Here is a 142,804-nt window from a genome sequence, read left to right on the forward strand (position 1 = left end):
TGCATTGGCTGCCCATGAGTTCTAGTGAGAGAAACTTTTTTCCATCCACTCTCTCCATGTGCCATGCACAACTTCTATGTCACCAAAGAGCAGAGATCCATCTATAGTTCCTCATCCTGCATCCCACAGTGCAGGGTTGGCTCGAGACATTTTGTTGCCAGGGATGAAGAACAAGATGGTGCCCACATGCCATTCACAGAAGCCACCTGGGCCAACAGTTGAGTCTTGCTTCCACTTTGGTGGTGGAGCAATGTCGTCCGCTGCGCTTGAAGAAAACCGACTAGCTTAGGAAGGTGCACAGCCGTATCGTCCCAACACCTTGACATCACTTCCAGCATCTGTCACCTGCAGAGACCGCTACTCACTTTGCCTCAAGATAGGGCTGGCATTACCACTGTGGTCAACCACATATTTCTGGGAAGCTTCTGAACAGGGTATGAAGGCAGTAGTTCTCCAGAAACTGTTACTCACTGCAGTATCCTCTGAACCTCTTGCCTGTTCCTCCTTAGGTTTGCTCCTTAGCAGTGAGACCTTATCTTATACCCTTCCAAAAGTGTCACCACCAGAAAAGGACCAGAAGGCATCAAGTGAGGCTCATCATGTTGTGCCTGCAGACCAGGCAGATCTGCACTTGAGAACGTAGGTCTTTTTAATTAACTACAAAGCAACAGTACCCGCTTCTCCCTCACAGACAGGAGTCAGAAATAGCATCAGGGACCCGAGCTGAATACATTGAGGGTGTTAGCGAGACTGAACTGCTGTCACCAGGCAGTGAGATGCATTTGGAGCAAGAGCTGTCGAATTAGTATTTGAGAGCAGCAGAAGAGCTCCCTTTTATCCAGCTCCAACTCTGCATGCAGAGCTATTAAAAATATATCTCTTGCACGTCACAGCCGAGAGAACCAGACACATAGCTAAACCCACTGCGATGCTTTAAGAGACGCATCTCGTGTTCTTCATAATCCAGCAGGATCCATTTCAAAGATTTCATATATATATTTCATATCGCAGAAACTGAAGGCATCCGATAAGGAGATTAATGGGCGACATGGTTTCTACTGGAAGTTTAAACAAAGCCATTTTGCTCGCCGAAATTGAGCAAAAAATGGGCCTTTCAGAGAATTAGGCCAGTTTTAACATTCTCTGCTCTCTCTTGGCAAATGCTTTCTTTTTCCTTCCCCCTCAAAGCTTCAGCAGCTACTCATGCAGCCCAAGCCTTAGCAGACTTACTCATGAGTAGGGATAGAGGAAACCATTAGTTTTGGTTGTCTGCATTTCTGATTTTCCCAATACAAAAACTCTCTTCTCCACATTTCTGTGGCGATTTGCATTTTTTAAAAAAATATACTCAGGAATATCCATCATTAATGCAAATTTCTCCTAATAAACATGTTTATATATTGTTATGACTATAATACACATTTTTGCAAGCAATTTCCCATAATATCATTCATGTTTGCGCTATATTCCATAATATGTGCATTTTACACACATTTCTCTCAAGTATAATGCTATCTCTGTACATACTCTTTGGTTGGAGAACTACACTGCAAAATTCAGTGAAATACAAATTTCAAAGGACCAGTCTCTTGACATATTACAGTGGTACCTCTGGTGCAAACGGGATCCATTTCAGAGCTCTGGTCGCATCCTGAGGAATTCAAAACCAGAGATGCTGCTTCTGCGCATGCACACGGCACAGTTTAGTGCTTCTGCACATGCGCACGGCACGTAGTTTGCCACATACCTATCCCGAAGGATACGTAAATGGAGGTGAACGCAAGTAGAGGTACCACTGTATTAGGCGGTCAGCTTTGTCCTACATACGGACCATGGGATTCCTTATGTTCCAGCTCAGTCACTGAGATCTTCTGATGGGACCCTTTGGGTGGTCCCCAGTGCCCCTGGAGTTCAGTCAGTCATCACCAAGGACTGAGCCTGTAATGTGTCAGGTCCTGCCCTGTGGAACTTCTGATTAGTAAAAGAAGGCAAGTGTCTTACCCATTTTCTTTTAGATGGCTTTTAAAAACTGCATTGTTTAGACAGATTAATGTAATTGTAGTATTATGTCTCGTATCACTCTGCTGTCCTTCTTTATTGAAGTGTGGTTTACAACTATGCTCCAAGGGACAAAATCTCTAGTAAGAGCCCGACAGCCATGCCCTGCAGCAGTCGTAATCCCCAAATATCCTTGAAAGGATCGTTCTAGGCAGCTCTGATTTTCTAATTGTAAAGACAGTCCGGGTCACTCTCAAGACCACCCCCGCCTCCAGCGCTTGCCTTCAGAGGGTATCCACTGCTAATTTGTCCTCCTCATCTTCATTAATCAAACCTTGCAGCTCCAACACAGGAGCTATTTTTAGAAAGTGAAGTCATCTTGGGATTACAATATCCTTTCACACAGAAATCGCACAAGTTTCCTTGAGTAAAAGGGCGCTTTTTAAAAACGACATGCCATCTTTTTGCATTACCCTTTCAAGGTCAAGTTGAGGAGGCTTGAGTCACCTCACAGACTGGCGGCAATAAATCTGGTGGGAGACCAGCGACCATTGAAAAAACACAATCAATCATTCCTCATTGACCTTTATTCATGCTCGCTAGAGAAGACACATCACAGAGAGAGAGATATGTCATTATTTGAATTGTGTTTAGATTTATAGGGTGCTTAATTTGTTTACATTTATTTTTATCGCTTTTCTGCAAGATGCAGAGCTGCAATGCTGATGTAATTTATTTTAATGTAAAAGTCTTCCCTTTGTGGGATATGACAGAACCAATGCTCAGTCTTGTTCTGTTTACGTACTGGAGACTGACCACTTGTAGCATCTTATGTTTTCATGTCGGGGTTTAACCAAGACGATGTGAACCCTCAAAGCAACAGCCCTCACATTATTGTGGCAAACTGGGAGATGGTTCGCTGTAATTTCATCCCTTAGTGCCACAGTAACATTTGGAAACTGGAACTACACAGCTTGACCCAAGTGCATGGGTCCTTCCGCTTGATAATGACCCAGCCAGGAGGGAGGGCAAATGCATTCTGGGAAGGAAAAGTACAATTGGCCCAGGACACATATTTCCTGTTTCCATGTGCTACTATGAGGCCTTGAGAGAAAGGTGTGGAGAAGCAGCTTCTGCAGTAATGTATGAAATGAACTGATTGATGTGTGTTCCAGAGCAGTAGCAACCTCTGTATTTCTTGGAGCCATAGAAATGAGCCCCAGGCTATTGTATTTTTCCATGGGAAAGGGAAGGTGCCCTCTGGGAAGAATAACATCAAATGTCTCCTGTGACTCAGCAAAGCCCAGTCTTTAGAGACCCCTAAAAACGCAAGCTTCATGGATCAGACTGAACCCATTTACTGTCTTACACTAAGCCAGACCACCAGTCCATCTAACTTAGTTCTGCTGATGCTAGCTGGCAACAGCTCTCCAGGGTTTCAGACAGGAATTCCCCCCCCCCAGCCCAACCAGGAGATGATGGGGATTGAACCAGAGACCTTCTGCATGCAATGCATGTGCTTGGGGAAAACTACAGGTCTCTCTAAGTTACCCTCCTTCTTCTCACAGTGGAAGCAACAAGTTGAGCCTGAAGGCAATACTTTTCTCCTGTTTCTTCCCAGCAGCTGGGGTTCAATGGCATAAACATGGAGATTCCTTATGGCCATCATGACGACTAATACCCATTGATAGACCTATTGACAGTATGGGGCAGAGCATTTTGGCATCACTCTACACCGCTCCGGTACTTCATGCCTGTTTCTGAGTTGTTCCCACCTGCAATGAACATGCAGTCCAAGCTCCCTTGAATCAGCAGGGTCTCAGCAATTACCTGACCTTGCTATTTGAGAATGAAGGGCAAGCAGGCTAGTGTGGTCCCTTGCATGTGTACTGTAAGGCTCCAGGTGTGCTGGTCCCGTGGGTTACCCGAGAGGCAAGGTCCAAGTCCGGTCCGTGGTCAAAAGTGCAACATGGAGGAAGTCCGTAGTAGCTGAAGCTGGGTGCAGGGGAGGGAGTCGGGTGAAGTCAGGAACAGGCTTGGAAGCAGGGAGCCAGGGCGGGTCAGGAGCTCAGGCAGGAAAGCAGGACAGGGTTCAGGCAGGAACTAGCAACCAACAATGTTGCTCCTACAACTTGGGACTGGGGCTGGCTGGCTTTTATCTGTCCCAAGGCATAGGGCAGCCCTGATCCTCTGGTGACTCGCCTCTCCTGGCCTGGAGGCGAGCACTCCTCCTGCGGGAACATAGTTCCCTCCGCCTCTCTGCCCTGAGCCTCTGCAGCTCAAGAGAGGCTGGAGGGTTACCGGACCCAGAGGCAATCTCGGCTTCCTCTGATGGGGCTGAGAGTGGAGCACCTGCAGGCTGCACCTCAGGAGCCAGAGCAGACTCAGCTGATGCCTGCACCTGAGGATCCAGCACAGGTGAGGACCCTTCAGGCTCATGCCCCAGCCCCGGCTCAGCTGCTTCTGAAGAAGAAGAAGAAGAGTTTGGATTTGATATCCCGCCTTTCACTCCCTTTAAGGAGTCTCAAAGCGGCTAACATTCTCCTTTCCCTTCCTCCCCCACAACAAACACTCTGTGAGGTGAGTGGGGCTGAGAGACTTCAGAGAAGTGTGACTAGCCCAAGGTCACCCAGCAGCTGCATGTGGAGGAGCGGAGACGCGAACCTGGTTCCCCAGATTACGAGACTACAGCTCTTAACCACTACTCCACACTGGCTCTCCTTCTGGAGGCAGGGACTCCTGTGCAGGCTGGGATCCCTCAGGTTCAGCATCCGATTCCGAATCCCAGGCCATCACACCAGGGGGATGTCTGCTCCCAGTTTTCCAGAGTCCTTCCCAATGTAGAACATCTTGTGCCAAATACTCTTCCCTGAAGTGATTAAAAAAAAGTAAAAGTAGACCTGAGCACAGAAGTGAAATTGCAGTTCTGGTCCTTGCCTTGCTTTGACAACTAACAGCTGGCCTTCAGCAGGTGTTCTGGCAGAAAGCGATGCCAAGGCAACACCTTAAAATTCATTAACCAATAAGGAGCTGATGAGTTCCTCCTGAGAGTGTGGATCCTCATCCCTTGCAAACAGCAGGAACCATCCCTCGTAACATCACAGGTGGCTTTAACGAAAATGCAAAACATTTTGAGTAGAAAATTGATTGGACACCAACAAAAAGTTAAAGATGTTTCAAAGGTGATTTACCCTGAGAAGTAGATGACTTCCTAAATCCCAGATGACTAAGAAGATTCAAATAAATGATAGCGCTGCAATACTTTATTTATTGTGGCATGAACAGGGCAACAGTCCACTACACTGGGTGCATGGATTTCCATGTGTTATTACATTTATATCCCACATTTCTTCTGTGGATGTGTTGCACAAACTGATCACTTGCATCTCTTAGTTGCATGAAACAATAAAAACTGGAGTGTCAGGAAGAAGGATAAGCTAAAATACTTCTCCCAGACATGGAAGAGTGATGTTTGACCTCTTCAGATGCTGCAGTGCTGACACAGGTATACCACTTCAGAGAGAATCAGGCCAAGTCTTGCAGGAAATTATAACCGCCGCAAAGTGAGTTAGCTTATTGGCCTATTTGTTCCAATACTTCAGTTCAGATTGATAATGGTAGTATGTCCAAAACCGTGAGTGCACCGAGGACACAAGGCAAAGTGGCAATGCTTTCATCCTGCCTTTAGGAGACACTGTGGGATCTGCAGAAGTTAATCCAATGCTCCCCATCATCTTAGCCCTATTAGCATGACTAGCAACCAACTAAGGCAGAGGACTGAGCAGAACCTTAACCACAGGGTGATACTGAGCAAAAAAGGGGGTGAGGTTATGGTTTGTATCCAATGTAGTAAGCCTCCCACCAGTGCAAGAATTTCTGCACGTGCAACTAGACTTCCCCCCATTTCCTCTCCACACACACCCTAAACTCTTCTGGGGTTTTTCTCAACCCTCTGGAGCAGATTTTGGGAGGGTGTGGGGTACGTGCAGCAGGGGAAGGAGAGGGGAGAAAGCCCCGTTGCATAAGCAACCATTATTGCGCCGACAGGATGGGGAAGTTTGATGCTGTCCACTGCCCCATCACCTTCCACCTCCAGGGATGCTGCCATCGTCATTTGAAGGCCAGCAGCAGCAGCAGCAGGAGCTGCACAACTTTACAGTTCCACTCATTTCAATTGGGCTAGTAAAGGTAATCAGGAAAGGTAGGGGAAAGTGAAATGGGGGTGGAAATCACAAGTATGGTTGCTAGGCAACCACACAAGTGTTCATTTTGGTATCTAGGTTAGCAGGAAGCATAGAAGATGTTTGTGTGGTTGCTAAGCAGCCATACAGATGATTTCACCCCCCTGGGCTTAATCTTCACTCATCCCATTGATATGAAAACATTGGGCATGTTGCACGATTCCCTGTGAATCTGAAGTGGTGGAGGGCAACAGAAGGGAAGGGAAGGGAAAGATTGGATTATGACCAACCACTTCCTTTTGTCTGTGAGTTGTCTCAGCAATGCTGTTGCTGCCTAGGATTGGGGATGCATGAAGAAGGGAGAAAAGATTAGGAATGTGTGCTGTGGCCAGGCTGCCCCACCCCCCACTAGGTGTTTAGCACTGGATTAGTTCACTGGCCTATCTAGTTGCCAACTGCTGCAGCATGGAAAGCAACAAGACTTCCTTCATCTCACTTAACAGTTCAGGAATTAGTGTACTTTTGTAGAAGTAAATAACAATCTCCATCGTGATTTTCCAGAGGAACAGTGGAGACAGTGTAGGATTTGTGGAAGCAGAGATGGGAGGGAGGGCATTGTGGGGGAGAGAAAAAGAGAGAGAGGAGAGAAAGCTGGAGTGACAAAGTTAACTAGGCAGGCTAACTCACCCATCCCAAGCTAACTCACCCATCCCAACCATTTACAACCCATCTTTGCAGCCATCTTTCCATACCCATTTCCAGTATTTGGCCAGAATCCCACTAGCTCAAAAAAAATTATCAACCTGGGTGCTTTGGCTAGGACTCTGATGAGTGCTCCACATCTAGAAACTGTTCACCACTGTCCCCTTGACTCTGATCTTTGGAACAAAGATCAAAATTTTCTCTTTCCCTTCTAAACCATTGCAGGAAAAGATACAACATGGATTTGCTTTGCCTACTGTCCCCCTCCCCACCTCAGCCGCTTAGAACAAGCCTGGCCTTGAGTCTTGAGGCAATTTCAGTACATGCAAGAGAGAGAGAGATTTGCCTCAGACCCTGAAAACAATTCACACCATCTCCAAGGTTGATGTAAGAATGCTGGCAAAGCACGGTATGTGAAAAAAGGCCTGTGCAATTTGGAACTGATGTGCTGTTTAGTAAAGCAGAACTCCACTCCGACAGGGATTTCAATTACCACCAGAGACAGCTGAAGTAGATGGGTTTATAGAGAAGCACATCCATTTGTTTGTACAACAGAATAAGGGAATCAGCTAAAAGGCAAGGCACTTATCTTTAGACAGGTCTATGGTGTTCTAAAGTCAAAAGAAACTCTATATCAATCTTTCAAATTAAAGGAGGAACATCTGGGTCATCATCAAAGCTCATGTTATTAGCATCTACAGTTTTCTGCCGCTGAAGCCTTATAGGTCCTTGTCCAATCCGATCCTTTTCCTGGACAATGTTTGCTACATCAGGGAATGAATACTTGCTAGGGTCCACTTCCAGCTTCTCTGTACACTCATTTCTGTAATAATAATAATATTAATAGTTATATGCATAATTTTATCTTAACATAAAATGGACTAGAAGACATTTCGCTTGGAAAATACTTCTAAGATTTATCTACATAAGCAGGATTTGAACAATTTTATCCAAGACAGACAGATACTCATCCTGTAGCTTCCTCAAATCTCCAGAGACAACAATTTCACAATCAAGAATATTAAATCAAGAATGGTTCTAAAACCAGGACAAGTCAAACTGTGTGTGTTTTCATAGGTTTACTCACATATGTAAACTACATACGATTTAATACATAGAAGGCCTACAAACACTGGTTTTTATATTTTTAAAACTCATTTTAATCCAGATACTTACTTTGCACCAAGAATATGCATCAAGGTATAATTTGCCAGCTTCTGAAAAAGCACCTATTTTAAATGCATTATTTTCATTGCAGATGTATCTCACTTGCTTCAATCCAGCAATTTATCCTTCTCAACATCCCAATTACACAAAAATGCTGGAAAGCAGTGATAAAAACCAAACCTTTTGTTGACAACAAACAAAACATTAGTTGCTATTTAAATTGAATGGTATGTTTATATCAGTTCGTGCTTATTTCAGTTGGCTGCTTTTCTATGTCCTTTTGTTAAGTAATGAGATTCAAAACTGTACAGTAAAAAACAGTAGTACCTAAACTCGTCTCCTGCAAAGAGTTCCACCTTCACCCCTGAACCAAATTAAAACAGCATTCAACAGATTAGCGTTCACTATTGTCATTTGTCAGGGCCAATGCAGCAAGGAAAGTATGTACATGGAGTGCTTGGTGCATAGAATATGAACTCAAAGTTGCTGTGAAATAGACTAGACATATATGGAAGCATGTCCCAGTCCACTCCAGTACAGTTCCATTGCTTGGGTTGTCATCTTGCTGTGCAACTGGGAAGAATGGAGCTGGCCCAGTTAACTGGCCCTTCTGCCACCTGGCCAGTCAGGACACGGTTGCTGTTATAACCACACACTACTTACTGCTGGAAGAACAACACTAAAAAAGGGGTGATCAGAAATGGTGCTCACACGAACTACATCACACATTTCAGGATGGTCTCCTTGCATAAGGTAAAAGGTAAAGGTAAAGGATCCCTGGACGGTCACGTCCAGTCAAAGGTGACTATGGGGTTGTAGCCACTCAGGTTAAGAACAGTTTCAGGTTAAGAACGGACCTCCAGAACGAATTAAGTTCTTAACCCGAGGTACCCCTGTACTTGCACTGGCATGCTTTCAAACTGCTAGGTTGGCAGGAGCTGGGACAGAGTAACGGGAGCTCACCCCGTCGCAGGGATTCGAACTGCCAACCTTCTGATCGGCAAGCCAAAGAGGCTCAGTGGTTTAGACCACAGTACCATATGCAGGATCCCAAGCCAGGTTAGGGGAGCTGTCCAGCAGTGTCAGCAACAGCAACCAATGAGAAAAGACAAAACGGCAATGCAAAGCAGTCAAGAAAATCCATAAATGCACAAATTCAAAGGCCACCAAGACATGTAAATGGTTACATATTGACTAGGTCAACTAAAAAATTAGTTATATAGATGCCAGGAACATTTAAACAGAACTTAATTTTACAGTGTTCAAAAAGCAACTATGCATTCTTTTTCCTTGGATGACACTGATACTTCACTTTTATCTAGCAGTGCCGACTGTTCATCTGTGGCATCTCTCCAGCCAAAGAGCCCACAGTGAAATGCAACAACAAATGAAGTCTTCCGCTGGATGCAGTATGCATTTATTCTCAGAGTCACTGCTCAGCGGAGCTTCACAACTGCTTGTTCTATCTAGAAAGAACAAACAATCATGAAGTTCCACTGAAGGATTGTGAAAGGTCATTCACTGGCCAAAATGACAAAACAGAAGACACCAAAGGAGAAAGCTAGGTGCTTTTCACACATTGTTATGATCTAAACATGGCTACTTTAAAAAGTACTTGCATTTCAAGGGAAACGCCCACTGATTCTCCTAGGCATGCAAATAAGAGCTGTCGAGAAGTTATTTTGCAAGGAGAGAAAAAGCTAAATTCCCCTCAGTACTCCCTACCCTCTTGCCCAGTCTGGAGGCTACTCAGCAGCTACTTGCAGAATGCATAACAAAAAACAAAACAGAAACTTGCAAGTTAATTGCATTCATGTAATTAACATCACGTTTAGTTTCACCCTTAGTGAGAAAGGCTCAATCATCCCCCTCTTTTGCTGAACACACTTTAGCCGTACAGATCTTTCATGCTGTTCAAGTTTAATAAAGTGGATTTAATATTACGGTAGGCACACTACAAATGGACATTTCTGAGAGGTAATTAACTGCTGTCTCCCCAGCTCATTTGCAAGAATGTGTTATGATTCTGATTCAGATTATTAGTCGCTTTGAGGCAGGCGCTAAAGACACTTACTCTACAACCACACCTCTGCATCTATCACGTAATTTAATATTCTAGACCAGTGTTTCCCAACCTTTTTTGGGCAAAGGCACACTTGTTTCATGAAAAAAATCTCGAGGCACACCACCATTACAGCCCCGTGACGTCAGCGCGCAGCGTCACGCCGGGAGGGACATGAATTGCTAGCAAATTACATAATCACCTCCTTGAGGGCTGGCTCATCTTCTCCGAAGGCAGAACCCCATTAATTAACAGCACAGACTCACACCATAGCCAAGACGAGGGGGGAAACCTCAGTCATGCACAGTCATGCACATGTGGGGGCTAAATGAGGACGAAGACCGGGCAGAGAGCAGGGTTCAAATCACCCCACCTGGCCAGGACAATCCCTGGGTGCTCCCTTGGGCCACTCGCCTGACCCACCTCGCAGGGCTGTTGTTGCGAGGATAACACGGGGAGAACCACGCGCGCCCCCGGGAGCTCCTTGGAGGAGAAAGCGGGCGATGAATGCAATGCACGAAATATATGAGAGGCGACCAGGTTTTGCAGGTGAGGGGCCCCCGCCAGCCTCCGCTTCCAACACCCGGCGCAACGACGCCGAAGTTTTCCCCCGGGCTCGGCTCGGGGAGCAGCGCTGCACCCCCCCGGCTCCCCTTCGCCCTCCCGGCTCTCTCTGCCGCCCACTGGGGACCCCCCTCACCTGCCAAGTCCGGAGCGCCAGTGGAAGTTGCATGCATGCATGCAGGGCGCCGCGTTGCCATTGCATTGCACTGCACTCCATGCAATGCCTGCACGCATGCATTGCCTTGCACGCCCGCCAAGGGGTCTCCCCACGGTCTGATGCGTCCCCTCTGGCGCGGATGCAGCATTGCAAAAAAAAAAAAACCCCGACGCAGCCCTACCTGGGGGGCAGCCTCCGCCTCCGCCGCTCCGCCTCCGCAGGGATCCCCGGGCTCCATCCTGCCGCCCAATCTCCGCGGGGGCGCAGGCAGGCTGCGCGGGGTCTGCGCGGAAGAGCCCCTGCCCGCCCGGCCGCCGCCGCTGCGCTCATTCCATGGCCGGGAGAAGAGCGCTTCAAACAAAACGCCCGGCCCGCCAGGCCACGCTGGGAAACGTAGTTCGCGCACCCCGCGCGGGCGCGGAGCCCAAGGGCGAGGGGACTACGGATCCCGGCAGCCCCCGCGCCGGGGACGGAGGGGGAGAGGCCGGGTGCAGGGATGGAGGGACGGGTGGGCGAGCGAGTGAGTGAGTGGCAGCCACCAAGCCTTGGCCGAGAGCCAGGAAGGGCCTCCCTGGAGGAGGAGGAGGGAGGCGCAGAGCGGGAGGGAGGGAGGGAACCCCAGGGGTCATCTAGTGACGGCGCCCCAATCGAAAATTTGACTTTAAAAAAAATATATATTTCGAATTTTTTAATTTTTCCCGCGGCACACCAGGCAACATCTCGCGGCACACTAGTGTGCCGCGGAACAGTGGTTGGGAAACACTGTTCTAGACTAACCATCCAACCCCATACTTCTTCAAGCAAAGCCAAAACAATAGAGAGAAGCAAATTGCTTTTAACCAACTCTTGATTCCAATTTTTGGAACCAGAAATTGAAAGAGTTGTTTAGCAAAGTCTGGAAAGCAATTGTGTGGGGGTAGGAAGAGAACCACAATGGCTGTTTGGTAATTCCTGACAAATTTATGCCATGTCTGGGCATAAGTTCCCCAAACTATCTGAAATCATTATCCAGTTCTATGTGGGTATCACAGTTAAACTAGAGTCCAAGACAAGGATGTCCTTAGCATCTTATCACAATTACTTGGATCAGTGTTTTTCAGGAAGGGAAAGGAGAATGTTAGCCGCTTTGAGATTCCTTCGGGTAGTGATAAAGCGGGATATCAAATCCAAACTCTTCTTCTTCTCTTCTAAGTGCCCCCCCCCAAATGGTCAGGCTAACTGATTTTGTGACTACAAAATCAGGCTACTTCACCTGCCGCTGAATTGCAACGACACCTGGGTTTACTACCCACCTCTCAAACCAGCCTGAATTTTTTGCCTCGTTGCAGACATGAGCAGCCTGCTGGAACATCTAGTCTTTAAACATCAGCACTTCTGAGGTGTTATATATCAAGCACCTCAGAGCCAAGCTTTTTCTCTTAGCATGCCAGGTATTGGGAGGGGGGCAGCATTCAAAGACCATCACACATCTTTCCAAAGAACAATGGTATCCCCCAGCTGGGAACAGCCTGATTTTCCTCTCCTACTTGAAGAAGGCCGGAACTCTCGTTTGGCTTCTGTTCTCATGCCTTTAACAACGTTGAAATATATTTCCTTTACCTGCAAACCTCCTGTGGAGAAAAGAGTGTCTTTTCTTGAAAAAGAAGTTCTTCCCTAGCCTCAAGAAATTCAAACATCTTCTTGCAAGTTCTGTCCTTTCCCCACAGAACCTTGTGGGATACTTAGTGAAAATCCATTGACGAATACGGTGGTACCTCTGGTTAAGAACTTAATTCGTTCTGGAGGTCCATTCTTAACCTGAAACTGTTCTTAATCTGAGGTACCACTTTAGCTAATGGGGCCTCCTGCTGCGCGATTTCTGTTCTCATCCTGAAGCCAAGTTCTTAACCCGAGGTACTATTTTTGGGTTACCTGAAGCGTCTGTAACCCCAGGTACCACTGCAATGATGTTCTGAGCAGGGCATCTCCACTCTCCCCGTATTAAAAAGAAAGTGAGGTCCATGATTGTTTCTTCATTATCATGTGAAAATGAATGTGCTAGGTTCTGTCTTCCTGGCCTGCCTAGAAGATCATGAAAATTTAGATAGATCACCAAAATAATGCTCTTGACCACTCTTTAATATTGTGATAGAATATTAATTGAAAAGGGCATTTACCATGTAATACTAAAACTGGCCTTGGAGGAAACAGAAAGCAGTCTATCTGCTGCATTGTGGCAGGGTAGAAACGAGGGTGCTTTGCAATTCTCTGTCCTGCTTCCTGTTTTGTCTTTCCTTAGTGGGGAGGAGATAAAACAGTTGTGAGCTACACCAGCTCCAGGGCTGGAGTAGTTCAATCTCCAGTTTGGGGGCATGTTGGGGGACTGAAAAGTCACTGGATCCTTCAGATCTAAGCCTTCACCATGTCCTCCCCTGGCATGCCCCTAATGTGTTCCTAGTGGACCCAGTTTTCTGCTCTACGGAGTACAAACTGCTAGGACAGTGGGGAGGCAGAAGCTAACATCAGATCTTCCTCTCTGAGGTTGGAACTCATTTTCTCCATTCTCAGAGAGGGAGGTCTAATGCCTTGGAGAAGGAGGGTCCTAGGTTTGCAGTGACAATGTATGGTTTTTTTCTCTATGCAAGTCCTTCTCCCTTGGGTCTCATCCCCCTTAATTTGTTTATCTGCCTGTAAGCAGATGATAATTATGGTTGTGAAATCATGGGGAAGAGAGAATCTGTTTCCTAGATATGCAGATAATTTATATTTCAAAATATATTTCAGCTATGTGAAGCTGCTACCTTCTACTGTGAGACCATCGGCACAACTTTTCCAGCATTCAGTATTATAGAGCCTCTGAAGACCTGAGACACAGATAATTTAACTGGAGATGCTGGGAATTGAACCCAGAATTCAGCTATGGCTAACCTCCAACGGATAATTTGAATTGTTCCCCAAATGCAACAGGTTGCCATTGCAGTCCCTGGAGAATTTGTCGGAGCTGAAGTCTATGAAATGCTGGATTTTGTATAAGCCACAGCCTCTCATTAAATCTACACTATTATTTAAATGATATCATTTATGAAATGTTAGTGCTTTGTGGTTCTTGCCATTTATGTAGCGATCTTAATGCCTCTAAGTGCTTTACAGTCATTCTCATTCGTCTTTACACCCAGTGAGGTTATTGCTATTAACTGAGAGTAATCATGAGACCATAAAAAGATTACAAGCCGACAGCACAAGCAGACATGCCAGTTCAGGCCCAGAATTTGTGATCTCTTTCTCTCCCCCCCCCATTTGATTTTATAGGAATCTTGCCTGACTTGGTATATCTATCTGTACATATAAGCACAGTAGTTTGACTGGCAGTGTTTACTAGCAGATGAAGACAGGACTAGGCTCCCATCTAGGTCTTTGAAAAGGTCTTAGAATAGTTGTTACACAAGCAAAATAGATATTTAAGACAGAGACATATGAGTTTCCAAGAGCCTGTCTGACTCTTGTAATCAAGCAGCAGTCTGAAGAACATCCATTGAAGAACATCCATTGAACTGGAAGTGCAAGGACACCTATGACTTTCAAAATCAGGATCTGATCGGGAAGAACATGCCTTTACAAGTATTATTTAGAGGAAGACATCAATCATGGGAAACAAGGTCTTAGTCACAATTCATGTTGTCTAGGTCACCTTGTTCCCTAAGCTCAGTACATGTCATAAATATGATTAATTAAAGTTTTTAAAAATCTGCCCGTGTTCCTACTGGAGGCTCTCAGGCTATTGGAGGGTGAGATTCACGCCAACTCTTTGACATGTTTAGGAACTGTCCTTGCTAAAATGGAGCAACGATAAAAGGGATTATTATTTATTTATTTAGATATCTACTGCACTTTCATAAAAATATAACAAAGTGATGTACAACATAAAAATATAATGTGAACATCAATGAAAACATCAATAAATACTAGTTGTTTGGTTGTTGTTTTTTAAAAATAACATTCCAAAGGCCTGTCTGAACAAGACTGCTTTTAAAGACTTTATATATATATAAAAAAGGCAGGGATGAATTCTACTGGGACTTCTACTGGCAAGGAGTTCCACAGGGCAGAGCTAATCACACAATTGAATCGGTCCTTGGAAAAGGCCAAAATGAATTGCGGGGGTATCTTCTCCATCAGAAGATGGAGCACGAGACTCTTAGTCTCTGAGTCATGGATTCAAGCCGCACATTGGGCAAAATATTCTTGCATTGCAGGGGGTGGACTAGAAGTTCCTAGTGGCCCCTTGCAACTTTACATTTCTCTGATTCCATCCGTTCCAGCATCCACCTCTGGATTTGAGGAAACGTCTATGCGATCTGTTAAGTAGCCAAGCTCCCACTGCCAGATCTTCCAATCCATGTTAAGCTGTCCATGCAGCATCAGGCTGAATATTTGCTCCTATAAATTTTATTCCTCAAAGCCCTTGTAACTAACTCCAAGAGGAGAGGCTTGACTTTGCAAAGAAGCAATTGGGTCAGCACCACCCTGAAGGTAAGGCTCTTAAGACTGACTCCCACAAGAATCACCCAGTCTGCTTTACAAGAATCCTCTGTGTGTGTGTGTGTGTGTGTGTGTGAGAGAGAGAGAGAGAGAGAGAGAGAGAGAGAGAGAGAGAGAGAGATATGAAGCTCCTGGTGCAGTCCCCACAACAATATTCCCCACCAGCTCATCAATTGTGCTTTGCTTTTTTGGATGAGAAACCTGAAGAACTAAAGTGGCTAGCAGAGGGGTGTTTTTTTACAAGAAATGCTAAGCTAAACAGTTATCAAATCACTTCCCCACAAGGCATTTGCCTAAGCAGTGGTTCTCAACCTGGGTTCCAAGGATCCTGGACTTCCTCATTTATTTATTTCAGTTCCTCGGTGAGAAGATCCATAATGATGGTCAATCTCCTTCAGAGACAGATAATCAAAAGCTACTGATTTTTCTCTGCAAGGTGCAGGTTCGACGAGGGAGACATTATTGGCTGTGCAGTCAGGTCATGTGAGGCAATGGGAGTTTGGCCAGTACCCTACAGAAACTGAGTGTGCCCTACAAAACTTTCAGCAACACGTAAGAGAGTCCAATATCAAACACAGAAATGATGGTGGTGACAATCTACAATTCTCTGATTCTGGTAGATTTTTATCCCATCCTTCACCAAAAAGATGGTCCACTATGCACTGTCCCTCCAGCCCCAGTGTTAACGCTCATCTTTCTCCAGCTAGTGATACAGAAAGTAAACTGCTAGCACATTTGCAAAGCTAAGCAGGGTCAGGCATAGTTTCAAATTGGATGTGTGTTAAGATTCCCAAGGGTTGGAATAGATGACTCCCTGATCCCTTCCAACTCCACAATCCTATGATTCTCTGACACATGATCTAGTGTAGAGATTTCCTAGTCCACTAGCAAAATGTTACCTTTGTTCAGAACACAAAAGACAAATATCATCCTTTCCTCCTTGCCAATGAGAGCCTATGCTGCCTTGTGTTATTGATCAATAACTTCAAAAATTTCAGCCATTAATAGCCCTAAACTAAATGAGATGGAATTCAAATAGATCATAGAATCATAGAGTTGGAAGAGACCACAAGGGCCATCGAGTCCAACCCTCTGCCAAGCAGGAAACACCATCAGAGCACTCCTGACGTATGGTTGTCAAGCCTCTGCTTAAAGACCTCCAAAGAAGGAGACTCCACCACACTCCTTGGCAGCAAATTCCACTGTTGAACAGCTCTTACTGTCAGGAAGTTCTTGTGTCTTCCTAAGTTGTTCAGGCACCCAGGAAATATCGCTTAGCAGAGTGAAGAACCTGAAAAGTCCTTTCTTGATCAAGAATTTGAGCTTCAATTCATAACGCAGTAGAAGAGGCCAAGTGACAGTCAATGGAATAAATCTGACTTGCGGCTATAAGAACTTTCTCGGGTTGGCCACCAAAGCAGACGTTTATAAAGGCATTGGACAAGGCTCCATATTAAGCTTTATTTCATACAAATCAATATTTATTTTTGTTATTCCATACAACTGTGCATTCCATGAGAAGAAATATCCTTGCAACTGAAAAACCCATTTGCAGCATGTATAAAAAACTGAGGTATAAATCATAACTATTACCTTCTTAGATTTTTTTGAAGCTTAGTGGTGTCAGAGGGTTTCTTAGAAGTGGATACGTCTTGCTTAGCCACAATTATTTCTTTAGCCTGAAAAGAAAAGTATATTGGTTTCATCATTAGGTTGCATTTTTCTGTAGGATAGAAAATGTTATAAACACAAATACTTCAGGTAAAATGTGTTTATTTAACATTTCAGTCCACCGTATCTGAACATCAAGGTTAGGGAGCACAAATTATCACAGTTCAGCTCCAGGCACTGAAAATAAATAAAATCTTCTGAATAAAGGGTGTGTGTGCACACACACAAACACACACACACACACACACACACACACACACACTTATATTTGCTGCCTAAAGCAGACAATTTTTCAAAAAGAATGAGGTCCAAACCTTCTGTATTCTTTACAAATCAAGGAGCACAATGCAGCCAAAGTTAAGCACATCTAAAACCCAATGATTTTAATGGCAGAATTATGCCTATGCTTCACTCTCTCTCTTACTTAAATTAGTGAGACATAGAGGTGCTCCACTTTGGCTAGATTGATAAAGAATAAGCTATTTATGTTCTGAGTCTAATGCAAAAACTGTTCTGGACTTCCAAGTTGAGTAACATTTTATGCAAATCCTGAAGACATCTGCACAAAATGTTCCCAGAATTATAGAGCACCAGCATGTCAATGATCATTCAGTTTGATGGTGGAAACTGTATATTTTTGTTATAAATTATAGGTTTGGGTTTTCAGAGTTCAACTGCCATTAATTTTTAGATATTTATTAATGGCATCTGAAGCCCAATAAATTTGCCTATTAGTTTGCCTAGTATTGCAGAACTGTGAGAAAGCATACTCTGGTCCCATCCATCAGAGGTCAAAGATCTACTGGGAGATCACATCTTCTACCTCCAAGGAAGAGCAGCATGGCTAGAGGAAGTCTAGCCCAACCTTCAGCCAGCAGGGAAGCAAACATAGGAAGCTTGCTTCCCCCTCTCTGCTAGAAGGAACACTGGGCTCCAAGTTGTCCTAGGGGTGCTAAGCAGAATAGGCCTACATTCTGGCCAGCCACTCCCATCAGCCAGAGGACCACAAACCACTGGGAAGTCAAACCCCATGCCTCTCAGGAAGAATATCATGGCAAGGTCAAGACCAACCTAGTCCTCTTCATCAGACAGAGAAGGAGAAGCTGCTGAGAGCTGATTCCCCCCATCCCAGCCAGGAGTAACTCTGTACTACAAGTGGTTTCCCAGTGGGAACTGCACACTCTGGCCTCATCCATCAGCCAGAAAACTAAGGGCTGCTGGGTTATCTGTGTATGTGCTGGTTCTTGTTTTATTTAAATCACTGCAATCCATTGCAAGCCTCCTTAAGAATTTGATCAAAAGATGGGTACGGCAACACTTCTTACCAATGCATCTGCTGAACTTTGCTTTTTTGGATGATAAACCTGGACAGCTGTGAAAGCTGATGTTGCTAGGAGACATTTATCTTCATTTTTTATGTTTTCCTTTGTCATCAACTGGGCATCTGGTGTCAGAAACAAAGAAGGCTGCAACTCTGCAGTGCTGCTCATGCATTTTCCTCATAGTGATTCTGTACAGATTCACTACAGATTCATCAGCTCCTTTGTTTGGGGTAATTCTTACAAATCTTCTTTGGTGATCACTCGTCGCTGAGTAAGAATGTCTTCCATCAACACAGTCTTGATAGGGAATCTATAACTGTGGAGGCCAATTCTGGATCCACAAGTCCTTCCACAGTGGGGACATAGTTTTCCAGGTGGGAGTTGATCATGGTGAGGATTTGCCAAACGTGTCTTCCTCTTAGCATGTTACTCCCTTGCGTATCTTCTTGAGCATCTTCATAGTCCATGACACCTTTGGTAAAAGCTGTTCTCCAATTGGAGCACTCGCAGACCAGTGTTTCCCAATTGTTGGTGTTTATACTACATTTTTTTAGATTTGCCTTGAGAGAGGCTTTAAACCTCTTTTGTTGACCACCAGCATTACGCTTTCCATTTTTAAGTTCAGAATAGAGTAGTTGCTTTGGAAGACGATCATCAGGAATCCGCACAACATGACCAGTACAATGAAGTTGATGTTGAAGAATCATTGCTTCAACACTGGTGATCTTTGCTTCTTCCAGCACACTGGCACTAGTTCGCCTGTTTTTCCAACAATTTTTTCAGAGACACCACTGATGGAATCTTTAGAGGAGTTGGAGATGGCATTTATAAGTGGTCCATGTTTCACAAGCATACAGTAAGGTTGGTAGTACAACAACTTTGTAAATAAGCATTTTGGCTTCCTTGTGAGTGTCCCGGTCCTCAAACACTTTGCACTTCAATAGGGAGAAAGCTGCACTCACTGATTTCAGGTGATGCTGGATTTTGATATCAATGTCGGCCCTTGTGGAAAGACAGCTGCCCAGGTAGGAGATGTCATCGACATTTTCCAATGTTACACCATTAAGTTAGATTTGTGGCGCTGCAGGGGCATTGTTTTGTGCTTGTTGGTGCAGTACTTTGGTTTTTTGGATGTTGAGCAATAGGCCAAGCTTTTCGTAAGCTTCTGCAAAGCTATTTAGAATGGTTTGGAGCTCATCCTCTGAGTGTGTGCACACTATGTTGTCATCAGCATGTTGAAGCTCTATGACGGAAGTTATGGTAACCTCAGTCTTTGCTTTCAGCCTACTCAAGTTAAAGAGCTTTCCATCTGTTCAATATATAATTTCTACTTCGGGGGGGGGGGACTTTCCCTTTGACAATGTGTAGGATCACGGCAACTAAAATAATAGAGTTGGGGTAATAACACAACCCTGTTTAACACCTGATTCAACTGTGAATGGTTCACTTTAAGAGCCACTGTAATCTGCAATTGTTGCTGTCATATTATCATGGAGGACCTGAAGGATGGTCACAAATTTATCTGGGCAGCTGATTAGAGATGAGATTAGAGATAAGCATGCAGCATCTCCAAATCTGAGAGAGTTGTGTATAGCTATTAACCAAATGAAAAACCACAAAGCTAGCAGACCTGATGCTGCTGAAATCTTGATTTCTTATTCTTCTGGTAAGTTTTGCCATTTCTGCATAATCCATAAGTTTTTGTATCCATTCATCTCTTGTCAGGACTTCTTCTTTCCATTTTTGGGCAAATAACATTCTTGCAGCTGTAGTTGCGTACATAAATAAATTTCTATACTGTTTGAGTAGCTCTACATCTATAATTCCCAAGAGAAAAAGCTTCTGTGTTGTTTTTTTTAAACAAATGTTATCTTAAATATCTTTTTCAATTCATTATACATCATTTCCCAGGAAGCTTTAACCTTACTACAAGACTGCCACATAGGATAAAAGTATCTTCTTTTTCTTTGCATTTCCAACACTTACTCGATTTTGATTTATAAATTTTTGCCAATCTACTAGGTGTTAGATACCATCTATATAACATTTTCATGATTTTCTCTTAAATTTTATATCCATATTCCACAATCGTTCCCATGCTTCCATGTCTATATTATAACAAATATCTATTGCCCAACGTATTATTGAAGATTTTACTTGCTCATCCTTTGTCTCTCATTCCAATAATATCTTATACATTTTAGACAGCACTTTAACATTACATTCCAACAGGTCTCTCTTCAATTGTGATATTTGTTCACCAAACCCTTGTTTCCTATCTGTCTTAAATATTATGTTCAAGCAATGATATTGCATCCATGTTGTTAACATTTCTGATAATTCCTTAAATTCTTTTAATTTAAACTCTCCTCTGTCTTCTCTTAATAAATTTCTATAAGTTGCCCAACCTTCCATCATATTCTTTTTCTTTACCACTATGTCTTCCAATGGTGAAAGCGAAAGTGGTGTTTCTTTCTCCAATAAATTTTTATATTGATCCCATACTCTATACATTTTTTCTTAATTATATGATTTGTGAATCCTTTATGTACTTTCACCTTTCCATACCACAAATAAGTGTGCCAACGGACCAATGCATTTTTCAATCTCAACTCAGCACACTTATATAATACTTTGAAAAGTGGGTTGAAGTAGACCAGCAGAGTACATACATAACTCAGGAAGCCAACTTGCATTGACTTTGTGAAGCATAAAATGTCTATGGAAACCCACCCTATGCAAAAACTTGAAAGTCTCCCTTTTGGTTAGCTTTGTGATGAAAAATGTCCTGTTCTATTTGTCTAAAACCTTTTTGCTGCCCTTATTACTTGCTTTGGAAGAAGGAAGGACATTAATTTTCAGACTTAATAAAAGTGTGTTCGGGAACATGAAATGCTTTCATTTACTTGACACAGAAATTTATTCTCTTCAGGATCTTTGCTACCACAAGGTCACTAGAAAGGCAATTTTTTTTTTAAAGGACTGCAAGTTCTGAAAAGCTGGAGTTTTGCAAAATTAACAAGCTATCCAATGTAGGCCTTGCACTGAGATGTAAGAACTTTCAAACAGGATGCTTATGAATCAATACAATTGAGGAATTACTATTCTTGTGCTGCATGTGCACTTTGGATGACCATAGACCCAGAGTCCTCAGATATGCGTAGTGAATACATATGAGACCCTATACTTTTGCAAAGGCTTGCCAAGAAGACCAGCTTTGAACGTAGCGAAGGTTCCTTTCCAGACAATAGGTTTATTTGACACATATTTGTATGGCGCAATTGAGAGTTCAGTACACATCACATAATTGTAAGACACGCATCAACTCTCTAAGGTAGACTGGCATTATTCTTTGCAAGTGACACAAGCAACAAAATGTTGCAGTGCATCATTCCTCCTAAAAGGAGTGTTCCAGTTCACGGTTCTAGCCGGCCGTTCCCTCCAGATAAATTATTCGAGTCTCTCCTTCTCTCTACCCATTCTAACGTTTTCCAACTGTCAATCTACATTCCTGGCTATTTAGCATACTCAGTCCTCTTTTGGCTGTATTTTGGGACTTTTAGGCTTGTTATTTTGTGAGGGGTTGCTTGGAATTTGTTTGTACTTCTACAAACCTTGAAAGCATGCTGATACTTCACTCCTGCTTCTTAATGGCCCTATTCTGGTAACAATCCTGGCAACATTCACCGACTGAGTTCCATATTGGAAAAAAGTAGTATTTTACTGGGGGGGGGGTGGATATCTAAGACCCTAGCAGAACTTGTTAAGTTTGCAGCAGTTGACATTTGGACCAAGGCTGTCTTTAAAGTTACAGACTTACAGCCCTATGCCACACCGGCTCTCTGTATTGCACAGCAAGGCAGCAGTACATCACTGCACTGCAAATGTCGAGATTCACCTGTCATTCCTCAGGCCTCCAAAGTATCAAGGTATTCTTCTGGATGAGCCTGTTCATTTGCAGAGATCACTATGAATCTCTGCTGTGGATGCCCTTTCTTGGGCGGTGAAGTCAGCGGCAGTTGCGGACAAGGCCTTTTCTGTGAAGGCTTCCACATTGCAGACTTTTCTTCCCAGACACCTTTGCCAATTGTCCTGCCCTGTGGGCTGCAGTCCTATGCATGGCTACTTGGGGGTAAATCTCTCAGTGAAGTTTACTTATGAACACACTTGCAATGGCATGTGGCTGCTATCCATAGTATCTCTACACTTAGAATCATAGAATCATAGAATCATAGAATCATAGAGTTGGAAGAGACCACAAGGGCCATCGAGTCCAACCCCCTGCCAAGCAGGAAACACCATCAGAGCACTCCTGACATATGGTTGTCAAGCCTCTGCTTAAAGACCTCCAAAGTAGGAGACTCCACCACACTCCTTGGCAGCAAATTCCACTGTCGAACAGCTCTTACTGTCAGGAAGTTCTTCCTAATGTTTAGGTGGAATCTTCTTTCTTGTAGTTTGGATCCATTGCTCCGTGTCCGCTTCTCTGGAGCAGCAGAAAACAACCTTTCTCCCTCCTCTATGTGACATCCTTTTATATATTTGAACATGGCTATCATATCACCCCTTAACCTCCTCTTCTGCAGGCTAAACATGCCCAGCTCCCTTAGCCGTTCCTCATAAGGCATCGTTTCCAGGCCTTTGACCATTTTGGTTGCCCTCCTCTGGACACGTTCCAGTTTGTCAGTGTCCCTCTTGAATTGTGGTGCCCAGAACTGGACACAGTACTCCAGGTGTGGTCTGACCAGAGCAGAATACAGTGGCACTATTACTTCCCTTGATCTAGATGCTATACTCCTATTGATGCAGCCCAGAATTGCATTGGCTTTTTTAGCTGCCGCGTCACACTGTTGGCTCATGTCAAGTTTGTGGTCAACCAAGACTCCTAGATGCTTTTCACATGTACTGCTCTCAAGCCAGGTGTCACCCATCTTGTATTTGTGCCTCTCATTTTTTTTGCCCAAGTGCAATACTTTACATTTCTCCCTGTTAAAATTCATCTTGTTTGTTTTTGCCCAATTCTCTAATCTGTCAAGGTCGTTTTGAAGTGTGATCCTGTCCTCTGGGGTGTTAGCCACCCCTCCCAGTTTGGTGTCATCTGCAAATTTGATCAGGATGCCCTTGAGTCCATCATCCAAGTCGTTGATAAAGATGTTGAATAAGACCGGGCCCAAGACAGAACCCTGTGGCACCCCACTAGTCACTCTTCTCCAGGATGAAGAGGAACCATTGATGAGCACCCTTTGGGTTCGGTCAGTCAGCCAGTTACAAATCCACTGAGTGGTAGCATAGTCAAGACCGCATTTTACCAGCTTCTTTACAAGAATATCATGGGGCACCTTGTCAAATGCCTTGCTGAAATCAAGGTAGGCTACATCCACTGCGTTCCCTTCATCTACCAGGCTTGTAATTCTGTCAAAAAACGAGATCAGGTTAGTCTGACATGACTTATTTTTCAGAAATCCATGCTGACTATTGGTGATCACAGCATTCCTTTCTAGGTGCTCACAGACTGTTTGCTTAATGATCTGCTCCAGAATCTTCCCTGGTATTGATGTCAGACTGACTGGGCGGTAATTATTTGGGTCCTCTCTTTTCCCCTTTTTGAAAATAGGGACAATATTTGCCCTCCTCCAGTCTGCCGGGACTTCGCCTGTTCTCCAGGAATTCTCAAAGATGACTGCCAGTGGTTCTGAGATCACATCTGCCAGTTCTTTTAATACTCTTGGATGCAGTTCATCTGGCCCTGGAGACTTGAATACATCTAAACTAGCCAAATATTCTTGTACTATCTCCTTAGTTATTCTGGGCTGTGTTTCCTTTGCTGAATCATTTGCTCCAAATTCTTCAGGTCGGGCATTGTTTTCTTTATCGGAGAAGACTGAGGCAAAGAAGGCATTGAGTAGTTCAGCCCTTTCTGTGTCCCCTGTTTGCATTTCACCATCTTCTCCTCTGAGTGACCCCACAGTTTCTTTGTTCTTCCTTTTGCTACGAACATACCCATAAAAGCCTTTTTTGTTGCTTTTAACCTCCCTAGCAAGCCTGAGTTCATTCTGTGCTTTAGCTTTTCTGACTTTGTGTCTACACGTGCTGGCTATTTGTTTGAATTCCTCTTTGGTGGTTTCCCCCCTTTTCCATTTTTTGTACACATCCTTTTTTAATCTTAATTCAGTTAAAAGTTCTTTAGATAGCCACCCTGGCTTCTTTAGGCACCTTCCATGTTTCCGTCTCATTGGTATTGCCTGTCGTTGTGCTTTTACTATCTCCCTCTTAACAAACTCCCAGCCATCATGAACTCCCTTTCCATTAAGTATTGCTGTCCATGGGATCTCACCCAGCACTTCCCTAAGTTTTATGAAGTCGGCTTTCTTAAAGTCAAGAAATTGAGTCCTAGTATGCTTGGCTGCTCCTTTCCGCTGTATAGTAAACTTCAGAAGAGCATGATCACTCGCGCCTAATGATCCTTCCACATCTACCCCACTAACCAGGTCATCAACATTGGTTAGGACCAGATCTAAAATGGCTGTTCCTCTTGTTGCTTCTCCCACTTTCTGGACAATGAAGTTGTCTGCAAGGCCAGTGAGGAATCTGTTTGACCTTATGCTCTTGGCTGAGTTTGACGTCCAACAAATATCCGGGTAATTGAAGTCCCCCATTACTACTATCTCCCTTCCTTTTGCATGCTTGGCCATCTGTTCCAGGAAGGCATCATCTATGTCCTCCGTTTGGCTTGGGGATCTATAGTAAACTCCCACAATGAGGTCTCTGTTATTCTTCTCTCCCTTAATTTTGACCCAAATGCTCTCACTTTGGCTTTGAGGTTCTAAATCTTGGATCTCTTCACAGGTATACACATCCCTGACATATAACGCCACTCCTCCTCCTTTCTTGTCTGGTCTGTTTCTCTGAAATAGATTGTATCCCCCCATTATTACATTCCAATCGTGGGACTTATCCCACCAGGTTTCAGTGATGCCTATTATGTCATATTTAGTTTGCTGTACCAAGAGCTCAAGCTCATCTTGTTTATTTCCCATGCTTTGCGCATTAGTGTACAGACATTGAAGTCCATTAATCATTCCCCCGTGTCTCTTATTTAAGGATTTTTTCCTCCCACCACTAGGTCCGCGTGCTGTTTGCTCCATTTGGTCTATGACATTTGGATGATCATCTTCATTAATTGATAGACTCCTACCTTCAGGAGCATTGTCTCCCTCCCCCACATTAGTCAGTTTAAAGCCCTCCTGATGAGGTTTCTGAGATTTTTGGCAAAAACATTTCTCCCAACCGTTGTGAGGTGCAGCCCATCGCTTGCCAGAAGTCCATCTTCAAGAAACTGCAGTCCGTGATCTAAGAATCCAAACCGTTCCTGTTTACACCATTTGCGAAGCCAGCTGTTCACTTCCACTATTTTCCCCTCTCTCCCTGGGCCACGTCGTTCAACTGGGAGGACAGACGAGATGACAATTTGTGCATTTAGTTGCTTCAATTTCCTGCCGAGAGCCTCGTAGTCTCTTTTGATCTTCTGGAGGCTATTGCTTGCAGTGTCATTGGTTCCCACATGAACCAAGAGGAAGGGGTATTCGTCAGTGGGTTTTATGATTCCTTGCAGTCGTTCAGTTACATCTTGGATCTTAGCCCCGGGGAGACAGCACACTTCCCGAGACATCTTGTCAGGCCCACAGATCACTGCTTCTGTTCCCCTCAGTAGGGAATCCCCTATCACCACTACACGCCTCCTCTTGGGTTTGGTCGGGGTTCTTCCGTGAGCTGTCTGTTCCAAGGTCACCTGCACATTCCCTGCACATTCCTGCACATAGGCAAGAAGAACCAGCTGCACAAATATAAGATGGGGGACACCTGGATTGCCAGTAGCACATATGAAAAGGATCTAGGGGACTTAGTAGACCACAAGCTGAACATGAGGCAACAGTGTGATGCAGCAGCAAGAAAAGCTAATGCTATTCTAGACTGCATCAACAGTAATAGTCTCGCTCTATTCAGCCTTGGTCAGACTGCACCTGGAGTACTGTGTCCAGTTCTGGGTGCCACAATTTAAGAAGGATATTGAGAAGCTGGAACATGTGCAGAGAGGACAACCAAGATGATCAAGGGTCTGGAAACCAAGCCTTATGAAGAGCACTTGAAGGAGCTGGATATGTTTAGCCCGGAAAAAAGGAGACTGAGAGGAGACATGATAGGCTTTTTCAAATATCTGAAGGCCTGCCACATGGAAAAAGGAATAAACTTGCTTTCTCCTGCTCCACAGGACAGGACCTGAACCAATGGCTTCAAGTTACAAGAAAGTAGATTCTGACTAAATATCAGGAAGATCTGCCCAATAGTAAGAGTTGTTCAATAGTGGAACAAACTCCCACAAGAGGTTTTTAAGCAGAGGTTGGATGATGATCTAGTTGAGATCCCTTCAAACTCTACAATTCTATGATTTAGAAGTGTGATAAATATTCATTTTAAGTGTATTCTGAATGTTTTGGAGAAGTGGATTTTGGTCAGATGAATAACATTTCAGGCACAATTCCAGCTACTCATGAGGCTGCAAACCTGTCATTACAGATGCACCATTGGAATTAATGAGAGGCCCAGCAAGACAAGACAGATGGTATGAACTTGAAGGAGACTGGCTACATACATCTCAGCAGAGGAGTCATATTTTAAAAAAAGATTTAAGAACAAATGTAAAAAAAAAAAAGTAAAGAAGGAACACACTATCTTACTAATGCCTTCCGTTAATAACTTAGGGATGTGGGAGAAAAGGCCAGCATTTTAATGCATTAGCTTTGCAAGGATTCATGGCTCAAGGGGAAGAAAACATGTCCCAAAGGCAGCTCGGGAGCAGTTTTCAACATCAGAACAGTTAAAACGCTACACAGCCATCTCTGTCTTTGCCTCTGTGTTTATTCCAGACCAGGAATACAAACTGCAGCTGTGCAACCTGCTACTGGAGCAAAATTTTGCTTTCCATAACTTTAGCTTTTATTTAATTTTCATTAGAGCCAGTTCAAAAATACCCACACGAGAAAATAAAATAAGAAATCATTTGTTGTTGAAGCAGGAGTGGCCAACGTGGTACCCTCCAAATGAGGTTGGACTCAAACTCCCATCAGTCCCAGCTGTTATAGCCAATGTCCAGAGGTGATGGGAGTTGTAGTCCAACACTACCAGTAGGACAGCCACATTGGTGACCACTGATTTCAGGCATCTATTGAACACTTTGCATGTCTGAACTCATGTATAGAAAAGCTGAAAAAAATAAAATAAAATCGGCAATGAAGATACTGGAGAACTGAGGCAATAAAAACAAGAGCAAAAATCAGAACAAGCATTAAGCAGCCATTAAAACCCACAAACCAGAAAAACTGTAAAAGAGTAACACAATTAAAAGACTTATTAAATAAAAAGCTTTTAACCCGACACCTAAATGTCACCAATGAAGGTGCCTCCTGTTATCTGCTGTGGGGAGAGTGTCCCAAAGACGAGGCACAACCACTTAATTGCATGTTACAAGTATGATACGCAATAAAATAATTAAATAAAATGGCAGACCAAAGTTCCACTCTGCGGTCCGCATCCATCTGGAAAATGACGCTCCTGATGAGCTCTCTGCTCAGCAGCTGAGAACATGCTTTGTTTGGATGCAGAACATCCCATGTTCAATCCCTGTCATTTCCAGGAAAAAGGATGCTGGGCAGTAGTTAAAACTAGGCCAGTACAAATAGTCTGAACTTGCTATAAGGCAGCGTCCTACATTCTTAGTCTACTAAAAGGTATCACTGCTTCTGCCAAAGCTTCTTTAAGAGAGCAAGATCTCAAGTCCCTAAAGCAGAGCTTTCCAAACTTTTCATGTTGGTGACACAATTTTTAGATATGTTTCACGACACAGTAATAGAGTTTCACTAGCAAACCGGAGGTTAAACTAACCCCTATCCAGCCCCAGGAGAAGCGCAGTTCGCGTGACACACCTATACACTGCAGCCGACACGCTAATGTGTCACAACGCACAGTTTGGGAAGCTCTGCCCTAAAGACTATGTTGTGAAAAGGCCTTGAAATGCTTGCAGACAGGCAAGGCATCGAATCAGCATCGTGACAACATGGGCTTAGCTCTGAAGGTGCTACTGAAGAGGCAGTCTACTCAGAACTGAGGCTCAAGTTTGCCATGTTTCTTCCTTTAGGAGGCTATGTTGTTTATCCAGTCTTTCACGTTTGATGTTGTTCCACTTTGGCGGTAACACTGTGCTCTGGGGAACATTTTGCTCTGAGTTTTGCAATGCCTCAAGGGCAGAACATACAGGGAAAAGAAGAAGAATGTGCAGGCAAGCAGATCCAAGGCAAAACTGAATTCTGAGCATCGCAGGAACATCTTGCCCTACCTTTGGCAGGCTGATAACCAAATGTCCAGTCGTTTGAGATCTTTTAGCAGCGCTGTTATCTGGCTTCACTTCTGCAGGAAGCACAAGTTGAAACGCCTGAAAAACCCAAAACACACAGACAAGGAACTACGCCATTTGTGATATAGATACTACAAAAATCATAAGTTTACCAGACTTAGTTTTGTGGGTTTACAGGGATGTGAAGTATGAATCAGGAAGAATAAAGCATTTGTGACCCAGATAGAAAAACGTGCAGTTATATGAATAACATGTCTTTGATCCGAGAGGATTTTTTTGACTTAAATCTCTCTTGTGGTATATATTAATACCAATCCTAACGGGTGATTTGCATCTTAAACAGTCCTCATTTACGTTGCAAGTAATGACGAGTGTGTGTGTGTGTGTGTGTGCCTTCAAACATACACGTATGCCTTCAGTGTTGTCAGTGAAATGTATGACATTTTAAAGAAGGTTATAGCATGGTACTTAGGTTATATTGGCAACTAAATGAGAATAATTATGCTAGTCTATTTTAGACTGAAAGTAATTTTTAATCTGCATTTAGTAGTGTGATTATGAATACAGCTTCTAATGTTTAGCTTAGCAGCACTGGCATTTTTAAAGTCAAAAAATGAAGAAAATGCAAGATCTACAGGGATTTTTAAAAATGCTCCATCTCTCTATTCACGATATATTACAGCTCTTAGGGTGATAACTCAACTTCAAGTTATCCCAAATAAAAGCTTTAGCAAGAACAAAAATGGCATGGAAGGGGAACTTGACTCCCCATCTTAGGGCCTTTCTACATCATCAGTTAAATATATCTTCCAATTTTGCTTTTGCATAATACTCCCGAAATGGCTAATTTCAAAAGTTAAGATAGCCCACCTGAATGTAACTGATACAGTGTGGTGAAGCTGCTTTTCAAAAGTTAGCTAAGAAGTATACTCCAGCCAAGAAAGTGAGTGCAAATGCAACTTTGCATGACAAATAGCAAACAGACTAAGCCTTTTCTTGCCACAGTGTCTTGGTGCCTGTCACCTTATTTCATTTTCACTGACATCATGAGATGCAAAAACTATCAGGGTTCATTAGACTTGGGTCTCAGAGTGGAAACCTACAAGGAACTGAAGGGAGAAGAAAGAGGGCAGGCTTTCTTTGCTTTCTTTGAGTCCCCCAGATTGAAGTGATAAAACTGGAAGGGTGAGGTAATAGTAGGTTTTCTCCTTCACTCCTTCTAGAACTCTTCCCACCAGGCCAATAACATCCATAGAACAAGTACAGGATTGACATGTTGAAGGAGCCAATATTAGGAAGTGGAAAGGAGTCAAAAGTAAACTTCTGAAAAACATAAAATAAAAGCAATAACAACAAAGCATACTAACCTTTCCCTTGATCATTACTCGGACGTAAGTAGGCTGTACATCAATATCAAGTAGGGAGGTGTCTAGATGTCTTTGAAATGGGGAGGGAAGGGAGTCCATTTAGTTTAGTAGTTCCTTAATTTATGAGCCTTCCTTAGGAGGATTAATTTTTTAATGATATTTATTAAAGTTTCAAAGAAAAGAATTACATGAATTAAAAAAGAAAAAGAAAGACAAAAATAAAAATACAAGAAAAAATACAGAATACAAAAAAGATAAAAAACACTTTAAAAAAATACATCAGTCTTTCCATACCTTACATTCCTTGTTTCCCTGACCTCCTCACGCCTCCCTTTTTTGTATTCCAATTCAGTTAGTTAATTCAGCAATTTCTTTCCCTCTTTGTTCTTATCTTAGTCCTTTAACATAATATATTATAACTTTGGATTCTCACCTGTTTACAATCCATTTTTACATACACCTTTATAACATTGCTGCTTAAACCACTTAACTTCATTCTGACATCATTCTAACATTCATTAATCCTTAGGAGGATTAAACTCCTCTCTGTTCCCTCCTACAGTGGCTCATGTTACACCAAGAGTCACATGGTTGAATTCAACACTTTTACTCAGACCAGACCCAAAGGGGAAGAGGAGAGAGAGAACAGTGATATCACTTGAGCGACTGAAACAAGATTCAAACCCAAGAAGCAAATCACCCGTAGAAGAATACAGGCACACCCAACAGTCAACATAGACTGGGTCTCAATTTGCATGAAACCACAGGTGAGAATGTTTACCGTTGTACAGTGGTGCCTTGCAAGACGAAATTAATTCGTTCCGCAAGTCTCTTCGTCTTGCGGTTTTTTCGTCTTGCGATGCACGGTTTCCCATAGGAATGCATTGAAAATCAATTAATGCGTTCCTAGGGAAACCGCCTTCAGACCAGGTCCGGGGACAGTCTGTCCCCGGACCTCTTCTGAAGTCTGGGGGGGGGGGGACAAGGGCTTTTCTTCCCACCCCCAGCATTTTAAAAAAACCCTGGGACAGCGGAGGACTTCTCCGCTGTCCGGGGCGATTTAAAAGCCCCTGGGAAGGCAGGCAGGGGGGACAAAGACTTTCGCCCCCTGCCCGCCTTCAGAAGGTGTCCCCGCCCCCCCTCCCCACTTCGGAACAGCTTTCCGAAGTGGGGCGGCTGGGGCAGCTGTCCCCGCCCCCCCGCCCCACTTCAGAACAGCTTTCCGAAGTGGGGCGGCTGGGGCAGGTGTCCCCGCCCCCCTCCCCACTTCGGAACAGCTGCAAAAGACGTCCGGGGGAAGCGGGGAAGTGAAGCGCTTCGCTTCCCGCTTCCCCCGACGTCTTTTGCAGCAAGGGGCTGCAGGGAGATCGCTATCTCCCCCCAGCCCCTTGCGACCCTCCCCCGGCTGGAGAGGTGACACGCGCCTATGGCAGGAGCCTCCATAGGCGCACGTCACCTCTCCAGCTGGGAGAGCGCGCGCGGGGCTAAAGTAGCCCCCTGCGACCCTCCCCCGGCTGGAGAGGTGACACGCGCCTATGGCAGGAGCCTCCATAGGCGCACGTCACCTCTCCAGCTGGGAGAGCGCGCGGGGGGCTAAAGCAGCCCCCTGCGACCCTCCCCCGGCTGGAGAGGTGACACGCGCCTATGGCAGGAGCCTCCATAGGCGCGCGTCACCTCTCCAGCTGGGAGAGCACGCGGGGGGCTAAAGCAGCCCCCTGCAACCCTCCCCCGGCTGGAGAGGTGACGCGCGCCTATGGAGGCTCCTGCCCCGCTCGGGATGGCAGTCCCGGCAGGGCAGACAGCTCTGCGCCGCCATCCCGAGCGGGGCGGGACTTAGCGCCCTGCTTGGGATGGTGGCGCAGATCTACCTGCAGTCCCAGGACGGCAGACAGCTCTGCGCTGGCATCCAGAGCGGGGCGGGACTTAGCGCCCCGCTTGGGATGGCGGCGCAGATGTGCCTGCAGTCCCCGGACGGCAGACAGCTTTGCGCGGCCATCTGGAGCGGGGCGGGCTTCTCCTCCGGCTCCCGATGGCCGTGCAGAGCCCGCGCTGATCCCGGCACGGCAGACAGCTCTGCGCCGCCATCCCGAGCGGGGCGGGACTTCTCTGCTGTCCCGGGGAGATTTTAAAATGCTGGGGGTCGGCAGCGAACGCTTCGCTCCCGCCCGCCAGCATTTTAAGATCGCCCGGGGCAGCGGAGAAGTCTCCGCTGTCCCGGGAAGGCAGGCGGGGGGAGCAAAGACTTTTGCCCCCCGCCGGCCTTCAGAAGAGGTCCAGGACCTCTTCTGAAGGCCGGCTGTGGGCGAAAGTCTTTGCTCCCGACCGCCAGCAATTTAAAACAGGTCCCCGGAGATTTCCCTATGGGCTTTCGTCTTGTGAAGCAAGCCCATAGGGAAATTCGTCTTGCGAAGTGCCTCCGAAACAGAAAACCCTTCCGTCTTGCGAGGCATTCGTCTTGCGGGGTACCACTGTAGTGAGATAACAAACTTGTCTGTATTAAGGGTCAATGAAATTGCATCAAACCTCAAATGAAATCCAGTTCAGTACCTTTGCACTAAGGGCCAAAGTAGATGAGATGCCGTCAGATCGCCCATCTCTTTATTTCGTTTTTTTAAGCAACCTTGGGGGAGCATGACTCGGGTTGAGGCTTGTGTGAGTGTGCTAATGGTCTGCCCTGAAGCATTTTTCTTGATGTCAAAACTCTCCCTTCTCCCACAACACTGGTATTTGGCCCAGTTACGGAAAACAAACAGGCAAACATGTGCAATATAATATTTGCTGCTTCACATAGCCAATCTAAAACCATCCACTGTGCATATGAAAGTATGAATGGAAAGCCAAAAGTTGAGTAACTAATAACATTCAGCAGTGTCCAAAAGCAGGCACAGCAGCAGTGCAAATATAGTGATTTTTTTCTGACCTGTATACAGCAAGATCCAGGATGAATTGGTTGTTTGCTTCATCATCTTTTAAAAAGAAAGGAAGCCTAGCAATAATAGCAAAAAGATTTGCACATTACTAGAATTGAAAGAAACAATGTGCAGACTTCAACTGCTAGTTGCTTTAGATTTAGCATTAACAAAGACATACTTCTTTCTTTTAACATATCTGCAGAATCCTACAGAACATCGCACAAACTGTGCTCTGGTTTATTGCTTGTGAGTGACACGAGGTCAGTTTAATTCAAAGCTATATATCAGTGCTGGAAGAGAGACACCTGCTGGCCAAAAAGTAACAAGAAGGGGTGATAGTCGAACATTATTCTTCTATCAGGAATAGAATTTGTTTTGCAAAGTGCTTTCCAGATCCCATTATTTCAACAAGCTTTACTGAGCTATGCATTATTCTACAAACTGAAATCCTTGAGCAAACCATTGAGAAAATCAGTATATAAGATGATACAAGTATTTGGGATAGGAACATACGAATCTGCCCATTCTGGTCTACTCTGACTGATATTTTTTTTTAAAAAAAAACTGTTCTTGCCTCTTGATACCCTTAGGGAAGCCATTATTTTCTTAGTCTCAACCCCTGCTCTGCAATGTAAGCTAATATAATGGGCAGTATCTGACAAAAGTCAAGGACTTTTGGCTGTGCAATGGAGCTTCCCTTCCTTCTCCTCAAGCAATCCCCACATGCCCCCTAAAACTGTTCTGGAAAGGTTCCCCTAATGCTCCAGAGCACATTTAGGAAGGGCACACAGGGAGAGAAGAGGGAGGGGAAGTTTCATGGCACAAAGAGAAATCTCTGCACAAATGGAGCTACACTGTTGGATATTGCCCACCATTTGTAAAACCTTTGGAATGCTCCAAAGTGCTATTTAAAGGCTAAGAATTATAATAACCTTGGTATAATTCGATCTCACCAATCCAACATTTTTCATATGCATTCAAACTGGGATGGGGAACCATCTTATTGGACTCCAACTCAAATCAGCCTCAGCCTCCATGTCCACTAGCCAGGAACAATTGTAGACCAGCAAATAGAAGGGCCAAAGAGAGCATTAAAATGCATTAAATCATCTCTGCATTAAAATGACGTTGTGAAACTGAGTTGCACTGGGTGGGGGGATATTACTGCTTCTCACAAACCTGCTTAACAGTTTATAAAAATCTGGCCCTCAATATGAATCCATTGAAAGAAGGCGATAGTACATATCATTCAGTAACTATTGACAACACGAGTCTCTGGGGCTCTAGAGCTTTCTTCAATATGTCTGTAGCTCCCAGAACCATAATTCCGATCTGTCAACACAACATTTTAAGATATTACACACTTGACGTCTTCACACAAGCAAGCTACTCCTATTTTTGTACAGCTGTCAACACATTTTTACAGCAAAGCAGAGACATCGATAAAACGGTGCGTTTCTTGTGAGACACTGTAGGTAAACATCAATATTTCCTTCCTGCCACTATTCCTCTTTCTTCCCATGGCACTCAGGTACGCAGAAGATTTATTCATTCTCTTTGTAACTTACTTGATCTGAATAAAGAAAAGCAGCAAAGGCCAGATCGTCTTTAATGTGGAAATCCTACCTAAGGCATTGGAGGAACCTAAGTGTGGGGGCTTGATGTCTATTCAAAAATTCTCCATACCTTGAAACAAGTCTATGCAGCATATGGATTTGGGGAAATATGGAAAATTCATATGTGCATATATATTTATATCATGAGATTTTAGAATCTGACACAATTTCTGGCAAAGTGACACACACAATTTCTGTGTATAACTTAACCAATTCCATCACTAAAAGGCCACTCAACCCAAATGAACATTCCTCCTTACATACTTAGGTTCATTTATATTCAGAACTCTTCCTTCTGGAGTGATTAAAGTCCTCGGTGGTTTCTCTTTCTTGGTTTGCTCTCTAACAAAGAAAAATGAGGAAAGGATTTTCAGTATTTCATTGTTGTTGTTTTTCTCTTTCTCATCCTTTCTGCGAGGTAACCAAGACAGAAATGGGAAGACAAGAGAAAGATTTTTGGGCTTTTAAATAAAACACAAAAACATTTGCTTAATGCAAGGAGGACACCTGGCATGTTGCTCTACTTTAGAAATGCAAATAAAGTTAAAACTGCAGTCAGTTATGTTGTCATCCCCCAATTGGCTCAGTTCTTGGATAATAAATGCCAGTCCAAACAGAAGGATCTTATGCTGTTTCCAAATAACTGCTCTGTCAATGCTAGTCTTAAGCACCTAATTTAAATGAAACTTACTCCCAAAGGAGTATACTTATAACCAGGGTGCCTGTACCCCTGCTATTTGAACATGGTGCATGGATAATATTGTAAAGAAGGAGTGCTGATTTCACTGCATGCAATGGAACTTTAAAAAGAGGAGCTCTCCATGGTACTTTGAAAGCAAGTCATGTATGGTTATCGCAACGGATTCTAATGTAGAGATGGTAGCTGTTTCTTCATGAGCACTGGAGCCAGCAAACATTCTGCAAACAGAACTGCAAGCTTCTAATCCCCAATCTCTCTGCAAAATCTTCCCCTCCCGCCTTTAGCAAAATATAAGCATATTGGAATATACAGTGGTACCTCTAGTTGCGTTCTGCTCATTACGGACTTTCAGCTTACGAACACGGCAAACCCGGAAGTGTTTACTTCCGGGTTTGCCACACGCGCATGTGCAGAAGCGACCTGTGTGCTTCGTGCATGCACAGAAGCGCTCAATCGCGCTGCACACATGCGCGGAAGAGGCAGGTGTGAATGGCACCCCGAAACGGATTAAGTACACAACTAGAGGTACCACTGCACCCCATATACTTAAGTCACTGTTTTTTGAAACTGAAAGGCTTATACCCTCCTATGGGGAGAGTGTATCACAAACATATATTTTGTACAATGGGTCTGCAAAGGTACAGTGAAAATGCCTGCCTGATTTCAAGAGGAAAGGATAGATTCCAAAGCATAGGTTTTGCCACACTTAAAGACTGATTTCTTACAGGTGAGGAATGAGAGGTATGTGGCACTTATAACAGTGCCAGTTCTGCAGATCAAAGTGACCAAGTGGTCATATATGGGGCGAAGCAATCCCGCAAGTAAACTGGTCCCAATCTATTAAGGCAGTGGTTTTCAACCTGTGTGCCATGACACCCTGGGGTGACTTGAATGATGGTCAGGGGTGCCACGGGAACACTGGCCTCTGTCCCTCTTTCCTTCCCTCCCTCCTCTGATGCCCTCTCACATCTCTGCCTCCCAAAGGCTTGCACAGCTGTTTATTGCAGCAGCCCTGGCTATAAGCTCTGCAGATGAATGGTGCCTCTGGGAAGCACCTCTCTTTGGGGCAGGGGGGGGCAGCTCAGAGACCAGGGAAAACAGCAGCATCTGCCCAAAGGACTCCCAAGGAGAGGGAAGTGGCTGAAGGAACACTTCACAAGGGACTGTATTCAAAAAAGGGTGAGAGGCTGTCATCTCTACATGCAATGGGTGACATAACTGGGCTCCTGAGCCCTACAGAAGTGCTGCAGAAAGAATGTAGTTGGTTAAGGGAGCCATGGACTCAAAAAGGTTGAAAACCTCTGTATTAAGGGCTTAATATACTGATAGTAAGACCTTGAACTTGGTCCGGTAGCAAATAGGCAACCAGTGCTGATCTAGAGCATAGAGTATTTGAAGTGCTTCATAGTCATTATCTCAGGTACCTCCACGAAGGCACTGCAAAGTAGGCCAGTATTATTTCCCACCCACCAAACACACTGCAGATGGTGCTGAAGGAGAACATCTTGCCTATTCTCCAAGCTACATAGGAGTACCTTATCTAAGAGTAGCTCTTGCAACACTGGGATACATTTTAAATTACTCAACCACCTGGGCAGAACCAGAGAGTGCAATTCTGGCACAGATACGAGATTTTAAGTGGCTGAGATTTCATGGCTCAGTCACCACTCAGCCAGTCTCATGAGAGAATTTGATTGGTCCTGCCTAGTGGAGCGAGTGAGAGGAGCAATCCACCCATAGATCCCCTTCTCTACTGGAGGAAGATTACTTCCCAGCTTTTACCATTTCCTGTACTCAAGCATCACCTCACCTTAACTTTTACCTGTAACCATGCACCTTGCTTTAACCACTGCTTTAAACTACTGCAGGGTACCATGGGGCATTTATACAGGTACATTCTATAGCAGACACTCATAACCAATATCTGCAATATTTTTGTGGCATAATAGTTATTGCCCTAATATGGATTCTGGGTTTTTTCTTACAGTCCCACACAGTAGCTATCTCTACTTTTCTATTTCTGCAATAAAGATGTTGTGCAGACTACAGTCATTAGACCTAAGCGATGCTGAATGCCACTGAGATAGAAGGGGCAAAGATTAACAATATTTGGTATCGTGGATAAGTGAAAATCAGTGCAAACATGGCAAAAGTGCATTAGAATTATACCTGTTTTCTTTTGCTTTATTTTTTTCTTCAATATATCTGTGAGCTTCTAACCTAGCCTCTGGAGTATGAGGCACAGGTTCCTCCCAAAAGGCTCTCTCTTCTTCGTCATCTTCCTTTATCACTAAATCACGGTATTCATTTCCTTCTTCAGCCTTCTGCTGGCTCTCTTTCTCTCTTACAGAATATGGGCTGAAAAAAGCAACACGCACACAAAGTATCTTTGAAACTTTATTAATTTTAAATCATACCCCGCTTTTCAATAATATTTCTGGCATGCATTACATTGTAATAAAATATGATTGAAAGTGGCAGCTAAAAATGTAAAAGTCTGGGAATAAAAATGTTTTCACCGGGCGCTTAAAGTTTAGCAATGTGGATGCCAGGCAAGCCTCATAGAGGAAGTAATTCCATAATTATGGTGCCACCACAGAGAAGGCCATTTCTCCAGGTTACACCCATTTTGCTTCAGATGGCAGGGCAGATACTAATGGAGATTCTCAGCACATGAGAGCCCCGTGTGACCTAAAGAGACATATGATAGCCTACCATTATGCTATACAGACGTCTTTCCAGGCAGAAAAAAAATCTGTAGAAGAGAAAGATATAAAATAGGCTAATAAAAACACATACATGCTGTTATTGATGTCTGTGTACCACCGTCCATCGTATCCTGGATTATATTTCTTTTGATTCTCGTTTTTCTTCTTCTTCTCCTGTTTTTCTTGTATCCTTCTGTGTGCCTCTTCTTTTTCTTGTCTTCTTTTAATCAGGTAGGCCTTCTCCTGCTCGTGGATTTGTTTTGCTACCTCAGGGTAGCTCTGTAAAGCCTGAATCCTCTCTGAACGCCCTATCTCTTTAGAATCCAAAAACTTAAAGGGAGGGAACAAAATAAAAGCTCAATACAAACACCAAAGAAATCCACCCCCCATTCAATCATTTTTATTAAATCCATTTTAGTATACAACTGAAATAAAAACTACCCACTGTTTCTCCATGATGCTTGACCTCAGCAAACTATAGCCCAGGTGACTAACCTTCTTCAGGCCAAGGATCACATCGGCTTATTGCAAACCCTTCCAGAGTTGTACACCCAAAGTGGCTTATTGTGGCTCTTTCACATCACGGCAAAGAGGTTGCTTGATGCCACACTGTATATATGTTTCTTAAAGCTACTTTAAGCAAATCATTTTTAGCTTCATGAAGGAAATAGAAGTTTTAGACAAGAGTCAAAAATGTAATTACATGTAGACTAGTTTTTACAACCTATTAACAAGACTGGTGTACATAAAGCTATGTTTTGCTCCAGGAAAAATCAAAAGCAAGTCAGTCAGTGGTCATAAACTTGACTTTTACCAATTCCTTTTCATCTTGCCTAGTAAATATCAAGTGAAAAGATTAAAATATACAAAATTTTCCTCTGGTTAAAAACTACAGTTAAGAAGCATACTTTCTTTATTTTTAGATCATGCACCCATGTGTAGGAAGAGGTATCATCTTAGAGAAGGAAATCCATCCTATGTTCCTCTTTTAGGATGGTACTGGCAATATGCATATTTATAAGCACATGTATTAAAAATAATTAAGAAATTATATCCTGCCCAATTAATCAAATGCATGTTTTTAGTTGATTAACAGTTCAGACCTATACAATGCAAACCTATACAACAACTCTCCACGTTAGCTATTTTTAGAAAACAGGCCAAAACATAATTATTTGCCCCAGCCTTTGGAACCTGATAGTGATGGATACTGGTTAGAGTGGAGGCTTAAAGGTAAAGGTAAAGGTACCCCTGCCCAAACGGGCCGGTCTTGCCAGACTCTGGGGTTTGTGCGCCCATCTCACATTTATTGGCCGGGGGCCAGCGCTGTCCGGAGACACTTCCGGGTCACGTGGCCAGCGTGACAACGCTGCTCTGGCGAGCCAGAGCCGCACACGGAACGGCGTTTACCTTCCCGCTGGTAAGCGGTACCTATTTATCTACTTGCCCCCGGGGGTGCTTTCGAACTGCTAGGTTGGCAGGCGCTGGGGCCGAGCAGCGGGAGCGCACCCCGCCGCGGGGATTCGAACCGCCGACCTTTCGATCGGCAAGCCCTAGGCGCTGAGGCTTTAGAGTGGAGGCTTAGTGCTGCTGTTTTTACAGTGGATATATGGTTTTCGTAATGAGTATGGGGTTGCTCGTGCGTAAGTTGCCGCCACTCCTGGCTATGTTGCCTTGTTAAACTTTTCTGTCTGGACAGCCCTTCACTTCGTGGCTGCCTCAGTCGCTAGCAGAATCCGTCAGTGGGCGTTTCTTAAACCTTTTCCAGCATAAAAGCTGTTTGACGCCAAGTCTCCTCCTACTCTCCCTGCGTGGAAGTCTTCTGCGCAGGGAGGGTGTGGGTAGCGGAGGATCCGTGCTCTCCCCGCTGGTGTCTGGCGAAGAGTCCTGGAGCCCTCTCACCGATTCCCCCATCTGCCCCCCTTTATCCCTGGTATTGCGCTGATTTCCTTCCCCAGCTGATGGGCTGCCTCTCTCCCTGCTGGGTCCTTCTCCAGCATCATTTGGGAGCCTTCCCTCCGCCTCTAGCTCCGATGTCAGTTCCCTGACAGTTTTGCTTTGTTTTATATTACTGTTTATACTGCATGTTGTATTATCAGCCACACTGTGCTCTAATCTGGAGGAAGGGCAGAGTATAAAGACTTTGAATTAATTAATTTGTGTCTAAGCCCTACTGAGTTCAACTGGTAAAACAAATGAACCAAATTAATGCTACATCTCTAATCTATATTTTGCTTTAGTGTGTTGGATTAACCTGGCCCTTGACACAAAGGTGCTTGCAGTTAATATTTTACATGAGACGTACTTTGAGTTGATGAAGGGTAGCAACGACAAACTGCCTATAACCTTCAAAATCAGTGCAGGGGTTTCCGGTAAGGAAGAGCTCTTTAAGGTGTATGTTGTTTTTCAGGGTCTTAACACTGGACAATTCTCCAACGAAATTAGCTGTCAAATCCAGCTTCTGCAATTCTTCACAGCCTATTTGGCAAATATGAGAGGGTTTTAAAAAAAAAATCATTATTAACTCTGCATTTAATAAGGACACCCTCTCACCTCCGAGTCATCATGGGACACAGCTCCTGCTTGCCTTTCAATTCACAAACAAAAACGTCAGATTCTAAGAAGACAACTGACATCTTAAAAATTAGGACAGTGTGCTTGTTTTTAACTCAGACTTCTTGTAAAACAGAAGAGTCAATTAAAGATGATGTTCATTTGAAATGTGTAAAAAGTGAGAACTACTTGCAGAGTTTGCTTCTGCCCTAGCTAGTCCAGCATCCTGTTCTCACAGTGGCCAACCAGATGCCTGTGGAAAATGAGCAGGATTTGAGCACAACAGCACCCTCTCTTCCTGTGCTTTCCAGAAGCTGGTATTCATAATAATAATAATAATAATAATAATAATTCATTATTTATACCCCGCCCATCTGGCTGGGCTTCCCCAGCCACTTTGGGCTGCTTCTAACAAAATATTAAAATACCGTAATGCATCAAACATTAAAAGCTTCCCTAAACAGGGCTGCCTTCAGATGTCTTCTAAAAGTCTGGTAGTTGCGGTTCTCTTTGACATTTGGTGGAGGGGCGTTCCACAGGGCGGGTGCCACTACCGAGAAGGCCCCCCTGCCTGGTTCCCTGTAACTTGGCTTCTCGCAGCGAGGGAACCGCCAGAAGGCCCTCGGCCCTGGATCTCATTGTCCAGGTAGAATGATGGGGGTGGAGACGCTCCTTCAAATATACTGGACCAAGGCCGTTTAGGGCTTTAAAGGTCAGCACCAACACTTTGAATTGTGCTCAGAAACGTACTGGGAGCCAATGTAGGTCTTTCAAGAAAATTCAAAAAACATTGCTGCCTCCAACTGTGGAGGTGGAGCACAGGCATTATTACTAGCAGCCATTGATAGCCCTCGCCTACATGAATTTGTCTAATCCTCTTTTAACGCCATCTAAGTTGGTGGCCATCACTGCCCTATGTGGGAGCGAGTGCCACTGTTTAACTATGTACTGTGTGACAAAGTACTTTATTTTATCTTTATTTATTTATCCATCTTAATAGCCTTAACAAGAATACATCTGTAGCCCTAAATAAACAGAACAATTCATGTCTCTCTACTGACTTGCTATTTGGGGATCCCATTTTTAGCTGATACCTTTCCGGATCATATACAGCAGGATTATTTAAATTATTTTAGCAACCTTGCCCTGAAACATTGCCCCTTTGCAGGACTGTTGCTTTGCCCAGCCAGCATACAAGAAATCTTAGCCTTAACACTCCTGTAGCAGAGGGAATAATACAGAACTGTAATTGCTATCATTTCTGTCTTGCACCTGCTTCCTGTATTTAGACCATTTGCTCCCTCCTGTTCTCTACATGTGGTCACTAGGAACTTTTGCTTTCCTTTGATCGTAGACGTGTTCTTATAGGATATAATCTATTAGAGGTGCTTAGCCTGGGGCTGACCCCATCTCAAAAAAGGGAAAAATTCGATCAGATTATATATAATACATCTAAGATTTATAGTTTTATGTGACCCAGATGGTTAGAGGGTTAATTTTGCAATTCTGAGCTTCCAAGGTAGAAATTTTTTTGTCGATACAGTTGTCTCACAGAAAAGCAGGATGAAATCAGAAGGGAGAAACAGTAGTTCTCCAGAGTTATATGTAACAATATACTGGGAACTTCATTTATATTCTGATTAATCTTAGCATTCATTTGGGCTGTTATTAGTTTCCATTTTTAAAGAGGCTCTAGCTACAGCAATATGCTTCTGCCTTGCACACTGAATGTTTCTCCTGCAATTGGTTGCTAAATTGGTCTGTTATTTTTCCACATTCTTTCATAACTGGCTTGCGCTATGAAGAATGTAACTAACATTCAGAAGTGACTCCCCCTAAGCTCAGTCAGACTTAATTTTGGGCAAATGGATCTAGAACACAGCCTCACACTGCAATCTTACACAGGTCTACTGAGAAGTAAACTCCACAGTTTTCAGTGGAACTTACACCCAAAAAAAGTCTACATTATCTGCTGAAAGATGGGATAACAAGATGAAAAGGGTGGACAGGGCTCCTGAACCTTTAATAGATGTATAGAAAAGTGGATTTCAGCCCTGAAGCACATCATGCAAGCTGCACCTGCTGAAGTCTTCTCTTCTACACGACTACTAAAGGTGCTATAGTTTTCAAATGGCTGCCCTCCTACACAATCAGATTAACATATGAAGCTGATATTGAGCCAGATCATTGGTCCATTTTTCGTGGCCACAGCCTCCAGCTTAGAGGCAGAGGCAGAAGAGCTGGCCAAGTCTAGGGCTGCTGCATGGCCAGCTGGGGAATTGGACCTGGTTCTCAAGGCTGGTGGTTTGGAGCCCATGGAACCTTAGGCTGGTGGTCGAGAACTTGCAGAGCCTGAGTCAGGTAACTCACAGATGCCGTTCTCTGAGCCTGACTCACTGGAGGAATCTAGTCCCTCCTGCACTGCTGTGTCCGTACGCCAGGTGGGAGTTCACAGAAAGAATGTGAGGCACTTGTCTGCAAGCCAAGGAGACAACCCTCTAAGATCCATAGTTTTCAGGCCAAAGCACTGGAGCCTGGAAAGGGCAGGGTGGAGGAAAGTACACATAAAAGCCTGTTTACCTCCAGCCTTTGTTGGAGCAAGCTGCTCACTTGGATCTACCCAGGGCTGGCTGGCCTTGACTCTATTGCCACCTGGTATGGCGGAGTCACGCTAGCCACGTGACCCGGAAGTGTCTTCGGACGGCGCCAGCTCACGGCCTCTAGAGCGAGATGAGCACGCAACCCTAGAGTCGGACACGACTGGCCCGTACGGGCAGGGGTATCTTTACCTTTATGGCGGAGTCAGGACATCACTGAGCCAGCAGCATCTACTCTAGCTGGCAGTAGCTCTCCGAGATTTCAGACATAAAGAAGAGATTCCAAGGGTGAAACTAAGCTATGTTCCTTTCTGCTTGCGTGCACACCTGCTTTCCATCTGCCCAACCTGCCCATTATATAAACAAAAAAACCAGGTCTCCAGCATTTTCTCCTCACAATAAAAGTCTCCCCCTGGAGCCTCCTGCTTTTTGTGGGAGAGAAAAAGTGACATGCTTGAACTGTTAGAAGCTCACATTTTGTTCTCAAAATCAAGTCCTCCCCCCCCCCCTGACTTCTAGAAACAGCATAGCCAAGGATCCATTTCTAGAGATGAGGGTGAGGCAGGCATGCTGGGATATACTGGCTCTAAATTATTCTTAAAGATAAAGGTAAAGGGACCCCCTGACCATTAGGTCCAGTCGTAGCCAACTCTGGGGTTGCCGCGATCATTTTGCTTTATTGGCTGAGCATGACTAAGCCACTTCTGGCGAACCAGAGCAGCACACGGAAATGCCGTTTACCCTCCCGCCAGAGCGGTACCTATTTATCTACTTGCACTTTGACGTGCTTTTGAACTGCTAGGTTGGCAGGAGCAGGGACCGAGCTACCACCATTTAAATGCAGAGCCTTACAGAAGATATTTGATTAACCAGTCCGATTGCACAGCTACCTTTCGGCTAGCTTGCATAGTTCAGCAGTCCAACTGCCGCACTGGAGAATTGGGCAATCACTTGAAATATGTTGCCGTGACTATTTAAGCACAATATAGTCATATCTCATGTTGCGTCCACTTCAGGCTACGTGTTTTCGTGTTGTGTCCCACGGCAACCCGGAAGTACTGGAACGGGTTACTTCGGGGTTTTGCCGCTCGCACATGCGCAGAAGAGCTAAATCACACCGTGCGCATACACAGACACAGTGCTTCAACTTGCGTCAGTTATGTGTTATGGGCGGGCCTCCAGAACGGATCCCATCCATAGCACGAGGTTCCACTGTACTCCAAAGCTTCAATCTAGTGGTTGTGCCAACTCACTCAAATAACATATCAACAAAATCCTGTGGGCTGAAGGACTTATGTGTGAAGATCACGTACAATGTTTTGATGTCACAGGCTGTTGGGAAAGGATCCCCTGCAGACAAAACTAAAGTGAGAGCAGGTCTCTTTCTCACCCAGACTAATGAATAAGCCTGGCATGGAAGTGCTTATATTGAGCATCACCTATCAATTCAAGGAGGTGTCTCAAGCTGGATAAAGTTTGTTCCACTTGCTGAATGCAAACATCTCTGCTTGATATTCCTACTGTTGACAGGTTCAATAACTTGAACCTAGACAAGCTAATAAATATCTGCTTCTGAGAAACAGAAAATCCATGTGTGCCCAGAATCCAGCAGGGTTTCAGCAGTACCATTCTCTATCATAAAAAGATGGCTCCTTTTCCATATTAACAAGCATGACTTACATTTTTTTTTTGTAAGGCAAAAGATCTTACCTTCCAAATTCTCAATTTTTTCAATGTTGTTTAAAGCCAAATTTAAATATTCAAGCTTCTTCAGTTTGCTAACATTTTCTGAAACAGAATTTATTCCTGATCACGTCAATCTGCAAGGTTAGGCTTAATGAAGAAAATACAGTAATAGTTTTTAAATTACCAACCGAGCAGAAATTAAAACAGGCCACCCCCAAAAGTCTTCAAGAAGCCAAAAGACCACAGTGTTATTAATACTATTATTATTCATTTCATTTCTGCACCTCTCTCTATATTTTTAAGAGGATGAATCAAAGCATTACCATTCCATTCAAATAAATTAGAAGACTAGTGAATTAATTCAGTTCAAATGGAAGGGGAATTGAGATGACAGTGGCTCTGCTAAGAATGAGACTGGATCTCTGTCCCCCAAAAAGAGCATTCTGGGAGCAGGAACAGGCAGCAGGGATTTAAGCGGAATGCTCACATGACCTGGCAAAAAATGGAAGTGTAAGACAAGCTATTTTAAAGGCTTGTTTTCCTTTTTGATAGGCTTGGACCAGCTCAGCAGGCAGAAGGCTTGCTCCTGAAGGAGTTTTGGATCTGGCATCACTCTACACTGACTTACAATGACAGCTTGCTTTACACCAGCTTCTTGAGATTAAGGGAATGATCCTATACACAATTTACTCACCGCATTTGTAAGTTTCAGAGGAAGCAGAAAGGAAAATTAATGAACAACTTCCTGGTTATAGCTTGTGAACTACCGTATTTTTCGCCCTATAGGACGCACTTTTTCCCCTCCAAAAATGAAGGGGAAATGTGTGTGCGTCCTATGGGGCGAATGCAGGCTTTCGCTGAAGCCTGGAGAGTGAGAGGGGTCGGTGCGCACCGACCCCTCTCGCTCTCCAGGCTTCAGGAAGCTACCCGCAAGCCTTGCAAGCCCGGGGGGAGGTCCCGCGGGCTCGCAAGGCTTGCGGGCAGCAGCCTGCAGCCCACAAGCTCGGGGGATAGCGGGGAGGCGGAGCACCGCCACCCCGCTATTCCCCGACCTTATCTGAAGGCTGGCGGGGGGGGGGAGAAGCAAGCTCACTTCTCCCCCCCCCCCCGCCAGCCCCACAAGCTCAGGGGATAGCGGGGAGGCGGAGCGCCGCCACCCCGCTATTCCCCGACCTGATCTGAAGGCTGGCGGGGGGGAGAAGCAAGCTTGCTTCTCTCCCCCCCCCCCCAGCCAGCCCCACAAGCTCGGGGGATAGCGGGGAGGCGGAGCGCCGTCACCCCGCTATTCCCCGACCTGATCTGAAGGCTGCCGGGGGGGGGAGAGAAGCAAGCTTGCTTCTCTCCCCCCCCCCCGCCAGCCCCACAAGCTCGGGGGATAGTGGGGAGGTGGAGCGCCGCCACCCCGCTATTCCCCGACCTGATCTGGAGGCTGGCGGGGGGGGGGGAGAAGCAAGCTTGCTTCTCCCCATCGCCAGCCCCATAAGCTCGGGGTACAGCGGGGCAAGCCACTGCCCTACGGATGCTAGAGAGGCTGTCCCTGAAGGCAGAAGAGGGAGAGAGAGCACTCTGTCTCCCTCTTCTAGCTTGGGGATGGCTGCGCAAACCTGGGGGGGGGGGGATAAAAAAAATTCCTTGATTTCCCCCCAAAAAAACTAGGTGCGTCCTATGGGCCAGTGTGTCCTATAGGGCGAAAAATACGGTATTTGTATAGGACAAAAGAGAAAGGAGTTTTTGAAAACGGTTTTCTCTTCTTAAAACGTTATGGGCCTTGAACACCTTATCCCTTTTAAAACTTTCCCCTCCCAATATCATCTTAGACCATTTTCAGCTGTCAGACGGATTAATACATCACTGAGTTTACTCACCAATTTTGGGGATCAGATTATTTTGAAGATACAGAATTTTCAAATCCCGGCACCATTTGTCAAGATGTTCTATTTTCTCTATATTCTGCTGGTGTAAGGAAATTTCTTCCAAGGAAAAGATTTCACAGTTGTTATGTTCTGCCCTTTGTCTAACTAGCTCTTCTGTGACTGAAAGAAATATCATAGTAAATACAGAAGCAATTCCTTCCATCAAGTAAGGCCACATTCATTGCTTTAGAAAGATATCAAAACCAGAAGTGGGTTTTATATTCTCACTTCTGTATTTGATACTTTTCTAAGGCAATACTTCTTGCAATAGCATTGAAAAATAGAAGCTGCCCATTGGTCCGTCCAGCTCATTAATGTTGACACTGACTGGCAGCAGTTCTTCAGAGTCTCAGACAGGACTCTTTCCTAGTCCTACCTGAAGATGCTGGGGAGTGAACCTGAGAACTTCTGTGGTGTATAAAATATGTGTTTTGTGGGGAAATTAATCTCATCACAGGAAAAAACAATAACATAAGCTTGGTTAAATGATGCGCAGAACTGATTTCATAAAGAATGCATTCCAGTGCTGTTTTTGTGGGAGATTTTGCAATTAAACCTAACAATGCATGTCTATGCTAATTAGTAAATAAAGACCACAGAGCTGTAAATTTCCAGAGAAGGCTCAGCTGGGTCATGCGCCCACATTTTGTGGGAGGGAGGAAGTAAGGCTTATTTCCTATTCCTTTTGCTCTCTTTTCTCTTCTTTTTGAACCATGTAACGGACCAGGTGCATGAGACTGGGGCTCCCGAGTGCCAGACTCCATGTTTGAAACTAACTGTTGCAATTTATACTGCAGAGGTTTGAACCTGTGTTGTTTTTGCTGTAGCACTGAACAATGCATGAATGAGACCTCTGGTCACCGTAAGTAAAGCGTTTAAACTTACTTAAGTTTGTAGTCTATTCACTATGAGAGAGGGGTAGAGGCAGGGGAGCACATTGTGAGCGCTCCGTAGTTTTAAATTATTTTCTATTGATCCGAAGTACTCAGAAAAAATATGTCAAAAATTGTAGAAAGGTTTATTCTACAATTTCTACTTTTAGTTAAGTATTTTTATTAATTTACTTGATGGGGGGGCAGCTATCCCCACCACCACCACCACTGCCCCCTTGCCTCTGCACATGCTCTTGACTTGCAAATCCCTTCTGCACGTGCTTTTGGGCTGTCAGAACCGGGAGACCCTCTGCATATGCGCAGAGATGAGCTCTCCTTCCACAGGCTGAAAAAGGCTTCCTGCAGGTGCCTTTGCCTCCTTAGCTTACTCAGCATCCCCTTTCCACGTGCTCCCTGTACGGGAAGATGTCCTCTGCACGTGCTCAGGTCCACCAGCTTCAAAGTCATTCCCCTAGGGCTTGAGAAACGCTCTCTGCACATGCTCTTGGCTTGGGGAGAAATGCCTCCTCAATAATATTGTGCCGGATTTACATATAAGCTAAACAAGCTATAGCTTAGGACCCCACTCTCTTGGGGACCTCCAAAAAAATTAAAGGAAAAACAACAACTGGATGCACATTTCCAAAATATAAGATAAAAAACAAATGAAATGAAATCATTTTAAATTAGAGCTTAATAATTATTTCACTATTAATATACTTCTTCTTAATTGTATTTCACTATTAATATACTTCTTCCCAATTGTATTTCAGTTCAACAATTGCTTTGATAAAATACTATTTTGTTATGTGCAAATGGCTTTAGATACCTATTAGGTGCATAAATTACCACATAACATATATTCAACACAAAAAACAGCGACAATTGGTTGTTGACAAAGGACAGCTGGACATATAAAGGGCCCCAATACCTTCAGTAGCTCAGGGCCTCATCAAAACTAAATCCAGCCCTGAAGAATATTAATAATAATAATAATAATAATAATAATAGTGTCCCGTCCATCTGACTGGGTTGCCCCAGGCACTCTGGGAAATAATAATAATAATAATAATAATAATAATAATAATAATAGGGCCCCGCCCAGCCAACACGACACATTAGAAGAAACTTCCCTATATAGGGCTGCCTTCAGATGTCTTCTAAAGGTTATGCAGCTGTTTAGCTACGGTGTGGGGAGAAAGACCGCTCCCTGCCCTCTGCACATGCTCCAGAGACAGGCGAGAGGCGGCAGAAAACACCTGAAGCCACGAGGCGCAGGAGGTGTGAGGAATGGGCGTGGGAACTGCATTTCCCAGGAGGCTTTGCGCGCGGGGCAGGGACAGGGTCACGTGCTTTGAGCGACCGTTACAAACGACGGTTGGCCGCGTTCGAAGTGCACGGCGCGGTCCTGCTCTGAAGGCACCGTAAGGCCCCCTGTTGTTCTCTCAGGGAAAACCGGTTCCGGGGTTTCTCCCTCCCCCCCCAAAAAAAAACAACACACACCCTCCGCCCCATTTTTCCCTCAGGCTCGGCGCCGAGCGGTTCGCACCCCCTCCCCCCCGGCGAAGACGCGAGGAAAGCGGGACTCACTGCGCCCCATGGCCGCTCGCGGGGCCTTCGCTTTGCTTCGGCGGCGGCGGCCTCCTCCTCACGGCCGACGCCGTCGCCATGGCAACCGAACGCAGGAGGCGGGGCCTACCCGGCGGTTTATATTACGTTCCTCTTTCCTCACGGCGGCTAAAGAGGTAAGGGCTTAGGGGGCGGGGAAATGGAACTCTCTCCGTACAATTCCGGCACCGAAGCGGACGTCGCCGAGTGGCTTCTCTCGCTGGGGTTTTGACCACGCTTGTGTTCTAAGGATCCAGAGCTGGTTCCCAGCAACACGAACCCACAGACAAACCGGCAGGGGCAGGGGGGCGGTGCATTGTAAGCCAACGAAATGCCTAGCCAGCCTCGGGCTCGCTATCTGGACTAGGGGAGGGGGTTAGAAAGGGGGGAGGCAGTTCGGTTTTGTGCCGGAAGTCTAGGACAGCACTAGGTTGGGTTCGCACCCCTTTGGCGGGAAGAATCTCCTCTCTTTTGCGTCCCCAATTTACTGCCCCCGCGGCGGGAACAGCCCTCCCACGTTGCCGGTATTTCTGTGCCGGATGAATCTCAAAGCGGCTTTAAAAACAATGGATAACGCCAACATTATAGAGCAACACGAATGCGGCGTGGATCAAGCCACGAGCTCACCTGCGCTTCGCGAAATAAGCATTTTAATCTCGAAAATGGCTTCGCTTGGGTTGTAAGGCATGCTAAACAACGCCCCGCTGTGGCTTTAAAAGGGAAGTAGACGCCTGCTTCTTGGGAGAAAAGCAATGACAAACCTAGACAGCATCTTAAAAAGCAGAGACATCACCTTGCCAACAAAGGTCCGTACTGGTTTCCCCAGTAGTGATGTATGGAAGTGAGAGCTGGACCATAAAGAAGGTTGATCGCCGAAGAATTGATGCTTTTGAATTATGGTGCTGGAGGAAACTCTTGAGAGTCCCATGGACTGCAAGAAGATCAAACCTCTACATTCTGAAGGAAATCAGCCCTGAGTGCTCACTGGAAGGACAGATTGTGAAGCTGAGGCTCCAAGACTTTGGCCACCTCAGGAGAAGAGAAGACTCCCTGGAAAAGCCCCTGATGTTGGGCAAGATGGAGGGCACAAGGAGAAGGGGACGACAGAGGACGAGATGGTTGGACAGTGTTATCGAAGCTACAAACATGAGTCTGACTAAACTGCGGGAGGCAGTGGAAGACAGGAGTGCCTGGCGTGCTCTGGTCCATGGGGTCATAAAGAGTCGGACACGACTAAACAACAACAAGTGTTGTTTGACAAATTTGTATACCACCCCTTCACCCAAAGATCTCACGAAATGCGTAATTAAAAACAAAACAAGCCAGTAACACACATGCGCGCAATTAAAAGGACATAGGATGTTGATCAACAGAAGGCCTGGTTGAAGAGGAACATTTTCGCTGGGGCCTGAAGCTGTGCAAATTTATTATATTTTTTTATTCAGTTTCTAGGTTGCTCTTCATCCATACATGGAACTCCCTGGACTTAATTAAACCTATAGAACTCACTGCCCATAGTCACAGCTTTAAAATCTTCCTGAGATTAGACTGATTCAAGGCCCTCGGGACTTTTATGGCTTATTGGTCATGGCAGCAGGTCCAGAAGCAGCATACCTCTATTAAGGGGCAGTTGTGGCAGAGAGGGAAGGGATTAGCGCTTTTGGGTTCACATGGAGGATACCTGCAGGAAAGACAACAAACTCAGCTGTAAAATTGCACCACCTGGTGGCTCAAGGTGCACTTTATAGAGAATCGGTCTAACTTCTACAATGCTTTCTGTGTGTGTGTGTGTGTGTGTGTGTGTGTGAACAAAACAAAAAGTGCAAGCATAACACAAAGAACCGAAAATGTAAACCATAAAGCGTCACAGCCTGGAAACACTGAAAGTACAAAAATACAGTGCACTAGCATAGCTGTCAACTTTTCCCTTTTCTTGCGAGGAATCCTATTCAGAATAAGGGAACTTCCCTTTAAAAAAGGGAACAGTTAGTAGCTATGTGCACTAGTCATTAGCATCTGTCTGGCAGGGAACACTTCCTCATGGTCTTTTGCAGGGATACCTTCCTAGCGCTTACTCCCTGGGACTGCTTTTGGACTGGTGTTTGCCAAGGATCGAACCTGAGGGCTCAAAGGATGTGTTCTGCCTCTGAGCTATGGTCCCACTGCAGACAAGTAATAGGATAATGGAAGATGGGGAAAAGCAGATGGACAGGTAGATGGTTGCATATGCAACCTTTTTGCCTGCCACAATTTTGCACACCAAGTTGAATGTATAGTGCTCTGTGTTGCCCCACAAACTTGGAACCAAGCGATTTCTTTCTTCCCAAATGCATACTTCAGATTTCAAAATAACAAGTGTATCTGCAACATAAAAATAATGATAATTGCACTAATGTGCATCAAAAACTTTATTGTAAAATATGTGTTCAAATACAAGTACAGTATAGGTTTCAGGATTAGGTGCCTTGATTATAAGTATCACTAAAACGTGGTGATTTGCTCTTATTATAGTTTATACAGTATTGCAAGTAAGAAAGGTGCACAAATGATACAAAAATCCCGAACTTTTCTTGACCAATAAATTTATGGTGCAGGGAATCGGAGTGGCACAGCTACACTGAATGCAAGACATCATTTATTCTAATTTACTGAGTTATTTACAGCCTGCCTTTCCTCCAAGTAACTCAGAGTGGTGCTTTATCCTCACAGCCGCCCTGTAAGGTAGACATATTCTGAGAGAGAGAATGGTACGTCTAGACCCTCCAGACCTGAGTGGGAAGTCTGAACTTGAGTTTCCCCATATCCACTCCCAACCCAGTTTGGAAAACTGGATGCAGGTAATCAAACATGAACCTTTCACAAAATTAGTTTGGATGTATCCTGTCTTCTGATAAGCTGGAAAAATAAGTGAACAAACAGACCCGCACTGGATTAAGGGAGGGCAGCAGTTTTCAAACTGTGTTGTATGGGTAAGCCTCTCTGGGTTCCCCAACAAGAACATCAGAAATAGTGGGCAAGCATTTCTTAAGGGTCATTTGCCTACCACTGACTGTCTTTCCCATGCAATGCACACATAGCTATAGGATGAGGCTAGTTTGCTAGCACTCCATCCTTTCTGGGATTAGCAGTTTGATCAGCAAAGAAGGTGCATATTGGCTCATGTGTTATAACTACTAAGGTAAGTGAGATGAGTGCCGCATCCCATAGTTGCCTTTGACTGGACTTAACCATCCAGGGGTCTTTTACCTTTACCTTAATTGCCAACCCAATGTCCTGGCCCAGGTTGGGTTTCCACCAGTTCCTAAATCATGAAAATCGTGAAATGCTCTCAGAATCCTCATTCCTCAAAATGCTTTTTCATCTGTGTCCCTGGTGTAGCTTGAAGGCACGTGGTTTTAAAAAAAACAAAAAAACCATTGCAGATGTTCCTACAGGTAGCTAGGCAAGGATTCCAGAAGAATGTTGAAACAAATAAGATTCTGAAGGGAAAGGATGATTATTCTCCGCAGATCACATGAACTGACGGTCCCATGAAGGGACTAGTACAAAAGTGCCAGTGAACCTGATAGAAGAAGGGGAAAGAAAGACAAGTATTACACAGCTGAAAACCATCTAACATTCTCACATTTGTCAGTATAACTTAAGGCACAATCATTTAGGCATGTTGATTCCTAGTCATGCAGCAGTCTGTAAGTTGATGGAAATAAACATACTGGTAAATTTGATTAGAGAAGTTTTATATCTTGGTTAAGAAATTATTATGAAGTCCAAATTAGCAGTGAAATAGCACTGCAAAATAAGTTCATAAATCTAAATTTTGGTGTTTTAGTAATAAATAAAATATAGATGATTATGATGATTGCTTAATGGGCACAACACACACTTGTTTTCAGAAGAATTAGGTACCTCAAGTCAGGACTCATGCAGACTTTTGTGCCACACTTTCCAGGTGTGGGTCTGCGCTTTAAAGCTCCATACCGAAGCAATGTGTTTGTTTGTTTATTGTCCAAGAGTTTTCCCTAAGAAAACCCACATTTTACTACTGAATGGCAAATGGCAGTCCATGGGGAAGCCCTTCACCATTTGCTCCAATTCAGCAGTAAAATGTGGGTTTTATTGGGGAAAACTCTTGGACAATAAACAAACAAACACATTGCTTCGGTATGGAGCTTTAAAGCGCAGACCCACACCTGGAAAGTGGCCCTGTGTCTAGAAACGTGGACAAAAGGAAGTCTGGGTGAACCCTCAATCCAACAAATCATCACAGAATTGTAGAGTTAGAAGGGACCCCAAGGGTCATCTAGTCCAACCCCCTGCAATGTAGGAATCATCTGACATGTAGCAAGGATAAACATTTATTTTTTGCTTACAAATTAAAATGATGATCAACAGCAAGAAGCTCAGCAGAGTTGTAAACAGTCCTCCCAGAAAGAATCTGAAACGACAAGAATCAACGCAAGTCAACATCTTAAGCATTATTTATTTGTTTATATTCCGGTTAAATGCCCAGGCGGCTTCTCCCCCCCCCCCCCCTTTTTTAAATTTTTATTGGAATTTTATTTACAACATAACATAAACCCTCCCAATACACAAATCCACCCTCATTAAACGTGAACATAATATACACTGAGCATAACATACAACAATACAAACAACCAAATAAAAGATTTCCTTTATCCTGTATCTGGCCTCCTAATTTACTTCTTATAAACTGTTTCCTTTATGAATAATTATTAAGATTTTTCTAATTATAACTTAAATATCCACGATGTCTCCTGCAGACATTAATCGAAACAAGTCCAGGTATGTATTTTAGGGCACTGTTTTGTGAAGTATTCTCTGCATTTTCCCCACGCTTTTTGAAACTCTTGTATAGTGTAATCTCTAATTGCCTCTGTTAATCTAGCCAGTTCAATATACTCTAACAGTTTATCTTGCCATTCCTTTTTTTTTTTTGGCACAGTTTCTTTTTTCCAGTTTTTAGCAATCCTTTCTGCTCCTGTGGCATAGAGGAATATTTTCTGATCTTCTCTTGCTATACCTGTGTTCGTTATCCCTAGTAGAAAAGCTTCTGTATTTTTCATAAAGTTATACTTAAACTTTTTTTAAGCTCTTCATATACTGCGTTCCAGAAGCTTTGGTTTTTTTCACAGGTCCACCAAACATGTATAAGTGTCCCCTCTGTTTTACCACACCTCCAGCACAGATTTGTTTTTGTCTTATACATTCTAGCTATTTTGGTAGGTGTTAAGTACCATCTATAAAACATCTTGATTAGGTTTCCCCTCAATACTTCACAGGCTGTAAATTTACAATTCTTTCTCCATAGTTCTTCCCATGCTGTTAAGTTAATGGTTTTCCCAATAGCTACAGCCCACTTGATCATTACCTCCTTGACCTGTTCGTCTTTGACCTCCCACTCCAATAATGTATCATACATTTTTGATATTACCTTGGCTTGGTTTTGTAATAACACTTTTTCTAATTATGAAGGTTCGTTTGAGAAACCTTTTTTCTTATCTGTCCTGAACACTTCATGCAATTGATGGTATTGGATCCAACCCGTATTGCCCAGGCGGCTTCTAAGCAGTTTGCAAATCATTTAAAAAATGCACAACATTGCTAAAATTCAAATTTAAGCTACAGTGCAATTAATTAGAATGGACTATAAATTAAAGTAAGATTGTATGGGGACTATTTCTTCATGAGGTAAGGAACAGTTCCCAAATTCAAATGAATTCTCCATATGCTTTTCTTGACATTCAAAACAGTTTTGACCTCAAACCCTATTGGGATTTGAGCATGGGACCCTGAAAGCCCACCTTATTCACACCACCATTTATTTTGGTATTACACTAAGCCTGCAACTTACATGCATTTAACTTGTGCGCATTCAGCTTTAATTACTTGGCAAAAATAGAGAAAAATTAAAAAGGGGGAATGGGGGCAGGCATCCAAGGAAAAAAACTTTCTCAATCCTACCTGCTATTGCACACAATGTGTTTTGACTATACACAATTTTGCCCTTAGGTGTAATCCCCCAGAATGCAATCTTTGCGTAAGTTGTGGGCTTACTGTATATGGCAACAATCCAATTTGAGATGCCCCCCAAAGGCTTGCACATTGTCAGAGGCAGAGATGTCCTACCCGAGAGATAGCAATTCCCTAGTGTGTTGTCCTTACATTAATAACTTTCAGAATCCAGGATGCCCCTATATGAAGTACTTACAGAATGAGGAGTCTCTGTTAAAGGAAACCACAGCTTCTCTACGGCTGAGTCCTTTCCCTACCCAGAGGCCTCTTCCAGTTTCATCCAATTCACTTAAGTGCAAACCTACTCAAAAAGATAGTGTCTTCCCACTATATTCCCACTACAGAGCTCTCCAGTGTGGTGCAGTGGTTAAGAGCGGTAGTCTCGTAATCTGGTGAACCGGGTTCGCTTCCCCGCTCCTCCACATGCAGCTGCTGCGTGACCTTGGGCCAGTCACACTTCTCTGAAGTCTCTCAGCCCCACTCACCTCACAGAGTGTTTGTTGTGGGGGAGGAAGGGAAAGGAGATTGTTAGCCGCTTTGAGACTCCTTAGGGTAGTGATATCAAATCCAAACTCTTCTCTTCTTCCTTATTTTAGTCTTTTATTATAAGCGTATTTATTGAATATTAATAAAACAGGATCGATCAAAAGGCTCAAAGCAGGAAAAGATCAAATAGTCAATAATCAATGCAAATATAATTAATTCATTTCCCTTCTATGTCAAATTATCTTAATATTAAATCAGGCAGGGAGATCTGCAAAGGAATGACAGCTATGTGTTTCATTCATCCTCCAGCCATGAACTCAAGAGCCTGTCAACAAGGTCAGGCTAAGCTGGTGGCTTTTCACATCAGGAGCCAAGATAACAACCAGCTTGGCATTCTCCAAATCTCTCCCAGAAATTCTCCCGGGTCACTAGTTTGCAAGTGGGCATCAAAATGGCTTTCATTTGGCTCTCCTTGGAGATCAGTCTTCTGTTAAATGGCTGAATAGGAAGTGGGTGGTCCTCTGGGATATGCCACTCATTAGTATTTGATCTTTTAAAAAAAGCTCAACCTAAACTAGAACAACACACTATACAGGTAGTATCATTTAACAAATTGATTTTGAAGCCTGCCTGAATTTTCCGTGCAACAGAACCAAGAGGCTGCTGTTAGTCCAAAGCAGCCTTGAGCTCCCATATCTGGTCACATGATTTTCCGAAGGACAGTTTATATGGCTTCTTTGAAAAACTCTTTGAATGCATTATAGATGAAAGTGCTGCTATATATAAAAAGACATTCAGATTTACCTTACGCAGAGAGAAATGATCAAACACATGGAGAGCACGATAACTGGGCAGAGGTCGTGCCTTACTGTAAAAGGCTCTATTTAGAACACATACAGAGAGAGAAAGAAAAACAGTTATTGCAAGAATGTTACCTAGGCCCTGTGGTTTAACCTAGGCCCTGTGGTTTAACCCACAGTGCCACCCGCATCCCCAAAAGTAAGGTAAGGGCAGCTAAAACTCTGCACCTCACTTGTGAGCATTTCCCCTAAATTTTATACCCCCTTTGGTGATGTTTAAATGGTCCTTTTTTCTCGTTAATCGATGTAGAAGGATTGGAAAGAATGAAGGAGAAATTTCCAGTGCTGTGCTAGCTTTAATCCAGAAGACCTGTTCCGGACTAGATCACACCTTGACCAGCACAAAACACCTAGCACAGCCAAGGCCTCGGTAAAGAATGACTGATAGGGAATGAACAGTGCACCAAAATATTTGTATAAATGAGGTTACATATTGCAGAGCTCTGAGGCATTCCTGGATCCATAATAACGTAAGTGGAGAATTAGGCCATAATTAAGCTGATTTAATCCTCCTGATTTTGTTTTAAGCCCACCAAATACGACATGACAGATGTTACAGAATGTATTCAAAGTACTGTATTCATCTTAGCTCCTGTTATTATGTTCTTGGGCCTTTCTTTAATTAAAGAGCATCTTCCTAGCAACTTCTGCTTGTTTTCTTTCTTTCTAATGATCACAAGTGGGGCTGTGGATTTATTTCCCTTCTATCCTGCTCTTCCTCACAACAGAACATAGTGTGGCTGACAACCTTCATAAAAACCACAAATAAAAAACGGTTAAAATCCCAGTTCTAAAACCACAAGCACAAAATACACTGTGATGGTCAGCAATAAGCGGCAGGTAACAAGATGTCAAGTATGTACCAAATGTCTGCAAGAATGAGCCTAACATACGGGACAGCCAGATTTCCACCGAGAGTTCCACAGCTGAGGTGCCACCACTGAGAAGGTTCTGTTTCATGTGGCAGCCCCACGAGCTGCAATCATCAAAGGCACGACAGGCAGAACCTCCCATGCCAATCTTAAAACCCAGGATAGTTTGTACAAGGAAAAGCATATCATAAACAGAGAGCTTTATAACACAGAGAAGGGTTTAACTCACTTGAACAGTCCAAAGATTTTTCATAGAAATACTCTTCTTCTGCTGGGGGAAAGATACAAGTAGGTGAATAATGCTGCTCTTTTCTTGGTTTTGTCCAAGTTGCATCTTTCGAAGAAGAGGGCTTCTTTTGTACCAGACTGTGTCTCTCTGCCCTTTGGGCTTTGCAGTTGAAAGCAGCATCAATGGTACCTGTAAAAAAAACCATTGAAAAACATACCGGTATTGTAAGCTCAGATGTTCTGGGCCATGTCACAGGTCTTCCTTTAAGTACAATACCTATTAGAATAGCTGCTAGCTTACATGAACAAAGTCAGTGCTCACCAGTGTCATAATATTCATTGGCGTCCCCCTTCATGTCTCCATCAAACCAAGCATCCTCTACGTGAGGTAAGTCAATAGTGGTGCTCTTCAACCATGATTTAGAGGCTCCAATACTGAACAAACTAGCAAGGGATCGGCGGATTCTCTTTCTTCTCCGAAATATTCTGGCACGAAAAAATAAAACCAGAACATTAGTACAAAACTGATCATCTACAAATGCCTATGAAACACTTAACCCATTAAGTTCTCATCTGTAACAGAAACAAAGTACTTAACTTGCATATAGTTAAGTTTTACGCATATTCTTCTGCTACTCTCATTTTTCTTTCTTTCCTGTTTCTTCCCTGTTTTCAATTCTGTATCCAGGGCAGCTGCCTACCAGATCCATCTGGTACGCAGGCTGAGACCCTACCTTCCTGCAGACTGTGTGGCCAGAGTGGTGCATGCTCTAGTTATCTCCCGCTTGGACTACTGCAATGCGCTCTATGTGGGGTACCTTTGAAGGTGACCCAGAAACTACAACTAATCCAGAATGCAGCTGCTAGACTGGTGACTGGGAGTGGCCACCGGGACCATATAACACCGGACTGAAAGACTTACATTGGCTCCCAGTACGTTTCTGAGCACAATTCAAAGTGTTGTTGTTGACCTTTAAAGCCCTAAACATCCTCGGCCCAGTATACCTGAAGGAGCATCTCCACCCCCATCGTTCTGCCTGGACACTGAGGTCCAGTGCTGAGGCCTTCTGGCGGTTCCCTCACTGCGAGAAGCAAAGCTGCAGGGAACCAGGCAGAGGGCCTTCTCGGCAGTGGCCCCCACCCTGTGGAACGCCCTCCCATCAGATGTCAAAGAGATAAACAACTACCTGACATTTAGAAGACATTTGAAGGCCGCCCTGTTTAGGGACGTTTTTAATGTGTGACATTTTAATGTATTTTTAACCTTTGTTGGAATCCGCCCAGAGTGGCTGAGGAAACCCAGCCAGATGGGTGGGGTACAAATAATAAATTTATTATTATTATTAATTATTACTACTACTACTACTATTACTATTATTATTGCTCCCTGCCAGAATTTAGGTTGTAAGCTCCTTGGCAGAGAGGTCTCTATTGTTAATGGCTTTTGCAAAGCACTGTCCTACTGATGGTGAATTATCATTGTTATCAACAGCAACATGATTGAGAGCAGAGAACCATGATTTATCTCTTGGGAATCTGTAACATGGATAGAGAACCTCAGATGTGATTCCTAAATGCAGCCCTCCAGTTTTCTCTTTGTTGCCCACTTCTCTTCAGCCCAAACCCCTGTTCTGGGTCTTCAAGTGTTTTACCGGTATTGAATTGTGACTGAGTTGTGATTGTATCTCTTTCTTGCCTGGATCCAAGCTGAGACCTCTGACTTTTGTGTGCCTGGAATGTAGCTTGTTGTACAATGGTAAAAGTCACACACTCTTGCCCTGGGCCCCACTCAATTGTCCCTCTGGCCTCTTCCGCCACTGGCATGTGATCCCTAGATAGCTAATTATGAGTGAAAGTTGCACAGGTTGAAAAAGGTTCTCCACTCCTAATCTGCACTTTTGTAGAGAATATAGATTCTCAACAAGCTACCGGAGGTAGCAAACCATAACAGTGAACTCATAGGCTGGTTTATATAGTAGTTAATTTCTTTGAGAAGGCCTCCTATAAGGAAGGAGCTGGTGCATGAAAATAACTGAACAGGCCTCAGTAACATTGGTCTTGCAGAATGTGTGGAAGGCACTTGCTTCTCCAATAGAACTTATACACGAGGTCACATTTACCTAACTAATTTCTCTTTATAGGTAACACTTGTTTGGGATAGACTCAGCGTGACGTTGCCGTCTTCATCGGACAGAAAACTGTCCTCTGTGAGTAAGTAGTAGCCGTTAGTAAGAAGCCGAGGGCTCCGGCGACAAGCCAAGACACAGCCTGTGCAGGGGTTGGTGGAGCAACATTCGTAGGAGGTCTCGTGGTCCAGGAAAGCATCTGTGCATCTATGACAATAATAGCAAAAATCCTGTTACTCAGACATCTGGCAGAAGACCACAAGACAGCAAGTTCCCAAGTGGGTAGTTCTGTTGGTCTGTTGCTGTTAGTGCAACAAGAAGCCTTGTGGAACATTTACGACAAACAGATTTATAGTTACTTATTTATACAGAAAATATATAAACATTTAGCAACATCTGGAGGGCCACAGGTTCCCTACCTCTGATGTGGAGAGTTCTGAGCTGGATGGACCAGTGACCTTGCTTTTATCTGGTATCTATGCTAAGGCATGTATAATCACATTCCAACATACACATGATATTTCCAAGGGGTTATAATGCCTAGGGCAAACGAAATTACCCTACATGCTTTTCCAAAATTTAGCAAAATAGTTATGGGTTCAAAATGTACTAGAATGCACAACAACAGGCATTTTTGGATAAAATATATCAAAAAATGAGACAACCATGCTAAAAATATGAGTGTGGATTTTCATGTAGGTTTTAAAAAATGGTGTATTAATGTAGAAACAGGATAGAAGGAATAAACACATGCAAAATTGACACAGGCTAGACGTGTAGCTACCCATTCATCCCTGCTTCCTTGAGCAATCAAGTGACTCTAACTTGTTCTACATTGTCCAACCCACCTAGAAATACCCCACCCCCATAGCATCTATTATTATTTATTTTAAATGTTTCTGACATGCTCTTTCATTTCAAGCGACAATTCTGAAGTAGGTAGCAAGAAGACACACATAACATAAAAGATAACAACATAAAACTAGGCAAGTAAATCACAGTCACAAAAAGCATTCCACCTGGCATCCTACCACATCCAAGACTTGGGTGAATTCCCAGGTCTTTGTGTGGTGCTAGGTAGATCTTAAAAAGCAGAGACATCACCTTGCCGACAAAGGTCTGTATAGTTAAATCTATGCTTTTTCCAGTAGTGATGTATGGAAGTGAGAGTTGTGCCATAAAGAAGGCTGATCGCCAAAGAATAGATGCTTTTGAATTATGGTGCTGGAGGAGACTCTTGAGAGTCCCATGGACTGCAAGAAGATCAAACCTATCCATTCTTAAGGAAATCAGCCCTGAGTGCTCACTGCTCATCTGTCCTTCACAGGAAGGACAGATCCTGAAGCTGAGGCTCCAATACTTTGGCCACCTCATGAGAAGAGAAGACTCCCTGGAAAAGACCCTGATGCTGGGAAAGATGGAGGGCACAAGAAGGGGATGACAGAGGATGAGGTGGTTGGACAGTGTTCTCGAAGCTACCAACATGAGTTTGACCAAACTGCGGGAGCAATAGAAGACAGGTGTGCCTGGTGTGCTCTGGTCCATGGGGTCACAAAGAGTCAGACATGACTAAACAACTAAACAACAACAGGTGGATCTTTGTGGGAGGAAGTTGCAAAGCTCAGGCTCCACTACTGCAAAAGACAGCTTTTTTGCCATGTAGTATACGTTACCCATGCACAGCGCTGGCATATGCACGAGTGAAACATTACTTTTCCTAATGCATACATTTAAACATTACATCCCATCATAAGAAATGGCTTTTTGGTAGCAGCCATGAGCAGGAGAATGTGACATTTGATCTGGCCCAGGGAAAATAAGGAGGGAAAACATGTGGATTTAGGGTACCATCTCTAGTACTGTTTTAGACTGGTGATATAAAAATGTTTAAGTAACCTTGGTGTGATGAGTTCTGGTGCCACCTTCTTCCTGGGCTCCTTTTCAAGCAGTGGATAACCTGCTAAAGCAGAGAGCAGATAAGCAGAGTAGTCAGTTGTGATTTGTTCCTCAGGAACAAGATGCATAGCTAAACCATATATCCTTTCGCACATATTATGCACATGAAATATATGCGTTATCTATCTCCCTCTCTCATTTAGGTGGAAGGACCATTCACAAGGCAAGGTCAATTCAATGAAGGTCACTTCTGATTAAGTAGGCATGTTTAGGATTGTACTCCAACAGCCATCCAGAGCAAGGTAGGAATGGCTTGTGCCTAAAAGATGGCAAAGGAGGTGTTAGGTAGATACAGGTAGGGCCATGGTTCATCTACAGGAAGTCCCAGGTTCAATCCTTGCCATCTCCAGGTGGAGCTGGAAAGGGAGACCTATCGGAAAATCTGAAGAGTCACTGTCTTCAACAGAGTCTTCAACATTTTCATATCTGGGCCCCACCTTTAGCCAAAACATCACCATCATCATCATCATCATCATCATCATCATCATTATTATTACCATATATTTGCAAGGTGGCAGTACTACTGCTGTACCTCACCTTAGATCAAGTTGCAATCTAGTAGTGGGTCCTGGTGACTCACCAGTTGAACCAATAGAGGATACTGAGCTAGATGGATCAACGGTCTGACGTAAGGCAGCTTCTTGTGGGTAATTTGGGTGCCACCACAGAGAAGGTCTTTCTCTAGTACTTATCCACCTAACCTCCAAAAGCAGGAGCACCTGGAAGAGGGTCGGTGGATCGGTTCCATAGAATAAGTTGGATGGTATAAAAGTGTGCAATGCAACCTAAATAGTTTCTGGTCCAAGCTGACCCACAAAATATTTGCAAATTAATGGGCATCATGTTATAGCTCAGCCTCTCTTTTCTACTCTGTAAAACTCCATTTGCATGAGTGGCGTTACATAATCCATAAATAGGCATCATGTGCGCATGCACACGCACATATACATCTCCAGCTTCCATTTGCAATAAGTTGTGATTTTTCTCAGCTACTTCTTTCCTGTGCCAGTGGGGCTTGCTTTCTGCAAAACCCAAACAGTTTAATTAGCAATGCCAAATGTAGATTAACAGTCATATTATGGGCAAATCATCTGATGGATTGCATTGTTGATTCACACTACGGTGCTAAATTATTACTTTGCAAACATCTACACAGTGTTTCCTGATTAATGGTTGTAGCCATGCTAGCCAGATGGAAATCAGTTATTCATTTGCAAGCCTGAGGGAAATCAGGTACCCTTAATTTGACATGCAGTGTTTCATTCAAATCCTTAATTTGTTTACTTGATGTTTATAATGGATGCAAACATTTGTGTGTGTGTGTGTGTGTGTGTGTGCTGAGAGAGAGAGAGAGAGAGAGAGAGAGAGAGGTTCCTTGGCACTGCTTCATAGGTCCAGCTTAAAGATCGAAAGAGGACAATGACAGTTGCAACCATTGTGACTCAACAACAGGCCCATGGATGCTTAGTTCAACTTGTGTATGGGCTATACCATTTCAGTCTGCAGGTGGAGGCTCACATCATCTGAATGGTCCTCCTTCAAAAAACCATTCCCCCTTTGCTTAGCAGCAACCTGAGCCCAGTAACTGCGAAACAGTGCATTGAGAGAACAACACAGCTCCCAATGAAACAGATGTTGACAAACTCACAGAAATGCCACCAAGAGAGTTTCCCCCGCAAGCTCGTAGAAAAGCTGGCCCTACACCACAGGCAATGCAGGATGGGACAGTCAACAAGCCCCTGGGCCACATTATCCAGGACCGCTAATGAACACACCTCAGCGTCCTCAAGGAGCTTATGGAGCTCCCCCAGGTCAGTGAGAGCCAGTGTGGTGTAGTGGTTAAGAGCAGTGGACTCGTAATCTGGTGAACTGGGTTCGCTTCCTTGCTCCTCCACTTGCAGCTGCTGGGTGACCTTGGGGCAGTCACACTTCTCTGAAGTCTCTCAGCCCCACTCACCTCACAGAGTGTTTGTTGTGGGGGAGGAAGGGAAAGGAGAATGTTAGCTGCTTTGAGACTCCTTCGGGTAGTGATAAAGTGGGATATCTAATCCAAACTCTTCTTCTCTTCAGGTCAAAGATATGCACGTCCTGTAACTTGGATGCCAGCTCCACCTCCACTTCCCAACTGCCCCCCAGGATTGGAATATTTAAGCCAGGTTGATCAAATGATCATCCATCAACAGATTGAGCTTCTGGAAATCATCATTGGCTTTGAAACCAGCAACAAGTATGAAGTAAAAAACGCTTGGGGGCAAATGGTTTACTCGGCGATTGAGGACACCGACTGCTGCACACGAAACTGCTGTGGAACATTGCGGCCATTTACAATTAAAATCACGGACAACGTGGGCCAGGAAGTGATTGAGCTCCAGCGACCTCTCCGGTGCTCCAGCTGCTTGTACCCTTGCTGCTTGCAAGAGCTTGAAGTCCATGCCCCGCCAGGCACCCCTGTTGGGTATATTAAGCAGACGTGGCACCCCTTTCTGCCTAAATTCACTATCCAAAATGAACTCCATCAGGATGTCCTCAAAATCACCGGGCCCTGTATAGTGTGCAGCTTGTGCCAAGATATTAATTTTGAGGTGCTGTCACTGGATGAGCAGACAGCGGTTGGAAGGATTTCTAAGCACTGGAGTGGCTTTCTGAAAGAGGCCTTCACCGATACTGACAACTTTGGAGTCCAGTTCCCGTTGGACCTTGATGTTAGAATGAAAGCTGTCATGCTGGGGGCCTGCTTCCTGGTGGATTTCATGTTTTTTGAATCCGCGGGAGGAGGCCGGCAGAGAATGGGCGTCTGGGGTTAGGCCAGGCTACCACCTTATAAATGCCTTGGAGAAAGTCTTCTGGTTTCTTCTGTTTTTGTTTTCCTTAGATGGAGTCTTAAGCCTGCTCACAAGAGGGGTTTTTTATTTGTTGAAACCAGGTGTGTGTGTTTTTTGTATTGTTGCTGCAGCTCTTGCATCTATAGAGGCAGAATATTCTTAAAGGTAAAGGGACCCCTGACCATTAGGTCCAGTCGTGACCGACTCTGGGGTTGCGGCGCTCATCTTGCTTTATTGGCCGAGGCAGCCGGCGTACAGCTTCCGGGTCATGTGGCCAGCATGACTAAGCCGCTTCTGGCAAACTAGAGCAGCACACGGAAACACCATTTACCTTCCCGCCGGAGCGGTACCTATTTATCTACTTGCACTTTGACATGCTTTCAAACTGCTAGGTTGGCAAGAGCAGGGACTGAGCAACGGGAGCTCACTCCGTCGCGGGGATTCAAACCATCGACCTTCTGATCGGCAAGTCCTAGGCTCTGTGGTTTAACCCATAGAATCACCCTAGAGTCTCTGTCAGGTGGGGTATAAATTCATATATAAGAAGATGATGGTGACTTTGTGTACATAAGCATTATGGTAGCTAACACCCCTGTATCTTATCTGTTGCTTTATTTCCAGTGTAGCAGTAGCTGTATTACTGCTGATCCTATACTCATCTAGCCAACTTTGCTTCATATCCCAACTGGCTAAATTTCCAACTGACTCTCAACTGTCTCCTCCCTCGCATTCAGATTCTTAGCCAATCCTCCATTCCAGCTCACTCTCTCCCCTTCCCTATCTAACATTACCTTAATTCTATTATTTACTTACCACTGCAGGGGTACCTCTGGTTAAGAACTTAATTTGTTCTGGAGGTCCGTTCTTAACCTGAAACTGTTCTGAACCTGAGGTACCACTTTAGCTAATGGGGCCTCCCGCTGCCACCGTGCATTTTCTGTTCTCATCCTGAAGCAAAGTTCTTTACCCGAGGTACTATTTCTGGGTTAGCGGCGTCGGTAACCTGAAGCGTCTGTAACCCAAGGTACCACTGTATTACAATATCGCCTTATTTGCTATCAATGTACAGTACATACGTTATTATATGCAAACACTGGAACGTCACAGAGACCCCTCCACCTGAAGTTGGCCCCAAGGGACAGATTTGGGAAGGGGATGATGGTGTGTTGCACGCTCTGCTTCCCAGTGATGGTGTGGTTCTGGAGAACCCTAAGACTTCTGGGGGAGTTCAATGTCCACACAACCACTGTGACTCAACAATAGGTCCATGGATGTTTAGAACTTAGTTCACCTTAGTATCATTCCAGCCTCCTGGTTGGAGACTCACATCCTTTGAATGGTCCTCTGTTGCAAAATAAGTAAGTCCCACCTCCTTGGGCAGCAACCTGAGCCCAATAACAGTGAAGAAGGCACATTGAGAGCCTGCAATGGCTCCCAAAGAAACAGATGAACACAGACCCACAAAAACGCTACGAACACATTTCCCCACAGAAGTTAGAAAAGCTGGCCCCAGACCAGTGAGAATGCCTGGACACGGTGTACAGAACAGCACTGATGAGCTACTTTATCCAGGAGAGCTGATGAGCATAAAGCAAGGTTATCCCGGAGCTTATGGATCTTCCCTATCTTGTTGTAAGCTAAAAATGGGTGATGTTTGCATCCCCCAGTCTGTAACCTGGATGCGGGCAGCCATTCCAGATCTCGGCTGTCCTCCCGGATTAGAATATTTAAGTCTCTTGGATCAAATAGTCGTTCACCAGCAGATTGAGCTTCTGGGAATAATAATGGGCTTTGAAAATTGCAACAAATACGAAATAAAAAATGGCTGGGGGCAAAGGATATACTTGGCAGTTGAGGAAACAGACTGCTGTGTGAGAAACTGCTGTGGAGCGGCATGTCCATTTACAGTAAAAATCATGGACCGTGTGGGCCAGGAAGTAATTGAGCTCCAGCGACCTCTCCGGTGCTCCAGCTGTTGGTATCCTTGCTGCTTGCAAGAGCTTGAAGTCCATGCCCCCCCAGGCACCCCTGTGGGGTATATTAAGCAGACGTGGCACCCCTTTCTGCCTAAATTTGCAATCCAAAATGAACTCCATCAGGATGTCCTTAAAATCACCGGGCCCTGTGTACTGTGCAGCTTGTGTCAAGATGTGAACTTTGAGGTGATGTTGTTGGACGAGGAGACCAAGGTTGGAAGGATTTCTAAGCACTGGACTGGCTTTCTGGAAGAGGCCTTCCCCAATACCGACAACTTTGGAATTAAGTTCTCGTTGGACCTTGATGTTAGAATGAAAGCTGTCCTGCTGGGGGCCTGCTTCCTGGTGGATTTCATGTTTTTTGAATGCGCAGGAAGAGGGCAGCAGAGAACTGGGGTCTGACAATAGACCTGGAAGCCGCTACAAAGAAATGCCCTCATGTTGCTACTTCTACTTTTCCTTTGCTAAGATGGAGTGTTAAGCTGGTGAATAAGAGGGCTTCTTGTTAAAACGACTTATTTTTGAATTGCGGCTGCAGCTCTTGCACCTATCGTGGTGGGACATTCCAATTTATGGGTGCTGCTCTAGAATTCATAATGCATTGAAATGGAAACACTTTTTTTTTAAAAAAAAATACAATTAAATGTATGTATTTTTCTGTATATGAGTCACACCTGGCATCTTTATGCAGAAGGTACCTCCTAGTCTGATGTCCTTTGGCATCAATTGTCAGATCTATTAGTATTTCTGTGTGGTTATTATTGACTAGCTGGCTGTGTGTGGAGTGCCACTGTGTGTTCAATGTGCCCGGGAAGTGTTGGGCTTGGTGAGAGTGTGGGTGCCTCTTCTATTTCAGTGGCCATTGGGGAAGTTCAGGAGGGTAGGACCTGAACCAATGAATTCAAGTTACAAGAAAGCAGATGATTCTGACTAAACATCAGGAAGAACTGTCTTGATGGTTCAGATAGTTTAAGCACAGGTTGGATGGCCACCTGTCATGTAAGATCTAGAGGAGATTCCTGCATTGCCTGGGGTTGGACTCGATGGACCTCACAGTCCCTTCCAACTCTACAATTCTCTGAATCTATCATCGCCCTGTGCCTCTCAGTCTCAACCTGGGTTTCTCTCTTTCTCCTTCACCATAAATTGCCACAAAGAGAGGCTACAGTGCTGTATATCCACATATAACCAGAAGGTTTTCCAGCCCCTGCCATAATGGAAGCAGATGAACAACTTGAGTCACCTTCACAATGGTACATACTCTCCTAGGTCATAGAGTCCAATCACTTATTTTTAAAAGCTCACAGTGGCTGAGCCTGGCTTATTTTCCTTCAGGTCCTCAGTGGGCAACAGTCTTGGACTGCGGTGTAATGTTTAATCTGGCTTCCAATCTGGATAAAATGGAAACAATAAAGGCATTTTTGCAGGACTTCTTCAGCAAGGCAGGAACTGCAAGTCTTTCCTTGCCACTGTCTCCTGTTGGCAATGACAACTGCCACCACTTAACAAAAGACCCATTAGTAAGTAGCTCTCGGTCCAAATTCCTCTGAAGTGGCAAAATTGTGTGACAGCAGCTGCATATTTTGGTTTTCTGGCATGCCCCCTGCACTCACCTATGGAAGATCCCTATCTAACTTCTTTCTTTCCCATACAGCTGGGGTAGGTAACTCTCACAGCCTATGGGCCACATCTGGACCCCCTTTCAATGTTACCTGCCCAAACCTTTACTTCTAAGAATATATCTTCCCCTTCAAAAATATGTAGAGTTGGTTGCTAGTACCCATGAGAGTCTGGAGCAGAAGCAGACTCTAGTACAGGGGTCTGCAACCTTTAAGACAAAAAGAGCCACTTGGACCCGTTTCCGAAGAAAAAAAAAACTGGGAGCCGCAAAACCATTGCGACATTTAAAACAAATATATCTCCGGAGCCGCGATCTGACAGCGGGTGGGAAGGTGACGTCAGGACGGTGTGTGACTAATGCACGCACCGCCCCCATGCGACGTCACAGCCAGTACAGCGCCCGCCACAGTGGGGAGTGTCGAGCGCACAATGCGCCTCCTCCCCTCACTAGTATCTGTCCCGGAGCCGCAGCAAAGGTGTAAAAGAGCCACATGCGGCTCCGGAGCCGCGGGTTGCAGACCCCTGCTCTAGTAGGTGTGGTAGATTTTTTCTATCTCTGTGGCAAGAGTCAGGATGTTGCAGCCCAACGCAGAAGTTGGCTTGCAGCAGTGGAGAGCTGTGTCATGAGCCATGGACAGAAAATAGCGACAAGATATTGAATCGCCTGGAGTTATCAGAAGAGGACACAGAGCCAAGGCAATAGAGGGAGATGGAGGAATACAAGCCAAGTGTGGAATGGAGGGAGCGACAGAGGAGAGGAATACAAAATGGAGGCTGGAGGAGAAAGGTGAGAGTGGGTTTGGCTGAGAAGAAGAAGAGGGAGGAACAAAAGCAAGCAGGAAACTGAAATATACTCAGAGTGGAGTGTGGATTTCATGCTCTTTATTCAGCTCATAGTAGTGAGGAACGGAAGTTCCCCCGAAAAGTCTGCTTTATATACATTATTTACACAATGGGCTCCATGTGAGTGGCTAATTCTGGGATTCTCCTGTAGGCCAATCAGGTTGTGGATTCACTTCCACCTGGAGTGGGATTGGGTGGCTCCTGCGGACCAATCAGACTGCTGCATTTTGGATCCTATTCAACTCAGTACATAACAGAAATCTCATTGAGAAGGCTGTCTGAAGGTATCACACAATGAATTAAATGTTGTTGCCTTTTCAAAAGGGCTAAACTTTGCTCCCCGGGTATTGTAGATTCATCCTGCCTTCCAAATACTGGAATGCCTCAGGTTAAAATTTTCTGTTGCAGGCAGCCAGGATTCATTGAGGGACACAGACACACACATACACCACATTACAACAGGAGATGACTTTGAGCACGCAACAACCGGGACTCTTGAATCTTATTACTGGTCCGGCTTGGTTGGGGCTGCCCCAGCCTACAAGTGGTTTTTGTGGTGGAGCTCAATGACCCTTTAAAAAAAGAAGGAAAGATTCTTCACCGCTGCCTCATGGGTACAGCTTCGGAACTGATAGTTGCAGTTGCCATTGTCCTCTCTACCGTGACTCAACAATAGGCCCACTGATGTGTGGTATGTGGTTAAAACTCTGTATGGGCTGCATGATTTCAGCCTCCAGGTGGTGGCTCAGCCCACCTGGATGACCGTCCTTCACAAAACAATCTCCTCCTCCTTGGGCAGCCCACTAACTGCAAAGAGGCACCCTCAGAGCATGGCTTAGCTCCTCAAGAAACAACAGATTCACGCGGACCCACGGAAATGCCACCAAAACAACCCCCCCAGCGTGGCCCTACACCACAGGTAGCATACGGATATGTCCCACATGCCCCAGGAGCTCAGCCCGTTCACGGTCAGGCACTTCAGGGCGTCGTGTGGATGCCAGCTCCAATTCCGCCTCCCAACTGCCCCCCGGGATTGGAATATTTAAGCCAGATTGATCAGATGATAATTCAGCAAAAGATTGAGCTTGTGGAAATCATAATTGGCTTTGAAACCAGCAACAGGTATGAAGTGAAAAATGCTTGGGGGCAAAGGATCTACTTTGCAGCCGAGGATACCGATTGCTGCACGCGACTCTGCTGTGGAATGGACCGGCCATTTACCATTAAAATCATGGACAACGTGGGCCAGGAAGTGATTGAGCTCCAGCGACCTCTCCGGTGCTCCAGCTGCTGTTTTCCGTGCTGCTTACAAGAGCTTGAAGTCCATGCCCCTCCAGGCACGCCCGTTGGGTATATTAAGCAGACGTGGGATCCCTGCCTGCCAAAGTTCACTATCCAAAATGAACTCCAAGAGGATGTCCTTAAAATCACCGGGCCCTGTATAGCGTGCAGCTTTTGTGAAGATGTTCATTTTGAGGTGCTGTCGCTGGATGAACAGACGGCTGTCGGGAGGATTTCTAAGCACTGGACTGGCATTGTGAAAGAGCTCTTCACCGATACTGACAACTTTGGAGTCCAGTTCCCGTTGGACCTTGATGTTAAAATCAAAGCTGCCCTGCTGGGGGCCTGCTTCCTGGTGGATTTCATGTTCTTTGAAGCTGGAGGAGGAGGAGGCCAGCGAATGGGGGTCTGGGGTTAGGTCTAGCTGCTGCCTTATAAATACTTTGGAGAAAGCCCTCGCGTTCCTTCTCCTTTTGCTTTGCCAAAACGGCGCATTAAGCCTGTCCGTAAGAGAGAATTTCGTTAAATGCACCGTTAGAAATTTGCCAGCCACCGGGTGCATTGTGCACCTGGCTATTGGCCTCTTGCGACCAATTGACCGACATCTCCGAAATCTGGTGGCTCATGCCTGGGGATTCTTGGATCTTGACTGTTTTCACACACTAGCAACACATCCTGTAGAATTCTATCCGCTATGTTTTATCTGCACAATCATAATGAATTTCAGGAACCAAAAAGTCACCTTGAAAAAATACGACCTCTGAGCTGTCTGGCTCCAAAATGACAACTAGGCATTCCATTTTGGCGACTGTAACCCTGGTTTAAGGAGCCATTTGGCACCTAGCTGACATATCTTGAGTTTCTAACACTGGTTAAAAGTACTTACCTTTTTTTTAAAAAAATGGCACATATATATCTGCTTATGAGGGCTCTCTAGAATTAATAACACACTGACATGTATTCTTATTTAATTTTTTGATACAGTTATGCCTTTTACCTACAAGGGGAAGCCCTCCCCTGTGCAGGCGGAGTGTTTACAAAAGGGTAATAGAATCATAGAATGGTAGAGTTGGAAGGGACCCTGAGAATCATCTAGTCCAACCCCCTGCAAGGCAGGAATATGCAGCTGTCCCAGATGGGGATCAAACCTGCAACCTTGGCATTATCAGCACCATGCTCTAACCAGCTGAGCTAAGTCCCTATGGACCAATGCATGGGTGAGAAATGGGAAGTCCCAGTGCCTTGTGGCTGTTAAGGCAGGGATCATACCCATGAAAAGGGTAATATAAAGCCAACACTAAAAGATAATATTTTTGGTTTAGGGCATTTTGCTTAAGTCAGATCCCACCTATAGTAAAGAGCCGTCTTTCCCATTAGTGTTAGTGGTTCGTTGCGCCAGGGCGCCAGCGTCTCAGGGGCACCTTAGAGAGTGGGGGAGCTGCACAGCTTTGCCGGCAGCCTCCCCTTTCCTTGCACGCCCACCAGCTGTGCCCCGCCAAGTATATGGCTGGCGAGTGTGCAGTTTCCTTCCCAAGCCTCCGTAGGAGGAGGGCAATCCCCGCAGAGGATTAGGACTACTGCAATGTGCTCTATGTGGGCTACCTTTGAAGGTGACCCGGAAACTACAACTAATCCAGAATGCGGCACCTAGACTGGTGACTGGGGGCGGCTGCCGAGACCATATAACACCGGTCTTGAAAGACCTACATTGGCTCCCAGTACGTTTCCGAGCACAATTCAAAGTGTTGGTGTTGACCTTTAAAGCCCTAAACCAGTGTTTCCCAAATGTTTTTGGGCAACGGCACACCTGTTTACCGGAAAAAAATCTCGCGGCACACCACCATTAAAGCCCCGCCCCGTGACGTCAGCGCGCAGCGTCACGCCGGGAGGGACGCACAAAAGTGAACGTTTTTTCCCTTCCCCTTGCCGGGGTGGGAGGAGGCAGCAGAGCGAGGGACTGAGGGACGGCGGCAGCTGAGGCGGCGGCGGCTGTTGTGGTGGTGGCGGCGATAGCGGGCGGAGGAGGAGCCGTCGCCGGGAGTTGCTGCTGCTGCTGTTGCTGCTGCTGCCCGGACATGCCGGCCTCCTCCTCCTCCGCTGTCTCGCGCTCCTCCCTTTTGCGCACGCTGCCCCGCCGCTCGGCACCACCACCGCGGAGCCGCCCCCGGCTCGACGCAGATCCTCGCCGCCGCCGCCTCTCGCCGCCCGACTCGCCCGCCTCCCTCCCACGGCACACCAGCCGGTGTCTCACGGCACACTAGTGTGCCGCGGAACACCGGTTGGGAAACACTGCCCTAAACGTCCTCGGTCCTGTATACCTGAAGGAGCGTCTCCACCCCCATCATTTTGCCTGGACGCTGAGGTCCAGTGCCGAGGGCCTTCTAGTGGTTCCCTCACTGTGAGAAGCCAAGTTACAGGGAACCAGGCAGAGGGCCTTCTCGGTAGTGGCGCCCGCCCTGTGGAACACCCTCCCATCAGATGTCAAAGAGATATACCAGACATTTGAAGGCAGCCCTGATTAGTTTTTAATGTGTGACATTTTAATGTATTTTTAATCTTTGTTGGAAGCTGCCCAGAGCAGCTGGGGAAACCCAGCCAGATGGGCAGGGTACAAATAATAAATTATTATTATTATTAGGACGGAAGCTGCATAGAGCTTCCCGCCTAAGCCTCTGTATCTGCTAAAGACAGCTCTGCTCCAGGTCATTGTCCTCCTCCTGCTTCCTGGTGAAAGGCAGCACACAGCCTTCCCAGGCTGCCTTCTCGGGTGCCCTGATGCTGGAGAGCATGTCCGCCAGCACATTTTCCTGCTTGATCTCCGCCACCATGCTGGGCATTGGGGCGGTAGAGGACATTTTCCACCACCCCCTCCCTTGTTTTGGAGTTCCCGGGGGCGCCAGAGGGATCTTTGCACCACGGCGCCGGATATGCTTAAGACGGCCCTGATAGTAACACATAGTACAGTGGTACCTTGGGTTACATTCGCTTCAGGTTACAGACTCCGCTAACCCAGAAAGAGTACCTCTCGGATTAAGAACTTTGCTTCAGGATGAGAACAGAAATCGTGCAGTGGCAGTGCGGCAGCAGCAGCAGGCCCCATTAGCTAAAGTGGTGCTTCAGGTTAAGCACAGTTTCAGGTTAAGGACGGACCTCCGGAACGAATTAAGTACTTAACCCGAGGTACCACTGTACAAACATAATATTTCCAGGCCCAGGATCAGTTTTGAGGACTCCACAGGTAAGTTGCCCAGCACGGGGGCTAGTGCCTCCCTCGGGGATCCTTCAGAGTGGTCCAGTCCCCTCCCCTGATGGCCTGGGTTCCTCCACCGCCTCCCTTACCTGGGTTGCGCGGCAGTGCTTGTGAAATGACAACGGTGGGTTCCACCAAGATCTCACAGAGCGCATGAGATGCAGCAAGACTTCTGTGAGATCTCGCTGGAAGCCTGCTGCTGCCGCTGCTACAGCAGATAGCAGGTCGCCTGCAAGGTTGCCGCCTCTTGGGTTTCTGCCGTCTGAGGAAACCGTCTTGAGCGGGCCAGCCCTGCCGTTGGCCTTTGTAGTGATCCTGTATCGAGGGATCACCACCTTTGTTCTGGCAAAATGCAGGGTGGGGCAATTTGCGGACCACCCCCACCCCCAATCTGGTGTTGAAGTGACTTCAAAACAATCCATTACAATCTATTGCAGCCTAACAGGATGGCCCCTCTGGAATTTGTCCCTCACACACATGTGTGCGCGCACACATAAACATGAATTTGGAAATCTCTCTGTGCTTGGCCACCCAGAGTTTAAATGCACGACCTTTCAAGCACATGCATTTGGAGAGGACCCCTAACTTGGCGGAGGGAGAGAAGATCTGAAATACAGGACAAAAATTGCATCAATACAGAACATAGCATTTTACACTGAAACACAGGATGGTCCTATATTATACAGGACCGGTGGCAACCTCTACCATGATCCCCATTAAGTTTACCAGGTTATAGAGAAGATAGCCGAGGCTGCTGTTTAGTCCCCTCTGTGCAGTGCTTCTTTCAGCACTGTGTCCTTGAAAAGCCAAAAGTGGAGGAAGATAACTAAACCTGAAATTCCTCTCAAAGGGGCATTTCACATGCACACACCTTTCAAGGACCTGGTGCTGAAAGGAGAGCCGCTGAGGCAAACAGCCCTGCATTATGGCATAACCTTTTAGAAACCACAATCCACCAACAGACACATGATGAATGAAGGGGACCATAGTATGCAAACGCTAATGCCATCACAAATCTGTTGGTCTTTAAGGTGCCCTAAGATTCCCTGTTGTTTTAAAAACCAACAATCAGAACAATTCTATACAGTGGTACCTCGGGTTACATACGCTTCAGGTTACAGACTCCGCTAACCCAGAAATAGTACCTCGGGTTAAGAACTTTGCTTCAGGATGAGAACAGAAATCGTGTTCCGGCGGCGCGGCAACAGCAGGAGGCCCCATTAGCGAAAGTGGTGCTTCAGGTTAAGAACAGTTTCAGGTTAAGAACGGACCTCCGGAACAAATTAAGTACTTAACCCGAGGTACCACTGTACTTCAGACATGGGGAACCTGCAGCCCTGCAGAAATTGCTAAACGACAAAGCCCAGTAATGCTTTAATTTTCACATTTACACCAAACATGCAAAGAATGAGGCGAATCCTCGCCCCCGTTTCAATTTTCATATTAAGATCAGTGCCAGCATTTTGTACACGGATTTAAATGGTACTGGTTGAAGTGGGTTGTGATTATTCTAAAAAAAAAAAAAAAATCAGATAGATATATATGATTGAAGCCACATACTGTTAAGGTTGTTTACCCCTAGGCACACAGAGCAGGAAGTAAGTCTCAAAAACTGCAGTGGGCCTTACTTCTGAGGAGACACCTATAGTATTGAGCTGCAAACAGCCAAGTTGGAGGGCGTAATTCCTGATAAGGTGGGCAGAAGCAAAAGAGGACATGTCTCCTGTCCTGTATTTTGAAAAGCAGCGCAGAAAGGGGAATATCAGCAGTGAAGTTCACTCTTCACAGTTGTTAAGTGTGCAGGAGCTGCTTCCTCTCTTTCGCCTGTTCTGATCACCTTTCTTACTAAGTAAAACTGATTTCTAAACCAACAATGCCCCTCAACTGGCAGTCAGGCTACTTTCTTTACATGGCACACTTTGCACTGCAAGCATTTACAATGGGAACTAGGTCATATGATTTGGGGGGGGGGGAGAGAAAAACTAACTTGGCATGTCAGCATCTTTAGTTTACCGTGGCAGATAAAAGTCTGATCTTGGAAAGCTGAGATTTCCCCCCCCCCCATTAAAAACAACAACCAAAAAAACAAAGAAGAAAACAAGACCGCTAACCATATAAAGCCGCTTTGGGGTGCACACTTTCCTGGTGGTAAATCTCACCGAAAACAATCGTACTTATTTCCCAATAAACATGCACATTATTCAAATATGTATCACATCTGCCACATCTTTGCACATATTTTCGTACAGCATTGCCATTGATGCGACTTGTGTATCCCGCTTAAATCTTTTCCCTCTGCAGATAAAAAGTTCCCATCTTAATGGCCTCTGAAGCAACCCTCTTACAATATTGCTATCAAGAAAGCATCTGACATGGTAAAAAATCTTGCAGACCTGGAAGAGCCATGTTGCCAGTTGGTAAGACTCCACCAGCAGCTTATCCATCCAACAAGCGAGACTGTGGACTGTCACTGTTGAGTGCCTGTTAGCGCTTGCTTCCTGCAGCCGAAAGAGCGATGGGTCTTCGAAAGAGCACTGAAGAGCTTGCTTGTTTCCTTTTGAAAACAGACTGTGCAATAGGAAGCACAGAAGCAGAATGAGGTCATGTTTCCTGCTAAGTCTAGCTTCGCATCACAAGCATTCTTTCTGAAGAGTCCGTTGCCGATTAGAGATTAGCCCACTGGAGAATTCAGATGTTAAGGTATCTTCAGCTATGAATAGAAGGGTCTTGCTTGTTGCATTGTTCTTGGCAAAGAAGAAATTTCAGAAACAGTGGGAGGTGGTAGATGAGCAGTTTACTAGGTCCAAGAGAAAGGTCTGGTTTGGATGAGTTACTATCAAAACAGGTGTCAGTGAGAGTGGTGTGAGGGGAGAGATAATCTGAGAAATAAAGTGATATTAGACATGCATGCATTTGTTGTCTTGTGCCCTGCTTCACATGCCACTCCCTCATGCCCACCTCCACCTGTCAGGAAAAGAATCATTGCTGCTCAGGGATGGGTGAATAATGACAATTTCAGTTTTTCAATCTTTATTTTGGTTTTTCACAATTTGCAAATTCTTTTTTTTTTAAAGTTCACTGGCATTTTAATGTCAGTTTCTCCTAAAGTTATTGATTTACATATTTTTGCAAGCAATTTTCCCTAATATAATGTGGTTTTTGCATTCTACTCCAATATGTACATTTCTATGCTATTTTGCTTAGCCTATGCATTTTCTGTATCTGTTACATGGTTGGGAAATGCATTGCAGAATCCAGAGATGTGCACATTTTGAAGGATGTTTCAGTTGGTGCGTTCCTTCAAGAAGTGTGAATTAGGTGGATTCACCCTCAGACTGAATCAAATTTCTCAAGCCCTATTGCGACCCCAGAAACGCCAGCTCTCAACATAAGCATATGGCAATTAGAAAACATGCAGATGAACAAAAAGCAAATGGTGTCATGAGGAAAGGAAGAGTGTCATTCTCTTTGGGTGCTTCCACATCAACCTGCTTCTTTGCTATTGACACCATTTGCTCACAGTTTTATTCAGCCAAAATAATCCCAAACTGCTACATTTCCAAGGTTTCCATGTTGTCCTCACCCACCTCCCTTCAGATTAAATGCAATTTAAAAATAAGCACAATTGCAGCGCAGATTGTCTGTTATCCAATTGCCAGTGTGGTGTAGTGGTTAAGAGCGGTAGTCACGTAATTTGGGAAACCAGGTTCGTGTTTCCGCTCCTCCACATGCAGCTGCTGGGTGACCTTGGGCCAGTCACACTTCTGTGAAGTCTCTCAGCCCCACTCACCTCACAGAGTGTTTGTTGTGGGGGAGGAAGGGAAAGGAGAATGTTAGCCGCTTTGAGACTCCTGAAGGGGAGTGAAAGGCGGGATATCAAATCCAAACTCTTCTTCTTCTTCTTCTTCTTCTTTTTCTTCGGATGGAGGAGTGGCTGGTGATTCTGCCAAATCCTGCTTCATCAACCCCAGTAGCATTTTCACCTGTCCACTGTTGCTGCTACATTAAACAGAAAGTGAAACTGATAAAAGCTATTGCTCTTCTTAGCATTGAAGTCAGAATAGTCTGGTGCCACTGTTAAGGTTGTAGCCAGTGTGACTTCTACTTAAGAGTAGAAACATTGAAATTTAATGGGCATGACTAATTTGGATTCATTAATACTGGCACATATACTTTGAGTAACTTAGTTGGCTACAACCAATAGCTTTATCAGTTCCACCATCAGGGTTGGACCAAATTGACACAGACTATCTCCTGTTTTACCCACCTCAAAATCAGCTGTTGACTAGATATATTTTTGTGTCGACCAGACTGGCTCCTTCTTTACTGTCCTTCCACTGGCTTTTGGAACGGACTGCTTCTAATTATTATTATTTAAGTTTGTACGTGGGTGGCACTCTGGTCTAAAGCTCTGAGCCTCTTGGGCTTCCTGATCAGAAGGTCGGCAGTTCAAATCCACTAGACGAGTGAGCTCCCATTGCTCTGTCCCAGCTCCTGCCAACCTAGCAGTTTGAAAGCACACCAGTGCATGTAGATAAATAGGTACTGCTGCGGCGGGAAGATAAACAGTGTTTCCATGCACTCTGGTTTCTGTCATGGTGTTCTGTTGCGCCAGAAGCGGTTTAGTCCTGCTGGCCACATGACCTAGAAAGCTGTCTGCGGACAAACGCCAGCTCCCTCGGCCTGAAACTGAAATGAGCACAACTGAGATGAGCACCATAGTTGCCTTTGACTGGACTTAACCGCCTAGGGGTCCTTTACCTTTTTATCTATTTAAGGTTGTACACCACCCTTCATCAGAAGATGGTTCTATTGAAACTGCTAGTGCCATTCTGCTTTTATTGTAATTATTGGCATGGTTTTAATAATTATACGTGTGCGTATTTATAAAAGTGTTTATTTGTATGCATGCTCATAGTTCTATCAAAGTTTAACTGTACTCTGTTTTCAGTAATTCTTATTTCTACCTACAGGCAGGTAGCTGTGTTGGTCTGCCGTAGTCGAAACAAAATAAAAAAATTCCTTCCAGTAGCGCCTTAGAGACCAACTACTAAGTTTGGTGGAATGCTTCATGAGACCAGGGCCCTGCAGGATCTGATTTCTTTCTGCAGGGCCTGTAAGACAGTTGTTCCGCCTGGCCTTTGGCGTGGAGCCAATTTGATTCCCTCCCTCTTTCTTTTTCCTTTCTCCTCCTGTAATGAGGCTGCATTTTAATATTTTATTGTTGTATTTTAATCTTGTTTTTAAGTTGTATTCATTCAACTTGTTTTTATTATTGCTTGTTAGCCACCCTGACCCCGGCCTTGGCTGGGGAGGGCAGGGTATAAATAATAAGAAGAGTTTGGATTTGATATCCCACCTTTCACTCCCTTTAAGGAGTCTCAAAGCGGCTAACATTCTCTTTCCCCTTCCTCCCCCACAACAAACACTCTGTGAGGTGAGTGGGGCTGAGAGACTTCAAAGAAGTGTGACTGGCCCAAGGTCACCCAGCAGCTGCATGCGGAAGAGCGGAGACGCGAACCCGGTTCCCCAGATTACGAGTCTACCGCTCTTAACCACTACACCACACTGGCTCTCAATAAAAATTATTATTATTATTGGTATGAGCTTTCGTGTGCATGCACACTTCTTCACACGAAAGCTCATACCATTAACAAATTTAGTTGGTATCTAAGGTGCTACTGGAAGGAATTTTTAAAATCTTATTTCTACCTGTAAGTCACCTTGTTTTTTTGTGTTTTTTTTAAATATATTTATTAACTTTTCAAAATTTATACAAAAAAAAACAAAAATACAAAAAATACAAAAAATTAAAAACACATGTAATCCCACTCACTTGTTTTCTTTTAACTTATTTCTCGGACCTCCTCATACCTCCCCTTTTTGTATTCCAATTCAAATTATTCCTTCAGCAAATCCTCTTCCTTAATTTTCACTTAATTTTACACCTTTCTTTCTTCTTCTTTTTCCCCAATTATCTTAATCATTACAGCTAGTAACCACTTAAATTCAGTCCAACATCAATCTAACATTCACTAATTTTATAATATTTCCCAAGATAGTCCTTAAATTTCTTCCAATCTTCTTCCGCCATCTCTCTTCCCTGGTTTCGGATTCTGCCAGTCATTTCTGCCAGTCCTCTACCTGTAAGTCACCTTGAATCCCTGCCTAGGAAGGCAGGGTATAAATTAATCTATAATACAAATAGCGATGATGACAACTCCTCTTTAAAGCTTAGACGCTCGAGGACCTCAAGGTGCCTTTTGGCGAAAAGAAGCAACCGGCGGAGCTCCCTCGCCTGCAAATCCTCCTCGCCTGCGCGCAGAGCGGGAACCCGACCAGAGCTTGCAATCCGACGCCTCCGCACGAGGCTCCCAGGTCACGGCCAAAGAGGTCAGGGGAGAAGAGCGGCGTGGCCAGCCGCCACTCTCGGTTTCCTCTCGACCGCCTCTCCTTGAGTGGGGCGGCAAAAACTCCACCACTCACCGCCACCCTCCCCGAAAACACCTTGCGCCGTTCGCTTGCGCAGGCATTTATTGAAACAAAAACTAAAAACCAGCAACCCCCCCCCCCCATCTCTGGCTATGCCCGCATTCCGCAGCTTGCCCACCCTGCCTTCGATCGGCAGCCGGAAGTGTTTTATAGCACCTCAGCTGAGTGCGGTTGACCTGCCCGCTTTGGTTCTTTCCTCTTTCCCTCCCTCTGTCGGGTGGGAGGGTGGGTGCGTTGGCGTCACGTGACGGTGGCGGAAGGGGAGGGGAAGACGGCGTCGCGCAGCAGTGACGCAAGCGCGCCGTCGCTGGGACGCGAGAGGCGGGGCCGGGAGGAGACTGGCGATGGGTCCCGCTGAGGAGGAAGAAGCGGGTCGGAGGCGGCGGCGCTGCTGCTGCTGAGGGCCTTCCCTCCGGGGGAAGCGAGAAGGGACGCCGCGCTGCCCCGACGGGGCCTGGTAGCGGCCCGCGGGTAAGGACAGGCCGGAGCCGCCTCGCAGGCGGGCAGGCCCCGGAGCGCCGCCTCAGCTGCGGCCTCCGGTGGAGGAGAACCGAGGCCCGCGAAGGGGCTCCCCTTCGCCCGCAACCGCGCCAGGGACCTGCCCCGGAGGCGCCCGCGGGCAGGGGAGGCCGGCCGGCCGGGGCCGCGGAGCAGGGCCTTTCCGGTGGCGGCTCCTCCCGTCCACCAGAGAGCGAGGCGCTCTAGGCCCGCTCTCGCCCCTCAAGGGAGGCCGTGGGGTGGGGGGAGGCCGTGGGGTGGGTTTCGAGCCCGCAACTTACGCGGGAGGGAGAAGGAGGACGGGGGGTTTGCCCGGCCTGCCTCACAGGGTTGTTGTGGGGACGAAACGGAGAGCAGGGCCGCCTTGAGTTCCTTGGGGGAGAAAGGCGGCATAATATCAGCGCAGGCAATGAGGTGCTCTCCAAGAGGTCGCGCCTAAAGCCAAACGCTGCGTATAGTCAAAATGCACTGGGTTTTCTTCCCCTGGGACACCCTCACACCCTTTCCAGTTTCTCAATAAAGCATACAGTGGAATACCTCAGGTTGCATACGCTTCAGGTTACAGGCTCTGCTAACCCAGAAATAGTGCTCCCGGTTAAAAACTTTTTTTTTTTATAAAATTTTTATTAGTTTTACAAAAGTTTTTATAACAAACAAACATAAAAGAAAAACAGACAAACAAAGAAATATAATTTCAAAATATCCTTTCATAAACTTCTTTCCTCGGACTTCCCCATACCTCCCCTTTCTGCATCCTCATGTCCAAATTTTATAGCAACTTATAAATGTTTTTTCCCATCCTAATTCATCATAGTCCTTTCTTGGTCTAATCTTATATTACTGCAACCCTTTCTTTCTGTAAAATCTCGATTTTACGAGATTTCCCGGTTAAAAACTTTGCTTCAGGATGAGAACAGAAATCGTGCTCCGGCGGCAGCAGGAGGCCCCATTATCTAAAGTGGTGCTTCAGGTTAAGAACAGTTTCAGGTTAAGAGCGGACCTCTGGAACGAATGAAGTACTTAACCCGAGGTACCACTGTAATGCACACGAGTTAAACGAGTGCAAGTTGCAGGGTTACTGTAACCCGAGAGGACTTTGGTAAGACGGTGCCCTGAGCAAAGACAGAATTTGGTTTGTGTCCCCCCTTTCATTCTGCGCATGCCCTCAAGTGCCCTATGTGATAGTTTTGTCCCCCATTCGCCCTAAATGAATTCCACTCTTTGTTTAGGGAAGCCCCTCTGCACTGCTCTTTCTTAATTTGTATGCCATGTTCTACTATGTCAAAAGCAGTTTTTTGTTTTTAACTTAAAGATAGTTTTCGGGTTTTTTGAATAAATAAATGTTAAGTCGCTGGGATAGTTCCGGGACCCCCAAAAGTATTATTATTTTTTTGCATAAATATATATTTGTGGGAAATTTCATCTGGCCAGACGCTGTGTAGGTGGCCATGAATTTAGCCACATGCAATTGGAGTCGCAGCCAGAGATGTATTGGCAGTTATTAAAAACCGGGCAGGATCTCTATTAAAAAAAATTAAAATTAAAGTGTGCATTGTCACTTAACTCCACTGTTTCTAGCTTGGATGATTTTTGCACAAATTGACATAGGTAGAAAGCTAATGTCTGAAATATGGGCTAATTTATAAACATACACTGCTTTTTTCTAAAGCACATTTGGGACTTAAGTTCAAGTTGGTAGGGACTGTGGTTTTACTTTTTGTAGTGCTTAGGCCAAGGCAAGGGTGAGAATGTTACATTCAATAAAGAGTGGGGCTGTAGTCTTTCTTTTTTGAGGACAAGGATTATGGCTCAGGGTTACGATATTTTTCTTGCATGCAGAAAGTTCCAGGTTCGATTCCTGACTCCTGCTCCATCTCTGAAACCCTAGATAGCTACTGCCCATATATACAATATTGAACTAGATTGAGCAAATTTCTGACTCGGTATAAGACAACTTCCTATGTTCCTTGTGTCTAGAAGTCTTACCCTTAGTATCAACTGGGACCTGGAGATCACTGATTGCCATGAATCCTTAGGTAATGCATAGTGGAGTTTGGGTTCCTAGGAAAACTGGGTTCTGCTGACTGTTATGCTGGACCCTCTGAATCCAAGTTCCTACAGGATCTCCTGTGGTGGACTCAGAGGACTACAATACCTTCTGAGTGCTTGCACCATTCCACCTAAGTCATTGACACAGTAACAATTCAGTGAAAGATCTTGCTCAGAGATACATACATTTTAACTTTTGCCCGTTCTGTTGAGTTAAGTTCAACCTTCTGCCACGGGAACCCTTTCTGTGGCAAGCTGGTTTAATGTGTATGGGAATGTATATGCAGTAGATATCAAGCATTGGAAAGTTACATGTATCAGTTCTGAGGCCCCCTAAGCAGGCGAGGTTTGTGTTCTGCATTCAGTTTTCTGAATTGATAAAGATAATAACACCGTAGTGTAAACTCATGTGGTTTCCTGCTTTAAGAAATACACTAGTTAAGTGAGCATTACATGATTGCCCTATCACTAGCCATCAGACTTTAGGAACTAAACAGTGCTACAGTTTTGCAATCTGTCACCCACTCACCTTGCTGTAAGCCTCATTACTGTCTCTTCATCAGGACATTTGAGTAAACATGCATAAGATTATTCTTTTAGTGTTCAATCTGCTGCTTTTTTGAATGCGACCCAACTGTCTAAAGGACAAATACAGGAATATCACCTTAAACAATATTTTCTGTGGCAATAACACCTTTTCTTTCTTTTTCTTTCTACAGCTAAGAGGCGAGAGGGGTAGAAGCTGTCAAGATGAGCAGAAAGCCTCCAAATCGTCCTGGGATCACATTTGAGATCGGTGCTCGTTTGGAAGCACTTGATTACCTACAAAAATGGTATGGAAGTTGATGTTGGTGCCTGGTTTAGATCAGAAGTTATTTCACACGTGATGCATGATGGATGGGCCTTGAACTTCTGTTTTCATTTATATGCATTTTCATTCCTTGTTCATAAACTAACTTAAAATATAGTCACTTCTTCCAAAAAGAGTTGTTAAGGTACCAGGACAATTTGTGAAAGGAACTTGTTCAGAAAATAGTTCTTACAACTAAAATAAACCACAGGTTTACATGTTGGTTGATTGTTTGAAAGTGCATTGGTGGATTCTGGTGTCAAATGAATGTGTTTTATCTGTCCTATGAGAGATTCCTTACTAGCAATTCAGCAAATAACACCTTTATACCCTGACACTAGATAATAGGCAATATTTATGGATATGGACAATGATATTTGATAGGGTTGTATCTGGAATCATTAACTTGGTAGACTGAAGTTATTAGAGTTGCACTGAAGGTGGCATGTAGGGAGATTTGGAGCTGCCCTTGAAGATCACTTGGAAACTACAGCTGGTGAATAATAATGCTGTCTGTCTCCTAATGAAATATGGGAGATGAGTGGTTGTTCAGCCTGAGCTGTACCAGTTGCACTGGCTTTCTGCTTGTTTCCTAGCGCAATTTGTAGTCCTGGTTTTAACTCTTAAAACTAGACAGCCTGAGGCTCACAACCCATATATTTTGTTTCTCTGTGCCATCTGCAGTCTTCAGATCAGGTTCTACTTCAGTGTATTAGTTGAGGTCAATCACAGTGATTGCCCTGAGACTTCGGAATGTGTCCTCAACCCATGACAAATTTCCTTCCCTTTCTGCCTTTAGGAGGGGGTTGTTTGTTTATTTATTAAGATACTTTTAACATAGCTTCTCATAACATTGTTGAGGCAGTGTACAAAAAAACCCCTCACGTTAATAAAAAACACATTGCAATAAAATAGCTGTGGCTGTAAATTGGCAGAAAGTAAATAGATATTGGAACTAAGCAGCAGGAAAGGTCTGGTTTGCAGGACTTTCCTTATTTGTATAGTATAAAGGATTTGTTGATTTTCCTAGGGTTGAGTATGGAAACAGAGGTCATTAATAAAATCTACTTACATATATGTTAGATATTAGCGCTTTAGATTTTTTTCTTCAGTGTTACATTAACATCAAAGGGGTGTGTGTGCAGTCGGGGAAACAAGCATGGTAGGTCTGCCCCATCACAGTTTCCAGTGTTCTAATATATGTGGGGGATTAGTGGGAAGCTATCTCCCTGCTTCAGAGCTTCACCCTCCCAAGTAAGAGAGCAATGAGGGAGAGCTGGTGTGCTCCCTTTCTTAGCAAGTTGGCTCTGTTGAACGATGCCCGAAGAGGGCTATTTTGGTTTTTTATAAACCATTACTGATGTGCATCCCTTGGACTGCCATATTCTTGGGAGGCCCAAGTCACTTGGATGACACCTCGTCTTTTCTCCTCTTCCTATCCACAAGGTTGAAGCTCAGTGGTACAGCACCTCGCAGGTTCAATCCCTTGCATTTCCAGAGAGGGCTGGGAGAGACTGCTCTCTGAAACCCTGGAAATTTTGCCCCAGTCACCAAGGACAATACCAGGCTAGATGGAGCAGTGGCCTGACTTTGTATTAGGCAAATTCCTGTTCTCCATCTCCCTGTGTGACTTTAGAAGTAACCACATTTTGTTAATTATCTGTGGTAATATAGTGAATCGGGAGCGACAGTTTTATAGAAAGCGTCGTAAAAACCTATGGATAATTGCAGCCACTTGCATCACAAGGTAAAGTAGTAAAGAAAATCTATGTGATCTCAGGAATGTCCCTTGGATTACTTCAGAATTAAGCTGAAATATCACTGTGTTCTCTATCCGAAAATTCTTGAGATGCATTTAATTCCCTGACATAGAGCGAAGTGACTTTTGCGGGGAGTAAGAACATAATGCTTTGAAGTGACACAAGTAAGACATATATGAAATAAAGTTGGTTATTATGCACTCATGAGAGTTTACCTTTATGAAATATGTGGAACTTCTTAGTTATAGAGTTCTAATGCAGAAATATGCCTGGGCAGGTGGCATCTCGTAGATTGAGTGCCTTCGCCAGGCATCTTACCTGTTGCCCAGTTTGCTTTTTATTTTATTTTTTTTTGCACCAGTTTGAAGCCTTTTAATTTCCCAGGCACTCAAAGAAGTATTGTGGTTGTTTTATGGTTTCTGATGGATTATATTGATTGTAGTTGATGCTTTTGCAGTTTCATATTGATTTTATTGTTTTTGCTTAGTTTTTGCTGTTCTAAAAAGTACATGGAGTTGCGAGTTTTATGCCAATTGGTGTATTATAAATTTACTAAATAACTAATTATGTTGGTGTCTTTATCCTTTTGAAACAAAGTGGGAATGATATCGCTTCCTGAACAGTTTACCCCCTTGCCTTTAGTAATTTCTTCCATTGCATTGAGAAACAAATAGCATACTACATATTTGCTTATCCTTTACAGAAAGCTACTATAGACCTCTAGATACTCTAGATTTCCATTTGTTTCAGTTTTGTGATAGATTAATACACAGCTCATAGTTGGCATGGCATGTCGACCATGAGGGATTTGTTTATAGAGTTTTGTACCATAGAATCATAGAATCATAGAATCATAGAGTTGGAAGAGACCACAAGGGCCATCGAGTCCAACCCCCTGCCAATCAGGAAACACCATCAGAGCACTCCTGACATATGGTTGTCAAGCCTCTGCTTAAAGACCTCCAAAGTAGGAGACTCCACCACACTCAGCTTGCAAGTTGTGAACCACATCAGGCCCTTCCAAATTATTTAAATGCCTTGCAAAGGCTCTGCTTTCTCCTCCCATTTGCACCTTTCTATGCTTTTCTAAACCACAGAGCCCAGGGCTTGCCGATCAGAAGGTCAGCGGTTCGAATCCCCACGACGGGGTGAGCTCCCGTTGTTCGGTCCCAGCTCCTGCCCACCTAGCAGTTCGAAAGCACGTCAAAGTGCAAGTAGATAGATAGGTACCACTCTGGCGGGAAGGTAAATAGCGTTTCCATGCGCTGCTCTGGTTCGCCAGAAGCAGCCTAGTCATGCTGGCCACATGACCCAGAAAACTGTCTGCGGTCAAACACCAGCTCCCTCAGCCAGTAAAGCGAGATGAGCGCCGCAAACCCCAGAGTCGTCCGCGACTGGACCTAACGGTCAGGGGTACCTTTATGCTTTTCTAGCTTGCCTGCTCACATCACCAGTCTTGGATACTATGTTTTTCTACTGCAGGTTGTGTTCATGGCTGTCCACGCACGAGTGGAAAGGATGTCTGCTCATGCAACAGGACTTCACCTTCCTCTCCTTTCCCCTGCATACCTCCACACATCCTTAAAATTACTTTGGAGAGTTGAGGGGGATCCTCAGGGTTAGATTTTGGAGGCACATGTAGGACTGCAGGGGGAAGGAGTTCTCCTGCACAACCAGAAGTCCAGCCATGCAATATTGGATTCTGCCCTGCATGTGTGGACACGCCATCTAGGACATGCCATCTAGCTCAGTACATCAGGCTGGAATGTAGCTGTTATACCAGGGGTGCCCAAACAAAGGGGGCCAGATTTGATGAACTGAACATGCGTGAGGGCCATTGAGCTTTTTTTAGGATTTTACCCCAGGACATAGACTGTCACGGGGGCCGGATTAGGCCCCCAAAACGGACTTTGGACATGCCTATGTTACCCAGTTAATTTGAAGTGTTTCTGTAGAGTAGAGGGTTGTTGTGTTGAAGATCCTACTAAAAGTAAATCTGTTGGACATGAGCGCTTTTCGGTAGGAAAGGACCCATGGCCATAAATAATTTTGGATAGATTTCTCATACGCTTTCCTGTCGAAGGATCTTCTAGGGACAGTCAATTTTCCCTTGCTGTCCGTATTTTACTGTTCTAATTTTATGCTTTAGGTTATGATCGGTGTCATTTAAAAATTCTTAGACAGATGGAAGTTTCTACCTTTTTCTCTTTGCGTATCATCACAGAAGTACCCCCCCATCCTCTACAGTCCATTTCAAAAAGATTTGTTCCATTGTTAACGCTACAGCTTTGTAAGATGTATAATGGAGCTGGCATGAAAAGGTGCCTCTACCCTACCTTGTGGATGTCAGGGGTTCAGGAGCAGAGACGCAGGAAAGGGAGGAAACAGAGAGCGAGGGGGAGGAAGATGAAGGAAGGATGAGTGATGATGACGACCCGAGATCCCCGAGCCTTTCCAGTGAGTCAGAGGATTCCCAGAAAGGAGCCCCAGTGGTCAGAGCAAGGGGAGAAAGAAGGGGGACACCCCAGGAAGAAGGGGCCAGAGAGGAATCAGAGAGCAGCAGCTGGAAATCGGGACCAACGTGCCCAGCGGGGAGAAAGGGGACCAGGCATCAGGTTCCGGAGGCTTTCAGCAGGAGGGAGGACATGAGTCAGGGCCAGTCACGCCCACATCAGGGAGCGAGGAAACGGTTAAGAGGAAGGTAGAGGGTTGGGCGCGCGCGCCAAGTTCAAATGCAGCGGAAGCTGGCGCAGTAAGCAGCCCGGAGAGTGAGCCAGGTCCCAAAGCCCGCCGCAAGGAGGCAGAAGGCTCCGGGGGGTCTTCAGCCTCGGAAGAGTCAAGGAGGGAGGAGACCCAGGGGGGCAGAGGGACCCAGAGACGTAGAGAGAGACGTAGGAGGTGGAGCAAGGCTAGGGTATTAAGCTGGTGTGCAAGAGGCGGAGACTCAGACGGGTCTTCGTCGGTCTAGCGTAGAAGACGTAGAGCTGCACGCTGCAGTTCGGAAATGAAACCTGTAACTCAATAAAGACTCTTATAAAGTGGACGCTGGGTAGCGTGGTCCTATGTGAGCTGGGATCTGGTAGCAGCTCTGACAGGTGTCATTTAAAAATTCTTAGACAGATGGAAGTTTCTACCTTTTTCTCTTTGCATATCATCACAGAAGTACCCCCCCCATCCTCTACAGTCCATTTCAAAAAGATTTGTTCCATTGTTAACGCTACAGCTTTGTAAGATGTATAATGGAGCTGGCATGAAAAGGTGCCTCTACCCTACCTTGTGAATGAGAGGGAAAAGAGTTTGCTGTGTAGCCCACTAAAGATACTACTGTGTAAAAAAAAAGGGGGGGTGACACGAAATGTTGGGATTGAATTTACTTTGCTATGAAATTAAAACTGATAAGCCCAGTGTTGGACTTGCGATTCTTAGACTAGGAGCCAGTTCTTTTTGGTGTCTCTTTTATCTTTACAGTTTGTTTTTCTTTGATTATAATCCACATAGCACATTTTGTTTAAATTATAATCCACATAGCACATTTTGTTTAAAAAGGAAACATTAACGTAAAACAATTCAGTTAAACTAAATCCTTGCTTATTTACTAAGGTTGCTATCCTAACTTCACCTAGCTAGAAGTAGATCCCAGTGAATTCATTAGGATTTACTTTTGAGTAGATATGGTTAATACTGTGCTGTTAATATCTTGAATAGATATCTACATATTGCTTCCAAGAAAAAAAAAATCTGGTTTTCTCACATATCAGGTGAATGGAAGCTCCTATGCCCAAAGCCTCTTGCTTTTGTTTTCTCAAAATTTACTACTTTATTTGCTATTTTATTTATTTACTACTACTATCTATAGGTTGATTTTATTTTTATACTGAAGCATCAGCTAAACTTAGTTATGTGGTTTGAGTGATTCAGTCAACACCATCAGATTCTCTGGAGGTATAAGCCTCCTTTCCATCCCCACACTTTCTGATCTTGGAAAAAAATTGTGGAAACAGTACAGTGGAACCTCTGCTCACGTATGGAATCCGTTCCCAAGGTCTGTTCGTGAGTCAATCCATACTGTGATTAAAACTATGAGCCTTCCCAGACCTGCTGAAAGAGGTGGTTATTAAACCGCTTCTTAAAAAAACATATTTGGACCTGGTCAATATGGTCAGCTATCAACCATTCTCAAATTTTCCATCCTTGGGCAAGGTGATTGAGCGGGTGGTCGTTGAAAAACTCCTGGCACGCCTGGAGGATGCGGACTATTTGGATCCCTTCCAGTCGGGATTCAGGCCTTATCATGGGACTGAAACTGCCTTGGTCGTCCTGGTCGATGATCTCTGGCGGGTTAGGGTCACAGGTGTAAGCTGTTTCCTAGTTCTGCTGGATCTCTTAGCGGCCTTTGATACCGTTGACCGTGACATCCTTTTGAACTGTCTAGAGGAGCTGGGGGCACTGTTATGCAGTGTCCAGAAAGTGATGTTGGGGATGAGTGTTTGGACTCCTGGGCTCTCACTTGTGGGGTGCCTTAGGGCTCTGCCCTCTCCCCCATGCCTTTTAACATCTACATGAAGCTGCTGGGAGAGATCATTAAGGGGTTTGGGCTGGGTGTCCACCAGTATGCAGATGGTACCTAGTTCTACCTTTCCTTCAAATCAGAACCAGTGAGGGCACTAAAGGTCCTGTGTGAGTGTCTGGAGGCAGTTGGCAGATGGATGGTGGGTAACAGATTGAGGTTGAATCCTGACAAGACAGAAGTACTGTTCTTGGGGGACAGGGGGCTGATGGGTGGTGGGGACTCCCTGGTCCTGAACGGGGTAACCATGCCCCAAAGAACCAGGTGCACAGCCATTTGAGTCATTTTGGACTCACAGCTGTCGATGAAGGTGCAGGTCAATTCTGTGTTCAGGGCAGCTGTCTGCCAGCTCCATCTGGTACCCTACCTGCCCGCAGACTGTCTTGTCAGAGTGGTGCATGCCCTGGTGGGGCTACCTTTGAAGGTGACTTGGAAACTGCAATTAATCCAGAATGTGGCAGCTAGACTGGTGACTGGGAGTGCCTGCCGGGACCATATAACACCGGTCCTAAAGGATCTTCACTGGTTCCCAGTATATTTCTAAGCACAATTCAAAGTGTTGGTGCTGACCTTTAAAGTCCTAAATGGCCTTGGCCCAGTATACCTGAAGGAGCATCTCCACGCCCATCGCTTAGCCTGGACACTGAGGTCCTCCTCCAAGGGTCATCTGCTGGTTCCCTCACTGCAAGAAGTGAAATTACAGAGGGCCTTCTCAGTAGTGGCGCCCTCCCTTTGGAACGGCCTCCCTTCAGATGTCAAGGAAATAAACAAATATCTGACTTTTAGAAGGCATCTGAAGGCAGCCCTGTTTAGGGGACTTTTTAAGGACTGATGTTTTTATTATGTCTTTAGATATGTTGTAAGCCGCCCAGAGTGGCTGGAGAAACCCAGCCAGTTGGGCAGGGTATAAATAAATTATTATTATTATTATCATTAAGGAGAAGCACATCCTTAATGCAGTGCTACCCCAAACTCCAGCCATTAGCTCACTCTTGGTGACAAGAAGACAGAGTGTAGCAAGGCTCATACAGTACATGCATAAATAAAGTTGTTGATGAAATGGATGGGACACTGTTGATACATGAAAGCCCTGCCCTGTCTTTGGGAATAAGTGAAGGACAAGGGGAAAGGTAACATACCGTATCTTTTGCTCTATAAGACGCACCAGACCAAAAGATGCACCTAGTTTTTGGATGAGGAAAACAAGAAAAAATATATTCTGAATCTCAGAAGCCAGAACAGCAAGAGGGATCGCTGCGCAGTGAAAGCAGCAATCCCTCTTGCTGTTCTGGCTTTTGTGATAGCTGTGCAGCCTGCATTCGCTCCATAAGACGCACACACATTTCCCCTTACTTTTTAGGAGGGAAAAAGTGAGTCTTATAGAGCAAAAAATACGGTAATTCTGGATTCTCACTGTGTCCCAAAATGTTGTTGAACTACAGCTCCTGCCAGCCCAGCCAGCCTGACCATTGGTCTTGAACAGGGGTCAGCAAAGATTTTGAGGCTTCGGCTGGTTCACGATCCCGCAGAAGCCACGGTGGGCCAGAGTGTGTGCGTGCGCATTCACTCATGCGCAGACGCTATTTCCAGCACTCCTTCTGGCGCAGAGGAGGTGTGCACAGCTTCCCATTGGGTGCAGGAGCTTCCTGCAGCCAATGGGAAGCCAGCCAGTGTCGCGGAAGGCATTCCCCACTCTGCTCCATGCCGGTTTAGCGCAGTGCACGGGAGCGGGCGGCAGGGGTCCATGGGCCAGTTAAACGACCCCCATGGGCTGCTTGTGACCCATGGGCTTTAGGTTGCCGACCCCTGGTCTAGAATGATTTATAGTCCAACAGGCTCTGGAGGGCATCACATTATTTACTTCTATTCTACATAATTCCAGTGTAGAAGTGTTATTAGACCCAATATTATTTATTTATTTACTTGGATATTCATAAACCACATATAGGAAAGAAATTCCCCAAGCTGTGTATCTGTGCCCACTCATCCATTGAATATGTTAACAAGATGAGTGAAAAAACAGCCCCTTTGGATGCACAGGTGGAGCTATGTGTAGGATATAGTTGGTTTGTTAAGTATTTTTAGGCGGCGGGGGGGGGGGGGAATTTTCAACAGCAAAAAAATAGCTTCTCAAGATATTCCAGCAGCTGACTGGCAGTATGGAGGGTTGTTGGGTTTTTTTTTATAGTTTAAATGAATGAGGTCTAGTAAGATTGAATGGCATTTGTACACGGAGCAGGGAGTTATTGAAGTCTATGCCATGTTAGGGAATTGGGATGGCTAGATGTTGAGGCAGGGTGTGCTTGTTATCATTTATTTAATATATTTGTTTACCAGATTCCTGGATCTCTAAATTGTGATAAGTTAGGACGCAGTTTGGTTGTAACTTTTTCTGGCCAAGATTGTTGTAGTGCTTAGTTACCCCACCTGTAAAAGGGATAAAATGATTTATGCACTAGAAGGGTGGTTGCCTGAATAAATAACTGTTAAAGGAAGATAGTAAATAAATAATTGGCTTACTGTAAAATTTAAGAAGGCACAACTGAAATGTTCTATAGTGTAAAGTCTTGTATTCAGCCTTACATAAAGATAGGCTTATAGCTACTCTCCTGATTGCTTATGGTTTGTAAGACTCAGCACAGAGTAGCCAGGAAGATAAACTTAATTCATTTTCTTCTATTTGCAAGCCACATAGAGTTAACATTAGGGTGTGTTGGTACGTTGACTAGTAAAAGTCTTGTGGGGCAGTGGCAGTTGTGCACAAATCCTGACATACAACTTCATCTTTACAAAATGACATCTTAGTTGCTTTGTCTTTTTCCATCCTTGCTAATTTGATAGCTCAGAAGAGTCCTAACTACAGTGGTGCCCCGCAAGACGAATGCCTCGCAAGACGGAAAACTCGCTAGACGAAAGAGTTTTCCGTTTTGGAGGTGCTTCGCAAAACGAATCTCCTATGGGCTTGCTTCGCAAGACGAAAATGTCTTGCGAGTTCCTGCGGGTTTTTTTCTCCTTTCCCCCCCTTTTTCTAAGCCGCTAAGCTGCTTATCAGCTGATCCGATAAGCTGATAAGCCGCTAAAAGCTGCTAATAGCGCTAATAGCGCTAATCCTCTAATCCATCAATGGGCTTGCTTCGCAAGACAAAAAAACCGCTAGACGAAGAGAATCACAGAATGGATTCTTTTCGTCTTGTGAGGCACCACTGTACATCTCAATAGGCAACCTAAAATGCTGGGGTGGTGGTAGTTAGGGGAGGAAGTCCGAGTAACCTAAAGAGGCTGAGCCTTTTCACCTGTCCTCTCTCCATCTGCCATGGAGCCTGATATGCTGTTGCCTTGAAAGGGTGTTGGGAGAGAGACGAAGGAATATCAAGGGGCTATGCATGTTGTGGTTTGAAGGAAGCCACCTCCCCCCTTGATATAGCCTCCTTAGTGAAATAAATTTGTATATGATCTTGTTTGTGCTGTATTTTAGTTCTGTATTACACCACAGCCCTGTACATGTTTACTCAGAAAAAAGCCCCATACACTTCAGTGGGACTTACTCCCTGGTCAGTGTGTATGGGATTGATTCCATGGGTTTTTCCTCTGTCTCCTGATTAGTTTTCATTTGATATATATTTTTATATTGCTTTATTCTTGTTTTAGCTTGAGATTTCTTGATAGTATGTGTTGAATGAATGACATGTTTTTCTGGCTGCTGCTGATAAATATTAATATTTGTAATTGTTGGTTACGATTTGAATTGCATTGTCTGTATTGTTTATTGCTGCTGATGGTTCAGTAGGTTGTAAACCACTTTAGGCAATATCTTGTGGAACAGTAGCAGGCACATTTCACACACATTTGTAAAACATTCTTACTAACAAAAAGTAAAGGTTTTGCACTCACTACCTTTGATATTGATGCTATGTTGCATCAGATGTTGTGCAAGTATAAAAGATTTCCTTAAAACTAAGGAACTTTAGTCTTTAGTTCTACATACATGATGGATATGGAAGGAGATTACTCAAATATATGTATGTTTCAAGACATCATTGAGAAACTCCTTTTTATTGTCAGGGATGTTCAGCTTCGGGGTTTTTTTGCACCTCTGATTAATTTTTTTCAGAAAGTAGTATCTTAAGAAATGCTTTATGGAAATATTAGCACATCTTTGTGTAATTCTAAAAGTTTGCATAGGCAAAAAAGTAGAATTTGCATAATTCCCTAAGATACACAGGGCTGGTTCACACGTCCATGTTTGTCTGCTAATTAGCAGCTAAGATTTTGAACCCACTCCACTGAAAAATACTGCTGTAAAACCATTGAACCACATATTTTTACTTAAAATGTTAATGCTTTCTAGACAGCATGGTGGTTTAGCAAGGTTAATCTTCCACAATACTATTGCAACATTTCTGTTTCCATCTATTGCCAAGCATGTTTGTTTTTTTAACGGCTTTCTATGCTGTGGCTCCTTTTTTATGTACATACATACAGCTTATTAAGCTGAAATGTAAATGAACTTTCTACCCTGCACTCTTGTTTTCCTACGTCGCCTTCCACCCTCCTTTCTTAGTGCACTGTATACCTAATTGGGTAAATTAAGCTTAGTTTTCTGTTACGTCTGAACTGGTATTTTAACAGGGAGAAATGTAAAGTATTGCACTTGGGCAAAAAAAATGAGAGGCACAAATACAAGATGGGTGACACCTGGCTTGAGAGCAGTACATGTGAAAAGGATCTAGGAGTCTTGGTTGACCACAAACTTGACATGAGCCAACAGTGTGACGCAGCAGCTAAAAAAGCCAATGCAATTCTGGGCTGCATCAATAGGAGTATAGCATCTAGATCAAGGGAAGTAATAGTGCCACTGTATTCTGCTCTGGTCAGACCTCACCTGGAGTACTGTGTCCAGTTCTGGGCACCACAGTTCAAGAAGGACACTGACAAACTGGAATGTGTCCAGAGGAGGGCAACCAAAATGGTCAAAGGCCTGGAAACGATGCCTTATGAGGAACGGCTAAGGGAGCTGGGCATGTTTAGCCTGGAGAAGAGGAGGTTAAGGGGTGATATGATAGCCATGTTCAAATATATAAAAGGATGTCACATAGAGGAGGGAGAAAGGTTGTTTTCTGCTGCTCCAGAGAAGCGGACACAGAGCAATGGATCCAAACTACAAGAAAGAAGATTCCACCTAAACATTAGGAAGAACTTCCTGACAGTAAGAGCTGTTTGACAGTGGAATTTGCTGCCAAGGAGTGTGGTGGAGTCTCCTACTTTGGAGGTCTTTAAGCAGAGGCTTGACATCCATATGTCAGGAGTGCTCTGATGGTGTTTCCTGCTTGGCAGGGGGTTGGACTCGATGGCCCTTGTGGTCTCTTCCAACTCTATGATTCTATGGTAAACTATGGCTACTAGCTTTTGACAAATCAGGGTCTGAAATCAGAGTTTGGAATTGGTTTTAGGGCCTGGTGCTGAACCTGGTAACTATATTTTCCCAGTTCTCATGTAATGGGAAACTACCTAAGAACAGTCCTGTTGGATCAGATTTAAGGTCCATTTAGTTCAGCATCCTGTTCTCACAGTGGCCAATCAGATACCTATCAGAAGCCCTTAATCAGACACTGAGTATAACTGCACTCTTCCAGCTAGTGATTCCCACCAACAGGTGCCTGTACAGAGGCATACTGCCTCCATCTGTGGAGGTACCACATAACCATCACGGCTAGCCACCATTATGCTTAATTGAAGTACAGTCGTACCTTCGTTAATGAGTGCCTTGCAAATCGAACGTTTTGGCTCCCAAATGCCGCAAAACTGGAAGTGAGTGTTCCAGTTTGCGAACGTTCTTTGGAACCCGAATGTCCAATGGGGCTTTCGTGGCTTCCTGCAGCCAATCGGAAGCTACGCCTTGGTTTCTGAACGTTTTGGAAAACAAATGGACTTCTGGAACGGATTCTGTTCAACTTCTAAGGTACAAGTACAGTGAGTGAGGGCAGAGTGGAAAGATCCATTGATATGGCTTAATAACGCCACTGAACCATTGTAGCATTTTCCCACTGTTAGCACTGTATTTTGAATCTCTGATTCAAGCCATGGCCATATTTATGAGACTACGGCTATAGTCCTAACTCCACTTACCTTAGAGCAAGTCCCATTGAATAAAACAGGACTGACTTCTGAGTAGACATGGTTAGGATTGTGCTTTGTATGGGCTACACATATTTAGCTATTGCAGTCATCAGTGTTACAGCTACTCTGGCTGTGTTCTTGCTTTATTTAGTTGGATAGTTCTTTGGGGTGGAGAAATAAAAGAGATAGGGATAGGCTGTATTTGTTCTGCAACCATTTACCATTTCTTCTGCAACCATTTAGAGCTAACCTGTATAGCTAATTAGTGCATGTTTCTACCTGTAATTTCAGAAACTTTCTGATTGTACAAAAATGTTCTGAATATTTATGCTACCAGTAGTATTTTTGTTGGATGCATTTGATGGGGGTGCAACTGGTTGTGTAGATCCGGGATGTATGATGTATGATGCCTTCCATTTTGATTTACTGCAGTTTCAGCCTGAGCTCTCTTAACCATTCATATGGAAAACGATATGCGCAGCCAAACAAGCCTATGAGTCTTTAGTCCGTTGAAATACAGAGGTTATAACCTGCCAAAACAGCATCTTTTGTTTTGTTTCTTGAAGGTATCCTTCACGCATTGAGAAGATAGACTATGAAGAGGGGAAGATGCTTGTCCACTTTGAGCGCTGGAGTCATCGTTACGATGAATGGATTTATTGGGACAGCAATCGGTTGCGACCCCTTGAACGGCCATCGCTGAGGAAAGAGGGTCTGAAAGATGATGATGAATTTATTGTAAGTGTTTATTTCTCCCCTTATGAGAATATCTTCATATGGAAATCTTGGGTCATAATAATAAACACGCTTTCATGGAAAGCAGAGAAATAAGTAGATCTTCCATATAGTTTGTTCAGATATTTAAGTTCTCTATATGCTAGCATTGAATACATTTGCAGTCATGTTAACACACTATTTTCTTAAACCCTTTAAAACAGGATTTTCAACCTGGAGAAGAGGTTCTAGCTCGTTGGACAGACTGTCGATATTATCCTGCAAAGATTGAAGCAATTAACAAAGAAGGTATGTATAACTTAGCCTACTGGCTTGAACCAAAAGTTTATCTGGTCTACTGTTCCACTTCCACAAGTGCTTTGTTTTGTTTTTGCTTGAAGTCACTACATCCAATATTCATTGGCAGACATTATTTCCACCCCATATATACATGCAGCAATTGGACTTAGTCTGAAAATGGAGTGCGTCTTTGGTTAATCCTTCCCACCCTTTATGGAAGGTGACTGTTGTTAGCAGTTGCTGGCCCCAAATTTGTAATCAATTTAAGAACAGAATCCAAATAAAAGAAACGTGCTTTCATCTTTTTACATGAATGAATGTAAAATCCAGGTAATTTGTGATTGTACTCTGCAAATCTTATTTGGGTTGCATGTCTGAAAAGTTCAAGAATTCACAATTCTGGATTTGTCACGACTGGTTCATGCACAATGCTAAACCATGGTTTGCTTATCCCAAAGACAGTTAAACCATGGCTTCCTTCTCCCAAATGTCATTTCATTGCTGATCTTCCCTGTTTAATGCTGTTGTGATTTTGGTAATTGAAATTTCATTTCCTGAAATTTCATTTCATCGCTGATCTTGCCTCTTAAATGCTGCTGTAGTTTTGGCATATGTTGGATGCGGGTGGAACTGTGGTCTAAACCACTGAGCCTCTTGGGCTTGCTGATTAGAAGGTTGGCGGTTCAAATCCCCGTAACAGGGTGAGCTCCCGTTGCTTTGTCCCAGCTTCTGCCAACCTAGCAGTTCAAAAGCATACCAGTGCAAGTACTGTAGATAAATAGGTACCACTGTGGCGGGAAGGTAAATGGCATTTCCATGCACTCTAGCTTCTGTCATGGTGTCCCGTTGTGCCGGAAGCAGTTCAGTCCTTCTGGCCTCATGACCCGGAAAGCTGTCTGTGGACAAACGTGGCTCCCTTGGTCTGAAAGCGAGATGAGCGTCACAACCCCATCGTCAGCTTTGACTGGACTTAACCGTCCAGGGGTCCTTTACCTTTACCTTTTACCTTTAGTTTTGGTATAGCACCATGTGGCATCTTTGAGGTGGTGTGCTAATATGCAGCTTAAATTTTACTTCCCTATCTCCATATCATTCTTTTTCTAGGAACCTTTACTGTACAGTTTTACGATGGAGTGATTCGGTGTCTTAAACGAATGCATATAAAATCTATGCCAGAAGATGCCAAAGGTCAGGTAAGTGAACATCCATGTTAGATTATCACTACATATTATTTATTCATATACTGCTTAATGGCCAAAGCAGCTTCTAAGCGGTATAAATCCAATTGTGGAAAATATAAATCACACCCCTTCACTCTTTATTCATCTATCCACAGTGATCAGACCCTTCAGAGTCTGTACTTCCAGTTACTTGTTTGCCATCCACAGGTGGAAAGTGAGGAAACTATGTTATCCCACTAACCAACTATTAACCACTCTGGTTGAAATCTGCAAGGTGGTTAACATCAGACGATCCTTAAAATTTAGCATTTTGATTAGAAGGCTTCTTTCCTTACTTGCCATTGTGTGCCTTAAAAAAAGTTCCCAGTTTTCATGTGGAAAGCCATTGTTTCTTGCTAGGCAATTTCTGGCATTTGGTTCTCCTTGCTTATGCCTGGCATTTTCAGCAGGCAGATGGTTCTCACATATAGCTGTCACATGGGGAAGAAATCTCTGCCATGGTTCTACTTAGAATTCTTCATCTAGAAGAGTCAAGGAAGGAGCCTTCCAGCCTGCCACTTTTGCTCGGAGATTGCTAGGGAATACTAATCCTGAAGAGGATCTGATTTGTTGCTTGGTTTAGAAGTGTGCATGACATTGGTCCGCAGATACAGTATCCGCACAATATATTTCTCCTTCTTTGCTCTCCTTGGATTTCTGTTGCCTGTCATGGCAGATGTAGACACTAGGATATGTTCTAGTTGTGGTTATTGAAGTTTTGCTTACCTATGTAGAACTACAGTTTGCCAAGCACTGCCTGCACCAGAAGGTCTACACAGGCATTCAATAGTACAACAAGGTTTAGATTAGCTGTAGCCCACTGGTATAGAGCAGTCCCTTTTCTTTCCCTGTAATGCCCAGTTAAAAGATCATAACTGTGCAGGTAAAGAAAGACCTCTGTTTGAGACCTGTAAGAGCAGCTGCCAATCAGAGTACCGTATTTTTCGCTCTATAACACGCATCTGACCATAACACGCATGTAGTTTTTAGAGGAGGAAAACGAGGAAAAAATATTCTAAATGAAACAGTGGGTGTATGATTTTTATGGTTCATGCTGTGGCCACAGACATGTGATCTGACAGTGAGTTTGGGGTAGCCCAATGCAAAAATCCTGAGGATCCATGTGGATCCGTGCTTTGTAACCACGTTTTAAGTGGGGAGGGAAGGAAAAGAACTCAAGGGACAAGGAGCTTTTCCGCGGGGAGGAGGGAGGGAAAGAGCACTGTTGCTTTAAAGGTATACTTAAGGTATTTGCCCTGTGCCTGGGTTTTTTTTCCCCATTTAACAGTTTGCAGCCTTTTCCTTCTGCTCCTTGTTTTGAGGCGGAATAGATTTGAGCAAGTGAGGAGGACTTGGATTGCAGGGGATTCGCCATTAGCTGTGTAAAAGTGCTCCTCCTTGCAGCCTGAATGATAAGCAGCCACCAGCAGCAATAGAATGGAGCACAAAAAAGTGGTAGGGGCACTAGGACCCAGACAATGCTCAAATCTATCCTGCCTGAAAACAAGCTGCTCCATCCCAGCCGATCAGCTGAGGCGGGGGATTTGCGAAGTTTTCCCCTCTCCCTCATGCCCTCCCCAGCCTTTTTTTTTTTACTTCCTGGTTTTCACTGCGCTGGATCAGAGCTCGAGATTGGTTTTATTTTGCTGCTGGTTGCTTAAATTTTATCTTTCCTGCCGTCTCTCTGCAGCCTCATTGCTCTGTTTAGAGAGCGCGCAGACCTTTGCTAGCCTCTGTCCCTCCTCCCGTGTAAGCGGCTGCTGCCGGCTTGGCTGCTATGGCTCTCCTTCCCTCCCTCCCTCCTTCCTGGCTCCAGGTCGCTTTAAAGAAAGCAAAGTGAGAGCCTCGTAGAGCGTGTAAGTGGCTCCCGCTTTGCCTGACTGACGGCAGCCATGGCTCTGATCCGTGCATTTGCTCCGTAACACGCACAGGCATTTTCCTTTACTTTCTCGGAGCAAAAAAGTGCGTGTTTTGGAGCGAAATTTACGGTAAATAAAAATTGTGCCAGATAGATCAATGATATGACTTGACACGAGGCAGCTTTTTATCTTTGTATCTAGGTTTTGAACTTTGCCGGTACACTAAGAATGAACTGGGTTGTTGTTTTTTAATGTGGGCCTTCAAGACACTGTGGGATATTTCCCCAGGAAAGTGGAAATTTTGTCTGCTCAATTGCATAGCTACAGCAGTAGATACACAACATCTGAGTAGACATTGCTTGGAAAATAAGGACCAGTCTTCCTTGAGAAGGGTAGAGAGAACGATTCAGAGTTTGCATTCTGGGGTTTTTAATTTTTATTATTGGTTAGTGTTTTCTTGGTGACATTTTTAAGATGAGCAAAGCTAGATTCATTTTGTTTCTGAAGCAGAATTTCACTTTGTTTAAAACGAACTATCGGGCTGAGCTTTCCAATAAAATATGTCTTTGTAACAAGCAGAAAGTTAAACACCGTTCGTCATCGCCCATTTTTTGAGTACAACTGACTTTTTGCTCTGACATGATTAATGGAATGATGTCCATGCAGCCAAACTGCAAACCTAAAGTGGGCAAAGAAGGAATTTCCAGGTGTCTTTCAGATACAGTGTTTTTTAATGCATGCTAAAAAAGAGGAGAAAGCTAGAGGGTTCATACCTCTCACCTATGCTTTCTCTGCAGAATGGGGTCCCTTCTTAAGCATAACAGCACAGGATTGTCAAATGGTTGCCAGCAGTCCTGATGCAGGGACTTCCGTTTCATCAGGATTGGCTTGACTTAGCACAGAATGAGTCATGATGATGTGCAGTCTCCCCCAAGTCTTTCTCATATGTAAGGAAACACTTACAAGTTCTTTGAGTTATCCCTTAAGCAAAACTTTATGGCTATTTAGAAGTGTGAAGAGTGCCTCTGAGAAATTTTGTTAACACTTAGCAAAAGTCTCTTGGATTCTCAGGGCATTCCTGATCTGTTTTGTCTGTGGAGAAGCCTTCAAATTTCATTTTAGATGAAATTTGAGGAGCAACTGTACTACATCTCCATATTGGGAATAGCTTAGATGTTGCCCCCACTAGTCACTCACCCCCTCTTCAGCGGCTGGATCTCCTCTTAGATTCCCCGCAGTGAAGTGCTTGACGTTGGTGTCAGGTCTTGTGTTTTTAGGAATATAATACGGCACTTTCCCACAAAAAGATTGAAGCTTACTTGGCTTCCATCCAAAAGTGCCGCTGTTTCTCTGGGAGAAGTTCACCCAAACCAGCAGAGCGAATGGTGGTAGAGGCAGCAGCACTGAGCAGGGGGATGAGGTCAGAGTTGAGCAGCACCCATTTTGAGGCAGGATTCTGAAAATGTTCCATAGTTCAAACATCTCTTGAACATCACGGGATGTCAAAATAATAGGTCCTTGTATTTCACGTGCATCTGTGCATTGTAATGTTGGCTGCATTCCTCAGTTGTAGGTTGCGAACCATTGTCTTGGCAAACCGGTGTGGTACATTTGCATGGGCGCCCAATGCGTAACGCAGGAAAATAGCCACTCTTAGTTTTTGAAAACGTGTGGTCAAAACAAGGCTTTCTGTTCTCAAGAACGTGCTCCATCTTAGATGCACATGTGATCTGCACAGTGGTAGAGCCACCATCAATAAAAATGTTGTTTATGCGTAATGTGTTATCATCATAGAGCTGTGGGAAATTTTGAACGTGAAGTAAGCCTATATTGTAAAATAATGCAGGGTGCAACTAGCCATAGCAAAAAAGTTATTGAAGGAGTAGGACTTTTAAATGGTCCAACAGTGCAAAACTTGTATAAACGAAAGCCAGCAGGAGAAGTTGGACAGAATTCCTTTCAAATCATTTTGTGATGGAGCATTTCAGATAGATAAACGCAGCAAAATTTTGTTTTTGCTATGTTGTCAAAAATACTACTTTTCTGTCTACTATTTTCAACTTGCAGCTTCATATCATTTAGTTGCTATATGGAAATGAAATGGCAAATGTACCATCACTAGATACATTTGTGTCCAACAATATGTATGTATCCAACAGAAATGGGGGTTGGGGGTTGGAGCAAACTTGGTTGGGTGTAGTGTCTGAGCCTTTAAAACTGCATGCTCATGCATTTCAGTATTCACTTTTAGATTCCTCACCTATTTTCTCTCATTTCAATCTCAGAAATTGTCTTGCATTTGATTGAGAGCAACTACAGGAGTGATACAACAATATGCACATAGATATATAAGCTACCAATTAACAAAAATACTATGCGTTATTAAAATTTCTCTCTCTGTGTCACTTAATGTAGAAGTTGTAATACCTCGTATTAATTTTGCAGAAGAAAACATTATTCTTCCAGTAGTTTTCTATCATTGGGGTACTGTTGATTTTCTGACTTTGGTTGGCCCCAAACCATGACTGGTGGGCGCGGCAAAGTGAATTAACTGCATAGATTTTGCAGGTTATGTTCTTATTTAGAAAAAGATTTAAACTGTTGAGTTTGGAGGCAGATATTATTGAGGGAGGGATATGAGCTATTATGAAAGATGCACGGGAGTCTTCTGGTGGAGAGACGTTTATGATAACTTGTCTCTTTCTGTTTCCATGTTTGTGTTTTATCTTCGATATAATTAGGCGCGTGAGTGGCAGCAGATAGCGCCGGAGCTGAGATTAGTGACGGATAACGATCCACATGAAGTGAGTTTTGAGGGACTTGAAGGAGAGGGAGGGCACTTGGCACACAGGAAACGGAAGCTGAGGAGAAGCCATGAAAACCCGGTTATGCCAGGACCAGCAGAAGAGGTGACAGTAGGTGGAAAATGAGAGCTGTCAGAGAGGTGGGGCAGAGCTGTGTAGATCCTCAGAAGGTGAGAGCGAGCAGTCCAGTGTTGGTTCAGGTCTGCCCAGGATGGATGATGTTTCAGGTAGGCATAATGTTTCCAGCGAGAACGAAAGCTTCTTGTAGAGGACAAGCATCTGAAAGGTGACAATAAGGTAGCTATCTGTTACTGATGAAACTGTTGGTGGTGGAATGCTGCTCTCTGTTTTGCTTTCTCACTTGTAAAGCTGAAAGGTGGTTCTGAAATGTGCCTCTAGCAAAATTTGCTTAGACCACCATGGTGAAGTGAAACAGGCTTGGGCCTGGTCAGTGCCTGGGTGGAGGACCTTGGATCCGCATGCATGCCACCTTGTGCTCCTTAGTGGAAGAAAGGTGGGTTAGGAACGTAAGAAAACGAAATAAAGTAGTAGCTTTATCTTAAGACAAAGGAATTTTGTACAGCCTCTGAGGTTCTGAGATAGTGTTCATGGTTTCTGTGCCTTGCTTACACAGTTTCCTGCACTTTGATTCAACGGTAGCAGCTTTCAGATTTTGTAAGCAATCAAAATTATTACATGTAGCTCTTGGCTAGCTGTTTGGGTCACTGGAGATGTCTGGGATGGCGGAGGTAGGAAAGAGATGCTAAGTGGTTGGAGAAATAGATGATCTGGAGAAGTAGATGATCAATTTTGGGTGGTCAGATCATCCAAGCTTTGCAAATACCTGTCTGGAAGCTTGCAGGTTTGCACAATTCTTTACAGAGATTTGCTCCTCAAAAGGTATCTCCTTCCTTCCTTTGTGTGGTTGGTCTCCCATTCTGGCAGCACACAAACTCATTGTAACATTCAAGAGAAGTGTTGTGAATTCATTCTGCTTTTTGGCTACTCTGCCATACATAATTTTGTGTGCGTGTGTGCAGAAGGCAAATATTTTAATATGCAAGCACATTTCTGCAGATGCTTGCATTATAAAGGTACAGGTGCCAGAGGTCTGGCTTGTGGCTCCTTGCAGCTTTTAGAGGGGAAACTCTTTGCCCTGCATAATGCACCTCTTTTAAAATTCACAGTTGGGGGGAGCATCTAAATTATGAGCATATCTGAATACATTTAATTTTGGAGCACTGATTCTTAATACATAAGTGGGAAAAGCACGTGCAAGATCACTATCACCCACCAGCTGGAATTCCGGACAGTGTTATATAAGACATGACCTTTTCCCCTAGCCAGTGATAATGGAGTAGAAATGTCCCACAAACTTTCCCACTGCTGTGCTTTCATACAGAAAACAACCCATTTCAGAAAACTCATTGTTTCATAGGATTGTGCCGGAGTACTTCTCTACACAATGCATAGTTAAACAAGGCAATTCCCTCCCATGTGATGATAGCTACCAGCTTAGATGAATTTAAAAGGGAATTAGACAGATACATGAAAGATAAGGCTAGCAATGTCTACTAGCCATGACAACCATGTTTCCTATACTTCCTCTGAATACCTGTTTCTAGGAATCACAAGTGTGCAGCTGCCCTCCGGTCCTGCTTGCAAGCTTCGCAGAGGCTGGCCGCAATGAGAACTGGTTGCTGTGCTAGTTGGGCCTTTGATCTGATCCAGCAGTGGTCTTGCTGCAACCTTATCCATTCATAACAATGAATGGGTCGTATCCAAACCAAGTTACTGATTGCAGGTTGCATTGAAATCAGTTGGTCAGGTTAGTCATTGATTGGCTTGTTCCATTGATTTCAGCGGAAGCTAAATAAATTAGCCTGGATTCAATTCAGGTGATAGAATACCAGTAAAAATTGGCAGCCCCAAAGGTGTAAGTAATGTTTTTCAGGTGGCTGTCATTGGGAATAATGCATGCATATATAATGTAATTGCACAGCTCTTTAGTGCCTTTAAAATTTAAACGGTTTAAGGAAGTGTTTGTATTGATTTGCCGTCTCTTAAAAATATTTACAAGTTTTCCAATAGAAATAATTGGCAAGCTAAGTTGCAAATTGTTGCAAGCCAAGTTTTTTAAATATAAAATGTAAACTACATTAGGTATGCTTTATTCCCTGCCCCCCTCCTCTTCAAAAAACGAATTTCAGTTCAAATACTTTGACAATTTGAAAAACTATTGATTTATCCAGCATAGAAAATTAATGTTGGACATTTTTTAGTTCAGTTCACAAAATCAAAGTGAAACCAGATCTCCCACAAACAAATTTTATTTATTTATTTATTTATTTATTTATAAATTCAGTTCACGTTTGACCTGAAAAGCTATGCAATAGCTTGCCTATACTCTAAATAGCCTTAGACTTTGAGATAATTTATGAATATAAGAAGCCGAAATAGTAGTTAAGTAGCCTGTGCCAGTGGATGGTTATAGGTCAATTTCCAATTACTCTTAGATGTATGCCTAAATATGTAAAGTGTGAATGTGACAAATGTGTTGCTGTATAGATATACGTGTCATAGAGCTAGGATTGGCTGTAGGTTCTCTGCCTTAGTGACATATGTGGGTTTTTGAAATAACGCTATGAACAGGTGAGATAAGGTTTTGGTTCCATAGCATCCTGATGTTTGCATGCAGATTTAACATGCAGGTACTATCATGCTCTGGATTGATTTTGACATAATCCCACAGGAAATGTGGCAACTTCAAACAGTGTGATAACTCTTATCTGAGGGTTAATTACAGTGAGATCTTGTATGCAGATTCACCATGAAACCTTATTGCGGCTGGCCACGTAGGGAAATGGTTATTAGATGACTTTTATCAGCCACCAACTCTAAAGATAGTATAATCTATTTCCTGATTAAACTTGCTATTATAGTGTCTTAACAGTTGTTTCCTTTTCCCGGGTCTTGCATTTAAATGTACATTTTTTAAAAAATTCAAAGACAGTGGAAATGTGATCATAGAATCATAGAATGATAGAATCATAGAGTTGGAAGAGACCACAAGGGCCATTGAGTCCAACCCCTTGCCAAGCAGGAAACACCATCAGAGCACTCCTGACATATGGTTGTCAAGCTTCTGCTTAAAGACCTCCAAAGAAGGAGACTCCACCACACTCCTTGGCAGCAAATTCCACTGTCGAACAGCTCTTACTGTCAGGAAGTTCTTCCTAATGTTTAGGTGATAAAGCCAAACATTTGCAGGAAGAGGATATGTTAGCAGATTTTTAAGAAGAATGGTAGAGATATGCTGAGTGTGTGTAGCTCCCAAATAAGAGTCTAGGAGCAGGTCTCTCATACAGGTCTTAAAACCTGCAGTTCTAAATAACACACACATCCCACCTGCCAGGAAAACTTACGTTTTCCCATCAAGTCACTTGTTTTCAGTCTTCCTTTCAATTACTAACCTACCCCTCTTCTCATCGTTCCAGTATCATGCTCCCCATTTGGAAAATTGTGTCTCAGGATGACTGTGTAGCAAAACATTGAATTGAAAACAAATGAAAGAACACTGATAAAAGCAGATTTGAATGCTATGGACTCTGCTTAGGAGCAGTTTGCCACTCAATATCAGTTACTGGAGGGCAACAGCAGGAATGTGCTGTCACTTTCATGCCCTGCTTGTGAGACATATGACAGGCAGCTATAGGAAACAGGGTAGTCGATTAGAAGTGGACTGTCAAGTCTGATTCAGCCTGGCTGCTTTTATTCAGAGATATTTAATTAATAGACTTTAGGACCATAAACATAAATGGTAATTTAGTCTGCCTTCAGTGTCACTCAGATGGCACAAAAATACATATGCTGCCATTCTGTAAAATAGCTCTCATGTGACACAGCTTTAGTTTGGGGAATAAGTGCCTGGAAGGCATGGAATCACTGGCTGTGGTTTGTTTTCCCTATGGTTTGTTCAGCAAACCTTGGGTGCTCTGTCAGATAAGCATACAAGCCACAGCTTATTTCTTCAGAGCTTGGGAAAGTAGCTTGGCAAGCATCTTGAGGTGTGGTAATCAAACAAACTGTGGTTCAGCAACACTGTTCAGTAGTGCCAAACCACAGCTGAAAACAAGCCATGGTTTGTGAGCCGAAAAAGATATACCAAGAACTCTGGCCACAACTTTCAATTTGAGGAATAATTCCTACTCAAGAGTTGAAATGAAAAACGTATATATTCTGCTAAGAATAACAGTTTGAAGCTAGTAGTAAATTTAAATCTAACATGTAAGTACAATGGTTTTAAAGTAATGGTAAGTTTGGATACAACGTTTAAGTACAGAAATAATGTAGTTTCAAATATGCAGTGATATGGTACAAAGGTACATGAAATACCAGTGCGCAACAATTGTTTTATACAAGTCTCAATGGCAGTCAAAAAGAGTCCATATATATAAAAAATCAGGATAAAGAATACAGAATCTGATCAAATAGGGCCAAAACGGAGTATCCGGAGTGTGAATCAGATGTACGACTCAGTAGAGGTGACCAGGACAGGGCACTGTTTCAGAGTAAACGCCTTCTTCAGCTCGGTTTCTTTTTGAGGACTATAAATCTGTTGGAAGTCTGTATCATTTAATTCTTTTATGTTTCTTTTTCGACTTACTTCTTAGATAATTGAACAAGAACCCCAATTTCTTTAACGATTACTATGGTTTGTGAGCCAACAAGAAACTATGACTTCATGTTGTCTTTTTTGCCAGAAATTCATGATTTGCTGGAGCTAGGTTCAGAAATTTAACTAAACTATGGCTTAACATTATGTGTAAAGCAGACTGCTGTCTGCTTTACTTTGCATCTGAAACTTTCTTTGCAAAGCTGATCTTGTGAAGGTGGCAGTTGTAACATGAAGCTCTCTCTTGATGTGGTGTTGGAGAAATAACATGCAGGCAGTTTGTCAGAGACTGAACTCCGTGTGAAATAATCCCACCCATAAAACCTTTCTTTCTTCATTACATGTACTATGGGTACAACCATGTTCAGGCTACATTCTATGTTTATCAAGCCCTTGATTCCAGATCTCTGTGGTGCTTGCAGAACAGTAGGTCACGGAACAGAGGAGATGCTAGTTTATCACTAACTGCTCTAGATGTTTTCTTTCAAAGAACAGCTCAAAAGCCTGGGGAGAAATTAAGGCTTGATGTTGCAGTGGGATGCAGTAATCTTGCTTTAAGGGAAAACCTAGCTAAATTATCAAAGTATGTTTCTCTTTTTTGAGCACTAACCTTAGCAAATTGAGGAGATAGTTGAAACGATAGAATCATAAGAGATGTTGTTTTGCCTGCAGGACAGGGATGTTTCAGTGGGGGGGGGGGAACAGAATTTAAATTCTAAATTTATTTTTCCACAGAACATTTTCTTCTTCCTAAATTCATTGCTAACAATAAACATATGCCATTCGCAAATGCAATATTGCACAAGTTTGGCAGTTTCAGAACTTAAAGCTTTGTTTACAAAATGTGAGAAAACATGCCAAATTAGGACATAAGAAAAATTTCCAAAGCAAGCTGAATATTATCCGACACAAATTACCCTGGAATAGGATTCCCCCCCCCCCCCCAGTTTACAGTTTCTTGAAAATGCACGTCACTGATACAGAAGGTTCTAGGTTCATTCTGAACACTGGTGATGTGAAAGTTCCCCAAGACCCTGCAGAGCTGCTACCAGTCAAAATAGACATAGCTAGGCTAGCTGGACACATAGTCTTACCTAGTAAAAACGTAAAGGTACCCCTGCCCATACGGGCCAGTCGTGTCCAACTCTAGGGTTGTGCGCCCATCTCACTTAAGAGGCCGAGGGCCAGCGCTGTCCGGAGACACCTCCGGGTCACGTGGCCAGCGTGACGAAGCTGCTCTGGCGAGCCTGCACCAGCGCAGCACACAGAAACGCCGTTTACCTTCCCGCTATAAAGCGGTACCTATTTATCTACTTGCACTTAAGAGTGCTTTCGAACTGCTAGGTGGGCAGGAGCTGGGACCGAAAGACGGGAGCTCACCCCGCCGCGGGGATTCGAACGACCGACCATGCGATCGGCAAGCCCTAGGCGCTGAGGTTTTACCCACAGCGCCACCCGCGTCCCTAGTCTTACCTAGTATAAAGCATCTTTTCTATGTCTTGGTTTGTATAGTGCCAAATTTATAGATGCTTAAGAAATATGAACCTAGCAGTTCGAAAGCATGTCAAAGTGCAAGTAGATAAATAGGTACCGCTCTAGCGGGAAGGTAAACGGTGTTTCTGTGTGCTGCTCTGGTTCGGCAGAAGCGGCTTAGTCATGCTGGCCACAAGACCCGGAAGCTGTATGCCGGCTCCTTCGGCCAATAAAGCGAGATGAGCGCCGCAACCCCAGAGTCGGCCACAACTGGACCTAATGGTCAGGGGTCCCTTTACCTTTTAAGAAATATGATTAGCATCTTTGAGTGCCAGGGAGAAAAATGGCTAAGCTAAACTGGTGTTTTCGGCTTTAAGAGCTGCTGCCACAAACCTCCCCCCCCACAAAAAAAAATTTGCTTCTCTCTTTTTTTTTTTTGCATGCATTTGTACATGCTATATGTTACGTAGCAGCCTATACAAAATATGTGACGGGTATCTATTTCCTTTCAGTTTGCATGGAAAATGGAAAGCTCAGTTGAATGCGCAAACCTATAAAAATGCATTTAACATGAAAAAATGTTCCCTTTCTCCCAAGACCCTTTTAGTCACAGTTGGATTTCATTTTGGCCTAGTTCACCCCCTTGTTCTCTCCCTCTTTTCTCCTTTGCGGCGAAAGGACTGGATCGCTCTGGTCAAAGCTGCGGCGGTGGCCGCTGCCAAAAACAAAGCGGGAGTTAAACCTCGGACCAGCGCGAACAGCAATAAAGACAAAGAGGAGAGAAAGTGGTTTAAAGTTCCTTCAAAGAAGGAAGAAACGTCAACCTCAGCAATTGTCCAGGAAGTTCAGAAGAAGGAAGAGCAGCCTACATCCAGTGAGACACTTGGTACAACTAAATTTTTATACATCCTTCCCCACCCTGCTGTAGAAAAAGTAGACTGTGTGGGTGGGTGTTAGCAATCTGTCTATTACCTCCCTGGGTGGCTTAGATTTATGAAACAGCAACTGCAAACAGAATAACTTCCATGTTTAAAAAATCAGATAAAGCTGTCGCACACTTTTGAATATTCTTTCAGAAATCAGTAAATAAATCTTCTGGTGTCTTACTGTGCTGCACAATATATTTCTTAATTATTTGTGTTTAGGCAAGGTTTTTTGAGATATCACCTTATTCTGTGGTTTCATCTCTTATAAACACAGGATTCCCTCTAGTGGACGTCCCAAAGATTGCCTTTGCACAGGCAGAGAATGCATTGGCGCACAAGAGGAAAAATAACCTAGGCAACTCATTTCAGGCAAAGAGGGCTCGGCTTAACAAGATCACTGGTAAGCTCTCCTTTAAGACTTGGCATTGTGGCTGCTTTGGCTTTGTTTGTTACAAATATCCATACTTCTTCTCTAAGGTGCTTCATTGTGTGCATGCTCACGTGCTGTGCTTCTTTTGCATTGTCGGGGAGCTTTCTAAATCTTTGAAAAGTGAATTGTTCATTGGTTTGGTGCTTTTGGATCATTCACATAAGGTGCTCGTCAAGTGTGTATTAGGAGAGAGTGGGGTCATTTGTATGGCTGTAGCATTGGTCATATTGCCATGTTGATTAGCTGTTCTTTAGATGGATAAGAACCGACTTGCTGGATCAGACGGAAAGTGTATCAGGTCCAGCTTTCTGTCCTCAGTAGCAGCCAGGATATGAAAGGGATGTTTGCCCTCCACATCCTGTACTATAGTTAGAAATATGTTGAACCGTGGAGGGGATTCCATTACTTGGGAGTGCCTAGTCACTTCTGACATGCCCCTGTTTCCTTCGTCTAATCCTTACTCTCTGTTAAATTTCTGGGGACCACGTTTTAAGAAATGACAGTGAGAAGGGGTTGCTCTCCCTCCAAATACTCTGGCTCTCTTGGACCCAGCCTTAGACCTGGCTTTTCAGGCCTTGACTGTGACCAGGAGACCTTTGCATAATTAAGAATAGGGCTTTGTTTTTGCCACCTACATCCCTTTCTTGACCCTATGGTGATCCATGCCTTAAAGTTGCCTCTCACCTGGATTATTGTAACATGCTCTGAGGGGCTCCTGTGTTTGAAAACCGTTTAGAAACTTGAGTTGGTTCAGAATGTTGCGGCCAGGCTTTCTATGGGGCTGGGATATAAGGGGGTTCATGTTACCCCAACTTCACTGACTGCCTATTCATTCGTGAGCGCAATCCGAAATTCTGATTTTGACCTCTAAATCCTTAAATGGCTTGGGATCAGGTTACTTACCACTTCACTGCTTGTTCATGTTTGGTTACTGTTTTCAATATACACCGCTCAGCTCTCCTTAAGGAGAAAGAACAAGGTAGAAATTATTTCAAATAAACAATTATGACTGGAAATTTCTGTTGATTAGAAGAAACCTAGGGAAACTTACAATCAGGCTCAGCTGAAAAGCATGTTTAATTGCTTTGGGCTTCTGGCTTGCTTTTCTCCATCAAAAAGAGGCCAAAATGTTATCTTGCCTGCTGGGTCTTCTAATTCAAGTTGAAAACCACACAAACCCTGTTGCTTTATAATAAGAAACTGACTTCATGGCCATCCAAATACATTTTGGAAGGCAGCATATAAACGTGCTCTGCTCTCTCTGCTTTTATTAACCTTATACTTTTAATCAAGGTCAAGGTTTACTTATATCATTCATAAGTATGACAGCATCAAACTGCAAGTCAGCATTAAAGCTACACTCCCACTATGTTTTTATATATGCTGGAAGCCACCCAGAGTGGCTGGGACAGCCCAGTCAGATGGGCAGGGTACAAATAATAAATAATAATTGTTATTATTACAAACCTTATAATTCAACAGAAACTCTGATTGACTCTTGATTAACAGATTTTATGAGCAACAAAGAAATATGTCATTATTCATCTCAGTTACAGTGGAACCTCGGTTGTCGAATGCTTCGGAAGCCTAACAATTCAAAACCTGAATGCTGACAACCCAGAAGTGAACGCTTCTATTTTTGAACGATTTTCGGAAGTTGAATGGCTTCCTGAGCCTTTTTTTCCTTCTTTTTTTGCTATGGAATTTGCAGCCAGCCCATTGATCCTTGGTTTTCAAACGTTTTGGAAGCCGAATGGTCTTCCGGAACGGATTAAGTTCGAAAACCCAAGGTTCCACTGTATCTCTGTCTCACTGAATAAAAACAACAGTTTTACCTGTGATTGACTGTTGCAACAGTTATAATTAGATGCTGCTTACCTGTTACATCACTGTACAAAGGGCTATAAAGCAAGTGGTGTGAGAAGGGCCTAGTGACATCTAACATGCAAATACAAATTTGCTTTGGCAAGCACCCTTCAGGAATTCATGTGTGCTTGCTCATACTTCAGCTGCAGTGCAGTAGCAGTAGCTGTATAGGGAAGAAAAGACTTTCCTCTGTGGGGCACCATTTTTTTAAAAAAGAAAGAAACCAGCCTGGGAGGGTCCCTGCAGCCTTAGTCAAACCCAGGTCTTGCTGCTGGAGAACATACTAAGTCTGATTTTAGTAAAATCCTTGAACTCTTATTCGCATGTTTGTCAGAATGCATGCAGGCTTGAACTGGGTCGAGGGCATGTGTGCAAGCCCTGACCCCAGTATCCCAGAGCACATGGGTTGCACTGAAGATGTACAGGCAGCCCTGTGTAGGGAAGCTTTTAATGTTTGATGCATTACTGTATTTTAACATTTTGTTGAAAGCCGCCCAGAGTGGCTGGGGAATTATAAATAATAAATTATTATGATTATGATTATGACTGCTCCTCTATGAGAACAGGGCCTGGGACTAGGTGTGCCACTGGCCTGATTCAGCAGGCTCCTCTTACACTCTTAGAGAGGGTAAGAAGGGGTCAGCAAACTTTTTCAGGAGGGGGCTGGTCCACTGCTCCTCAGACCTTGTGGGGGGCTGGACTATATTTTGAAGGAGGGGAGGGGGAATTGATGCAAGAGCCCCGGTGACTGCTTTCCTGTGTCTTGCGAGCAGCAGGGGCTGGTGGCTGCGGCAGAGGGAATATTAGTGGCGCGCAAAAGGGCTCTGAAGAGGGGCTGGTTAGAATGGCAGCTGCTCGAGTGCTGCTGCTGCTGCTGCTGGCACCAACAAAGCCCAGCCCCCTTCCTCCTCTAGACAGGGCAGGGAGAAGCCAGGAGGAGGGAGGGAGGAGGCGCCACTTCTACATGAGGGAGGGGGAAAGTATGCACCCTGGCGATCCATGCGGCCATTCCTGGACCATCCGCGGGCCAGATCCAGAAGGCAGTTGGGCCTGACCTGGCCCGCGAGCCTCAGTTTGCCTACCCGTGTTCTTAGATGTTCTCATGTCCAGCAGGGGTCCTGGAAAACAAGGCTCCTAATCACAGGCCACTTCTAAGCTTATTCAGCTGAATGTAGTTGGCATCTCCTTTCATATCTTGGCTCTCAACTTCTGAAGCTTGGAAGCAGAGTTGGCAGGTGCAGGGATGTTGATGGCAGGGCTTGAGCGAATGCTCCCTCCTCACTTTGAAGCCTGCATGCATTTACCTGAATATAGAGAAGGCTTTAGGGCACCAAGGGTTCTGTCAAAGCCAATGTCAGGACAGCGTAAAACTACCAGTCAGTAATAAAGCATCAGGCTTTGCTGTTTAAACCTTGTGTTTCCATAAAGCATGAAGACGGAGTCTACTCAGATCCACCCGTAAGATTATACTTGTCATCAAGTTTGCGGAAGTGAATTCAAAATAATCCTATCTCTGTGTTCCTTCTTCTTTTGCAGGGTTGTTGGCATCCAAAGCCGTCAGCGCTGATGGTGCTGAAAAAAAGGAAGGCAACAAACAAGCAGCTCCAGTCTTGGAGCAGGTATGAAATTGTAGAGTTTGATTCTTTTGCAAGGGTCCTACTGGAATGTACCATGGGAAATATCAGGTCCATGATGTTAACGTTGCTCTGCCAGACAGAAAGTAAATAGGGGACTAAAGAATTATGTTTACACTTCTGCATAAATGGAGTTAATGAAAGTAAGTCTGCAATCCTAAGGATGCATAGCATGGAAGCAGGTTCAGATTTAAGTCTGGGCTTGACTTCTGTGGTATGGACTTTTGGATCAGACAGCTTGATGTCCCAGATCGTGGCTACCTTTATTTTCATAAGCGAACATCCCGAGAATCGAAAGCTCAGAGATGTCTGTCCCCAGGTACCGTTTCAATATAGCTGGAATTGTGCCCACAAGTGGCTTAGAAGACCCTTGACACAAATTCAGTTTGTGCTTTTCGACACAGGGTTTTTTTTGGGTTTCTTTTTTACATCTGCCAGAACTTCTTTTGTAAGAAGTTTCCTTTCTATTGTAAGAATTGGTGTTGTAAACTTGTATGTGTTTTATGAAACTGTTCAATGAGCCATACCTTTTTTTGCTAGGATGTATATTTTTTAATAAATACAAGGAAAAAAGAAGACATTAAAAATATCTTAGGGGTCTGGTTTGAGTCCACATCTAAAGTGGAGGATGGCCACATTGTCTCCAGCCTGTTCCACTCAGTTGAGTTTTCTCCGCTCACGCATTTTGTGCATGGCTGTGCCTACTATTAACAAGTCTTGATAAGTAACCACAGTCGTAGGTGCTGCTTTTATGCTATTAGTTGACACATAGGAATGACTTCCAGGAATGAGCCTGTATCCGAAAATGTGCTAGATATGTTAGTTTATAGGCATGTGCACACAGAGAAGGACAAACTATTCTTCTAAGCCCCTACATGCTTATTAATTCCATTTCTTCAGAACATTCTCATGGTCTGCAATTTGGATGCAGAAACAGAAGAAGAATGACTATCCATAAGCAGGTAGCCTGCCATGCCATATGTGGTTGCAACCCAGCCTCCTAACTCACGAGTAGGCATATTGTCAGGGACAATTCCAGTCTCCAGCTTAAAACCAAGCTCTTTCCAGCTTTTCAGTTCTTTAAACTGGGTGCTTCCCAGTCAACAGAGCCCATGTAGCTCACCTAGCCTGCCCGCTCATTCTGGAAGAGGAGGGCAATCCTCTAAAGTCACTTTACCTGCAACACCCCACCCCCCACAAGTAGAGCTCTGGTCAGTGATTCCGCCCGGGGTTTATACACATGCGCCTTTGCTTGGCCAGAACCCATAAACTAAAAGCCATACTGGAGTCACTTACAGACCCATTGCATGATGGAGCCTGTGACTTCCTGTTCTGCTTTGAAGCCTGTGCATCAAACAGGAAATGAAGGCGGACAAGAATTTGTGTTCTGCTCACTTTGGCCACATAGACTGCAACCCACTCACCCTGTTGTTGGCAGCTTCCCTCATGGATGGGTGGAGACACCCACAGGATGACGTCACAGGCGCATGTGGATTGTTCCCTGGACTCCTGTTCACCTTCCCATAAACTACCACCTTCAGCACATTTCAGGCAAGAATGAATCAAGGAAGTGTTTCTGTGTTAGTTAATTCTGCCCGAAAGGTAGCTAAAGAGAGCCCTAAATCTATACACCTTTTTAATTTATTCAGATCAGAGCCTTAATATAGTTTTTAATGTGGATTTTTGTTGTCTAGTGGGTAGTTCGTTTCTTGTTTCTTTTTTAAAAAGACCCCCCTTTTAAGAAGAGTGCTTTTCGTCTACCACTCCCCCCCCCAACAAACCCCAACCCTTTTCTGAAACATACCTCCATATTGCGTTAAATAATTGGGTCAAAGGAAGTAACCTATACAGGCAACTACATTTCCTCCCCATTCTTTCCCCTCATTAAACCTGTGCTGGTTTTGGTAGCACATTGATTATGGTATGTGCAGCTTTAACTTACTCCCAGTGCAGATTTCACCATTGAGCCTGGATTTAGGAATTGGGCCATAGAACCGGAAGTCAATTTCCCCCTGCCCTTCTGTAACTGGCTTTGGAGCTGTGTGACTCCCAAACTAGATGAAAATAGATCTGATACTCTCCTTAACTCTGTATGTTTGAGGGGAAATGTTTGTGTGTGTGAGAGAGAAAGAGATCCCACAACTTCTCCCGATCCCTAAACTAGGGTTCAATTGTGACTAGGTCTCAACAGCCCTTTTTGAGTCACTGCAGTGTCAATGCATTGCCGTAATGTATTTTTACTTTTGCTTAAGAGCTGAGAATGTGTTGCTATGCATTGCAGCTTCTTAAGGCAGTACTGCATGTTTCAAAGAACACACGGCTTCCACTAAAAGTGGCAGGCTTTTATTGAGTCACCTCCATAACATCTATCCGAGTGGCCTTCAAACTGCTTGCATCCAGAACTCTTGTTTAGCTCCAGTCTGCAAGATGGACACAGTTCCAATTTATTTTACGGTTCTCGCTCTTTTTCTTTTTTCACTTTCTGTCTCCCTATCCCTCTGCTTTTCCTACTTTCCACCCCATCCCTCTTTTCCACTTTGGTTTTTTGTTTAAAAAAACCAAAGTTGTACAAGCAAAAAGTAATATGGTGGTGGCACTTAGAGCATGACTCATGACCCACCATTTGAAGGCTTTGCCATTGCAGCCCTTGTCCTGATGTCGTGTACTTTCCCTGCAAGAGCAGGGGGGAAAGCACATTGCAAGTGACATCAGGACACACAGTAAGTGAAATAGACATTATGGAAGTTATGTGTGTTTGTGTTGGCGGGTGTGGGGCGAGACTCACCATAGGAATTAGTATTTTTCCAGTGGCAGCGTTGTGTTTTTTGTAACATGTAGTTCCACCCTTACCTTTTTCTTCTCGCGTATTTAAGGATAAAAGCTGCAGCCCCCAAATCGGCTGATCAAGTAGTTGTAGGCATCATAAAAGCAGAGGTGCTGGAAGGCACTCAAAATGTGAAAACCCAGCCACTTAAGCCCTCTTCTCCTGCTCACTTCTTAACCACGCCACACCAAATGCTCCATGCCCTTACAAAACCTGGATTTGATTCTGCAGAGAAACCCACATATTCCAAGAACACAGTATGCAAGAAACAGGGAGGAGGAAGACAGTTAGACAGACTATTTCTCACCAAATGTGCCTGGCAACACATAATGAAAAAGCAATCTTTTTTTGCGGCATCCCAATGAATCTGCCCCCTAGGAAATGGTTTGGGGCATTGCAGCCAGTTTCCTCTCTCCCCCCCCCCCAATTAAAATAAGTTATGGAATGATTGACAACCTGATAACTCTTCCACAAACAGTGCAGCACTAACCTTAACTTACCAAGCAGAGCCACCATTGAAACTATCTCAGTTTTGCAGACTTTGTTCTGTAGCAACAAAATATAGAATACATTGTGTATTTTAAACTAAACATGGCTGGTTTTTGTTTCTGTCGGAAGTTTACAATTACGTATCTACAGGTTGTTGTCAGCATTTCAAATTAACAGCCTATGAAATGTGTCTTTGCAAACACTTTGGTTATGTGGACTCTCTTTTATAAATTGTTTAGTTATTAGCAAATGTTCTCACGGGAAACCAAACTTGAGCTTTTTGCTTCCCCTACTCATTCTTTTTTGGTAGGGAAAATTCTGAATTTGCACACCTTTTTAAAGTTAGCCACTAGCTCCGTTGAAACAAACGACGACTGAGGAGTCAAACCTTAGAGGTCTTGGGCAGATGTAACACTGGCTCCCAGCAAAATAATAATTTTTTTTAAAAAGGCATGCAGATTGGAAGCCAGACATATGAGCACCTCAGAGCAATTCTTCCCACCTAGTATTAGCCATGGTTTAAAGTTGCACCAAAATAAATGCAAACCACGGTTCCTTTAGAACCCAAGTGACCATGTTTTTAAGTGGGTTTTCCAAACCATGGTTATAGGAAACCCCAGTACATGTTAGTTACGGTCTGCATCAGTGCATATATGACTCTAAACTATGGTTAATTTAGGGAAAGGAATGGAGGAGGGAGAGCATTCTTTCATGAGTCTGGTTCCCAATTTGTATTTTGAGCGGAGCCAGCATCAATCCGTCTCGGGCCAGAATGACTTTGCAATGGCTAAGCTGTCTACAGCGATAACATTTATGGCTAAATTATGGCTCAGTTTTTCCCCCCAAGTGTAATACAGAGGAGAATTTCAGGCCAGCAGTCTTATTAGGCTGCTGATCCCCCCCCCCCCACTTTTCTGGTTTACAACTGTTTTAACCCTAAACCCTCAGGTTACATGAAGCAGGTACAGTAGTCTATTTAACTGTATTAGGGTTGGGCCACGTTTTCTTTCCTTTTGAGCAACAACTGCTTAGATGAACGAGTAACATTCGTTTAAGGTTTTTTCTAATGTTTAATTTTGTCCTTGTTAAGAGGTTAAGCACCTTATTAGAACAAGTTTTAAAACCTTGTTTTAAATAATTTTGTAACTTTGAAAGTAATGGTTGCTGTAGTGATGTCTTTCACACATGTGAAGATAAACAATAAAATCATTTATTTACAAGTTACGGCTCTAATTAATTTTTGGTAAATAAGTTTCTCAATCAGCCTAGATATATGTTCTGCAATCCTTCAAATCCTTGTTGGACATGAATAAATTATACTCTCAATGTGCATGAATTGCTGGTTCATTGGTAGCTGGACGGGACATTTCACACCACCAGGCCCTTATGTGGTACTTCCAGTGTGGCTTTTTAGTGTCTAGAGCACGAGTGGTGGACAACTTAAGGACTTTATACTCGTTTGCAGACCCACCCTATCCTGTCTTTCATCCGTAATGCCAAATGCAACATTAATCTTAATGTACTTGTGACAAATGTCTGTACTACCCACTTGGGTGGCTGGTTTGCACATTTATATAAAAAATGTCTCAGTTTAGAAGTTGTCCACTCCTCTTCTCTTACTCTGAATGTCCAGAACCACCAGAAGAGAAAGCAGTCAATACCAAAATTACATTACTTGCGTATACAAAGGTTTGAAAATTGGAAAACGCTCTTGCATATTAGGAGTGTGGCGACTCTTCTTGCGTGGTGTTCAGCTGTGTTTGTTTGCTTTTACCAAAAGCGGTGACACATAATCTGAATTTCTTCTATGGTTTGATGAAAGGTTTTACTTGCACAGTGATCTTGCCTACCAGATGGAAAATCATTTTTAACTCCATGTGGGAAAGTAGCTACAAACCTAAAATGCTAGTATTTGTTAATCATAGATAGGTCTGTCTTGACACAATTATCCTTTACGTTTATTGGACAAAAATACGATGCAGACAATCACATGTTCGAAAATGCAGTATGCTTTGATTTTTCCAAATTAATTAGCCTACAACGCTTTTGTTATGTTTTTGTTGTGGTTGTTGGATAAAGCGGGTGATATCCTAATGCAAATACATGTGGTGACATTCAGATTACTTTGGGGGTGGAAATCCTTAATCTTTGTTGGTTTTTTAATAATAATAATAATAATAATAATAATAATAATGGGACACTGCCAGACTCTTCATGTCTTGTTTTAAAATTGAACTGAATTTGCAGAGAATCAGGGACACTGCAACCACAAACCTAATTGTAAGCTGTTGGGGCTGACAACCCCAGAGTCAGCCACAAGTGGACCTAATGCTCAGGGGTCCCTTTACCCTTTTACTTGCTTTCTGGGGGGCGGGGGTGGGTAGTGCTTTGAAGAATTAGCAGTAAAGTTGCTGTGTCTGCAGAAACGTGGCAAAAATTTGGTTTTGTTGAATGTATTAGCATGATTGAAGAGCTACTGCGTTCAGTTTATGAGAACTGAAGACATGTTTACGGCCTCATATCCTGATCCAGAGATCCATGTGTAGTAGGCTGCAGGTATAGATTCCAACCCCCCTTTCTATAGAGAGTGAGCCCATCCACACATTCATTGGACTGCATGTGGGGATCAGTCTTTCTCTGTTGAAACGAGGGGGGAATCGAGAAAAGGAAATTACAAGGGCATGTCCTGGTTCCTGCACCTTGAAGCAGTTCACTGGATTGGAATGGTGGTCTTTGGCTGAGTCCTTTTTTTGAAGTTTCAGCTTGCTTATTTCTTAACTTTGTTTATTATTATTATTATTATTATTATTATTATTATTATTATTATTATTATTATTTATTTGTGTGGGGGGGAAATGTTCTGAAAATGTGCTGTTGTTAAGTACTGAAGTTGCTTTTAAAAAAATAAATCGAAATAGAATACAAGAGCTGCAATGAAGAAACTGCAATAAAAGTATCAATTTCTTATTATTTATTCAGGAGATATCACCTAAGCCTCAAAGTCAGAAAAAAAATGAAGCTGATATTAGCAGTTCTGCCAACATTCAGAAATCTGCACTGTTGCCCTCAACTTTGTCTTCAGGAAAGGCTCGCAGCAAGAAATGCAAACAAGAATCTGGAGATTCTGCAGGGTGTATAAAGTCCCTTAAATCACCAATTTCCCCAGAGTTAATACAAGTGGAGGATTTGACCCTGGTCTCCCAGCTTCCTTCTTCTGTGATAAATAAAACTAGTGAGCACAGACATTTTAAAACATACCATAATTACTTCTATTACAGTCATATTGGGAAATAATCATCATTGGGGTGGTTCTTTTTCTTTCCTTTTTTTCCTTTTCCTTTGAATGTGACTTGTATATAACAGACTGGGTTTGGGGGGGGGGCTGGGAGAGTGGAATGCAAGTGTGACATGGGATATAGTACATGCAATTAAGTTCACCACTGAAGTTATCCCCCACCCCCAAATCCTTAGTAGCCAGTACTGGAAACTCCTTGCACATCGGTCATCTGAAAGGAGGAAGGAAACAAAACCCAAACCAACTCTTTTTGCCGCTTCCAAAAGTTTTCCTATATGGTTGCCTGGAAATTTTGGGTTGTGTGTGTGTGGGTTTTTTGTGTGTGTGGTTTTTTTTTTTTTGTAAACCCATTTGTTTCCAAGATTGACATATCAAACACACATAGTATGGCACTTGTACGATGGCGGAAATTCATGGCAAGAGCGCAACTCGTCATGTTACACGGAGCAGCAAAGGCTACAGCTGATCTGCTTTGGAGGCACCAATTCTTCAAAAAGAAGATGAGCCATTCTTGTGTGTTGCTGGTGTTTTGTTTTTTGTTCCCCCACCACCACCCTCACCCTCGGGAAATTCTACTGGCATGATTTGCCTGCTGGACCTACTGGCTCTTGCTCTCTGTGTGACATTTGCTCTTACTTTTAGTGCTATAGAAGACAAACAAAAAATAGGTTTCAGTCCCTGGGATGAGGGTCCAAAGGAGGCTGGTTCAGATGGGGAACAGGAATGTACAAAACTGCAAGAAAACCGATCAGCGAAATGTTTGCAATTGTAGAAATGTCTAAGTCCCTTTGGTAGGGAAATGGATGAGGATATCCTTGCTTTCTTCTGCCCCCCCCCCCTTTCAGACTGTACCATTTAACATTTCCCTGCCAGAGGATTTAATCCCTTGTCAGCAGTAAAGTAGAGAATGGGGGATTCTGTCAAGCGCTGCTCTAGATCTTTTGCATCTCTCCGGGAAATGAAGAATGACACACAAAAAACTTCCTAGGGCTGCTTTCTTCCATCTCCGAGTTAAAATTATCTTCCGCTGAATGTTATGATCCAGCCATAGCTACTTAACAAGTCTCGCTGGTTTGAAAGGGACTTGCACGCACCTAACGTCTGGTTGGATTGTGCTGCTAATTAATTGAGAAGAGGGAAACAGTTTGTGCAAATGTAATTCTCTCCCCCCTGCCCCCTTTGCACTGAAACGCTTCATCAGTCAATGACACTCTAAATCTTCCCTCATTAAATGTTGCCGTCCACACTTGTTGCGATTGCACATGATGTCGGTAAGTAACCTTCACTGAGGATGATTTGTGCCTTTTAACAATGCAAAGATAGCACTGTAAAGGGAATCCCTCTTAACAATCTGCAGCTATTGTGGTAGTATTGAAAAGCATAGTTGTAGCTTTTGTAGAGTGTTGAGCATTTTGCAGGTCTCCCCCCCCCCATTTTTTTATACCTGGGGATTATATATATTTTTTCCAATTATGAGGCTTCTTAAGCTGTGTTTATTTTAATTTATACACTGCTTTTTGAGAAACATTTTCCATAAAGTGGCTTCCATTGGATCTAAAGTTGTTTACAATATATAAAATAAAAGAAGAATCCATTCCACAAATTAATAAATAAAAGAGCAGAACAACAGAAGCTAAGAACGCATAACATAAAATCCCCTGTATATATTACACATTGGAAGCCATTGAAAGGAGGTAGGTTTTCAAATTAGACTTCGTGGTGCGAGCTTTTAAAGTGATCGCTTGAATGTAGATATGTGGAAATTAACTTTGCTGAGTTCACTTCCTCCAAACCATTGCAGTCCCGTTGCTTTCAGCAGAAGAGTTAACCACGGACTTGAATTTCTTCCACTGAAATCAGTGAGATTGCAAAGTGCTTTGCTTTGGTTGAATTTGAACCCATTGTAAACCTCTGCCCCTCCCAAAAATAAATTAAAAATCCTGGAATTTGACCAAAGGAAAACAAAGGACCCTTCATTCCTCTTGAGAACGTCCCTATGCATAACTTTTGTGTATAAATCAAATCCAGCATAATTCACTCACATACGCATGATTATGAGATCATTTCAACATGCATAGCAAACACAGCTTGCTGTACTAGTGGTAGCATTGGAATCCAAAGGCCCATTATTGGGATTCACTGAATCAGTGATATAATAATGGCTTGCAATGGCATGGCTAATACAATGCACTCCAGATCTTGCTGTATTACATACGGCTTCTGTCATTCACCCTTTGCCAGGCTCCTGTGTTTTAATGGAAGTTGTAGTCCACAGCACCTGGCAAGCATGTTGACCTACCCCCTGGTTTTAACTAACGATTGCTTATTGCATTATCAAACCTACCATACTTAATTTCTCAAGGATGTTATAAGCTGGAACACATGCGTGTGCACACACCTTCATTCCAAGGTGGCTTACATGCTATTGAAATTATAAATAACTATTAAAAGCAACAGTGAAGGAAACAGGATTTTAACCGATCTAGTACATTCAGACCGAAGTAAAAGAACAATAAGCACATTGTGAGTGCTTTTCCAAAACCTAACCGAAAGGCTAGCGCAAGAAATAAGTTAATATTAGTTGCCGACAAGTTACCAGCCCCTGCAATCCCACAGAGGGCATTCAGTAGATATTGCATTGTTGCAAAAACAATGGAACAGTTTTGTATCAGAAAGTTTGTCATTCTTTGCTCGCTTCAGGAGTGTTAAGAAACTCTGCATTTATTTATAATATCCTATTGTGGGAATGGGGAACCTATGGTCCTCTAGTTGTTGTTGGATTCCAGCTCCCATCATCCCTGGTCATCAGCTTGGGATGATGCAGGTTTGAAGTCCCAACAACACATAGACAACCACAGGTTCAGCATCCCTGGTTTATAATTTTCTCCTAGCAGTTAAGAGGGAAGTGAGAGAGTCAGAAATCGAATGTATCAGGGAGCTTGGGTATATTAGTGCTGCCTATGACCTTTTGTGCCAGATTTATTCCATCACAAGGGACCCCACCCCCTTGCAAACCTTTTCATTAAAAGCCTGCTTCTACTAACTGAAGCTTAAAACCATTCCTCTAGTCTCCTGGTATCCCCCATTTTTCTACTTGTAAAGAGCAATGCCATGATAGATGGGGAACCACTTAAGGCAAGCACCTTATGACCTCCTTAGAAATATTAGAGTAAGATGATGGCCTATGTCTGCTTCATGAACATTGCAAGGTCTCTTTTTAGGTCCATCACAGCCAGTGAGTGCCCTTAGATCCTTAAAAAATAGCCAGCGGAGACGAAGATCACAGCGCTTAGCGACTGGTTCGTTGCCTCATGGTTCACTAGAAAAAGTTCCTTCTCCCTCTCCAGTCACTGATAGAAAAGGGTTCTCCATCAATGCCCCAAATCAGCCGCCAGCATTACTGGAGGGTAATGTATTTCAGTCTAAAGTAAAGAACCAGAGAGAATCCAAGTGTTAAACGTAAGACCTTCGCGAGAAATGTCCCGCCTGACAAGAGCTTCTGGCTAATAGACGAGAACTGTGCCACGTTAGGTGTGTAACTCAGTGACCTCAAGGAACGCGGTGCTTGTCTGTCGTTTAATATTCCGTTCTTTCTTTTATGTAGTTCCCAATGTTGCTCATGTCTCCCTTGAGAAGCGCGGACTCTGCCTCCCTCTTGACTTAAGCCGCAACTTGGATGTGTCGGCGCTGTTAACTGCGGAGGCTGCTTTCCGCAGTGACTACCCCGTTAAAGAGAAGGAAGATAATCAGATGGTGTTGTGCCATTCTTCTAAAGCGGCGGCTGATGGCAGAGTAGCCCCAGTGGCATCAGGTAAAACGTTTGTCAGCGGCTTTCAAGAGTGTATTAGGTCATGCAGAATGCTGTAGGCCACTGCATTTAGAACATTTCTGGATGTATATTGTTGTTGTTTAGTCGTGTCCGACTCTTTGTGACCCCATGGACCAGAGCACGCCAGGCACTCCTGTCTTCCACTGCCTCCCGCAGTTTGGTCAAACTCATGCTGGTAGCTTTGAGAACACTGTCCAACCATCTCGTCCTCTGTCGTCCCCTTTTCCTTGTGCCCTCCATCTTTCCCAACATCAGGGTCTTTTCCAGGGAGTCTTCTCTTCTCATGAGTTTCAGCTTCAAGATCTGTCCTTCCAGTGAGCACTCAGGGCTGATTTCTTTAAGAATGGATAGGTTTGATCTTCTTGCAGTCCATGGGACTCTCAAGAGTCTCCTCCAGCACCAGAATTCAAAAGCATCAGTTCTTCGGCGATCAGCCTTCTTTATGGTCCAGCTCTCACTTCCATACATCACTACTGGAAAAACCGTAGCTTTAACTATACAGACCTTTGTTGGCAAGGTGATGTTTCTGCTTTTTAAGATGCTGTCTAGACGTATATTAGAGTGTTTTTTTAAAAAAAATAATTTTATTTGATTTTTCAAGTATAAGAATATGACAATGCCATCATACACATCCATATTTAAAGATTACTCCGAATCTCTAGACTTCCCACCCTCTCCTTTCCATGGGTCCCATTGTCAACTCTTTCAACTGCATATTATTCGGTAGTCCATATTTTATATTACTCCATTGTCTCCACTGTATTTGCTACACAACAAGTGTTATTGCAGTCCTGCTAACGTTTTCATCTGCTTACAGTGGTCTCCAAGATAAATTATAAATCTTTCCCATTCCTTATTAAAGTTTTGGTCTTCTTGGTTTCTGAGCTTCCCGGTCAGTTTTGCCATTTTAGCATTGTCCAACAGTTTAATTTGCTATTCTTCTCTGGTAGGGACTTTGTCTTCTTTCCACCTCTGGGCTAGCAACATCCATGCAGCTGTTGTTGCGTATGTTTAGAGTATGTTAACTCGTATAAGAAATGCATTGTGTGAATGCGACGAGCGTGTGTTTGTGTATCATTCAGGTACACTTATCTGTAAGGAGAGGTTGGCTGAATTCTCTTGTTTCAGTGCGTGGGTACACTTTTCATGCTACATTGTGTATGAAAAGGGCCCTACTATTTGCTGTTTTAGTTAATGGCCGTGTTTGGGCCACTCCTTATCACTAAGAGTTGTATCCAACTAAGTCATTGTGTGCACCGAACCTCTCCTCCTCCTTCTTCGCACCCCCTGCCACAAATCTGTTCTGGCGGGTAGAGAGGGAGGGGAAGTTCAGTTGTGCTTGCAGAAGTCATTCCACTCAGGCAGTGATTTAGTCGGATTCCACCCACTGTAGTTAGCCATGGTTCTGCTTACACCTTCATTCAGCTATCTTCGGAAGCAACCATTTTGTTTTTGTTTTGTTTTGTTTTTAAAAAAATATTTATTAGAGTTTTACAAGCAATAAAAAGTTACAGAATTAAGAATAAAAAATGGAAAAGAATAACAATACTAAAAGAAAAAGAGATACAAAAGTACATGGACAAAATACATAAAAAGTAAAAAGAAAGTTAAAAAAAGAAGGATCAATATTTTCATATCTTATATTTCAGTTACTTGTTTCCTGACCTCCTCACACACCCCTTTTTGTATTCCAGTTCAAATATTTAATTCAGCAAATCCTTACCCTCTATCATTTATCTTTACTTAATATCTTAACCTATTTATAACCATGTATTTCCAACCATTGTCAATCCATATTTACATATTCTTACTAATCTTTTTACCAATACCGCTTATTTTCAGTCCAATATCCCTTTAACATTCATTAATTTCACAGTATTTCTGCAAATAGTCTTTAAATTTCTTCCAGTCTTCTTTCACCAACTCTTCTCCCTGGTCTAGGATTCTGCCAGTCATTTCTGCCAATTCCATATAGTCGATCACCTTCATCTGCCATTCTTCCAGAGTGGGTAAATCTTGTGTCTTCCAATACTTTGCAATGAGTATTCTTGCTGCTGTTGCAGCATACATAAAAAAAGAAGCAACAATTTTGGAAACAGCTTAAATCTCTGATACTGCTCTGCTTGGTTGGAGGCAACCCAGCCACACCCAGTTTTCTGAAATGGAAGCATGATGATTTGCCAACGTAGACAACATAAGGAGCCTGCAAATAAATTGCGCCGGTCTTTTCCAGAAGCAAAGCAATACATGAAAGCTGAAGTTTACTTCAGGAAACAAATAATTCTGGAGGAGGGGGGAGAAAAGTGGAAGGGGAGATGTTCATGGCCACTTTCTCAAAAAATCTGGCTTAAAATGATTGCTGACCCTTTATCTAAAATCACATCTGTCTTCTCAGTGCTATTCAGGCCTCACAGAATTCTTGGGATGCAAAGAATTAGGAAAAGGTGCAAGAGGATAAGTTGGTTACTGCGCTGGCTTGCAGAATTCATCTCTTCTTTAATGTCAGGACCTCTCATCCTGTTCTCAACACCTTCTTTACTCTACCTTCTGTGCAAAATGTATCCAGATAATAATCTTTAGCAGCTTCTTTAGCCCAGATGATCACATACGAAATGGATCATAGTCATACACAGAGGCCGCAGCTGATTTAGAAATGGAAATTTCAGAGTAACATAATTCAATGCCCCTTTTCGTTAGCATGGCAAATGCTCGTTTGTTTGTTTTTTACAACAGATATAAATATCTCCCGCTTACATCTCTTATTCAGAGAACAGTGAATGTGAGTTCTCTTCAATTCGTTTCCTTGTTTCTCATCCTCCGTCATTTAATCTTTTCAGATCTAGCAGTATAAATGAACTAAAGCATGGTCCCTAGTGCTTGCCACCAAGAGACTTAACACACTGTTGCCAGCAGTGTTCTACTAAGCTTCTGTTTCCTTTCTTTCATCCATAGGAATGCTGAAAACGGAGAGAAAAACGAAATTGGAAGATAGATGCTCGTTGCTGCTTGGTATGGACAAAAAAACATTTTCAGCAAAAACAAAACAAAACAAAACTGTAGCTTGAGAGAGCAGGAATGTAGCCTGTCTGTTATATCATCATCATCATCATCATCATCATTATTATTATTATCATTATTATTTTCACCTGTTAACGCTTTTTAAGGGGTCACAGGACAAAAGAGTGTACTTCTTCACACAGAACATAGTTAAACTATGGAATTTGCTCCCATAAGGCTGCCAGCTTAGATGGCTTTAAAAGGGGATTAAATAAATTCGTAGAAGTGGTGTAGATATATGTAGCGTAGCTCCATTGTTGGAGACAGCATGCCTCTCAATACCAGCTGTTAGGAATTGCAGGCGAAGGGAGTGCTGTTGCAGTCAGCTCCTCCTTGTCTAGCTGCTCTCATTCAAACACAACTAACCTTGAGCTATGACTGTAATTCTGAGTTACGACTTGTCATTGTCATTAAATTGCATTGCCTTTGTAGATTTTTTTTGCAAGGCTCAGTTCTTGGTTCATCTCTAAAACTCCCTCTCCTTTGAAAATCGAAAACGTTGGGCCACTTCACCTGCAATCCTAAATACACTTACTAGTAAGCCCGGTATGTCTCCGTAGAGCTTGCCTCTGAGTAAATAGGCATAAGTACTGTTGTAAGCGAACAGTTCCACTCTCAGACAGGTGGCTGGAAGCACATGACCTAATCTTGGAACAGGCTGCGTTTGTTTTACACTGATGCCCTTTGTTTAATAAAGATCCATTTGCAATGTAGGTAAAAAGAAGGAGAAGGAGAAAGAAAGGAAGGAGAAGAAGGAGAAAGACCACAAGTCGAAACAGAAAAAGAAGAAAAAGAAAAAGAAGAAATCAAAGCAGCATGGTACAGTTTAGAATATAGTAAATCTAGCTAAAGACTTTGCCTGTTGCTTCAGACTTTGCTTGCTAGTTCGATCTCCATGCATTATGAGCTTTAAGCATAAATTGCTCCAGTGTTGCTTCAGGATGTGTTTATTAGATCTGTTGAGATACTGGCCGTTGACCAAATTGCTCTTTGGCATCATGCCCCAGTGTCCTCATTCACCTACAACACTAAGCCAATCTATGGCCTAGCATGAAGGACAGGCCGGCTGGTGCCCATTTATATAATTGTAGCCATTTTGCTCCTCTGCCAGGTCTAGCTGCTTCTGTTTCTACCAGGACGTTAGCCATGGTTTGGCTTAGTATTGCATGCAAGCTTGGGCTCATGCTTTGTTATTCTAGAAACAAACCAGCAAATGGTAAGCCAATAACAAACCTTGGTTTTTGTTCATGGTTTGTTTGGCAAATTACAAAACCATTAATCACCAAAATGCCTATAGTAAAGGTAAAGGTAAAGGGACCCCTGACCATTAGGTTCAGTCGTGGCCGACTCTGGGGTTGTGGCGCTCATCTCGCTTTATTGGCCAAGGGAGCCAGTGTACAGCTTCTGGGTCCTGTGGCCGCTTCTGGCGAACCAGAGCAGCGCACGGAAACGCCGTTTACCTTCCCGCCGGAGCGGTACCTATTTATCTACTTGCACTTTGACGTGCTTTCAAACTGCTAGGTTGGCAGGAGCAGGGACCGAGCAACGGGAGCTCGCCTCATCGTGGGGATTCGAACTGCCGACCTGATCGGCAAGTCCTAGGCTCTGTGGTTTAACCCACAGTGCCACCCGTGTCCCTATGCCTATATTAAGCAAATCCAATTAAAAACACACTTGGAAAGTACATTCTTTTCTAATTTTTCATCTCTCTTGTATTTTGTATTTTTCTGGTATCTAATTTTTTAGAAGTAGTTCTAGTAAATAACTTTGTGATTGTTATTTACTAGAAGAAGAAGAAGAGTTTGGATTTGATATCCCGCCTTTCACTCCCCTTCAGGAGTCTCAAAGCGGCTAACAATCTCCTTTCCCTTCCTCCCCCACAACAAACACTCTGTGAGGTGAGTGGGGCTGAGAGACTTCAAAGAAGTGTGACTGGCCCAAGGTCACCCAGCTGCTGCATGTGGAGGAGCGGAGACGCGAACCCGGTTACCCAGATTACGTGACTACCGCTCTTAACCACTACACCACACTGGCTTTTGAGAACTACTTCTCAAAAATTAGATACCAGAAAAATACAAAATACAAGAGAGATGAAAAATTAGAAAAGAATGTACTATGGCACTGACTATATAGGACTTGTATTTTGTACATACTGGACTTGGTCAACCAAAAAGTTAAATTTTTATTATGTTATGTCATGATGTTGATTTTGACATTATGAGAAGTGGTATCATGGTTTGTTTGGAGCATGACAAACCAGGAGCCAAGGTTGTGATGTAACACTGAGCCAAACCGTGGCTCAGCTATGCACTCAGAGTTTTCTAAATGTGCACCAGCATGTTTGCTCGTTCAAGCTTGGCTTAGCGTTACATGCAAGAGTAACATGTTGCGTCCTCTGTATTTGACACATGAGATGTTGATCAAGTGTTTATTCTTGGGCATTTGCTCTTTGAATGTGCTGCTCATAAACATCTCTGTCAATCATCTTGACATCTTGAGATTTGGCGATAAGGGACTGGAGTGGGCACTTACTGAAAACCCTGCGACGGACCTGCGTTGCACATTCACAGGAGTGAGAAGTTATTGCAGGAATCACTTGCACATCTGGGTAGCATGTGAAGGGAGCACTTCCACACCTGCCCTATGGCAGGATGTATGAAATCCATACAAGAATTCATACATCTTGTAATGGAAACATGCAAGTTTCATTTTTGCGTGTTACAGCAAATGTACAAACATATCCAGAAATGCCTGTCTGTTGGAGGCTAGCAGTGTTCTAAAACCATGTGAATCTGCTTAAGGTAGCTATTTTCTATTTGTTAGTTTTAGAAGCTATGTGCTTCTTCTTCTTTGGTGATCACTCACAGCCAAGTAAGATTGTCTTCCATAAACACAGTTTTAACGAGTCTGTAAGTGACTGTGGAGGCCAATTCTGGATCCACACGTCCTTCCGCAGTGGGGACATTGGTTTCCAGGCGGGAGTTGATCACGGTGTGGATTTGCCAAGCGTGCCTTCCTCTTAGCACGTTTCTCCCTTGCGTCCTGAGTTCAAGTGTCTTCTCCAACTGGAGCACTCGCAGGCCAGTGTTTCCCAATTATCAGTGTTTATACTACATCTTTTTTAGATTTGCCTTGACACAGTCTTTAAACCTCTTTTGTTGACAATGTGCATACAGTGCTAAAAGGAGTGACTTTTTAAGCAAGGGTGGTTTTGGTTTTTACCTTTTATATTTGGGGTGTGTGTGTTAGCAAAAACCATCTTGATGTAGGTAGACAGTGAGACCATGTGTTCGTGTTTTGTGATTACTTTGCAGATTATTCGGATTTTGACGATAGTTCTCTTGAGTACTTGGACAGGTGCTCCTCTCCATTCACTAGGTCTTCTGGGAGCTCGCTGACACTACGGAGCACAACCGTGGAGAAGAACACATCCTATCAGTACCCAAGGGCTATTCTGTCTGTTGACCTTAGTGGTGAAAGTAGGTTTCCTGTCTTGTATGTTGTTCTGCTTAAATCTTAATTTCATTTTTCATCTAGAGAAATTGAGGAATTAACCAAATATGTGCTGATTTAGCTATCAATTTTTTGTTTTTGCATTTCTGAAGAGTAATTTTTCTTTCTTTATAAAGGACTCTTCAGATGAGCCAAGTGCTTCATGTAGATTTCCCCCCTAAACCTAATAACAGCCCTCTAAAAGTATCCTATCCCCACTTGTTTCCCTAAGCCAGCCAGATGCCTCTGGAATCTTGCAAACAGGACATGTTGCAGATTGTCATCTCCTGTTTTTTCTGCTCCAGCATCTCATAATTTCAGAGATTCTGCCTCTGAACACAAATGCTCAGCATAGCTGGCGTGCCCTTATATATTCTATAAACCTAATTGTTTTGCTTTGCTTATGTAGGGGGAAAAACCCAACCCTTATCTTGATGTCTTTGCCACATCTTTTGGTAGTAGTTTGCCTGAGCTCATCCAGTGAACTCATCAGCAAAGTTAGCTTGTGCTTTTGGCTACTATTGTTAAAGAAATGTTTCCCAACAGCAATGCACACCCCTATTTTTCTTCTGTTGGTGCTCCCATCACACAGGTGGCAAATAGGGAGATGGCTTTTTCAGTTTTGTTGCTTTTATATCTGTAATGCTCTCCCCAGGGAGGCTTACCTGGTGTTGAATATTACAACTTCTGGGCCCTGGGTAAAAAAATAAAAATAAATCCCTGTCCTTTCCGTTTTGATTTCACTACTGCTTGTGGGATGTTTTATTGGTGTTTTACTGTGTAATGATGTTTTATATTTCAGTTCCTGTTTTATAGTAAACTGAGTTGGAAGATCTCTGAACAAAAGCATGGGGGGTATTAAATCTTTTTAACCTGTAAAATAATAAGATTGATATTCTGTTTTTGACGTAGGCAGTTTTTGTGAGCACAGCATCATAGCAATGTCCATCCAAAGAGGAAGTTTGAATGTCTGCTGTTCCAAATGCACACAATCTAATCCAATGCTACCCACTTGCCAGATTGTATTGTTTTCTGTAATCTTTTCAAATTTCAGACCTCTCTGATATGGAGTTTTTAGACGACTCTTCTACCGAGAGCTTGCTGCTGAGTGGCGATGAGTACAATCAGGACTTTGATTCAACCAATTTTGAAGAATCTCAGGATGAGGAGGATACTCTCAATGAAATTGTCAGGTGTATCTGTGAAATGGATGAGGAAAATGGGTTCATGATTCAGGTAAGGAATCTGCTCGCAGTACAGTTTTCTATGGAATTTTTTATCCAGTTATTCAGAACTTTTTTTCCTTTGGGATATTATTATTTTTTTAAAAAACAACAACCTTATAGAATGGTATGATTAAGGCTGTTTTGAATTAGCACTGTGCCTCCATTCAGTCTCTGTGGAGCTCTCCAGTGGAGGTGGGGGAGATAATACATATTTTTAATTCTTACAATGGCACAGTTAATACTTTTTCCTCCGCCAGAGACCATTCTAAGAGTTCTGTCTCATGCAATTTATGGGGAATAGTTGGAGCTACCTTATACTGGAGTTGCCATTGGCCCTTCTAACTCCAGGCAATCTACTCTGACGGTCAGCAGTTTTCCTGAGGTCTGAGCAGGTTCTGAGAAATCAGATGTGGAATAAACATGAACAAGAGACAGTCCTTGGTTCTCTTTATTGCTAACCGTTACTTGTTTCAGTAAGCCGTCTTTCTAGACAAGCTAGAGACCCGGGCAGCACTCTGGGTTAAACCACAGAGCCTAGGACTTGCCGATCAGAAGGTCAGCGGTTCGAATCCCCGTGACGGGGTGAGCTCCTGTTGCTTGGTCCCAGCTCCTGCCAACCTAGCAGTTTGAAAGCACACCAGTGCAAGCAGATAAATAGGTACCGCTCCGGCGGGAAGGTAAACAGCATTTCCGTGCGCTGCTCTGGTTTGCCAGAAGCAGCTTAGTCCTGCTGGTCACATGACCCGGAAGCTGTACGCTGGCTCCCTCGGCGAATAAAGTGAGATGAGCGCTGCAACCCCAGAGTCGGTCACGACTGGACCTGATGGTCAGGGGTCCCTTTACCTTTACCTTTTTCTAGACAAAGCATCCAGAGACTGGTGCCTCCTTAGATACTTTGAACTAAAGCTTCCACCAGCCATGACTGCATGTTGTTGTTGTTGTTGTTGTAACCAAGCGAGGGTTGGACCTGAATTTCCCTCTCGCGTTATGATGCATTATTTCCTTTCTCTTTGAATCCCCGCCACAGTGTGAAGAGTGCCTGTGTTGGCAGCACAGCGTGTGCATGGGACTGTTGGAAGACAGCATTCCGGAGCAATACATCTGCTACGTTTGCAGGGACCCACCTGGTAGGAGCAAATTTTCAAGCTAAGCCCCAGCGTTTCCAAGCCCCTGTAGTAGCTCACACGACCGCCACTGCTCCCATTTCCCACACATCTAAGGGTGTGTTTCTATAGCCAGCATTTGTGATGATATAGTCTAGGATCTGGCCTAGGCAGTCAGCAGAAATCCATGGTGCAGTTGTTGCTCAGACTTCAGGCGGCGCGCTACATGCCCCCCAAAAAACTGGGGAAAGGCAGCAGCTCAGGATGAAATGTTCTAGCTTATTTCTCCAACATGCTAGTTTTCCATCTATAGAGAGATGTTTCAGTTTGTTTTTTAAAGAGATTTTTTGTTGTCGGTAAATTCAAGGAAGTGTGAGACTTTCTGCAGTTGTTTTCTTGGGTTTGTCTGCAGAGTTCTGTGGCCACTAACGTGTGGCCTTTCCTTGCGCTCCTGTCCCATCCTTGTGGGGGCCTAATGCTATATTCTACCCTTAAATGCATCTAAGGCAGGGGAGGGGTGGGGAGTTGGATCATATGCCTCCTGTCCAGGTTTGTTAATTGTCTTGCTTTAAAAGGCGTGAGGATCCTATGCCCTTTTAAAATGTGGGGTTGTTTTTTTTTTTTTGGGGGGGGGTTATTGGGTTGTTTTTATTTTATGTATTTTGTGGTTTTATATTTTGATTTTATTCTGTGAACTGCCCTGAGATCTCCAGGTATAGGGCGGTATATAAATAATAATAATACAGTGGTACCTCGGGTTACAGATGCTTCAGGTTACAGACTCCGCTAACCCAGAAATAGTACTTCGGGTTAAGAACTTTGCTTCAGGATGAGAACAGAAATCGCGGTGCAGCAGGTCCCATTAGCTAAAGTGGTGCTTCAGGTTAAGAACAGTTTCAGGTTAAGAATGGATCTCCGGAACAAATTAAGTACATAACCAGAGGTACCACTGTAATAATAATAATAATAATAATAATAATAATAATAATAATAGTAGTAGTAATAATAATAATAATAATAGTAGTAGTAGTAGTAATAATAATAATAATAATAATAATAATAATAATAATAATGGCATGATGTGGCAGGTGGGCGTGGCTTGGCCAAATGGCCTGGTGGGCCAAATGAGCAGGCCTGACAGGCCAAATTAGGCCCTTGGGTCGGAGGCTCTCTACCCTTCCTCCAGGGCAATGCTTCCTCTCTCTCGCTCTATTTATGATTTATAATCCACTGTTTGCCCAAAGGCTGCAGGCAGATTAATTTTTTTAAAAGTACGTCCCAATGAAAGAGAATAAAACGGATACAATTAAATAAAAAAATTCAATCTGTCTGCCATTTTAATTCTTCCCCTGGTGTTCCAAATCCTGCTCAGGATCCAAATTTGGCAAATCACCACACCTCAAAACAATCACAAATGGGGCTTTGTGGTGCAGACCCAGAAACATCCCAAAGTTGCAAAACCAGGTGATTGGGCAGGCAGGCAAATCTCTTCTGTGGTAGGAACCTACCCAAGTTATAGTAAGAGCCCATAAGCCTTCCCGGCACCAATGCTGACATCCATTTGAGGGCCCCTTCACACATTACTTCTCCCATTTATGAGTTATAAACCTATATAGGCTTATGAATGTGTTTAGTTCATCTGTTTATTAAATGGAGGGCATGGTTTCTCACTGCCTGTAACTGCAGCTGTGGTGGCGCTTGTTCAGGTACACACCTGTGCACCCACCCTTTTGCATTATTCAGTCTCCGATAGAAGACAAAAAGCGATGGCGAGAGAATAAGATCTGAATCCCTCGTTGTCTCTAGGTCAGAGATGGAGTGCCAAATATCTCTACGATAAAGATTGGTTGAATAACGGCCACATGTGTGGTCTGTCGTTTTTAAAAGAGAACTACTCTCACTTGAATGCCAAAAAGATTGTGTCGACGCACCACCTCCTCGCTGACGTGTATGGTGTTACGGAAATACTGCGCGGGCTGCAGCTGAAGATTGGGATACTAAAGTAAGCATGCATATTGCATATTGCTTTTTAGGGATATTCTCTCTTTACCTTGGTAGAACAATCAGACACTTAAAAATTGGGGTAGTTGTGTGGCAGGGATAGAATGGTTTCAGGGGAGCAGGGGCCAGTTTTTTATTTTTTATAAATTTTATTTTTAATGCAAAATTACAACAAAAATCACAAACATTGAATCCAAAATAAAACTATGCAAACAAGAAAGAAAAACAGAACACAAAAAACAAAAGAAAAAGCACACATCTACAAATAAAACCATATCTTCATTCTAATCTAATCATTACATACATATACATATACATATATTGACTTCTTTCCTTTGTTCTAAGACCTCAAAATTTTTACTCTTTCTAAATTGTTGTGTCTAATGTAGATTACTTCTATCTTTATACTTTTTACACCATTTTTCTTTAACCCTGTAAAGTATCATTCATTACATACCGCTATGCTTACTACAGAACAATGTTTTTTCATATACTCTTTAGCACATCCCCATTCTTTTAATAATTTCTGGTCCGATTGTTCCCTTAAAAATGCTGTGAGTCTTGCCAGATTTATATATTCACAAAATTTAAGTTGCCATTCTTTCATTGATGGAATTTTTCTCCCTTTCCAATTTTTTTTCTGTAAGCATCCTGGCAGCTGACATTGAGTAAAGGAATACTTTCCTTTGATTGTCAGGAATATTGTTTGTGATTATACCTAAAAGGAATGCTTCCGGTTTTTTACTGGGGCCAGTTTTGATGTGGAGGAGCTTAGCTCTCCTACCATAGTTTCCCCTGATGGTTTCGACCAGCTGTTATCGCCGTTAGATATTTGTTTAAGAAGAACAAAGTGCCGAGCTCCGTGCAATGCTCAGAGGTGACATGGTCCTGCCATGAGGAATTACAATGTGTTCCAATTTCAATGTCACATTGTTCAGCCGTACCGTCTCTGGGTGCTCAGGTGAGCATGCCTGGTCATTGCAGGACTTCGGTAATTTGTTTTGACAAGCCCCTTTGCCATGTCAGATTGAGTTCCAGAAAGACAAAAGGCCCTGCTTTGCATTCAGGCGTCGAACCGGACATTTTCTGGTTCGCTGCCTCCATAAGTGGAGACAGAAGTGTTGACGTACAGAGATTTGAGCCAGTTCCCCTGCCGCCCCCGCCCCCACGTCAACCGACTTATGTGTATCATGAGACAAACTTGGTTCCACTTAACGGACTTGTGAACACTGCAGACTTCACATGTCATGGAACTGCTCACCCGAATCTCTTTCGTAAAAAATGTCAACACAGATACCCTCTTCAGGCTGCTTAAATCGACTTCGTTTCTCTACCACTTTGACCCCTTTATCTTTCTTTTTTTTCTCCCCAGGAACAAGCATCATCCTGACCTTCATTTGTGGGCTTGCACAGGTGTGCGGAAGGATCCAGACCAAATAACTCTTGGAGTGGAAAGAAGGGTATTGGCTGTGCCAGATACCCTTAACCCCCCTGAAAGGACGTATCATGGTCAAAACCATAGAGAGCCCCCTAGTTTACCCCAGAAGATGGAGGAAACGTACATTACGAGCGAGCACAGTTACCAGAAACCCCAGAGTTACAGTCAGGACTGCAAAATGATGGCCGATCCTATAAGCTCAGACGACGACACCAGCAGTTTTGAAGACGATCAGGACCTTCCCTTAGAGGATAAAAACTGTTTACAATATTCATCTAAAGAAGATGGTTTCAGCCATCAGGTAAAACTACCCACTTGTTTGTGCAACCTTCCAAGAATTACAGTGCAGTCTTAACCATGACTATTCAGAAGTAACTCAATGGGAATGGGGGCTTACTCCCAGGTAAGTGGGGTTAGGCGTGAAGGCAGAAGCAACAAAGAATCCCATAGCACCTAAAGACTAAAAAAGTTATTGTTGCCTCTGATGGAAGTACACCAGGCATAGGCAAACTCTGCCCTCCAGATGTTTTGGGACTACAACTCCCATCATCCCTAGCTAACAGGACCAGTGGTCAGGGATGATGGGAATTGTAGTCCCAAAACATCTGGAGGGCCGAGTTTGCCTATGCCTGAAGTAGACTCTGGTCCAGGTATCTTCAACCTTTTCAGATACAGGGCCCCCTTTTAACCCAAACATGCATTTGGGGACCTATATATTTGCATGGCGGTAGTCCTCTTGTTGCAACCTACCTTGGATCAGGCCATGCCCCTCTAGTGCAGGGTTTCTAGTGATGGTAGTTGGACTACAACTCCCATCATCCCTAGCTAGGAGGACCAGTGGTCAGGGATGATGGGAATTGTAGTCCTGCATTAGTGTATCCTGACCCACCAGTTTGAAGACAAGTGTCCTAGTCCACAAAAAACTTGTGCTGTGTTTATTTTGGTTACTTCCTAAGCAGTACATAACTCCTAACTTGTTTTTGCTGCAACAGGCTATCCTGGCTGCCCTTCTGGCAATTTTTATGAAGGCAAAATTAGCTTCAGATATCAAAGGAGAAAAGTCTAGTATCTTCAGCCTGGAGAAAAGAGGGTGTGGGCAAAGGAGCATGCTGACAGTTTTACAGTATTTAAAAGTTTCTTGGAAAGAGCAGCTGGAATGATGGGTCAGTGCTGTCCATCATTCCAGCATTGGACAGAAGGACAGAATTTGAATTGGGAAGTTTTATGCTTGAGCATCACATACTGAAGACGCCTTTCTTTACCTACCTTGGCCTTTGACACCTGAAATGCATAGTTTTAGGACCCACCCTGTTATTTTGATTGCATTTGCTTTTAAACTGATTTTAATTTTGCTTTTTAAGATTGCTGTAGCCCATCCCTGGGACCTTTTGGTGAGGGGCGGGTCAGAAGTTGAATTAACGATCACTGTAACAATGATAACGATAGATAACGCTACAGAGATAAATTTTGGCTGGACACACCAGAAAGCATTTCCTTGTCTATAGAAGCAGTTCAAGCAAAAGGAGTCACAGCCACATCTCCCTACCGCTTGCTCCCTTTGTGTCCCTCCCCCACTGCAGGTTGCCTCCATGACTTAACACATAAAACTACATTATCCAGACCTGTTTCCTATTCACAATATGCCTCCCCACCCCCACCCCCCATCCACTCGAGTAAGAGGAGTGAAACTCATTTCAAAATTTCTCTTCAGTTACTCAACAGTTACATTTCCAGCTTGGCATTTTAGGAACTCATGCTCAGTGTTTGGTTGTTTGTTTGTTTGTAGGCAGCAGCAGACATAATATGATGATTTTTTCTTTTCCTACAAAATGTAGTTTCCACTTCCTTTCCTGCATTTTATTTCTCTTCCTGCTAAAACATGCCCGGTTCACAAGCAGTTCCACAGTTGCTCGGTCTTCCATTTCAGCTTTTTTGCAAATCCATAGCTGTTTTTCAGCTGATGCTCTCTCCATAGTCCATGTGTGCAAGGACTGCCTCCCAGGCTCCAGCTTCCTGCCCGTCCGCCCAGTTGAAGGAGTACTAATGATGGTGTTGTTGGTTAGTCGTGTCCGACTCTTCGTGACCCCATGGACCAGAGCACACCAGGCACTCCTGTCTTCCACTGCCTCCCGCAGTTTGGTCAGACTCATGCTGGTAGCTTCAAGAACACTGTCCAACCATCTCGTCCTCTGTCGTCCCCTTCTCCTTGTGCCCTCAATCTTTCCCAACATCAGGGTCTTTTCCAGGGGGTCTTCTCTTCTCATGAGGTGGCCAAAGTATTGGAGCCTCAGCTTCAGGATCTGTCCTTCCAGTGAGCACTCAGGGCTAATTTCCTTAAGAATGGATGCATTTGATCTTCTTGCAGTCCATGGGACTCTCAAGAGTCTCCTCCAGCACCATAATTCAAAAGCATCAATTCTTCGGTGATCAGCCTTCTTTATGGTCCAGCTCTCACTTCCATACATCACTACTGGGAAAACCATGGCTTTCACCATACGGACCTTTGTTGGCAAGTTGATGTCTCTGCTTTTTAAGATGCTGTCTAGGTTTGCCATCGCCTTTCTCACAAGGAGCAGGCGTCTTTTAATTTCGTGACTACTGTCACCATCTGCAGTGATCATGGAGCCCAAGAAAGTAAAATCTCTCACTGCCTCCATTTCTTCCCCTTCTATTTGCCAGGAGGTGATGGGCCCAGTGGCCATGATCTTCGTTTTTTTGATGTTGAGCTTCAGTCCATATTTTGCGCTCTCCTCTTTCACCCTCATTAAAAGGTTCTTTAATTCCTCCTCACTTTCTGCCATCAAGGTTGTGTCATCTGCATATCTGAGGTTGTTGATATTTCTTCCGGCGATCTTAATTCCGGCTTGGGATTCATCCAGCCCAGCCTTTCGCGTGATGAATTCTGCATATAAGTTAAATAAGCAGGGAGACAATATACAGCCTTGCCGTACTCCTTTCCCAATTTTGAACCAATCAGTTGTTCCATATGATGGTGTAATGTGTACTTAATCTATAACGCACCGTTGGGGTTAAAAGTCTATGCCTTTACTAGCGACCTTTGCATTTGTGGTCATCTGCTATAGAGCTCTGTTCTGTGTGTGCTTGGTAGGTTGAGAGCGAACAACAGCTGAACCTTGACGTTCTACCTAGCACTTTTAATTTTCATTGTACTTCACCTGGTGCCTTAAATCAACAAAACCTGAAACTTGTTTATCTTTTTCTGTAACTGATCAACAGTGCATGGAGAGCTGTGTTGGGCGCAATGATTTTTCTACACATATTACATGGCACAGATCATACTCTAGAATAAAATAGCTTACTAGGGAAATGCTGAAGCCGTCCTTTGGGGTGCCTCAGGGTCAATTTTTATGGTAGCCCAAATCTCAGTTGTACAGGTGTATGTATATATCTCAATTTTAATTCATGAGCTATGTTGCAATCTGCTCTGATTGTATATTTTATCCTTATGAACGCTGTTTTTATTGTGTTATTTTATCCTTATGAACGCTGTTTTCATTGTGTTATGCGAGCTGGTCTTTGACCATAATAAATTATCTACACATATTACAGTTATGTACCAGATGCACATAGGAGCACATGAACTGTACAGGAAATAATAATTATTATTATTTTTGTACCCCACCCATCTGAATGGGTTGTCCTAGCCCTTCTGGGCAGCTTCCAAGAGATACAAGAACACAATAAAACATCAAGTATTGAAAACTTCCCTAAACAGAGCTGCCTTCAGATGTCTTCTAAAAGTTGTATAGCTGTTCAACTCCTTGACATCTGACTAGAGAGCATTCCACAGGGAGGGCGCCACTGCCGAGAAGGCCCTCTGCCTAGTTCCCTGTAACCTCACTTCTCGCAGTGAGGGAACTGCCAGAAGGCCCTTGGCGCTGGACCTCAGTGTCTGGGCTGAACGATAGGGGTGGAGACGATCTTTCAGGTATACTGGGCTGAGGCCATTTAGGGCTTTAAAGGTCAGCACCAACATTTTGAATTTATGTTGTTGTTTAGTCGTGTCCGACTCTTCATGACCCCCTGGACCAGAGCACACCAGGCACTCCTGTCTTCCTCTGCCTCCTTGCAGTTTGGTCAAACTCATGCTGGTAGCTTCCGGAACACTGTCCAACCATCTCGTCCTCTGTCGTCCCCTTCTCTTATAGTACCACACAAACTCCCTTTGTTTTTTTTGTTTTTTTTTAATATAAAATATTTATTAAAGGTTTTAAACAATACAACACATTTCACCTTCACAACCAATAAAAAAGAAAAACACCATCACAATCAATCAAAAAAACCAAAAAAGACAAGAAAAACATACAAGGCGTACAAAAAAGCGAAAAAAAACAACCCCTTTGAAATGTGCAAAACTTAAATGTTATTTGCTAGCCTCCTTCCCTTTCTTTCTTTCTTTCTTTCTTCTCTCACCAAAATATCAAACTCTGACAAACAAACACTGTAAGTCTGTGCAGACTCCCCATTGCCTTGGGAAATTTTTATCATAGAAAGCCGGGCCGTTCCTTACAAATATGAGGTCTAGAAGTATGCCACTTTAATAATAATAATAATAATAATAATAATAATAATAATAATAATAATAATAAGCAGCTAGCCAGAGCTAACTCTTTAAGGTCCTGTTGATTTCACTGGGAAAATTCAAGCATGTGCTTAACTCTCACCAAAATTTTGAAATCAGAGGTACCCATAATCCATTTGCTGGATTGTGTCTTACATTTTTACTGCCTGCATATTTTGCTGGAGAACTTCAAGTGCATATTAACGAGGATATGATTTACAATGTGCAGTGCTGCTTTACAGCCATTATTATAAGTTGTATTAACCTATACGGTAGTTGTATAGTCCTCAACAAATCACCTCCAATGCTCTCTTGTTATGCTGTGTCATTTAAGAGCAGCGGTTTTGTTTAATCTCACTCTCCAGCTACTGGGAAGCATCTTCAATCAGGCTGTATCTGTGGGCAGGTGTGGTGTAGAGACAGCCTTAAATTGTGACTACGCATTTTGTTAATTCCTCTCTCTCTCTCTCCCCACCACCCAATCTTTGTTGTGTGGATATCAAACAGAGGCATTTGGCTGAAGGGAACACTGTGTTTGTATTTAATGAAAAAAGAGGAGCCGAAGAACATGTGGACTCCCATCTTCAGTGGCAGCTAAACCTCCTCACCCACATAGAGAACGTACAGAACGAAGTTGCTAGCAGAATGGACCTGATCGAAAAGGAAGTGGATGGTAACTATCTTAAAGCAATAAGCGCATATATTGAAATTTGGAACCTGCCCCATCCCAAAGTTTCTGGAATGGTAACATGTTTAGAAACTGGTGCGTAATGTGCAATGCAAGGTTCACAATCATCACTTTTTGAGCAAGCCTCTAATTATTCTTATTCTTATTCTTATTCTTATTCTTATTCTTATTCATACCCCTCCCATCTGACTGTGCTTCCTCAGCCACTCTGGGCGGCTCTCAACAGAGTAATAATAATTATGATTATAAAGCAACAAAACATCAAACATTAAAACTTTCCCTAAACAGGGCTGCCTTTGGATGTCTTCTAAAAGTCATATAGTTGTTTATTTCCTTGACATCTGATGGGAGGGTGTTCCACAGGGCGGGCGCCACTACCAAGAAGGCCCTATGCCTGGTTCCCTGTTCCCTGTAGCTTCACTTCTTGCAGTGAGGGAACTGCCAGAAGGCCCTCAGAGCTGGACCTCAGTGTTCGGGCTGAGCGATGGGATGTATTCAGTTTGGTTGACAGCTCTAGGAATCATGGAATTGTAGAACTGTAGAGTTGGAAGGGACCCTGAGGGTCATCTAGTCCAACCCCCTGAAATGCAGGAATATGCAGCTGTCCCTTACAGGGATTGAACCTGCAACCTTGGAATTGTCAGCACCATGCTCTAACCTACCAAGACTAGCTGAATGCCCTGTGTTTGTCCTTTTGCGATCTGTTCAGATTAAATGACACAATACAGTTAGTTGAAACCAGAAGTGGGTGCTTCCTATCAGCTGTCCCAGAGTGGAAAAGGGATCAGGCTTATTCTCAGACTGCTGAGAAGCTTGGGGGCTCCCCGGTTTAGTGCGACTCCAAAACCAGGCCTAAATATTGCCGCATCTTTCTATCCCTAACTCTGCTTGTATCCCTTTTGTCTGTGCAG

The 142,804-nt window shown here is 43.8% G+C and overlaps 4 protein-coding genes and 2 pseudogenes across 16 annotated transcripts in view; 4 read left to right on the plus strand and 2 right to left on the minus strand.

Annotated features, from left to right (window-relative positions):
- Positions 1-7,387: 7,387 nt before the first annotated feature.
- On the minus strand, positions 7,388-49,985 carry DNAAF11 (dynein axonemal assembly factor 11). 4 transcript variants are annotated; one of them, XM_082235739.1, is made up of 12 exons: positions 49,910-49,985; positions 46,755-46,922; positions 44,914-44,991; positions 40,359-40,531; positions 38,145-38,383; positions 37,515-37,703; positions 34,910-34,987; positions 33,038-33,103; positions 30,118-30,187; positions 28,733-28,828; positions 16,943-17,028; positions 7,388-7,704 (listed from the first exon to the last, which is right to left on the minus strand). In XM_082235739.1, the coding sequence occupies exons 1-12, from the start codon at positions 49,968-49,970 to the stop codon at positions 7,524-7,526; spliced, it is 1,485 nt and encodes a 494-aa protein (XP_082091865.1). In that variant the 5' UTR covers positions 49,971-49,985; the 3' UTR covers positions 7,388-7,523. The 4 variants fall into 4 exon arrangements, with proteins under 4 accessions (XP_082091865.1, XP_082091866.1, XP_082091867.1 ...); XM_082235740.1 differs by lacking the exon at positions 49,910-49,985 and adding an exon at positions 49,265-49,423; XM_082235742.1 differs by lacking the exon at positions 7,388-7,704 and adding an exon at positions 12,835-12,892.
- Positions 49,986-51,899: 1,914 nt separating this feature from the next.
- TMEM71 (transmembrane protein 71) lies at positions 51,900-76,175 on the minus strand. Of its 3 annotated transcripts, none has more exons than XM_082235908.1 (8): positions 76,029-76,175; positions 61,784-61,844; positions 59,882-60,094; positions 58,084-58,247; positions 57,763-57,951; positions 56,606-56,681; positions 53,653-53,717; positions 51,900-52,844 (listed from the first exon to the last, which is right to left on the minus strand). In XM_082235908.1, exons 1-8 carry the CDS (start codon positions 76,039-76,041, stop codon positions 52,822-52,824), a joined length of 804 nt encoding a protein of 267 aa, XP_082092034.1. In that variant the 5' UTR covers positions 76,042-76,175; the 3' UTR covers positions 51,900-52,821. The 3 variants fall into 3 exon arrangements, with proteins under 3 accessions (XP_082092034.1, XP_082092033.1, XP_082092035.1); XM_082235907.1 differs by having other exon boundaries at positions 61,784-61,847; XM_082235909.1 differs by lacking the exons at positions 51,900-52,844; positions 53,653-53,717; positions 56,606-56,681 and adding an exon at positions 56,938-57,409 and having other exon boundaries at positions 61,784-61,847.
- Positions 61,947-64,684, plus strand: LOC309539554 (phospholipid scramblase 1-like). 2 transcript variants are annotated; one of them, XM_082235922.1, is made up of 2 exons: positions 61,947-62,085; positions 63,914-64,684. In XM_082235922.1, exon 2 carries the CDS (start codon positions 63,943-63,945, stop codon positions 64,645-64,647), a length of 705 nt encoding a protein of 234 aa, XP_082092048.1. In that variant the 5' UTR covers positions 61,947-62,085; positions 63,914-63,942; the 3' UTR covers positions 64,648-64,684. The 2 variants fall into 2 exon arrangements, with proteins under 2 accessions (XP_082092048.1, XP_082092047.1); XM_082235921.1 differs by lacking the exon at positions 61,947-62,085 and adding an exon at positions 63,327-63,654.
- Positions 65,746-67,302, plus strand: LOC309539534 (phospholipid scramblase 2 pseudogene; annotated as a pseudogene). Its single transcript has one exon. The product of its transcript is annotated as a phospholipid scramblase 2 pseudogene (transcript).
- LOC309539547 (phospholipid scramblase 1 pseudogene) lies at positions 69,545-70,840 on the plus strand (annotated as a pseudogene). Its single transcript has one exon. The product of its transcript is annotated as a phospholipid scramblase 1 pseudogene (transcript).
- A 4,243-nt stretch (positions 76,176-80,418) lies between the features above and the next one.
- The window catches only part of PHF20L1 (PHD finger protein 20 like 1), a 65,010-nt gene continuing 2,624 nt past the window's right edge, over positions 80,419-142,804 (plus strand). Inside the window, exons 1-20 of one of the 5 annotated variants that reach the window (XM_082235545.1) lie at positions 80,419-80,598; positions 83,394-83,507; positions 96,535-96,706; positions 96,907-96,991; positions 98,087-98,175; positions 102,803-102,865; positions 109,692-109,899; positions 110,214-110,339; positions 113,772-113,854; positions 120,162-120,414; positions 123,699-123,884; positions 124,082-124,288; positions 127,259-127,315; positions 128,078-128,182; positions 130,678-130,842; positions 131,910-132,091; positions 133,109-133,208; positions 134,991-135,186; positions 136,558-136,924; positions 141,713-141,878. In XM_082235545.1, coding sequence (XP_082091671.1) covers positions 83,425-83,507; positions 96,535-96,706; positions 96,907-96,991; positions 98,087-98,175; positions 102,803-102,865; positions 109,692-109,899; positions 110,214-110,339; positions 113,772-113,854; positions 120,162-120,414; positions 123,699-123,884; positions 124,082-124,288; positions 127,259-127,315; positions 128,078-128,182; positions 130,678-130,842; positions 131,910-132,091; positions 133,109-133,208; positions 134,991-135,186; positions 136,558-136,924; positions 141,713-141,878 — 2,893 coding nt within the window. In that variant the 5' untranslated portion in view covers positions 80,419-80,598; positions 83,394-83,424. Of the gene's footprint in view, positions 80,599-83,393; positions 83,508-96,534; positions 96,707-96,906; positions 96,992-98,086; positions 98,176-102,802; positions 102,866-109,691; positions 109,900-110,213; positions 110,340-113,771; positions 118,407-120,161; positions 120,415-123,698; positions 123,885-124,081; positions 124,289-127,258; positions 127,316-128,077; positions 128,183-130,677; positions 130,843-131,909; positions 132,092-133,108; positions 133,209-134,990; positions 135,187-136,557; positions 136,925-141,712; positions 141,879-142,804 lie in introns of those variants that run through there. The other 4 variants (XM_082235541.1, XM_082235543.1, XM_082235542.1 and 1 more) reach the window with 4 other exon arrangements.

Source organism: Podarcis vaucheri (assembly GCF_965113315.1).
Source record: "Podarcis vaucheri genome assembly, chromosome: 8".
NCBI classification, from domain to species: domain Eukaryota; kingdom Metazoa; phylum Chordata; class Lepidosauria; order Squamata; family Lacertidae; genus Podarcis; species Podarcis vaucheri.

Excerpts from the sequence above, each read along its gene's own strand:
- DNAAF11 (XM_082235739.1), bottom strand. The coding sequence starts at position 49,970 with ATGCCTTACAACCCAAGCGAAGCCATTTTCGAGATTAAAATGCTTATT. Across the intron at positions 34,988-37,514 it reads AATAAAGCAAAAGAAAACAG|AGAGCAAACCAAGAAAGAGA; the intron begins GTATAATTCTAA and ends TTTCTTTGTTAG. Across the intron at positions 28,829-30,117 it reads GAGTAATGATCAAGGGAAAG|GCGTTTCAACTTGTGCTTCC; the intron begins GTTAGTATGCTT and ends TGGGTTTTTCAG.
- LOC309539554 (XM_082235921.1), top strand. The coding sequence starts at position 63,609 with ATGAACACACCTCAGCGTCCTCAAGGAGCTTATGGAGCTCCCCCAG. Across the intron at positions 63,655-63,913 it reads AGCTTATGGAGCTCCCCCAG|GTCAAAGATATGCACGTCCT; the intron begins GTCAGTGAGAGC and ends TCTTCTCTTCAG.
- TMEM71 (XM_082235907.1), bottom strand. Across the intron at positions 56,682-57,762 it reads AAAATCTTTGGACTGTTCAA|AGCCTTTTACAGTAAGGCAC; the intron begins GTGAGTTAAACC and ends TGTTCTAAATAG. Across the intron at positions 53,718-56,605 it reads ATCATTTCTCTCTGCGTAAG|ATTCTTTCTGGGAGGACTGT; the intron begins GTAAATCTGAAT and ends TTGTCGTTTCAG.